At 38.4% G+C, this 144,179-nt stretch overlaps 1 protein-coding gene across 1 annotated transcript; it reads right to left on the bottom strand.

Moving 5' to 3' along the window:
* Positions 1 to 72,651: 72,651 nt before the first annotated feature.
* Positions 72,652 to 104,038, bottom strand: LOC103106595 (OX-2 membrane glycoprotein-like). The gene is made up of 5 exons (XM_007477826.2): positions 103,826 to 104,038; positions 102,417 to 102,749; positions 80,324 to 80,623; positions 78,190 to 78,317; positions 72,652 to 76,089 (listed from the first exon to the last, which is right to left on the bottom strand). The coding sequence occupies exons 1-5, from the start codon at positions 103,878 to 103,880 to the stop codon at positions 75,994 to 75,996; spliced, it is 912 nt and encodes a 303-aa protein (XP_007477888.1). The 5' UTR covers positions 103,881 to 104,038; the 3' UTR covers positions 72,652 to 75,993.
* Positions 104,039 to 144,179: the final 40,141 nt, after the last annotated feature.

Below are 144,179 nucleotides of genomic sequence, written 5' to 3'. Positions count from 1 at the left end.
ATCTGGCAACAAGGTCAATTAGTTTGTTTTGTTGTATTGTCATTTGGTGCTCGATATGCTTCCTGTCTCTTCCCTTAAACTATTCATGATATACAGACTTGAGGTTGCTCATTAGTCCAAATGCTATTGGTCTCTTTCACTTCCTAAAACTGGACCACATTTTACAACATCCTCTTTGCCATCCTTCACTGTTCCTACTTTGGCATCAAAGTTCCATTTTCTCACAGGATATGCTGACTTGGTTTGAAGGGTCTTGTCAATTCTTCAGTCATTTTCTTTTCTTTCTTTCTTGTGGCTTTTTGTGTTTAAACATTCTCTTTTTTATAAACCAAACCATCATCAATAAATATGGCCATTCAAACACAGAACAGACAAAAGAAGAAGCCTGTATATAAAACTGTGTATTTAATGTAATTTGTCTTTTGAAGAAGCATATATTAAATTTAATGTTAAGAACATCATTGCCAAGTTTGTTTCTGTGGGCTCTTCTGTGTTGCCTTTTTGTTGTTTTTCTTGTGAATTTTGTTGTTCTATTGATGTTCTTTTCTTTTTGCATTTCTATCATTTCCTAGTAACTCATCACTGACCCTGTGAAGCTTTACTTTGTAAGAAATGTCTAGTCAAGCAAAATACTTCAACACATTGGCCTACTGTTGATTCCCCAATGCCTTGTCCTAATCGTAGACCATATACTAAAGCCCTCTGCTCTTAACCTGTTCATTGTGGCCAGGGACCTAACTTGTGCCTCAACCCAGTAATTGGATCCCTGTTTGGTTGCCTATGCCCACATATCTTTCTGGAACACTATTCCATACAGAAGTATATACAAACCTGGGGTCTGTCACCAAACCTAATCATTGTAATGCTCCTGCTATACTTCACTCCATTTGGCCACAACTCTACAGTTTACTGACAGTTTTCTTGACTCCTGGAAGTTTGCCTTCCACGGGGCAGCATATTATTTTGGTATTGTGTGTTGGACATCTTCAGGACATTCTCTGTTGCCCTCTAGTAGACATTTCCTCTCCACTTATTATGTTCCCTAGAAATCTGATTGTTGTTTGCTAAAACAATCCTCAGGTATTCCACTCCCTGTTCAGATTTCCACCTTGTTGGGACCTTCTAAAATGATTTTCTCTTAGTAGATGTCTTCAGTTTTCTGAAGTTTTCCATTCAGCCATCTCACTCTCATATGAACCCGAGGATCGGCAATTATTCTCTGTGACCATATCAACAATACTCGAACACATTCATTTGATGTCATTCCTTGATTTATTTCTCTCCATCCTCTCATGTTACTCTATTAAAAAAGATTGTTGTGTCAAGCTCACCTTAAACAGTCTGGTAAAGGCAATGCACTCCCTCATCCCCAAATCATATTATAAATGAGCAGAATAAAAATTTTAAGATTAAAAAAGCAATTACATGGAAATAAAGTTATTAAAATATTTTTAAAATAAATCTATAGATGCCAGATGAAAAAAAAACATTCTTCTCTTTTTTGTAATGATCTGATCAGTAATATTTATATAATCATATTTTGTGGTGAGAGCTTCCTCCACAAAATCCTTTCCTATCTCACTTTAGCATGGAGGTACCCTTGGTTTCTCAAGGGGTATTACAAAACAGGAGGGGCTCAAACTATACTGGTATGTTCATATAACACACACATAGATGCATGTGTGTATAGGAATATACTTGTGCATATGTGCATTTCTGTTTGTATATATGTGTATTCCATGTGTCTGTATATGCATGTATGTATGCATGCATATTTACAATGTATTGTGTTTGCAAATTTGTGCATATATGTGCATGTATATCTCTGTGTGTATGTGTGTGTATGTGTGTGTGTGCAAATGATGTTCCTTCCAGCAGCATGCAAGTTTCTTGAGGACAAAAAAATGTATCTCCTTTCTCTTCACATTCTCAACAATAATACAATCCTTAGGAGGGGCTTAATAAATACATATTGATTGACTGCTTGTTGATGTCTCCAGTCACTGGCTATATTCCCTTTCCAAGCATCAGAGAGAATAAGTGTTGAGCAGCCCATCTCCACATTATTACAACAGCCAATTAGTGGCTATCTCCTTGGCCATTAAACAATGCAAAAATGTCTCTGGATCCTGTGTTTTTGCAGTAACCATGGCAAGGTCGGAGAAAAGTGGGCAGAGGTGTGAGGATAGGAAGCCCAGCAATGTGTTTGATCCTTGATCAACATTTGCTTAGCTGTTGGTATTCTAAATGGAGGATCTTTGTCCAATGACCGACACAGGGACCTGCTCTGAGAGGAAATAATTTCTATCAATATTGACATTCTTATCCTATCTGAAAGCAGAAGATAAAGGAAAGTGCAGCTAGCAAGTCCTCCATGGAGAAGTAAATAAAGGATTTTGCCAACTTGAATTTATCATGCATCCAAAACTAACAAGAAATAATTTCATGGGATATTTGATCACCTTACATGAAAGTGTGCATTTAGGAAAAGAAGAACAGGAATATAATTACAACTTAGCCACTAATATCTAGTTCAGGGGGGGAGGGGTGAAGAGATAGAATAATGTTATTAACAAGTGAATTGTCATTCAGTTTTTTTTCAGTACTGTCCAATTCTTCATAATCCCATTGAGAGTGTTCTCAGCAAAGATGCTGGAGTATGTTGCATTTCCTTCTCCAGTTCATTTTATAGATAAGGGAATGGAGGCAAACAGGGTCACAAAACTAGTAAGTGCCTAAGCACATATTTTGAACTCAAGTCCTGACTCTAAGCCTGGCACTCTATCCATTGGATCATGTATGTACCCCAAATAACTCATTACTATATTCCATATTATTTTAAATATAGTTTATTTATTTATATATTTATTTCTTTTAAAAATTGATCTTTAATGCAAAGGTAGACATAGGGGAAGATGATGAAGTATATGTTGGAAAACAGGGCTAACAAATAAGAAAGAAAAGAAGTCAAGTATTTGAATATTATATGGAAATTTTGGTGGCATATATCATGTATCCTCTATACTGAAGGCATGGGTTCAGGAAAAGGTGAGCTCTTTTTATTTGTCCTTCCCGTTCTGTCTCTCCCTCTCAATTTCTCTGTCTCTCTCTCATTCTTACTCACTCATACATATACACACATAATCATATAAGCATATTGAACATGACTCAACAGAAAAGGAAGCTTCTGATCCTTCAGCCATCTGTGCATACTCATATTATTAACTTATTAGAAAAAATACAAGATGGGGCCCATCACAGGAAGAATGTCAAGCTAAAGTTCAAAAGCAATTTCTTGAAATGGTCAAAAAATAAAAAGTAGATTAAAAACTGGTATTAACATTTGCCTAATATTCTCCCTGTTAATACATTAACTATAGTTCCCAGATATGTGTCATCTCCAAATTTGAAAAACATCTCATGAATGTGGAGATAATTTTAGTGTTGTGACTTAAAATCTAAATTAATTGGTTCCCAGGGAAAAAATCCCAAATAAAATACCCAAGTCAGTCTGGAAATTTACGGTAATTTTAATTAATATAGAGGGAAGTATTTAAGGAGAAAGAGGGAAGAGGATATAGGATTTCTCCCACCTGGCCTGTGCCAGGGGGAGTTCAAGATCTCAACCACTGGGTCTCTGAAGGAGATTAGAGACTTCTAAGAGGATAAAGTTTGGAAAGTAAAGGAGGAAAAACTTAGCCAGAAACTTACCACCAAACCGGACAGTAGCTTATAGCCACATTAAATGGTGAAAGGCCCAGCATGCTGCCATCAGCCAACTCTCTGCCACTAAAATGCACTGAGAGAGGAAGTGAGTCAAATATATAGACCTTTTAGTTTTGTGCCCCCTCCTCTAAATGCCTGTTCTTTAGTTCTCATCTTCTTTGATTAGATTATATCTTTCGAGTTACTTAACACTTCTTTGTTAAGTTCACCTTTTGTTAGTTACTTGACCTTTTTGTGATTAATTTAGCCTTTATAGTTACTTAACATCTTTTTGTATTAAGATCTAAAAATAGACTTAGCTTAAAGTTCTAGCTTCACTATAAAGTAAGAACTAAGTACCTTCATTGTTCAATCAGAAGATTACAACTTTATCTTCACCACAAAGTAAGATCTAAGCAGGGTGGGGTAATTTAAAGTTCACATGAGGCCATAATGAGAAATATATTTATAAAGCAACTTATGCTTTACAAAACAAAGGAGGTAAGATATTATTGTTCACTTCCTTTTCCCAGTGAAAGGACTATGTTTCAGAGATATTAAGTGACCTTTTCAGTATCACACAACTAAAGGAAAGTAATAAATGTTGAAGGGGTTGTGGCAAAATAGAAACATTAATGCATTGCTGGTGGAGTTGTGAACTGATCCAATCATTATGGATGACACTTTGGAACTATGCCCAAAGGGTGATAAAAGACCATCTGCTCTTTGACCCAGCATAGCACTGATGGGTTTGTACCCTAAAGAGATCATGAGGGAAAAGACCTGTATATGAATATTCATAGCTGAGCTCTTTGTGGTGGCCAAAAATTGGAAAACAAGGGGATGCCCATCAATTGGGGAATGGCCGAACAAATTGTGGTATATGTTGGTGATGGAATACTATTGTGCTAAAAGGAATGATGAACTGGAGGGATTCCATGTGAACTGGAAAGACCTCCAGGAATTGATGCAAAGTGAAAGGAGCAGAACCAGGAGAACATTGTACACAGAGATGGATACATTGTGGTACAATTGAATGTAATGGACTTCTTTACTAGCAGCAAAGCAATGATCTAAGATAATTCTGAGGGATTCATGAGAAAGATCACTATCACCATCCAGAGAAAGAACTGTGGGAGAAGAAAAACAGAAGAAAAAGAACTGCTTGATCACATGGTTCAATGGGAATATGATTGGGGATGTAGACTCTAAACAATCACCCTAGTGCAAATATCAATAATATGGAAATAGGTCTTGATTACATAATTTAAAAAATCACACAACTAGCATGTAAACAAAATTTTTGCTTGACCCTGCATCTTCTCTCTCCAAAGCCAATGTAATTATCATTGTACCTGGCATGTCATTCTGTCACTACCCAGATTCCAATCCATTCAAAATTTCCTCTTATTTTAATGTCTTCCTATATAAAGCTAGACTCTAAACTCTTCAGGGGAAAATATCTTTTACTCTCATCATTCCCCACAATATCTATCACACAGTCCTATAGAGCCCAGGAAATAGTTGTTGCATGATTAGAATCCTATTCAGAGAATCTCCACTGAACCTTCAATTTCTCTTCTTCTGATTGGTAACAGCAATGCAATCTCCCTTTGTTCCACATAAATTGTCTAATTATTAAATCTGTTGCAAATCATCTTCCAGTTGCATTTTGGATAACTGAGTGAACAACTGTAAAACTACTTGGAAATCTAGGCAGCCACTAGTATGCTCAAGACCTGGTTCCAGTGGGTTGAAAGTGGAAAAATGTCATTGTGATGCATAGGCCAATGCCCCCTGAAGATCATGAAAAGAAACAATTAAGAGAATGGGAAAATCCAGCATCAACCCCAAGATTCCAAGAAGAGCTTTGATTTGAGAGTGGATATGGAACATATATTAATTCATTTCAGTTCATATCATTCCAGCAAGTACTTTCTTAGTGCTTCCTTTATACATTGTGCTAGATATTGTGGATTCAAAGTGGGGAAAAGAAATACCAAATTAGGAAAGAACTAAAAATTGGAGTAATCAGGTATGGTCTTTTGTAAGAGGTGGCATTTTAGCTGAATTTTGAGTTAGGGTTCCCAAAAAACAGAAGAGAAGAAGGAGAGCATTCCAGCCATGGGTGTGTGTTGGCAGGAGGAGGGGGTCCTGTACTGCTGACAGGGATTAGAAAATTACTTATGAGGAAGACGTGTGCTATGAGTATACTAATCTGGTAGAAGAAAGATAGAGTATGTGAAGAGGAAGTATGTTCAATTAGCCTGGAAATGATAGGAAGATAGATAGATAGATAGATAGATAGATAGATAGATAGATAGATAGATAGATAGATAGATAGATAGATGGATGGATGGATGGATGGATGGATGGATGGATGGATGGATAGATAGAGAGGATAGATAGGGAGGTAGGGAGGTAGATAGATAGATAGATAGATAGATAGATAGATAGATAGACAGACAGACAGACAGACAGACAGACAGACAGACAGATAGATAGATAGATAGATAGATAGATAGATAGATAGATAGATAGATAGATAGATAGATAGATATTCAACCATGAGTGACTAAGCACTTAACACAAGTGTGTACAGATATTTTTAGAGGAATTTGGGAGCTGTCAAAGTTTCTTCAGCTGGAGAATAACACAACTAGATCCATGCTTTATGGGGATGAGTTCGGCAGCATTTTGGAAGATGGATTGGGCAGGGAAATGGTGGATAGATGGAGACTAATCAGATTATTGCAATAGTTCATGTGAGCAATAATGTTCTTCCATAGAGTAAATCATTCTGAATCTCTGGAGTACTTTTTTAAAAATTTTATCATCTTATAGTCTGTGGTCAGTAATTAGTGTGATACAAAGATATTGACTTTCAGATCAGGATGATGCAAGTTTATAGAATAGTATATCATATTTCACTACCTTTACTCATATGAGATTCCAGTTCTTCTGCTTGGGTTTTTATTTTTCCTTTTCTTAATAAGTTGAAATCCAGTAGCATGTTTCTGAAATTTCTATAAATTTTGTGACTTAGAGCCACCATAGAAGAGTGAGAAGAACAACATGATGTAAGAACAAGAGATTCTCAGGGGCAGCTGGATAGCTCAGTGGATTGAGAGCCAGGCCTAGAGACCTTGGAGAGGTCATGGGTTGAAATCTGGCCTCAGACACTTCCTAGCCGTATAACCCTGGGCAAGTCACTTCACCCCCATTCCCTAGCCCTTACCTCTCTTCTGCCTTGGAACCAATACACAGTATGATTCCAAGATGGAAAGTAAGGGTTTAAAAAAAGAATAAGATAGTCTCTAATACATAAATGTATAAAATGAAAAAGACCATCCTGGCAGTTATGTAAAGAAGAAGAGTCAAACTGATATTATACAGTCCTCTTGGGTGAAACCAGATTAAAATGCAATTTAAAAACATTTAACATGATGATAAATATTTAATAATTTGACAAATGAAAATAAAAAACATAAAAAATATAAAATATAGGTAACTATTTTTATAAAAATAAATTTCTATTAGTATCTCCTATTTTATACATTATCCTTGTTATTATGTTTTCCTTTTTTGTTTCAGAGCACTATCTCATATTTTTCATCACCATCTCATCTCATTTTTAAGAGGAAAAAAATCAATGCAACTGATTGATACATTGAAGAAGTCTGAAAAAATGTATAATATGTAGCTGACCTCCAAAAAGGTTTTCTTCTCATGTCTTTCCATTTGAGTTCCATTTGATCTTTATAATTTTATTTTGATTAATTTCCTTTTGATTTTTGGTATATCATTATTTTTTATGTTTATTTATTTTCATTTTTTAATTTACATTGCTATAGTTTCTGTATGTATTGTTTTCTTGGCTTTGCTTCCTTCACTCTGTATCAGTTCATACAGATTTTCCCATATTCCTCTGCATTCATCACTGACATCATTTCTTACATGTAGTAATATTCCATTACATTCACATACACAATCTGTTCTGTCAATCTTGAGTTGATGGGCATCTACTTCATTTCCAGTTCTTAGCCATTGCAAACTTTGTTGCTATAAATAATTTTGATATACAGATAATATTACATTTTAAAACTAAGTCAATATGCACTCACAGAGATCCTTATGTACATATCAGTGGTCCCATTTCTATTTGAGTTTGACAAGCTGATGAAGAACATGATTCAGAGATAGAGGAAACTGGGGTTAGAATTTCAAGTACTATAAAGCCCAATAGCTCTTTCCTCATACTGAAATCTTGCAAAGGTGTATATATTTTTTCAAATACAAAGATCCCTGTCACTCTGTGGAAGCAATTCCAAATGTTCCAAGGCCCTAGCTGTGCTCAGGAACACATTTTATTTTACAAAGTTCTTCATGAGTGATTCATCCTATGGTATTTATTTTTCTGTTTTGATCTATCCATCTATGAGGCCTCCTCATGAAACGGGTATAGACTGAAACTAATTGGCAATGATGTGGGGTAACATATGAATGAGACACAAAAGTTGGACACAAATGAAGAAGATCAGAATTTCAGATGACAACAAGGAACTGGAGGGTACTCTGTGCTTTATTTTATGGAATCAAGAAAAGGCATTAAAAAAGGTAAAAATCTGAAAGTCTGGAAGGACAATAAATTGAGAATAAATAACTAAGTGGGAAATCCAGTCCTGTCCAAAAAACATGAAAAAGTTCATAAGAAATCACTAACCAAAACAAGGATAGTCAAATTGCCTCCTAATAGAATGTAAACTTCATAAAGAAAAAGAAAAACATACCTGTTAGATCTGGATCCCCAGGGGTAAAGTAGATAGAGAGCCAGACCCAGAGACTGGAGGTCGTGGGTTTAATTCTGGCTTCAGACACTTCCTAGTTTGTTGACCCTAGACAAGTCATTTAACCCTATTGCTGTACCCTTATCATTCTTCTGCCTTAGAACCAATAAAAGATATCTATTCTAAGATGGAAAATAAGGTTTTTTGAAAAATAAATGAATCCCCAACATCTAGTAGAGTGTCTGGCACTACTGACATGTCACCTCTATCCTTCCAGTATCCCAGGCTCACAAATGTGACATGCATCAGATTCCTCCCTCGCCCCTCACCAAATATATCCAGTCAGTTGTCAAATCCTCTTCTTTCTCTCTTTACACTCCTTACATCCTTCTCTCCACTCACATTACCTCACCTTAGATCAGGTCCCCATGATTTCACACCAAGATTCTGTAACAATATCCTCTTTGGTCCTCCTGCTTCAAGCATCTCCCACTCCAGTTCATCCTACTCACTGCTGCCAAAATGATTGTCCTAAAGGGTTCATCTGATCAGATGACTTCTACTAAACCAATTCCAGTGGCTTAGAGCCCCTAAGATGAAACAGATTAAACATTTTGGAGTTTTAATGCCCTTCATGTTCTGGTCCAAATTTATCTTTCCAGCCTCATTGAGCATTACTCCCTCTCCCATAGTCAAGAGACCCAACCAAACTGACTTCCCATTCTTCACATGACACTCCATCATTCATTACTTTGCCTCTGCCATACCACATACCCAAAGTCCATCCCCCAATTACCTCATAGAGACAATAATGGACTTTAATAGGATGGCACTGGGAAAATCATGAAACTGCTAGTTGTTTCAGTTTCTTCAAATGTAAAATGAGGATAATAATAGCACCAATCTCTCAGGGTTGTGGTGAATAAATAAATTTATTAATTTACTTATTTTTCTCCTTCCTTCCTTTCTTCCTTCCTTCCTTCCTTCCTTCCTTCCTTTCTTCCTTCCTTCCTTCCTTCCTTTCTTCCTTCCTTCCTTCCTTCCTTCCTTCCTTCCTTCCTTCCTTCCTTCCTTCTTTCCTTCCTTCTTTCCTTCCTTCCTTCCTTCCTTCCTTCCTTAATTCCTTCCTTCCTTCCTTCCTTCCTTCCTTCCCTTCCTTTCCCCGTTTAAGCACCCTAATTATCTGATATTTAACTGCTCCATATGTGATTTTATCTATTTATATTTATGCTGTATATATTTACTTATTTATAACATGTCTATGTGTTTACATAAATATATACATATATGTATGCATATATAGTCCTTCCCAATTACAATGTAAATTCATAGTAGAAAGATTTTTCATTCTTTGTACTTGTATCACTAGCACCTAGAGTAGTCCCTGGCACACAAGAGTCACTTAATAAATATTTGTTAATTGAAAAATTGAAATATCTACCTGACTTATGGAATCTTTTTGGAGGCACTAAGGTGTGTGACTCTCTCAATCAATTCTCTAAACTTCTCCTACCTTTCTTAGAAGACTACTCTTCTGTGTAATTGGAAATCTTGTGCCTTTGAACTACATTTCTCAGTGACTTCCTGTCACTACGTACTAACATAGACAGGAGATAAACAGGGTGGTCTTCCAGGGCTAGCTCTCTTTTCCTTCCTGGGTCGGGACATTGGTGGAGTGGGCTATTTGAGCAGGTAAATTAGCCATGGGCATGGGATTTTGTCTTGTTACTTCTAGTGATTATTAATAAATCTTATAAAATATACATTTGAAATCATCGTATATTAATTTTAATTTTTTACATTTCCCAGTATTTGTTGAGGACTAAATCAAATAAAATAATTGATTTCTCTATTAGATCCAGAGAGGTGAGTTTCACAGAGTCAGCAGGGTATGGTAGAAAGAGCTTTAGATTGGGAGATAGAGGACCTGAGTTCAAATTAAATATTTCTGACTCGTTTTTATGTCTATGAGCAAATCCCTTAATCTCTCAGGGCCTCACTTTCCTCATCTGAAAATGAGTAGGTAAAATCACAAGAAAATTTCCATCTTTTTCTAGATCAGTAATCTTCTGATTATAAATATCTGATGACTAATTTCTTTCTCTTTAGAATCAGGAAGTTGGAATGGATTTTCTCTTGAAACCATTTCTAAACTGCATCACAGCCAGTTCAAACTGGCATGAGAGCTGATTGTAAAAAATTCAGGGTAATCATTTACACTTGAAAGATTAGGCAGACTACAAGTCAGCACTTGATTTACTGATTTGTTGACTGTTTTCATTTAATAAATTGATAAAGAAAATGATAATAATGCAGATTACATTTAAAATTGGTGAGATATAATTTCCCCCCATTTTACCAGCATACCTTTACTCCATTATTGGGGGTTCTAGGAAGTGAAATGCACTAATGAATTCTTTCCAAAAGATCATGGCACATCTGTGTGGTATTCTTTTTTCCCCCTTCAAAATTATAGATTTGAGGACTAGAATGCATTTTAAGAATAATCTTGCCTGGCATTTCTTTTCACAAATGAGAAAACTGAGTCCCACAGAAAGAATAGAACCATAGCATCTGGGACTTGGAAAGAATCATTGAAGTCATTCAGTCCCAAGCCAAATTTGAGCACATAACTCCTCTCCAGCAATCACACTAAAGAAAGATTACTCGAACTTGACACTAAGTGGAGACCCAGTACTCAATATGTCCTGCTTCATTTTTGAATGGCTATTATTATAAAGTATATCTATATTATATGAAATGCCAGTGAGGTTTTCTAGCATTTTCCACTGTTGCTCCTATTTCTCTGTGGGGAAAAGCAGAAGACTATTTGATCCTTATTCTCCCCCCAAACACACCCAACTTTTGTTTTATTTTGTTTCACTGACCAGACCTTCAAGTGGATAGAAAGCAAGCTCCTTCCCATTCCTAACCTCATCTCCAGATAAACCTTCTACATTTGCTTCAATAAACCCTCACTGGGGGAAAAATTAAAGCTTTTTTACCATCATAATTCACCCTCTTCTGGTTGCTTTCCAGTTTATGAATGACCCTCCTAAAAGGCAAGGTCCAGAATTGAGCACAAAATTTGCAAAGAGACCCAACCAAGGAAGAATAAACTGGGGTGATTACCGATCTCATTCTAGACACAAAATACCCTTTTTGATAAAATTGGGGCAGATACGTTGGGTTTTATGAAGTGGCTAAAAAAAGATCTGGAGAGAAAGCAAAAGAAGTTTTCAACAAATGTCTGAATAACTGAAGTACTCCATGGTTATGATCATAGGTAAAAGGGGCCGTGGAAGCCACTGATTCCTATTTCTATGAGTAAAATGAGTCCTAGAGCAGCTGTGATTTGCCCAGTGTTATGGGGGTTCTCTGACCCTTAGAGATTATGGGTATTTATATGGCTTTACCAATATCTATGTCTTGAGTGGGTAGGCTGTTGAGAAATATGGCTTCTCCAAGCAGTCTAAGAATCCTGCTCAGGGCACTTATATCAAAATGTATATTGTGGGCAAAAAACTAAAGGAAGGGATCGTAAGAGGAAAACAGGTAGAAAGGAAATTCTTATATTATGTAGGTTCCTTTGTTAATAAATCTTACTAAATCCACCCAACCAATCTGGTCTGCAAAGATCTGGTTCTCCTTCAACAAAGTCAAAGCTATCCTCTCATCCTATTTTATCTAAAAACCCCAAATCCGTACCTGTCTATCCTGATCTCAAATATAAACTTAGAAACGAGAGGAATAAGTCAGGTTTCTCTTCTCTGCTGCTTAGATGAAAAAAACAGCTTTAGAACCTCCACTGACTCTCTCCACTGGTGAAGCACACTCTCTTCTGCCCCCTGCTGGGGCATGCAATGGTACTGCAACCAACAATCTCCTTCACTTCTCAGGCCTGATAGATGATCTCTTTTGATGTGAATTTCACCAAGATTTTTCCAACCTTGCAGAGTCTCTCTTTGGACCTCCTTCCTTGTACAGGATCATCTCAGAGAGTGAACCATTAGATTAACTGCCTTTCCCAAAGCTCTCTGGGAAAATACTCTTTTACCCATCATCCATCTCTGAGATTCCATTCAGATTTAAAGAAACCCAATGTATTAATCCTTCTGCTACTTAATCCTATTTCCTAATGAACTCTTACTTAATTAACAAATATTTCTCTACACCAGGGACATATATACTCAGTAAATGAATGAAACAGGAATTGAATTTGTCTTCCTGAGTCCAGGGTTCCTATTCTGCTCACTATACCACAATGCCTCTCAATTCTATGCTTCTGTTTCAGGCTAGTAATCTATTTGCACAACTTCTTGCCTATTTCCTCATTCTGCTTAGAATCACTTCTATGATGAATTGTGCTTCTAATTCTACTGATTTATGTATAGTCCTATGTGGTCTAATGAGTCAGGAAGAGTTGAGTTCCAAGCTGGCTTCAAATATTTACTAGTTCAATCTTGATCTCATAGATAGATAGATACAGATAGACAGTATAGAGATATAGATATAGAGATATACATGTATATATATATGTATACACTTATATGTAAATGTATATATATAATAGATGATTATTGTATTTTATCATTTATTTTATATTTTGAATATATATAATTTATATTTATGTATTTTATTATATAGTATATATTATGGAGGATCATTGTATTATTCTAAATTTTTATATTTTAATTTTAAATATGTATTTGTACATTTTATTTTATATATGTATGTGTATATATGAAAGAGTATTATTCTATTAATTTATTTATTTATGTATATGGGTGCCATAGACTCTGCCCTCAAGGAGTTTATAATCAAGGGAGAAATAAGGCATGAAATTGCTGAATAAGTATTTGCTAAATGACTACACATGTCAAGCACTGTGCTAAGCCTGAGGATACAATGAAAAGACAGTCCTCTATGTGGAAGAGCTCACAGTCTAATGGATTAATTGCAATAGCCACAAATAACTAGCTACAAAGTCCTTGGAAGGGATCCCAAATAGTTGGAAATGACTTAACAACTGAGCAAAGGACATATAAGATTTATATGAGGCAAGTTTGAGGTAATCTGGGGGAATGCAGTGGGGAAAGAGCAGAAAAGCATTAGATCCTGAATAGCCCCAGTGCAGAGGCAATAAGAAACCACTTGAAGTTTCTTAAGAAAGAAAGTGGCATAGTCAAATCTGGATATCAAGAAAGAAAAGTTTACAGAGCAATTAAATTTATAAAGTGTTTTACCTTAAATAACCCTCCAAGTATTCAAATAAATTTATTTTCTTTCTCTTTAAAATCATAAATAAATTTTATTTATATATATGTAATATATATAATATATAATAAAATCTCTTTAAAATCATAAAATAAAAATCAATAAAGAAGGAAAATTTGTTTACTTGTAATTTTTTGTGGGGAGAGGTATGGTTTCTATGATGATGACTTCCATAACTCAGGAAAAACAATGTTCCCTTGAAATTGTATTTCTGTGTAACTGTTTCTTAGAGTTGGAATCAAGAGTACCTGTTATTTCTTAAATTAAAGGTCATTATATTAATAACTAGATTATTTCTTCAATACAAACTCATCAAACCATTTAATGATTCAAACTCAAGCATCTTGACTCTATGACTTTGGCCTCAAATGATGAGTTAAGGATAAAAAAAGCTCCTCTGTTTGTATGAGTTTTCCATATCAGAACCGAAGAGCATCCTTTCAGAGGGACCTTTTCACTTCCATACACACAAAACCATATAATAATCCATCTTTCATCCTTAGATCAGTCCTCTGCCTCTGGTCCTCTTTGACAAGAAGGACCTGGCTGTAATTCTTAACTCAGTCAGTAAAAACATTCACATCCAGAATGCAATATGCATATCTCATTAAAATGTGTGATTATTAGTGTTCCCACCTCACTGTTCAATATTTCCCACCTACTCATCAGTAGATTGTAAGTTCCTTAGGGACAGGGACTGTTACATAACCCTGGTAGATACCCTGTTCCTGCCACAAAGTAGGTAGAGTAATAAATCATTGTTGAACTAAATTGATTTAAGAAAAGTCATGTTCTATATTAGAATCAATATTGTGGATTAGTAGAAGAGTGATAGACGAGGCAATGGGAGTTAAGTGACTTGTACGAGTTCATATAACTAGAAAGTGTCTGAGGCCAGTTTTGAATGTTGGACCTCCCATTTCTAGGTCTGGCTCTTAATCAACTGAGTTATCGTGCTTCCCCTTTAAATTGATTTCTAGTGAAGAGAGTTTTCCAGGAACTGAAAACGGAGTCAGTGTCAACATGAGAACCAATTCTCAGTGAGCAACAGAAGATGGGAAGAACCAAAAATAAAGAGGTTTAAAAGAGGGAGAAGATTGTTCATTTTAAAGAAGGCTTTCCAGAGGTCATAGTGGAGGAGGAAGTAAGTTCTGAAGTGGGAAATTTGGAGGGAGAGATATAGTCGTCCCTCCCTATACTGTAATTGGTGTATTGGGGCTCCACTGTATCAAGGGCTTTTTTTAATATATCTAATTCTATATCACAGAGTTACACTTATCATGAGACAGTAATGGCTGATGGAACAAAAGGCATCCAACCATAGTGCTATGTTCTGTATCCTGGGCACTGATTGGCCCAGTAACTGTAGGTTAATACGAATATAGAAGAGTTTTATAGGAAAATGGGAAGGGTTTATAAAGCCATATATATATATATATATATATATATATATATATACATATATATATATATACATGTGTGTGTGTATACAATAAAATAAATATAACAACACTACTTTATAGATTTTGACCTATCACAGGGGTCTCTGTAACATAACTCCCACAATAGCTGAGGGATCACTGTAGTGTAATTAGGTGGATAGGGATGAAAGAGTAGGCCATAAAGACTTGAGAATAATAGTGAATTGTAGTTTACTAACCTTTTTGGAATGAGTTCATCCAGAAGAGCTCACCTGAGGAAGGAAAGTGAAGAAAATTTTCAAAAGTATTATCTGGTCATCTTTCCCAATGGTTTTGTTTCAGAGTTTCCATCATCCAATTAACCAACACATGTTTTAGTGCCTACTAGGTAACAAGCACAAGGTATATAAATGCAGCAAATAAAAGAACTTCTAATTGCAACGAGATTTCATTTAAATGATTTATATTTCATCCTGGACCATAAAGCAAGCAGTAACAGAATTTACTGATGAGGAAATCAAGGCTCAGAAGGGAAAAATAACTTGCTTATGGTCAAAGAGCTAGTAACTACTAAAAGTAAAGACCTCCAAGACTGTAATAACCCTGAGAATTATGTTAAGATCAGTAACAATTGGATCTAGCCAACATTTTTGTGCTAATAAATAACTAGACACAAAATGGGAATCCATTGATCAGGGAATGATTAAACAACTTGTCTGGTCAGTATCTTAGAATGTTATTGTCATAAGAATAAGTAACAAAGAGAAAAAAGTATGGGAAAACTTCCATGAACTGATGCAATGTGAAGTAAATGGAATCAGGTAGGTAATTTACAAAACTACAAGATAAGTCAAATCAAAAAACCTTTATTGGGGGGCAGAGCCAAGTTGTCAGTTTAGGAGCACCTAAAGCCATAACCTCTCTTCACAATCCTTCCAAACCAATAATTATATCACAATTCAAAGAAAAAAGAAACCCAAACCCAAAAAGAATTCACAAGACTCTTCTACTGAAAACAACTTGAAAGGTTGGCACAATCTGCCTATTTCATGGGAAAGTGGCAGCCTTTTTTTCAGCTACACATGATACACATACAAAGACTGACCATGTACTAGGGCATAAAAACATTGCAAACAAATGGATAAAAGCAGAAATCATACATGTGATTCTTTCAGATCATAACAGGATAAAAATCATAATTAATATGGGCTTATGAAGAGGCAAATTTAAAATTAATTGGGAATTTAACAACCTAATTCTTCAAAACTAGTGAGTCAAAGAACAAATCATAGAAACAATTACTGATTACATTGAGGAGAATGACAAATAGGAAATGACATATATAAATCCATGGGATATAGCCAAAGCAGTATCAGGGAAAATTTAAATCCCTAAATGCCTATTTCAACAAAATAGAGAGGGAAGAGATCAATGAAATGGGCTTGCAACTTAAAAAGCTAGAAAGAGAACAAATTAAAAATCGCCAGATAAAAACAAAATTGGAAATCCTAAAAATCAAAGGAGATATTAATAAAATTGAAAATAAAATAACTACTGAACCAATAAATAAGGCTAGGAGCTGGTAATTTGGAAAAAACAAATAAAATGGATAAAGTACCATTTGATGTAATTAAGAAACAAAGAAGAGAATCAAATTAACAGTATCTAAGATGAAAAGGGTGATCTCCTCTCTAATGAAAAAGAAATTAAGGTAATTATTAAAAACTATTTTGCCCAATTATATGGCAACAAACATGGCAATTTAGGTGAAATGGGTGAATATTTACAAAAATATAAATTGCTTATATTAACAAAAGAGGAATTAGAATATTTAAATAATCCCATCTCAGAAAAAGAAATTGAACAAGTCATCAAGGAACTCCCTAAGAAAAAATCCCCAGGGCCACAAGTGAATTTTGTCAAATATTTAAAGAACAAGGAATCCCAATATTATATAAATTATTTGACAAAATAAGCAAAGAAGGAGACTTACCAAATTCTTTTTATGACACAAATTCCAAAGTCAGGCAGAGCAAAAACAGAAAAAGAAAACTACAGACTAATCTCTTTAATGAACAAAGATGCGAAAATCTTAAATAGAATACTAGCAAAAAGACTACAAGTTATCACAAGGATTATTCACTCTGACCAGGTGGGATTTATACCAGGAATGCAAGAATGGTTTAATATGAGGAAAACCATCCACATAACTGACCATATCAATAATCAAACCAATAGAAATCACAAGATTATCTCAATGCTGCAGAAAAAGCCTTTGACAAAATACAACACCCATTCCTATTGAAAACACTAAAAAGTATAGGGAAGAAGGGACATTCCTCCAAATAATAAATGGTATATATTTGAAACAATCAGCAAGTATTATCTGCAATGGGGACAAGTTAGAAGCCTTTTCAATAAGATCAGAAGTGAAGCAAAGATGCCTCTTATCACCTCTATTATTTAATATTGTACTAGAAACACCAGCAGTAGCAATTAGAGAAGAAAAATAAATTTAAGAGGTTAAAGTAGACAATGAGAAAACTAAACTATCATTCTTTGCAGATGATATGATGGTATACTTAAAGAATACTAGAAAATCAATTAAAAGGCTAGTGGAAATAATTAACAACTTTAGCAAAGTTGTAGAGAATAAGATAAAACTTCATAAATTATAAGCATTTCTATATTTTTCAAACAAAACTCAGCAGCAGGAGTTAAAAAGAGAAAATCAATTTAAAATCACTCTAGAAACTAGAAAATATTTAGGAATCTTTCTATGAAGACAAATACAGGAATTATATGAACATAACTACAAAACACTTTTCACACAATTAAAATTAGACCTAAATAATCAGAAAAATATTAATTGCTCATGGTTATGATGAGCTAACATATTAAAAATGACAATCCTACCCAAATTAATTTACTTATTCAAAGACATATCTATCAAACTACCAAGAAATGTTTTTATAGAATTAGAAAATATTATAACAAAGTTCATCTGAAAGAAACAAAGATTAAAATTTTCAAGGGAAATAATGAAAAATATGTGAAAGGTGGAGGCCTAGCAGTACCAGATCTTAAATTATACTATAAAGCAGTGGATCATTAAAACTATATGGTACTGGCTAAGAGAAAGAAGGGTGGATCAATGAAATAGACAGGGATAAATGACTTCAGCAAGAAAGTGTTTGATAAACCCAAAGATCCCAGTTTTGGGGACAAGAACTTACTCTTTGACAAAAACTGCTGGGAAAATCAGAAAACAGAATGGGAAAAATCAGGTTTAGAACAACATCTCACACCCTATACCAAGATAATTTTAAAATGGGGAAATTACTTAAATATAAAGAGTGAAATAATAAATAAATTAGGCGAACAAAGAATAGTATACCTCTTACATTTGTGGGAAAAGAAGGAATTTAAGACCAAACAAGAGAGAGTAAATATTACGAAATATAAAATGATTTTGATTACATCAAATTAAAAAGGTTTTGTACAAACAAAATGAATTCAGCCAAAATTAAAATGAAAACAACAAACTGGGGAAAATTTTTATAACAAAACTCTCTGACAGGTTTAATTTCCCAACTATATAAGGAACTAAGACAAATTGAAAAAAAAAATCAAGCCATTCCCCAATATACAAATGAATAGGTATTTTTCACATGAAAAAATTAAAAGTATCAATAAGCCCATAAAAAAGTGGTTCTAAATCTTTCTTGATTAGAGAAATGCAAATAAAAACAACTCTGAGGTACCACCTCACACTTAGCAGATTGGCCAATATGGCAGCAAAGGAAAATGATAAGTGTTGGAAGGGGATGTGGCAAAATCAGGACATTAATGCATTGCTGGTGGAGTTGTGAATTGATCCAACCATTCTGGAAGGCAATTTGGAATTATGCCCAAAGGGCGCTAAAAGATTGCCTACCCTTTCATCCAGCCATACCACTACTGGGTTTGTACCCCAAAGAGATAATAAGGAAAAATACTTATACAATAATATTCTTAGCCTTGTTCTTTGTGGTAGGCAAAAAAAAATGGAAAATGAGGGGGTGCCCATCGATTGGGGAATGGCTGAACAAGTTTCAGTGTCTGATGGTGATGGAATACCATCATGTTTAATGGTATTTATGGTTTATATTTATTTATATATATATATATATATATATCCATGGTTTAATGGAAAATCATGTTTAAAGGTATGATGAACTGGAGGATTTCTATATGAACTGGAAAGACCTGCAGGAATTGATGCAGAGCAAAATGAGCAAAACCAGGAGGACATTATACATTGAAGCTGAAACATTGTGGCACAATCAAATGTAACAGACTTCTCTACTAGCAGCAATGCAATGATCCAGTACAATCCTGAGGGGTTTATGAGAAAAAATGCTATCCACATCCAGAGAAAGAACTGTGGGAGTAGAAACATAGAAGGAAAACATATGATCAATCATGAGGTTCTATGGGGATATGAGTGGAGTTTTGGCTTTAAAAGATCACTCTATTGCAAATATGAATAATATGGAAGTAGGTTTTGAACAATGATACACATATAACCCAGTGGAAATCCTCATCAGCTCCAGGAGAGGGGAGGGAATAAGGGTGGAAAGGATCATGAATCATGTAACCATAGAAAAATATTTTAAATAAATAAGTTTAAATTTAAAAATCTTTATTAAAATGTTAGAGTGCTTATGTTCCAGGCACTCTAGCAAATTAAGAATAAAAATAGAAAAACTAAATGCCAAGATGTTATTATGATCAGGTTTGTCCCTGAAGTAGAGATTAGTAAATAAACTTAGTTTCCACATTGCTGTGTTGGGGGCTATGGGAATAGAACACTTCATATACTCTCAGACTTCGTTCATTTGTTACTCAGTTTTGTTCAACTGCCTTTTTATTCTTCCTCTTCCCTTTTTCTTTATTACAAAAGATGGTTCTTGGAGGAAGGATATTAGGAAATTAAGGTAATGAAAAATCTACCAATAATAAATTTTAAAGCATAGATATTAAGAGCTTATTTATTAGTAGATAGAGCACTGAACTTGGAATTAGAAATATTCATCTTCCTGGGTTCAAACCTGGCCTCAGACACTTAACAGAAATGTGACACTAGGTAAGGATCTTAACCATTTGCCTTAGTTCCTCATTTGTAAAATGAGCTGGAGAAGGTTTGCCAAGAAAACCGCAAATGGGGTGATTAAAAGTTGGACAAAACTGAAATGACTCAACCACATTTATTGTGGAGTTGGGGTACATGCCATTTGACAATCTTGTTTTTACAAAACCCCAAACTGATCCATATCCTATGAGAACTTGCCTTCAAGAAATCCCCTGATTGACCCTTGTCCCAAAATGAACAGTATACCATAAAGCAATCATTGAGCACCCTAGATAGGACTAAGTACCCTTTTCTCTTAGTTTCTCTTATTGCCTCTAGGATGCTTCCAGATATTCTAGCTTCTGGCTACATCCTATTTCCTAGGCTTCTCTCTAAACAGTCAGTTGTTCCTCCTTGGTTATACTCCCCAAGTTCTTTAGTTCAGTGGGAATTCCCATTATTGGTGTCTTTCCAAAAGACAGTGTTCCCAAAGTCCCACAGTGGTGGCTCTGTGTGATGGCCATAAGAGCATTGTCTCCTTTGTCCTGATTGAAGGTGTATTTTATTATTACTACATTGGTAGTTCTCTGTCTTTTTTTCAGGTTAATATATTTGGAAGCCCCACCAAGATTAGAGGTTGCTGTTGTCTGAACCACCTGCCAAAGTGTTCCCAGATGTGTGGGACCCACAGGAACTCTTTGAGTTCCAGTTCAGATTCAATTTGGCAGGTTGACTATGTGAGTGAACTCTCAGGAACCAACCCTCACGTATTTGGGAAACAGAGTCATATTTAATGGAGGTTGTTGAATTAGGGGTAATCACAGATATGCGCCTGCCCCAGGAAATTCCTTTGAGGGGACTGATGCCAAGTATATGCCTTTAAGTCATGAACAGGTACCTGTAGAATGTTTATGTAATTTGCAAAACTCACCAAATCTGACCCTAAGTCCTTTGGGCCAAAATAGGATTCACTTATGTGTATGTTGTGTGTGTCTGTGTGTCTGTGTCTGTGTGAATGAAGCAAGGCAGCTGTGTGTCTCTTTTTCCCCCTAACTGTGGAAAGTAGAAGAAGGGATGGTGTGCTACAGATGATAGATTAAAACAGAAGCATGAAAGATTCAGTTTGGATGATTGACTGACAATCGAATGGAAGCTGATTGGAAGTGCTGGGTATAGTAAACACTAAAATTTGCAAATTACATTTTATCTAAGTCTGAGTAACTGCTTTCGACCAATTAAAATGGAGGAAATTTCCTCATGACAACTAATTCAGAACTCTAAAAGCCCTTACCTATTCCATGTGCCAATTATTTCCTAGGGATACCAAATCCAGAGTCAAGATTACCCTATAGCTAGAAGCTGAAGAAGAAGTCCATAGAGGACACCTGTGCAAGGGCACCTTACAGTCAAAAGGAAAGGATTTCCCCAAGTCTCAGAAGACTCATAATATGGCTAAGTATCCTTTCTTCTCTTCCTTTCAAGTGTCCATTAGATTTCTTTCAAGATATCTTTGGGGCAGATATAGAATTTGGTCTGGCTGTTTCCCCCTGGGAATTGTAGTGGTGCCTACCCTAAGTGAGATTCCTTTTAAGACTGGAAATTATTCTAACCTAAGCACTAGAAAGGTCAGAAAAGGAAAAAGCTAGTCCTCACAGCTAACTAAAGTAGGAAAATTTCAAATCAATTGTGTTTTATCTTGTTTTGAATTTTAATTTAATATCCATTAATTTGGAGATTTACAGCAAATTGCCCAGAGCACTCTTCTAAGTTTCTATATGTGTTCAGCACATATATAGTGTAATATTTAAAATTATGAGGCTGTTTGTAGCTTAATAACTTTATTAAGTCAAAAGCAATAGTAATAGTAAAGAGAGGGCAAAGTAGGAGAGAGGTAGAAACATACTTAACCTTTTTAATCTGCAGATGCCATTATGGGCCTCTAGCTAAACTCTAACAAAGGTCCACTCTGCTTCTCCACACCCATGCCAAAGGCCTCTACTCCCTGCCAGGTCTCCACTTATAAGCTCTTTTCTCCACCCACTAACTCTCACATATCACATCTCAGGAACCAATCATAGTTTCTTAATTTACCTGGACCACCCAGAGCGTCAGTGCCTGTGCAATCAGTTTCTTGTTTCATTGGTTCCTTAGTTCTTTGACCTCCTTTCCCTGAGAGCTTATCTATAACTGAATTTATTCAGTGGCATTTGATCTCCAGGTCATTGAGGTGACATTAGAGAGAGAAAATTTTGCTTCCAACAATGAAATTATAGAATGTAATTTCACACTATGATGTCAAAAAAATTTAGGAAATAATAGTGAAGCCTATTAATTTTATGGAAATAGTTGTAATAACAGAAGATAATTATATTCTATTTTGAATATGATTGGAGAGAACTGTCATTTGAGTTTAAATTATATGAGAATGTAATGAGCAGAAATGCTATGGAATAAATTGGCTAATGATCCAAGTAGCCTAATAGAATGTCTTATGGAAGCCTCATGTATAGTTCCATATCATGGGAAAACTAAGAGAGTGCTCAGTTTTATACCTGACCAGTTCTACATATGGCTATATACATCATTGCAATTTCTCCCTGGAATTAATTAACACTTCACTTCAGGGGATCACTTCTTTATTTTAATTCTGTCCCTATCTTCTCTTGTGATAAGTTCCCTACAACCATGAAAGGGGATATAGTTCTACATAGGCTAATGTAGAAACACACTAGTTTTTATGATGCAAGTATGTAGAATTTTAGTTATTCAAACAATCAAGTGGATGCCAAAATTGATGTTACCTGTTACTCCTTATGAGGTTTTAAAAAATATATAATGTTATAAAAATAATCAGGAAAAGTTGCAGCAGTTTGTGAGGCTATGGCAATGATGGCAAATCTTTTAGAGAGGGAATGCCAGGCTCTACCTCCACCTCACCACCTAGACTGAATGCCATAACATGCCCCTTCCCCCTTGCCCTCACAGCACCCCACACACACCTTATCCCTAGACAGGGGAGAGAGGAAACACTCCCATTGGGCTGCTAACCAGAGGGGCAAATGATGAGGGGCACATGTGAAGAGGGGGAGGGGAGGGGCCCCAGAACTCAGCTCCCCTCCAGCTCTGTTCCCCTTCAGCTATGTGCCATCCTATGAACTATGCTCCCCTCAAACCTAGCTCCTCTCCAACACCACTACAGGAATCAGCTTCACCACAGGCTCAACATGCTGCCTTCTGCACTGCACTCTCATGTGAGCCCCTCCCCCCCTTCAAGCACCTTACTCCAGACTGGGGAAGGAGGAAGTGTTCCCATTAGGCTGTTCAGTAGAGGGATGGTTGAAGTGAGGACTGTCTTCAAGTGCATGGAGAGGAGGAGGGGAACAGCTCTGCCCTGAGTCTCTCTGGCTTTCTAGAAATGAAGTCTAATGGGTGATTGCAGGCAAGCCCACGGAGAAGGCTCTATGTGCCTTTTTTGACAAGTGTGCCATAGGTTCACCATCACAAAACTATTGTATAATCTGTTTAGTGAGACTTAGTGAGGTTAAATTTTGGTTAATTTAAACTAATTATCACTAGAAAAGAAGGACCTATGATCTAATGCTATGTTATGTTTCTCAAACATAAATCCAGTCACTTGGAAATGATGTTTACTTGTAATTAATTCAAAGGAATCTGAAATAAAATTTTAAAATAGTGGTTAATATAAGTGAAATGTCCAATCCTTTTGTGTATGGTTATGGTTGATAAGTAATCAGTTAAAGTGAAATAGAAAATGTTGTTTTTAGATCCTCATCATCTCATTATTCAGAAAGGGAAAATGAAAATGTTGAATTAGCATCCCATTGTCCACAACTGAGAAGTTTAAACTTAATTTTTAATTATTAAAATTTATTTAATTTTGAGAATTTTACATTTAATTTTAAAATGGTTCTGAAATTGAAATTATGTGAATACACTTAGCCTTTAAACCATGCAATCATGATCTGATGTATCTGAGCAAGCAATTTAAAATATTGTTCTGTTTTATAATAGGATACTCAATTAGACGGGTTTTTTTTAATTTTAGTATTACCTAGTACTTCTTTTTATTTCTTTCAGCAAATGGTGATTGAGGTTAATTTCCAGGTTTACAAAACTTGATTAACCTGTGTTGTGGGTGGGTGTTTTTTTTTCTTTTATATTTATTTCCATATTTTAGTATGTATCTATTTTTAATGTTTCTTTTACTATCAACAACTAAGTATCATTAAGCAAACTATTTTCTTAGCAAGTATGACTGATATATTTCTACTTGCTACAAGAGGAGTTTAATAGAACTGTAAGAAGATGTTAAAAGTTAATTAATGAGCTTACCTTTTAATATTGTTCTAAGCACCAATATCACACAGTTTTCTGATGACTATTGGAACATTTCAATTGGTCCAAATTACTCAGAGTTTGAGCAAATATTCAGAGTCAGTTAGTTCCTATTTGTGAATTTGGTTATAAATTTCTCATGTTTTCTGTCTGTTACAAAGAGGGCTTCTTCAAAAGAAGATATTCATTAAAGTCTACTTTGGACCCTCCCCCCAACACTTGAAAGACACGACAGGATATGGGAAACGGGTAAGCTTTTTCTGTTGTTAAGATTTTGCCAAAGTGAAGTGCCTGCTCTCTGGCAAACAATCAATGAGGTTCTTTTTCTTTTCATTTATTAATTTGTTCATTTATTTCTTTATCTATTTTTGAAATTTTTATTTAATTAGTCAATTTAGAACACTACTCCTTGGTTACAAGAATCATGTTCTTTCCCTCCCTTCCTCCCACCCCACCCCATAGCCAATGCACAATTCCACTGGGTTTTACATTTGTCATTGATCAAGACCTATTTCCATGTTGTTGATATTTGCACCAGGGTGATCATTTAGAGTCTCCATCCTCAATCGTATCCCCTCAACCCATGTAATCAGTCAGTTGTTTTTCTTCTGTGTTTCTACTCCCACAGTTTTTCCTCTGAATATGGATACTGTTCTTTCTCGTAAATCCCTCTGAGTTGTTCAGGATCACTGCATTGCCACTAATGGAGAAGTCCATTACATTCGATTGTACCAAATCAGTGAGGTTCTGCTGATGGAGAGTGCCCCAGAAGCCATTTGTCCATGCCTTGGCCCTTTCTCTCCCTTCCACAATTGGTAACCCAGGTCTATTTTCTGGTCCTCTTGGACATCACTACCTTTGTTCCTTGCAAAGGTTAATGGGGGAATCACTATGATTAGAAGGGGTAAATGACAATCTTGTTTTGTAAAGCCCCAAATTGACCCTTTTTCCATAAGAACTTGCCTTCAAGAAACCCTCTGACTAATCCTAGAAATCCACTGACTGACCCTTGTCTGAACAGTAAGCATCAAGCACCCAGTAAGCACCCCAGAGATAACTTTTTCTTTTCTTAGTTTCTCTTCTTGTTTCTAGACTTCTCCCAGATAGTCTAGCCTCTGGCTACATCCTCCTTCCTAGGCCTCTATGTGACCAATCCGTTGTTCCTCCTTAGTTATACTCCCTCGGGTATAAGCATAACCCCTAGTTCTTTAGTTCAGTGGAAATTCATTATTGGTGCCTCTCTGGGGACAGTGTTTCCAGAGTCCCACAGTGGTGGATCCGTGTGGTGGCCATAAGAGCATCATGTCCCTTTTCCTGATGGAAGATGCCTTCCATTTTAATTTCTTTGGTAGTTCTGTGTTTTCAGGTTGACACATTAAAGAGGGAACCCGGTGATACCTTGCATGAACACCCGCCTCTTCAAGCATGGGATTCTTCCACAGTTATTATGAAGATCCAGTAAGACAATATACATGAAATGCTTCTCCACCCTCCAGGTAATATATGACAAACGTAAGCTATTGCTCCCCATCATTCTGACCCAACTGTGCATTCAATTTTCCAGCTGCAGAGGAACTCCGAAATCCTTCTCCACATTCATAGACTATTTCAGCTGGAGATTATATGGTGGATTTTTACAAATGAGAAAATTAGGGCCCAGAGAGAGTCTGGTTCAAGTTTGAGTACTTCCCCTTAATTCAGAACAATAGGCCAGCCCAGATCATTTTCATCCTTAGGAGGAAGTATTAGAAGCAATCAAGCCACTATGTGCCCTAAGCTCAGTCGTTCCTGTCTGACTGCTTTCAAACTGTGACCTCAGTCTTAAGAGGAAGGGCCTCTGTGGGTCCCTCCATGCGTCTGGGTCAAGCTTGCATTTATAGGTGACAGTTCATGCTGTAGCGTGCTTTGAGTGCGAGATATGAGACAGCTCCCAGGAGAAAGAGACATTTGGTAGGAGAAGGAATGGAAGAACAAACTCAGCCCATCTCCCTGAATTCAAACAGACAAAGGAATGGCACAATGTGAAAGGTGGGGAATGGCCACAGAGCCCAACCAAATGCAAGACACAAAAGGCACCCAGGATCAAGTGTCAACCTAAAGGAAAACTTTTCACCTGCATGCCTGGCGACTTGAGTATCCAGGGATTTGAAAGGCTTTCAAGAGGCTTGGATTTCTCACTGGAGTTGCACGACTCTGAATTACCTTTAGGATGGAGTCCAAACTCCCTAGGGGGCAGAGAGGACAAGGAGCTGGCCCCAGATTCAGGATTACAGATTTAGAGTTTGGCAGTACTTTTGAAGTTATCGAGTCCACTGAGCTCATTTTATAGTGAAGACAACTGAGGCTTGGGGGAAAATATGACATCTAAGGTCAGTAAATTAACTAGCTCAGATTTGAATCCAGGTCTTCTGACTCCAAAATCAACATCTTTGTCACTGTCTCATGCTACCTTTAAACTGGATTCTGATTCTGCCTTCTATAACTGTGATGTTGGCAAGTCACCTTACCTTTGTGGCTTCCAGAGTCATCTAGAAGATGGAGAGGTTCAATGAGAGGGTTGGGTTAAGAGCCCTCTGAAGGCTTTGCCAGTTGCAGCCTGTGCCCCTATGATCCTCAGTCATCTCTGAACCTCAGTTTCCTGATCTATAAAATGGATGTAATGATATTTATAGAATCTACCTCTCAAAACTGCTATGGGCCTCTGATAACATAATCTATGTAAAATGCTTGACAGACCATTGGGGCTCAGTAGAAATGCCAGCTAATATTACTCTGGCATAGAGTTCATTTAGTGTAGAGAACAAAGATCCACATGGAAAATTAGAAAGACCAAGGTTCTAATTCTGCCTCTGATACACATTGGCTAGGAGACCACCTGGAAGGCACTAATCCTCTCTAGGAGCTCCTAACTACTACTTAAGAGTGAGTTGTAGCCCAGAGACTTACCTGCATTTGAGGAGGGAGTCTCCTCCTCAGATATTCCCCATATGAATAACGTGAGCAGCTTGGTAGTACAGTAGACTCTCAGGAAGACATCTTCCTGAGTTCAAAGATGGCTTCAGACACTTACTGAGTGATCCTGGGCCTAATTATGTTTGTCTCAGTTTCTTCATCTGTAAAATGAAGTGGAAAATGGCAAATCACACTAGTATCTTTGCCAGGAATACCCCAAAATGGAGTCACAAAGAGTCAGGCACAACTGAATTAACCCAATGATAACAAACACTAATGATGTTACAAGCCTAGTACAGAAATAAACAGATAATATTAGGCTGGCCTTGGAAGTACTCTACAATTTGATCTCACTCTCTGTTCCACCTAAGAAGTGGTTTCCTCACTAAATCCTTGAATGAAAGAATCATGGACTCCTGCCTTCAGCTTGGTGCATTAGTCAAAACTAGGGATTTGGTGTCCCTAGATCTGGGTTCAACTCCTACCTCTTCCATTTGCTACCTGTGTATCTCAGGGAAAGTCACTTTTTACTTCATTTCCTCATTTGTAAAATGAATGGATTGGAGGAGATGGACTCTGAGAGCTCTCCCAGTGGCAATGGAGGACGTAATCCATTGTGTTGTTATTGTTGGTCATTAATTCCTGACTCTTCAAGACCTCATTTGGGCATTTTCTTGGCAAAGATACTGGAGTGGTTTGAACTCATGAAGGCGAGTCCTTCAGATTCCAAGCTTGATGTTCTAACCACTGAGCAAACTAGCTACCCTATGATCCTGTAAGCCTTGGCTAATTACTTCTCTCACCTAGAATGATCCCATTCTTCCTCTCCATCTATTTCCAAACTGCCCTTCAAGACCCTGCTTCAATGCTTCTAACTCTAACCCTAATCCTAACCCTCTCTCTTTCCTCTGAATTCCAACTGTTTTTGGCTTCCCCATTCATTTGGCAATTATTCATAGATTAGTTGGAAACAAAGCCCATTCTCACTAAAAGCACTCAGCACATAGCTGAGGGGAATTCCAGTGACTCAGTGGTGGTGGTGGTAGTCACAGAGGAACCTGGAGTATTATCTCAGCTCTGGGTCATCAGGGGCCAAGCCCAGCTGATTGATTAAAGCTCCTGGGAACAGGGGTGGCACTTGCATAAATAGAGCTTTTGAGCCTTTGGACTTCATCCCCCAGAAGTCCTTAGTATTTCTGAAAATTCCCTATAATCTCTCCTATTTCCCCACATTGTCCAAATCATATTACTGGTATTGAAGTGAATGTATGCTCCTCCCACGCTCTCTTGGACCTGTGACCAGCTGAAGTCAGACAGTTTTTTATCTTTAGTTATTATTAATAAATCATTATAAAATATTATATTTAGTTATTGATTATTATTTTTAAAACCCACCCACTGTCCCTTACTATGAAATACTGAAGCCTCCACATCTCTGGGAGGAACCAATCAGAAAAGGCAGAATAGCTCTGTGGGAGCAGAGAAAGCCAAAGAGGTGACTGACTAACCAGAGAAGGCATGAGAAATGAGTGAATTGGGCAGGGTGAGACCCAGATATCTTCAAGGAAATGGGATGACTGACCTTAATATATACCCAAATGGTAAAATATATAGATATATAAGGAAACTGAGGCCTAGAGTAACATAAACAATAAGGGTCACAGGTGACACTTGAGTCCACATCCTTGGCATTCAGAGCCTAGGCACCTTTGCCTCCTTGATCTACCATTTTCTAGAATAAGCATGCACTAAACGACAGGATATAGCAGACAGTGTGCTAAGTGCTGGGACTATGAAAATGAAATGAAGCAATCCCTGCCCTCAAGAATCTTATATTCTTCTAGGAGATGTACTGTATTCAGTGACAAATTAATGAAAGAGTGATGGAGGTGGGGGGGGGGTGGCAAGGCAGGAACCAGAGCTGTATTGTGAAGGGTTCTAAATGCAAAAGAGCAGCATCTGTGTTTTATTTCCGAAGAAAGTGAGAGCCATAGGGTTTCCTTGAGTCATCATGAATGAACAAGGCAACAATGGGGTCATTACATCATTTCTTGCATTGTGGCCATGCCTAAATTCTTCAGACAAAAAAGAAGCCCCCATTCCTGAAAATGGTTCTTCATATTGGATGGTATCCATTACACCACCTCATTGCTTAGGAGAGTGGAGAGCATGGCTTTATAGATTTATAGCTGGACTGGTTTTCTTCATGCAAAGCCTAGAGTCAAGGCTATAAGAAGTGACCCAAATATTGGAAGTGGAATCAAAATGATCTGGCTTCAAATCCCACCTTCAGCACTTAGTAGCTGTCTGACCTTGGGCAAGTTATTTCAGTCTTCTAGGACTCAGTTTGCTGATCTGTAGAATAGGGGCAAAATATAGTCCCTATATCAAAGGATGATGGATGATGAGGATCAGCAATATAGGTGAAGTGCTTTACTAATCTTAAAATGTCATTTAACTTACAGTATGACTTTGATCAATCACATAATCTCTATAGGACTCAGTTTCCCCATCTGTAAGTGGAGAGGAAGGGTACAAGAGAGGGGAAATGCATGTCTTGTTTCATGTTATGAACATATTTACAATCTCTATCATATTACCTGCCTACCCTGGGGAGGGGTGGGCAGGAAGAGGGACAAAATAGATCGAGGCCAAGATTTTAGGTCATAGCTAATGTGAGAATTCCTTTCTCTTGGAGAAGCATATTTATAATAGTTACCGCATATTTCTAACAAATCCCATGTATAATATTGTTATGCTACATATTATGTTATATACATTAAAAACATTCTATGTGAAGTGCTTTATAAATCTTAAAATCACATTTAACTTAAACAGCATGACTTTGATTAGTCATTTCATCTCCCTAGGACTTGGCTTCCCCATCTGTGAATGGGGATAACAATGGTACCCTATAGGGTTCTTGGGAGGAGTAAATGAGATAATCTACGTAATGTGCTTGAGAAATCTTAAAATACTATGTAAAGATTATACAAATCTTACCATCTTCAGAAGACAGCAGAGATGTACCCAGCATGCTTATTTATGAGCCCAGTGAGAGAAGGAGCATTACAGCTCTGGGTGAACTTCTGAGGTGCGACATGAACTGAGGGAGGGAGGTCTTACTATTATTAGAGCCTCGGATCGTTATTCAAGGCCGGACAAAGGACTTCTGTTCTTATCATGGAGGGGAAGTTCACCTTTTCCAAGAACACTCAGGATATGAGCTGTTACTCGCGGCATAGCCCTCCCATCAGTACATCAAACAAGGCAATGAGCTAAAGAAAACATGCCCAATCCTTGGGGCTATGGCAAGTGAAGGTAATATCCTGCGAGCACCTATGATGCCACACTTTGGATGGCACCTTCAAGCCAATAAGGGTGGCTTTCTCCAGCTGGCGGGTGGGTCCGAGGGAGGGAGAGAGGGGACCAGATGGGATCGCTCACCAACAGCAGGCCCCTTCCTCACTTCCCAACTTCCCTTTCTGGCTGGACACTTCCAAAAGAAGCCAATGTCAGGCTTGAGGCTGTTCTTTCACCCCCACCAAGGTGGCACAGATGGTATCAGCCACCCTCTGCATGGACTGGCCCACACGCATGGAGGGAGAATTCAGCAACAACAACAAAGAAACAGCCAGTGGTGCTGGTGGCAGCAGAAATCTCAGCTTCTGCCACATCCTTGGACATTGTGGGAAGTCCATCCGGCCCCCTGAGGTGCCCCTCACCCACTAGCCTCCTCAGTCAAGTCCACACAGGTGGCAGCTTCAGAAAAGAAGCCCTTTGAAAATCCAGCCAAGCAATCTCAGAGCTAGATCCGGGACCTCCCAGCCAAAGTCAAGTCAAGTAACTTAGTTCTGGTTAATTCCCTGAGCCAGCTCCTTCTGCTCTCTCCCCTCCTGACCTCCTGCCCACCTGTGAGTCATTGGGCCTCTATCTGCCCTGGGCAAATAGAAGAACAGATTACCAAAAGACCCTGGGGTAGACAGGGCTGGGAAGCCAGGGTCCTGGATCTTTTGTAGCCTTCTACCTCTTGGGTCAGAGCCATTTAATTCTTTCTCAGTTCTTGCCCATTAGGGACCCAATTTCCTACCAAATCCCATTGGTTCACTCTGAACCCAGTGCCTACCAGTCACCATACTAAACTTCCCTGCCGTGCTCTTGTACAATTAAATAGGGCTCCTTCTCTCAAGACACAATTATTGACCGATAGAGAGTTGCTTTACATTGTAAGCTCCTTTAGATCAGGGGCCATTTTTCTTTGTATTGATTGTATCCTCAGCCCTTAGCACAGTGCTGACACATAGGAGGCACTTAATAAATGTTCAATGGATTGGGTTTATTGGATTTTCAAAAGAATCATTTTAATAATTCATATTTATGTTAGAGGAATTAAGGAATAGTGGAAAGGTTATGGGCTTGGGTTCAAATGTCACATCTGACTCTTACAATATGTGTACCTAAGGCAAGCTCTAGGAAACTTCACGGGCCTCAATGTCTTCTCTGTAAAATGATGGGGTAAACTCTCTTAACAATCCTAACAGGTAAGTGCTGTCATTATCCCCACTTTACAGATGAGGAAATGAGTCTGGAAGAGATGAAGTGATTTTCCCAAGGTCACACAGCTAGTATCTGAGACTCAATCTGAATTCAGGTCTTTATGATTCTCAGCTCCTTACTCCATCTACTGCACCATCTAGCTGCCTAGTCAAATTAAAAAATCCATTTTTAAAAGAGAATTAAAGTTCTGAATTTGGAGTCAGAAGACATAAGTTTGAATGCTCCTTAGCATGATTACTACCAGGGTGATTCTGGGAAGACAACTTCTCTGGAGTTACATTGATCACTTTAGGCAACTTCTGGGCTGAGTGCATGATTCTATTATCCTTCCTTTCCCTGCGTCTGGATTTCCTTCTCTGTAAAATGAAGGAGGTAGCCTCAGTGACCTCAGTGGTTCCTCCCAGCTCTTAATCTATGACCCTTTGACTCCTGAGTTCCATTTGGGCAATAAGAGATCACCCAAGATGGAATGGGATGCCCTTGGAGGGAAGAAGATTCCATCTCTGTGGGGACTTTCCAGTTAAAGCTCAATGACCCACTTCTTATAGAGGACATTCTTCTTCAGGGCTGCATTACCTTTGATGGCCTCTGACTCCCTACCAAGGGGGACACTCTGGGATTCTATTATTCTCTAACTCTCCCCCTGATTTTCTCAAAGCCAAGTCCTTCCTGAACTCTGCTCTCACCAGTTATTTCTGTGCTCTTCCTTTCCCTGGGAGCTGTGAGTTTCTGGAGAACACAGATGGATTTCCATGCCTTTATCATATCCACAGCCAAGCACAGAGCTTCAAACACAGCAGAATTGTGATTCAATAAATGTTTTTGGTAGTGTATACTGCCAGACTAGATTGAGATGTTGGCTAGTTTTGTTATTTCTTTCCTATTTATGATGACAACAATGAAAGGTAGGTGCTTTAGTGGATAGAGTGTTAGGAAGACTCAAGATGCAGAAGACCTGAGTTGAAATCCTGCCATAGAGACTTACTACACATGTAACCATATCCAAGTCATTTATCCTTTTGTTCTCAATTCTCTTTTCTGTAAAATATGGATAATAATAGCAAACCAAGTCAAAAACCCTTCCCTGGGTGTTTATTTTGGCCCCTGCACTAGGCTAAGTGCTAGCGATATAAATATAAGCAGAAAGAAAACCCATCTCTGCTCTCAAGGAGGAAGCACCTGAAATGGAAGCACATGGAAAGGTGATCTACAGAAGGGAAGCAGAACGGAAGGGGCTGGGATGATGGTACCTCCATCAGGTGTTGAAGGTTGGCTCATCTGAGCCAAGTTAAAAAGGCAGAGGCCCCAGGAGGCAGTCACAAATGAAAAAAGAATAAAGAGAGCTACCTTAGCGGAGGGGTGTTCCAGAGTGAGAAGACTGTGGTAAAGGGCCCAAAAGCTGAGGGAAAATCCAGCAGGATACTGTAGCTGAAGAATGGTATCAAAGTATGGAAAGTAAGTCAGAGCAATGAAAAGAAAAGAAATATATTGTTGTTGTTATTTTATAAACCTTTACTTTCCATCTTAGAATCAGTACTGTGTTCTGGTTGCAAGGCAGAAGAGCAGTAACAGTTAGGCAATGGGGGTTAAGTGACTTGCCCAGGGTCACAGAGCTAGAAAGTCTGAGGTCTGATTTGAACCCATGACTTCCCATCTGTAGGCCTGGGTCTCAATCCACATCTCCCAAAAATAACATATTGTTAAAATTGTTTACTGAATTAAATTGGCCTTTGGTCCTGTCCTACAAACTGGTGGCATTTCTGGGTAATTAAAAGCCCATGAGTTGATCTCATCATAGTACTAACCAATTCTCCCTGTTTGATAGAGACCAGCTATTTTCTCTGAATATGCAGACATAAACAACTACAGAAACCATCCCATTGATCTTCAGTTCAATGATTTTCTGCCCTCCTGCTGTGTTCTCTTCATTCTCTAAATGGGACCACCAAAGACCATGGTTGGGAGACTCTAGGCCCCTTTGCTCTATACTCTTTTCATCATGCTTCTCCATCTTTCTCCAGTCATTGTCAGTGGACTACTCTATTATCCCTCCTCATGATTCCTAAACAATAAGTGTCTTCCCTATCCACTTCTACTCATTCCTCTATGTATATTGCCTCCTTCCATTAGCTTCTAACTTCCTAGAAGTCAGAGATTCTCTTGCTTTCTCATATGTATCCTAGCATAATGTTTGCTAGTAAGAGGAACTTCATAAAAGTTATTTTACATTCAACTGATCAATCAAATAGTGCCTTGGAAAGGTCAAATCCACTAGAGTCCTATCCCTGGCATTCTTTGATGCTATCCATCTCTCACTCAAACTTTGCAGCTATGACAGGGAGAAAGCAAGGATAGAGACAGAACTTGTCTTTTTTCAGTCAGGCAAATCAATTGAGGGGGTGGAGAACCACAAGGACCCTGGGAAATCATCAGCATGCTTCCAAAGAGCTCATAGACCAAGGGGAAGGATGACCGGTAAGGGACTTTGGTGTACAAAGTATGTCTTATGTGAACTAACTATTTGAATTAATTATTACTTTAGGTACTAGACTCAAAAGAACCTCAAGAATAATCTGCATGAAAAATGTTGCTACCTTAGGCCAGAGTTCTTATCACCCCATTCTCATTCTGTCTGTTTTCATGAATCTCTAGAGACTGATGGGAGAACATGTTGGGGAGTAAGGAGAACCTTTTAATTGTTTTAATTAATCTCTTTCATTTTTCCCTTTGCATCTCCAGCACTTAGAACAGTGCCTGGCACATAGTAGGTACTTAATAAAAATGTCTATTGATTGACCCAGAATTATAAGAAAATATTGTAAAATCAATCATAAAAATCAAAGAGGGACAGTGGTTTGACTCTACACTAGTAATTCTACTTCCAAGATAAAACCAAACTGTTGGAACTTTCCACTGAAACTTCAAAAAGAAAATCTGAAACTTTATTTTGTTTTATTTTATTATTTTTTGGGAAGGTTTACAAGGTTGGAGAGAACTTTCCTGAAGGATCAGGTTTCTCTCATTCTTGGCCCCAGATCCCCAGAGGAAGTGCCCAGATGCTCTGCTAAAAGGCTGTGTTCCCCTAGTGGTTCCAACCTTGCTACAAAGAGGGAGTGATTTCCTAGAACACAGTTGGTCATGAGTAAATGTTTCTTTTGATTAACTCCTTTTTATTATTACTACTAATAGTCATGTAATGAAATTACCCGGATCTCAGGAGTGAGCCTTACCTCATAAGATATCTGGCTTAGGTCCCAGAGCTGAACTGTGGACCTAAATAGAGGATATTTCAGAGAGACACAGAGACAGAGAGAGACAGAGGCAGAGATGAAATATAAGAAACATATGATAGCAATAATGGATAGGACTGACTTTATGCTTCCCTGGATCATTATATAATTAGACAGATTACAGAATTCCTCACTTATATGTCCCCTTCCATATCACCCTCCTTCTTTACCCCCTCTCTTTTTGTACTTATGTTCTGTCTGTCAAGATCCTTTATCATCTGTCTGTCAAACCCACTCTGGTCTCCCATTCACCTACTTATCATAGAAATAACTGTAATAATTACCTTTTATATGAACCTTTTAGGGTTTCTAAAGTGCTTTATAGATACAATCTTACTTGATCTTTATAATAACCCTGGGAGATGTTGTCCCCATTTTTCAGATGAGGCAACTAAGGCAGATAGAAGTTAAATAATCCCCTCAAGAGCATAGAACTACTAAGTGTTTGAAGCTGGTTTTGAACTTGAGTCTTCTTTTTTTTTTAACCCTTACCTTCCGTCTTGGAGTCAATACTGTGTATTGGCTCCAAGGCAGAAGAGTGGTAAGGGCTAGGCAATGGGGGTCAAGTGACTTGCCCAGGGTCACACAGCTAGGAAGTGGCTAAGGCCAGATTTGAACCTAGGACCTCCCGTCTCTAGGACTGGCTCTTAATCCACTGAGCTACCCAGCTGCCCCCAACTTGAGTCTTCTTGATGCCAGGACCAGTGTTCTCTCCATGGTACCACCTGGCATGTGGTAAGTACTTAATTAAAACCTTTTTGATTTCTTAGTCTATCTCAGATCTCAGCACTTGATCCACTATGACTTTACCAAGCAATCATCTAAATTTGTTTTGAAGTCTTCCAGTAAGGAGGGAACCACAAACACTGCCCTTCCCACCAGCCAAAGCAGCCATCCCCACTTAATGAAAACTTATGTTGTCAAGAGATTTTCTTGCACAGAAATGCAACATGTCCCTTTGCAGCTTCCCTTATTCCCCTATTTCTACTGCCCCCTAGGGCCAATTGACTGAGGCTAATCCATCTCACTTGATAGCCCTTCAAAAATCTGACAATTTCTAGCTCCTATAGCAGATCATCATATTATATAGTCTTTAAGATTGTCACCATCTTGGTTTTCCCCATCAGAGCCTAATAAAATTGAGGTGACTTGCAAACGTTCCCACAGCAAGAAACTAAACAAGGGATTTGAACCCAGATCCTCTGACCAACATTCTTTCAGTTACTGTACCATATTGCTTTTTGTTAGTACTGAAATGAAAGATTTGGTCAGGCAACCCCCTACCCTAGTGACTTCTGGGAGTTGTCAAAGCACCAAGTCTCCTTGTCCCCCTAATATTAAGGGGAGCCACCTTTCAGCCCTACCATGGAAAAGTGAATGTCCAAAAGTTTGGCATTCCACCTCGAAGAAATTGCCAACCTCTTATGAATGATTTCTGTTCATAGGAGTCAGGGCTGGCTAATATTTAATCTCAGATGAACCAATTTGAGATCTATACCACTGCCATTACTCATAAGCCCACAGTTCTTAGCAAGACCTCTCCAATGTCTTGTTCATGAACAAATCCAAATTCATAGAAAGGTCTGGCAGGAAGGAATCTTGGGAAATACAGAACCTTTCACTTTCTCCAGGTGTTGAAATTGAGACTCCCAGATGGAAACTTGCCTAAAATTGAGCATCTAGAAATATTTCTTGTTCTCAATGTGTTATTAGCAACTTCCCCAACTCCATTTCAAAGTTAGGAGTCAACGTGGAATCCTTAATGGAGAGTTGACTTTGATCTGAGAAGATGTGGGATCAAATCCCACTTCTGACACTTGCTGGCTGGGTGACTGGTTAAGTTTCTTAACCTCTCAGTGATACAGGCCAGTTTCTCACCTTTATGAAATGAGAAAAGGGATAAAATAATCAAAAACATATGCTTTTTTTGAACCTTTTCAGTTTAGATGTTTTATTTTACCAATTACATGTAATTACAATTTTCTAAATAGGTTTTCTGAAGTTATATGATCCAAATTGTCTGTCTTCCCCCCTTGCCTCCCCCTTCTGGAGTTGGGAAGCAGTTTGATCTGGATTATAAACATTATCATGCAAAACATATTTCCACATCATTCATTTTTGTGAGAGAATACTCATATCAAACCAGAACTCCAAATAAACTAACGTGAAAGACAGTTTACTTTGATCTGCATTTTGACTCCAACAACTCTTTCTCCGGCCGTAGATGGCATTCTTTGTCATAAGACATGAATTTTATCTGTTATCCTTCCCAAATGCTAGTTGAGGTCATCTTTTAAGTTATCCAGGGCCGTTTTCACAGAAAGTTAACACTAAAATAGTGCAATAAGATGTTTTTTCTGGTCTGATTGTAATGAATGCTTCATCCTACTCTTTCCTTTACTTGGAAGGAGGTAGCCATCCTTCCCCATCTAATTTCCCTGTTTCTGAATCATATCTGTTCTTTAGTGAGTTGCTTAATCATCCTAGGAGAGAAAATGACTAAATTCTGATACGTACTGTAAGAAAGCTTGTTCTTTAGGCATTTACAGGAAAGTAACTTGTTGGCAACTGATAACTAGACTGTAAAAACATCTCTTCCTTAATGAAGAAATGCCCAGAGTTTGAGGTAGAAATTGAATTCAATATTAGAAACACTTATTAAGCAACTATACCATTCTTAATTTCTCCTTCATTACAATGAAAATGCTTTGCTCCCCAGGTTCTATCTTAAGCCCATCACATTTTCCCTTTTCCGTTTTCTGTTTTCTTCTTTTTTTGTGAAATGAAATAATTTTATAATGAGTTTAGAACAGTACCTCACACATAATAAGTGTTGAATAAAATGCTTGTTCCTTTCCTGCTTCTCAGTCTCTCTGTGTGTCTATCTATATCCTGTCCATCTATCTTTCTCATGTTGAGAGAGAGAAAGAGAGAGGGAGAGAGAGGGGGGAGGAGAGAAAGAAAGAGGGGGGAGAGAGGGAGAAGAGGGGGCAGAGAGAAAGGAGGGAAGAGATAGGGGGAGAGGGGGGAGAAAGGGGGGAAAAGATAGAGGGAAAAAGGGGAGGGGGAAAAGAGAGGGAGAGTGAGAGAGAGAGAGAGAACACCTCTTTCAGCTTCTGGGGTTTAATTCTATTTCTTTATAAATTACTACAAAGTTTATATATCCACCTCCACTCTTTCCACATTGCTTCTGTCCCACATTACTTATTGTCTGTTTGGCATTTTTGTCCTGGGGCATATCTCAAGCACAATATATGAAAAATGGAATAAATCGACTTCCCTTCTAAACCAATCCTTCTTCTAAATGTTCTTTATTTTATTTATTTATTTTTGGTTGAAGTTTTCAAAGGCACCGACATCATTCCAGTCCCCAAGTTTATAACCCCACATTCTCTGTATCTCCCTCCTCTGTCTCCAAATCTGTCTGTCTCTGCCTCTTTCTCTCTCTTTCCTCAGATATGTCTTCATTTGGGCCTTTTTCATCTCTCACTTTGATTATTTTAATGGCCTCGTAATTTGTTTCCCTGTTTCAGCCATCTTCCTATTTCAGTCCCTCCACCCAGCTGCCAAAGTGATATTCTTTAGCACAATGTAGAAACATCCTAAAAGCTTAACAACTATTTATTTATTGATTTATTATTGATTTATTGATTGATTGATTGATTCATCACTCTTGATGCCAACTAAATGAAACAATTAGTCGGTAAAGCAAATGAATTGACTGGAAAAAAAAAACCTTGTAAAATACCTGGGAGGTTGATGCTAGACTGAAAGGGAAGTGGTTGTGGTTGGGGAATTGTTGAGATTATGGAAAGGAAGTGTAATGGAGTTTTCAAGCTGTTAGAAGATGAGTGTTGGCTGTAAAGTTATAACCAAGTGAGTTGACTTGAAGTATAAAACTTAACAATAGATTCTTTTAAAAGACTTAAAGAATGGGGTAGCTAAGTGCCTCAGTGGATGGAGATCCTGGCCTAAAGACAGAATGAGTTCAAATCTGGCTTCACACACTTCCTAGCTATATGACTCTCAGCAAGTCACCTACCACCCAAGGCCAAGTCCTTACTGCTCTTCTGCCTTGAAACCAATACACAATATTGGTTATAAGATAGAAGGTAAAGGTTTCAAGAAAAGACTTAAAGATTCAAACATCATTTTGAGTAGGGGAAACTGTACAACAATTTAATCAAGTAGTCAGTGTTTGTATTTCTGTCACAGTTGAGAGACTGTTACCTGATTTCCAAGTGTAGACCACTCTGGTTCCTAGGAAGGAGGTACCGGGACTGGAAGAACATCTCTTCATATTCTGTTATTAGAGAGAATGAAGTGGTCCTGAAGGAAACAGATAAGAATCTTCAGGAGTGAGAAAAGGGATTTATCAATGATCAGCAGGAGGATAGAGGATACAGGGATACACTGAAGGGAAAGGGAAGACAAAGCAGAATTTAATTATTGGAATTTTAGCATCAAAACAGATCTTATTCTCTTTCTGAGTTGGGAAAGGGACAAGGAGGAAGAGGGAGATAGACAGAGGGATAGCAAGAACAGGAGAGAGATACAGAGACAGGCAAAGAGAAATAGAGAGATAGAGACAGTGAAACAGAGAGACAGAGAGAGATAGGGAGATCTTGAGGCTCTGAGCAAACATTGATCTCCAAAACTCCAAACAATAGTGTGATGTGGTCTCAGAAGGTGATAGCTGAAAGATGTAATAAAGGGCAGAGGAAAATGGGCAGAGCAGTAGCAGTTAATGATTTCTGCTGTAAAAGTTAAAATTCAATAATAAAATATGATATTTTAAGAGATTTATTAATGATCATTAGAAATCAAGGAATAAAGAAGATATAAAATAAAGACCATGTGCCCATGGCTAATCAGTCAGTTCAAATACCCACCTTACCACCACAATGAGGACCAGAAGTAAAGAGAAGGAGGGACCTTCCATGTCTCCACTTAATATCCCCTATCTACAGGAAGTCCATAAGGACAGGAAGTCAGTGGGCTCCTGGGAAATGTAGTTCCTTTTTAGGGTAACAGATTTTCAATTATACACTCCTCAGGAATACCAATGGAGCTATTTGTTGCCCTGATGAGAACAACCAAGGGTCTGTTGTTTTCTCAGATATATCTAAGACACAACAAAGAATATACCTGACAACTAGGACAAATGTCCCTGGAGACAAGATATCACCCCTCAGACCTTTCTACCTCCCTGTATATCCTGTATATCCTAACCACAGGCCATTTCTAGTACCTAATGTTGAGGCCATCATTTTCATTGCAGCCCTGTCCAACATCAGGAGCTCCAACCCAGAACACCCTCTGTGAACAAGATTTCTCTTACTTCTTATCTTCTGCCCCTAGCATCTTCTCCAAGGAAGGTAAAGCACTTCTGCCTCCCAACTAGGCTACCATGACTGAGCCTGCTCTAGTCTCTGAGAGCTTCATAGGACACATCACTAATTACCATTGATCAGGACCTATTTCCATGTTATTAATATTTGCATTAGGATGATCCTTTAGAGTCTACATCTCCAATTATATCCCCATCAACTCATGTGATCAAGCAATTGTTTTTCTTCTGTGTTTCTACTCCCACAGTTCTTCCTCTGGATATGGATAGTGTTCTTTCTCATAGTGGACTATTATTGCATCAGCTTTCTGACTGAACTCCTTGCTTCAAATCTTCCCACCCCACACACTCCGACACATCTTCATTCATCTGGCAATATCAAAGTGCAGTTATTATGGCTAATACATAAATTTGTTTTGCACAAGTTTATATAGGTAATAGGTTTTGTATTTCTTACCTTTCCAACATGTAGAGGAGTGGCAAGAGGGAAGGAGAAAATCTGGAATTGATAATATAATGCTTTTTAAAAAAGTGTAGTTTCTCTCTTCTTCTCTTCTCCTTCTCCTTCTCCTTCTCCTTCTCCTTCTCCTTCTCCTTCTCCTTCTCCTTCTCCTTCTCCTTCTCCTTCTCCTTCTCCTTCTCCTTCTCCTTCTCCTTCTCCTTCTCCTTCTCCTTCTCCTTCTCCTTCTCCTTCTCCTTCTCCTTCTCCTTCTCCTTCTTATTCTTATTCTTCTTATTCTTCTTATTCTTCTTCTTCTCTCTCCCACACCCACAAACACCTCCATATAACTACCTGTAGCTTCCAGTATGAAATATAAAGTCCTTTTTTCACAGATATGTAAAGCTCTTCATAGCCAGAAAGCATGAATTCTGTGATCCAGCTACACTGGCTTCTTTTGTCTCCAAGTTGAAGCTGGATAACCATTTGTCAAATGTTTTATAGCAGGTATTTCCTTCATGCCTGAGTTGTGTTAGATGCTCACTGAGGTCCTTTCCAACTCACAAAATATGCAATTAGATGATTGCATGGTTCTTTGCTAAATTGAATTGAAGTATTATAACAACACACAGGAATAGTAAAATGTGAGTGTTCTGCTCACTAAATGAATATTGTCTATTATATAGAATTGTCTTCCAGCACTCAAATGTTCTCTCAGTGGCCAGTAGATGGCAAGTTTTGCATCATCTTCTATTAAAAACTAAACAAAAATTCCTCCCAATTCTCACCACCAAAAAAGAAAAAATCATCTTGGTGCTATTCTATAGAGTAAGAGGCAAAAGATGAGTGATGGAGTTCTCAGAAGTGTTTTTAGAACAGTATCTTTAAGGGTGAGCCACATACTATTGCTAACAATTTGCAGAAATGGCTTCAGAATAAAGGAGTTCTTCTCTTGCCAAGGATGCAAGCACCTACCCCAAGGCAATTCTACCTTGGCCCCAAATGTGCTGGCCATCTGTGTATTTACTGATAACTAATGCATTGGCATATTCTACTTTCAGAATCACTTTTAAAAGCTGCCATCCCCCTTTGGCCCTTGGGACCTGCTAAAAAATTTCACTTAGAAAGGATTCCAGCATCTTGAGCATTTCTGGGGAGGGTTCAAAGCTCTGTATTACAGAAGGATTGTTAAGCTTTCTGGGTCTCCATTTAGTTTTCAACAAAAATGGATGGTTTAGTGTGAATGATTTCTGAGGGTCCACTCACTGCTGCCCACCTTCCACCCTACTCCTTGATCATGTCAGGGTCCTGTTCTTGAAATTTCATGGCATTTTGAAGAAGAACAATGTGAGCTGGTCATTATTGAAATTTGTAGTGGACAAGGAGGATTTAGACTGTAATTTTATTAGCTAAATAACTAGCATTTATAGGTAGCATTAAGGTTTGCAAAGCACTTTACATGATAACTCCTCTGATCCTCACACAATGACATGAAGTAGGTACAATGACTTTTTTCATTTTGCAATTGAAGAATGTGAGATTAACTGACTTGTCCAGGGTCACACAGATAGTAAGTGTTGTAGGCTGGATTCAGCCAGCATATGTCACAGATGGACCTTGAACACAAGTTTCCCTGGCTTTAAGTTTAGCTCTCTATCCACTACACCCTTCTAACTCTAAGTGAAATTATTACAGATGGCATCTATCCCAAGCCCCTTTTTTACAGTTGAACAAACTGAGTCTCAAAGAAGGTGATTATATAGGGATCTCAGATGTCATATTGCTAGCACTTAAGCACAATGCATGGCACCTTTTGTTGTTGTTTGGTCATTAAGTCTTGACTGATGCTTCATGGCCCCATGGTCTCTACTCTCCATGGGATTTTCTTGGCAAAGATCCTGGAATGGGTTGCCATTTCCTTCTCCAGCATGTTTAGGCAAACATAAGTTAAGTGACTTGACCAGTCAGCTAGTAAGTGTCTGAGGTTGCAATTGAATTCAGGTCTTCCTATCTCCATGCCCAGCACTCTATATGTTGAACTACCTATCTTAATATGCCTGACACAAAGTAGGTATTTAATAATTTTTGTTGATTAATTGATCTAGTAGTTATGTATATTTTAGAATTTGAATCATCATATTAGCAAATTTTAGCTTTATTTTTAATCCTTGTTTTTAATTTTTAAATTAGTAATTTTTTTCTAATGCAGTTTGGTTGTATCTCTCCTCATCTATATCATCCTGGTCTACCTCCCTTTCATCTATTTTTCAGGAATTCTATAAGCTTACATAATATGAGAGGGTGGGTAGATTACTCAGTAGACAGAGTGCTAGGCCTGGAATCAGGAAGACTCATCTTCCAAACTTCAAATCTTACCTGAGACACTTACTAGCTAAGTGACCCTGGACAAGTCACTTTACCCTGTTTGCATCAGTTTCTTCATCTGTAAAATCTACTGGAGAAGGAAATGGGAAATCACTCCAGTATCTTTGCCAAGAAAACTCCAAAATGGAAACATGAAGAATCAGACATGACTGACACAAATGAACAGCAAACAATATGAATGTAAAGAAGTCTTGCATCATAGATGCAAACTTTAGAAGTCAACCAGTCCAATCCTTTTGTCTAAAAAGGGTAAGTGACTTTCCCTGTATAAAGTAGCCAATGTGTGTGAGATACAATATAAATCCAGGTCTTCCTGTTCCCAACTCTATGCATTATTCCATAATGTCTCCTGAAATGCCTTTCTGATATGGCCATTGACACCCTGTGAAGAGGATAGACAGTCTACAATCAGGTCTTAGTGACTGGAGTCTATTTACAGAACCATCAACTTGTTCTTCTTATCTTCCTCTTTCTCTCCCTTGGGCTTCTGGTGCCTTTTATAGGATGAGATTTTTTAGCGAGCTAACACTACCAAAAAGACTATCCCATTTCCCACCTTCAGGCCTTTAGCTAAGCTGGTCCCGATACCTGGAATGACTTCCCTCTTTGATTTGGTCTCTTAGAATTCCCTCTCTTCATGAAGGCTTTGCTGACCCTAAAATCAACTGGCACCACCCCATTCTCTGATATTCCAATTGGTTTATTTTAGATATATCTTGCAGATATTTATGTGTACATAGAACCATAAACAGAATTCTAGAAGGTACCATCTAGTCCAATACTATTCATAAAAAGAAGTTCCTTGAACGCAGAGACTTTTATTCTTGGCTTGGTATCCACAGCACCTTACAAAGTTCTCAGCACACAGTAGGTGTTTCATAAATGCTTGATACTTTATTATTTTAATCGTTCATCTTGTATACAGATACTTAAAAAATAGTAAGAAAAAATAACTGGATCCCTGAAGATTTTGCAGATAAAAGAAAGCTGTCCCATGTCAGAAGAAAAGAGTCCTTCAATTAGATTCTGCCAGCAACTTGGGACAGCCTGTGAACTCCCCCCAGTCTTATCCCACAAAGCAGAGTCTTCAAAAATACAGTTCACTGAGATACACATGTATTGGAGGCTCCTCTGTGAACTCCTTTGGTCTGTCTGGATGCTTGATTTCTCTGAGATGGTGAGACAGGTGCTGAAGTAACAGTTCTTACCTTCCTCTGAGTACATATGAAGAGGGCTGTCTGGTTTGGGTTAACCCAATTCATACGAGATCTGAGATTGTTAGAGAGGTGAGGGATGACAGGGTCAGAATATTGCATACAGTAACTAATAAATTCAATTAATCTTTTCCTATATAACCTTCTTTACTACAAGTGAAACTTCAATTGTGATGAAGCAGCAATAAATGCAGAAATTACTATTTTATGAAATAAAAAGGATGAATAAAACTTTCAAAAAATCTTCATAGAAAAAAATTGAAGGTTAACCTCTAAAACATTTCCACATACTGGGTGGCACATATCTTCAAAGATGGCACACACACACACATATGTATATATGTGTGTGTGTGCGTATATATATATATATATATATATATATATATATATATATATATATATATATATATATATATATATATATATATATATATATAAAGTTGGTCTGAGAGCTATGCAAACCTTGGTCTAAGATTTGCTTTTGGCACATACTTGCTGTGTGACCCTGGGCAAGTCATTTTCTTAGCTCTCCCAAGAAACTCTCTAAAATTCTCAATTGCAGAATAGGTACAACTTTGCATTTCTAGAAGAAATGTCCTTACTGGGAGATCCTTGTGTCAATGAAAGCACAGATGTAGTCTCTATCCTAAACTCAAGTAGAAGATAATTCAAAGGGGTCTTAAAAACATTTTTTTTCAAACTGTATATAAAAATTCCTCCAAAGTGCATTCACAAAGAGGGGGCAACATTTAACTACTCTAGCTTGCCCAACCTCAAATAATTGTTGTAAGAGTGAAAATAACTTAAAAGCTACAAACCATTAAACAAAGGTAAGATAGGTATACTGAAGAGTTTATGGAACTCACTAGAAAACTTGAATATGGTTCTGGGTTCTGTAACCCTCTAGGCTTTCACATTTGCAGTTAAAAGGGTCCTTAGAGCTCATTAAATAAAACTTCTCATTTCATAAGTGGGGAAATTGAGACTCAGATATAATAATTTCCCAAAGTCATAGATGTAGTAAATGAATGAGCTAATATTCCTACCCTTATCCTTTGACTCCAAATCCAGCATTCTTTTGACTATATAATGCCACTTGAGTAAACTATATCACCTCTCTGGGCCTCAGTTTTCCCTTCTGTAAAATGGAAATATCAAGAGATCTTCATAGGAATATCTTTGGGAAATCCCAGTGAAACTTTGAATACCTACTGATCTGTTAATTCTCATCATGACCTCATGTGCCTACCCAAAATCACACATTGACTTACTAATAAGATTGGAAATAAAACTCGGGTCTTCTGACTGCTCATGAAATCACACATCCTGTTTTCTCTTCACGCACTTATGAGCAAGAGTACTATCCACGTCCAGAGGAAGAACTGTGGGAGCAGAAACACAGAAGAAAAACAAATGCTGATCACATGGGTCAATAGGGATATGATGGAGGATGTAGACTCTAAGTGATCACCCTAGTGCAAATGTCAATAATATGGAAATCAATTGCATGTGTAAAATCCAGTGGAATTGCTTGTTGGCTATGGGAAGGGGTGGGAGGAGGGGAGAGAAAGAACATGAATCATGTAACCATGGAAACATATTTTAAATCATTGAATCAAATAAATAACTTTTAAAAAGAAGTCCCTTCATGATTACTCAAGCCCACACTTTAATTTTCAGTCTTCAACTTGGCCCTGGAAGGGTGTCACAGACAGTAAGGAATGGTGGGAAACTGCACTGCTCTTGGTCACAGGAGGCATGACAAATTCCTCTAGCTATTCCAACCGCTCTGGGACTAGTTTTCTCAACTGTCAAAAACTGAAAATGAGATTTAAGTCATTTCCTCCACAGGGTATTTTCACGAAGGCTCTAATCACTAAGAAAGTCTTCTACCTTCGTGTTTCAATTTCCTCACCTGCAAAAGGAAGGCATTAGACCAGATGTCTTCTAACAGCCCCTTCTATTCTAGGATTTTAACCTTCCAAGGTGACTGAAATGAGCAACTCTAAGATTTTCTGTTAGAATGAAATACAGCTATTTTTTTAAGTTATATTTTATTTGATCATTTCCAAGCATTATTCATTAAAGACATAGATCATTTTCCTTTCCTCCCCCCCCTACCCCCCACCCTCCATAGCCGATGCGCAAATCCACTGGGCATTACATGTTTTCTTGATTTGAACCCATTGCCATGTTTATATTATTTGCATTAGAGTGTTCATTTAGAGTCTCTCCTCTGTCATGTCCCCTCAACCGCTGTATTCAGGCAGTTGCTTTTCCTCGGTGTTTCCACCCCCATAGTTTATCCTTTGCTTATGAATAGTGTCTTTTTCTCCTAGATCCCTGCAAATTGTTCAGGGACATTACACTGCCACTAATGGAGAAGTCTATTACGTTCGATTATACCACAGTGTATTAGTCTCTGTGTACAATGTTCTCCTGGTTCTGCTCCTCTCACTCTGCATCACTTCCTGGAGGTTGTTCCAGTCTCCATGGAACTCCTCCACTTTATTATTCCTTTTAGCACAATAGTATTCCATCACCAACATATACCACAATTTGCTCAGCCATTCCCCAATTGATGGGCATCCCCTCGTTGTCCAGTTTTTGGCCACCACAAAGAGCGCAGCTATGAATATTCTTGTACAAGTCTTTTTGTCCATTATCTCTTTGGGGTACAGACCCAGCAGTGCTATGGCTGGATCAAAGGGTAGATATTCTTTTGTTGCCCTTTGGGCATAGTTCCAAATTGCCCTCCAGAATGGTTGGATCAGTTCACAACTCCACCAGCAATGAATTAATGTCCCTACTTTGCCACATCCCCTCCAGCATTCATTACTTTCCTTTGCTGTTATGTTAGCCAATCTGCTAGGTGTGAGGTGATACCTCAGAGTTGTTTTGATTTGCATCTCTCTGATTATAAGAGATTTAGAACACTTTTTCATGTGCTTATTAATAGTTTTGATTTCTTTATCTGAGAACTGCCTATCCATGTCCCTTGCCCATTTATCAATTGGAGAATGGCTTGATTTTTTGTACAATTGATTTAGCTCTTTATAAATATGAGTAATTAAACCTTTGTCAGAGGTTTTTATGAAGATTTTTTCCCCAATTTGTTGTTTCCCTTCTGATTTTAGTTACATTGGTTTTGTTTGTACAAAAGCTTTTTAGTTTGATGTAGTCAAAATTATTTATTTTACATTTTGTGATTCTTTCTATGTCTTGCTTGGTTTTAAAGCCTTTACCCTCCCAAAGTTCTGACATGTATACTATTCTGTGTTTACCCAATTTACTTATGGTTTCCTTCTTTATGTTTAAGTCACTCACCCATTTTGAATTTATCTTGATGTAAGGTGTGAGGTGTTGATCTATTCCTAGTCTCTCCCACACTGTCTTCCAATTTCCCCAGCAGTTTTTATCGAACAGTGGATTTTTGTCCCAAAAGCTGGGATCTTTGGGTTTATCGTATACTGTCTTGCTGAGGTCTCTTTCCCCCAGTCTATTCCACTGATCTTCCTTTCTGTTTCTTAGCCAGTACCAAATTGTTTTGATGACTGCTGCTTTGTAATATAGTTTAAGGTCAGGGACTGCAAGGCCCCCATCATATCTGTTTTTTTTTTCATTATTTCCCTGGATATCCTTGATCTTTTGTTCTTCCAAATGAACTTTGTTATGTTTTTTTCTAAATCAGTGAAGAAGTATTTTGGGAGTTCAGTGGGTATGGCACTAAATAGATAAATAAGTGTGGGTAGGATGGTCATTTTTATTATATTGGCTCGTCCTATCCATGAGCAGTTAATGTTTTTCCAATTGCTCAAGTCTAGTTTTAGTTGTGTGGAGAGTGTTTTGTAGTTGTCTTCATATAGTTCCTGTGTTTGTCTTGGGAGGTAGATTCCTAGGTATTTTATTTTGTCTAAGGTGATTTTGAATGGGATTTCTCTTTCTAGTACTTGCTGCTGGGCTGTGTTGGAGATATATAGAAAAGCTGATGATTTATGTGGGTTTATTTTGTATCCTGCAACTTTGCTAAAGTTGTTGATTATTTCAATTAGCTTTTTGGTTGAATCTCTGGGATTCTTTAAGTAGACCATCATGTCATCTGCAAAGAGTGATAACTTGCTCTCCTCCTTGGCTATTTTGATGCCTTCAATTTCTTTTTCTTCTCTAATTGCTACTGCCAGTGCTTCTAGTACAATGTCAAATAGTAGAGGTGATAATGGGCATCCTTGTTTCACTCCTGATCTTATTGGGAATGCATCTAGTTTATCCCCATTGCAGATGATATTAGCTGATGGTCTTAGATATATACTGTTTATTATTTTTAGGAATGACCCTTCTATTCCTATGCTTTCTAGTGTTTTTAATAGGAATGGGTGTTGTATTTTATCAAATGCTTTTTCTGCGTCTATTGAGATAATCATGTGGTTCTTGCTAGTTTGCTTGTTGATATGGTCAATTATGTGGATGGTTTTCCTAATGTTGAACCAGCCCTGCATCCCTGGTATGAATCCTACTTGATCATGGTGAATGATCCTTCTGATCACTTGATGGAGTCTTTTTGCTAGTATCCTATTTAAGATTTTTGCATCTATATTCATTAGGGAGATTGGTCTATAGTTTTCTTTCTCTGTTTTTGACCTGCCTGGTTTTGGAATCAGTACCATGTTTGTGTCGTAAAAGGAGTTTGGTAGAACTCCCTCTTTGCTTATTATGTCAAATAGTTTGTATAGTATTGGGATTAACTGTTTTCTGAATGTTTGATAGAATTCACTGGTGAATCCATCAGGCCCTGGGGATTTTTTCTTAGGAAGTTCTTTGATGGCTTGTTGGATTTCATTTTCTGATATGGGATTATTTAAGAATTCTATTTCCTCTTCTGTTAGTCTAGGCAGTTTGTATTTTTGTATATATTCATCCATATCTCCTAAATTGGTGTATTTATTGCCATATAATTGGGCAAAGTAATTTCTAATGATTGCCTTAATTTCCTCTTCATCGGAGGTGCTGTCCCCCTTTTCATCTTTAATGCTGTTTATTTGCTTTTCTTCCTTCCTTTTTTTAATTAGATTGACCAATACTTTGTCTATTTTGTTTGTTTTTTCAAAGTACCAGCTTCTTGTCTTATTTATTAAATCAATAGTTCTATCACTTTCGATTTTATTAATTTCTCCCTTAATTTTTAGGATTTCTAGTTTGGTTTTCTGCTGGGGGTTTTTAATTTGATCGCTTTCCAGTTTTTTCATTTGCATTTCCAATTGATTGACCTCTGCTCTCCCTAGTTTGTTAATATAAGCATTCAGGGATATGAATTTACCTCTGATTACCGCTTTGGCTGCATCTCAAAAGGTTTGAAAGGATGTCTCGCCATTGTCATTTTCCTCGATGAAATTATTAATTATTTCTATGATTTCTTCTTTAACTAAACGATTTTGGAGTATCATACTGTTTAATTTCCAATTGGTTTTAGATTTGGTTTTCCATGTACCATTACTAATCATTATTGTTATTGCCTTGTGATCTGAGAAGGCTGCATTCATTATTTCTGCTTTTCTGCATTTGTGTGCTATGTTTCTGTGACCTAATGTATGGTCAATTTTTGTGAATGTGCTATGTGGTGCTGAGAGGAAGGTGTATTCCTTTTTATCCCCATTTATTTTTCTCCATATGTCTATTAATTCTAATTTTTCTAAGATTTCATTCACTTCTTTTACCTCTTTCTTATTTATTTTTTTATTTGATTTATCTAAATTTGATAATGGTTGGTTTAAGTCTCCCACTAATATGGTTTTACTGTCTATTTCTTCCTTCAATTCTCCTAGTTTCTCCATTAGAAATTTGGGTGCTATATTATTTGGTGCATACATGTTGATTAATGATATTTCCTCATTGTCTAAAGTCCCTTTTAACAAAATATAATTACCTTCCCTATCCCTTTTGATCAGGTCTATTTTTGCTTTGGCTTTATCAGATATCATGATTACCATTCCTGCCTTCTTTCTGTCAGTTGAGGCCCAGAAGGTCTTACTCCATTCTTTAATTCTGACCTTGTGGGTGTCAACCCGCCTCATGTGTGTTTCTTGAAGACAACATATGGTAGGGTTTTGGATTCTAATCCATTCTGCTATTTGTCTACGTTTTATGAGTGAGTTCATCCCATTCACGTTGAAAGTTATGATTGTCATTTGTGGACTCCCTGGCATTTTGATAGCCTTCCCTAATTCTAACTTTTTCTTCTTCAGCTCTACCTTTTAGTCCAGTGATTTACTTTGAATCAATCCCCCTTGTCCCCTCCCTTTATGTTTCCCTTTTTAGTCACTCCCTTTTTGTTCCCTCCCCCTCCCCCTTCTCTTTCCCTCCCTTTTTGTTTTCCCTCTCCCCCTCCTCCCCTTGGTTTTCCCTTCTCCCTACCCTTGTTGGGTAAGATAGGATTCAAGATCCCAATGGATCTGGATGTTTTTCCCTCTCAGAGTTGATTTCCCTGAGATTAAGGTTTAAGTAAAAAACCCTCTCTTCCTCTCCTTCTTATAGGAGTTTTCTTCCCCTCCCCTTCCCATGTGAATCTTTGTGTGAGAAAGATTATTCTATTTGGTCTTTCTTTACCCCCTATTTATACATTACATTTTCCCCACATGTTAGTATACATAGATGGATATAAATGTTGTCCTTATAGAAGAGAGTTTGAGTAAAAGAAGAAGATAATATTTTTCCCCTTTCCTTAATATTTACCTTTTCAGTTATTCCTTGCTCTTTGTTTTTTGGTATCAAACTTTCCACAGAGCTCTGGTCTTTTCTTTGCAAAAAGTTGGAAGTCTTCTATTTTGTTGAATGCCCATACTTTCCCTTGGAAGTATATAGTCAGTTTTGCTGGGTAGCTGATTCTTGGTTGAAGACCCAGCTCTCTTGCCTTTCTGAAGGTCATGTTCCATGCCTTACGATCATTCAGAGTAGAACTTGCAAGGTCTTGTGTGACCCTGATTGGCATTCCTTTATATCTAAATTGTCTTTTTCTGGCTTCCTGTAGGATTTTTTCTTTTGTTTGATAGCTTTGGAATTTGGCAATTACATTCCTGGAAGTTGTCTTTTGGGGGTTTAGTGTAGAAGGTGTTCTGTGAGCTCTGTCAGTGGCTGTATTGCCCCCTTGTTCTAGAATCTCTGGGCAATTTTCTTTGATTATATCTTGTATCACAATGTCGAGTTTGGTGTTTATTTCTGGCTTTTCTGGAAGTCTAATTATTCTTAAATTATCTCTTCTCCCTCTATTTTCCAGATCTGTCACCTTGTTGGTGAGATATTTTATGTTCTCTTCTAATTTCTTGGTATTTTGGCTTTGCTTTATTAATTCTTGCTCTTTTACACAATCGTTGTCTTCCAGCTGCCTGATTCTGTCCTTTAAAGCCTGGTTTTCCTTTTCAGTTTCATCACACGGGTTTTGTAGATGCATGAATTTCTTTTGCATTATTTCCCACTTTTCCTCCCAGAAGGCTTCCATCTTTTTGGTCATTTCCGATTCAAATTCTTCATGGGTTTGTGGAGAGTTTCCATTTCCTTTGGAAAGTTTCGGAGCATTTTCTTGTATATCATCTTCTATCTCCTCTGTATTTTGTATTTTGGTTCCATAGAATGTGTCCAAAGTTGCCCCTTTCTTTTTGTTTTTCTTGGGATTTGGGGGCTTCTGTACTTCTGTGGAGTTTGCCATCTCTGAATGAGGAGGATTAGCTTTTCTTATCTCTGTCTGGTGTTCAGAGGCTTTAGTCCTGGGCAGATTGTAGGTTCTATGAGCTTTCCCTGGGTTAAATTGAGTATGGGCAATGACTTTCACTGGAACTGGAATGGAAGGGTCGGACCAGGGGGCCACACCCTCACCCAGCTCTATCTGCTTCCCTGCAGGGGTCGGGTTGCTTTCCGGAAGTTGCCTTCAGAATAGCTGGCCGTGAGGCTGTTTTGTCGGCCCTGAGGGTTGCTGTTGTTTCAGACGACCCTGCTCTCTTCCTGGGTATGGGCTGCGGCTTCCCGGAACTCTGAGGGCAGTGACTTTCACTGGGACTTGGATAGAAGGCCCTGAGGGTTGCTGTTGTTTCAGACGACCCTGCTCTCTGAGCGGGGCGGGGCTGCGGCTTCCCAGAGCCTTGGACTCTGCGCTCCTACCCCTTAGGTCTGAGTGATCTTGGGTTCTGGCTTTTGAGGGGGGCTGTACCTTTTGATCCAGGTCCAGGTCTAGGAGAAGGATTCCCAGGGTCTATGCTGTTGATCGTTTTGAATTTTGGCGCCTTAGGAGCTTATAGTTTGAGTTCGGTCGGGAAGGGTTTTCCAGAGATCTGAACTTTAGCTTTCTCTAAGCCGCTATCTTGACCGGAAGTCGAAATGCAGCTATTTTGATGAAGGGAATTTACATGAAAGAGTTCCCTGTTCAACTGAAATCATAGGTTGACACCAAAAAACAAACAAATAATCTCGTGTTTTTCACAGAGTGCAAGAATCCTAAGGATTGGAAGGGACCAATTAATCAGAGACCAATTAACCTACCCAATTCCTGAAAAGAAAATCTTCTTGCAAATTGCCAAATAAATATTGATATACATTAAAGGTTTTCTTTTCTATGCTCCTTTAAGGTATGGGTTCTTAGTCCCCTTGTATGTGTAGACATGCACAGACACACATTTCTGTCTGTCTCAGTTTCTTTCTGATTCTGTCTCTCTGGGGTTGTAAGTATGTCTTCCTCTGTATCTCTGTCTCTCTTTGTGACTGAGAGTGTGTCTGTCTCTATCTCTCTCTGTCTCTATACATAGTTTCATATTTAATACATATATACACATACACACAGAGCTAGGTGGCACAGGGGGGAAAGTGCCATGCTTAGAGTTAGGAAGATTTGTCTTCCTGAGTTCAAATCTGGCCTCAAAAACTTAACTAGCTATGTGACCTTGGAAAAGTCACTTAACCTACTTTGCCTCTGTTTCCTCTTTTATAAAATGAGCTAAAAAAGAAAATGACAAACTACTCCAGTATCTTTGGCAAGAAAACCCCAAATGGGACACAAAGAATTGAACAGAAATGAAGAACAATAATATATAAACACATAAAATGTGTGTGTGTTAAACTCCTTTAACATACTGTTGAAGCCTCAGGATAATGGTTTTGAATAATTGAGGAAAATGAAAATTTTCCACCAGAGATTAGTGAAAATAAAGTAAGATCTTTCTTTTTTCTTTTTTTTTAAAGATTTCTAATCTTGCATGGATTCCAAAGTAAAGAACCTCTGCTTCAAAGAAACAGACTCTGCTTCTTACTATTGGTGACCACTGGCTTTTGGCGAGGTAATTTCTATTTTAAAACTATATTGATTGATCAGAGAAGTCACACTCTTTAGAGTGACAAGAAGGAAAGGATCTGGGAGTTTCAACAAGGAGAAACTAAGCTCCCTCTTCATTTCCTCCCTACCCAATAACAACAACAAAAAGATGCACCCTGGTTAGAAATCAGAAGCGTCCCTCAACTAAGAAATTAGATCTTGGAATAAGATCCCTGGGCTTCCAGTCAGAAACTGAAAATAACAGAGGATGTTGGCCTGTGGGAGGGAGTTCATGAGGGTCACAGGGCTGGTAGTGAAGTGCATCATTGTGATATGGAAATAAGAATTATGGGAAAGGAGCTGGATTTCCCTAATGGGCAGAGCTAACATCAGTCAGAAGGTAGGTAATATTCTTCAAGCCAACCTGGTGAAAAGAGAGAGAAGTGAGGCTGAGAGAATGATCCCAATATCCTAAAGCTAGAAAGGACCTCTGGCATGAGCCAGCTCTACACCCTCATTTTCCAGAGAAAAACTTGAGTCCCAAACAGGTGAAGTCACTTGCCTAATAAGAGAAGAAAGTAGCAGAACAAGAATTAGAGTCCATCGTTTCTGACACCAAATTTTTAATGAATACAATCTAATTTCTTTTAAAATTATTGAGTGGCACAAAAAAAGAATACTGGTTTTGGAGTCATAGGTCTTCAGATAAAATTCCACCTCTGGCACTCACTACTTCTATGACCTTGGATAAGTCACTTATCCTCTTTGAGTTTCCGTTTTCTCACCTGTAAAATGAATTGGATTAGATGACTTCTACGTCCCTTTTATCTCAATGATCTTAAAAGTTTGTGAACTTCATATCCTTTGAACCTAGGAGACTACCTGGCAAGTAGTAGGTAGTGAATGTTTGCTTGCATGAATGAACAAATGTCCTAGGTGTATTTTTATCAATGTTGGTAGAGTGAAATATTCCTTTTTTTTTTGCAACATTCCCCCATATTGCTAAAATTGTAGGGTCACAGATTCAAATCAGGAAAAGAATTTAAAGTCATCTAATCTAACTCTCTCTTTTTAAAGTTTTCTCCTCCTCCCAGCCAGTCATTAAATATTTATTAAACTTCTATGTAGCAGGCACTGTGTTAAGTTCTGGAGTTACAAAGAGAAGTAGCAGCTCATTCCTGCCTTCATTTTACAAATGAAACTTTCAATTGAATGGGAGAAAACATGAAAAAAAAAATTTAAAGGGAGGCTACCTAGCATGAGGAGGGAGAAATGGAGAGATGAGGTCATGAAGTCCAAACAGGTGGGAAAGGAAGAGATAGCTCTTCCAGAAATCCTCTTTAAATGTAGGATCTGGGAAGAGCTCACCACTCTCCATCCTCCACCCTTCATTCTCTCTACTGGAATCTTATTCATGGGATCTTGAAGTCCAGGGAAGTATAGCCTCATAAACAACTTGCATCATCACTTGCCCAAGGACACAGAAGTAGTCACTCAAAATTGGAACTCAGATCCTCTGATTATACCACCTTTAAGGTAATACAACTAATTAATGAGTATTATTAATGAGTTTGTAGGATAGAGCCTAATTATTATCTCTTGGACTATTATTGTTTCTGCTGAACCATGATAATTTCCAATGAAATTTATTTAGTTAAGATTTTTTCTCACACACACTTTGGATGTCAGGATATCTCTATACCCCATGACACCAGGACACATGGTAGGAAGAAGGGATAACAAAAGATGGTAAGTTATGGTTCCATTTAGAGATCTTCCCATTTTACCATATCTCTTCTGAGTGAGCCATTCATCTTTATGTCTTCTGCTTCTTTTCCTCCAAATTGGGCTGATTTCAGGAGACTGGGGAGCTTGTCAAGGTTTGGTTAAGTATTGTGATTAATTGGCCTTTCCCTGAAAGATAGTGAAAGGAATATTGATCTTGGAGTTAATGAGATAAGATGTCTTTATTTGTATATGAATCAATGTTTGTACAAGCTGTTTGAGCCCAGCTACCTGGAACTTTCTATTTTGAAACTCTTGTCTAGACTCATTATCTCATCTATTCTATAAGAGTTAAAGACAGTAAGAGGCCGATTTAGTCAGAATTTAAGAGAACAAGATTAGAGGAGAAAGTATGACTTGGGTTGTTCTGTTGAATTCTATGGGATCATGAACCTGGAAGTTTCAGAGTGACTGACTCATTAAAGTACAATCTCAAAGCAAAGGTCTGACCATGGCCCTTGCTTCATGAAAGACCTTCTCTGTCTGTATGTCTGTATGTCTATTGCTTCTATGATCAAATGCAAACTTTTCTGTTTTTTGGTGCCATGCAGTGACACACTAGTAGCAATGTAAGCATTTACGCTAGGGAAGTCAACAAATGCAGTAAATTGGGGCTTGGCTGATTGTTTTGCTTGTTATCTGGACATAAGAAACTAATAGAGAAAACATAATGAAGATAAAATTTAGAACTGACAAGTAGCCTTTTTTCCCCTGAGATCTGATTATTAAGCATTTATCAGCACATTCCTCATTATAAATCCAGTCTAACTTTCTTTTTGTTGCTTTTTTGTTTTTAATATTTACTTAGAATATTTTTCCATGGTTACATGATTCATGACCCCCCACACACACACTCTCCCTCTATGCTGACAAGTAGCTCCACTGGGTTTTACATGTATCAGTGTTCAAAACCTATTTCCATATTATTCATATTTGCAGTAGAATGATCCTTTCACATCAAAACCCTAATCACATCCCTATCATACTACATGGTTGACCATATACTTTTCTAATGCATTTCTGGTTCCACAGTTCTTTCTCTGGATGTAGATAGTGTTCTTTCTTCTACATTCCTCTGGATTGTCCTGGGTCATTGCATTGCTACTGGTAGTAAAGTCCATTGCATTTGATTGTGCCATAATGTATCAGTATCTGTGTACATTGTTCTCCTAGTTCTGCTCCTTTCACTATGCATCAATTGATGGAGGTCATTCCAGTCCACATGGAATTCCTCCATTTCTTTATTCCTTTGAGCACAATAGTATTCCATCACCAACAGATACCACAATTTGTGCAGCCATTCCCCACTTGATGGACACCTCCTCATTTTCCAATTTTGTCCTAACACAGAGTGCAGCTATAAATATTTTTGTAGAAGTATTTTTCCTTAGTATCTCTTTGGGGTACAAACCCAATAGTGATATGGCTGGATCAAAGGGCAGGAATTCATTTAAAGTCCTTTGGACATGGTTCCAAATTGCCCTCCAGAATGATTGGACCAATTCATAAGAACACCAGCAGTGTATTAGTGTCCCAATTTTGCCACATCCCCTGCAACATTTATTGCTTTCCTTTGCTGTCATATTGGCCAATCTGCTAGGAGTGAGGTAGGACCTCAGAGTTGTTTTAATTTGCATTTCTCTAATCAGGAGGAATTTAGAACACTTTTTATGTTGATAATTCTGATTTCTTCATCTGAAAATTGCCTATACATGTTCCTTGACCATTTGTCAATTGAGGAATGACTTGCTTATTTGTAAATTTGACTTAGTTCCTTATATATGTGAGAAATTAAACCTTTGTCAGAGAGTTTTGTTATAAAAATGTTCTCACAGTTTGTTGCTTTTCTTCTCAGTCTAACTTTCTGGGCTTATTATATACATCATTCCTTCCATCTTTCTATCCATCAGGAAGTTCATGTTCCAGGCTGAATAGCCATATTGTTTATTTCTATACATGATAATATGTCTTCTTATTCTTTGTTTGTACTGATTCTCTCCCAGGACTGTAATCTTCTTCCTCATTACAATCCTTTCTAGGAAAACTTTAGTAACATTCAAGGCTCAGTTCAAGAGACCACCACTGATTCCTCAGCTGATAGTTCAGTTTCCCCATATTATTCTGAATTCATTTGTTGTCTATTTTAGGTTCACTTCTCTGTGGACACAATTTTTCTTGAGGGGCATATGAAGAGTTGAGGTTATAGCAATGGGTTTAGAATAAGAAAGGCTTGAGGTCAAATGTTTTTTCTTACATTTTCTATTTGAATGATGTTGGAAAATTAACTTAAACTCTGTAAGCCTCAGTACCCTTCTCAGTAAAATAAAAATATTTGGCCAAATGGCCTCTAATGTCCCTTCTGCTTTCAATCTCTGACCATGTGGCATTCTGAGTGGTTTGATCTTTGTAACCTCAGTAGCTAGATAAGTATGTAACATATAGAAGGTAATCAATAAATGCTCATTGAATTAAATATTCAAAATCAGACTTTAAAGATATTCACACTGATGAGGATGTTGTTATTTATTTGTAACTACCTAGCATACAAATGGTCTTAGAATCCAAGTTGTTGATTAATGATTGGACTTCCCTGGTGTTAGTAGAGGGAGATATTATTTGGTGGTGTAGGGAGGGTGGTGGAGAAAGGTAGGATAATAGGATACATGTTAAAACAGGAGGACAGTCCATGTACTTCTCATCAGTATACCCACAGGGTTAGTTAGATAAATCAGAAGAAGATATTTCGCATTAAGGCAAGCCACTATGCATTTATTCAGTTAGACTTACATGTATGGGATTGATGAGAACACATGGATAAGAATTGCTTAGAATGGACAGGCAGGGCTGTTTGTGATCTACAAAGGAAGTACTCCTATTAGTGAGATTATAGAACCACTGAAGTACCAACATACTGAGGGGGTAGCATCATCCTTCCATAGGCATCCTTTTTTGATACTTGACTGTTCCATGGAAGTGACTGATTTCTGAATCAATAAGTCAACAAATCACAAGTTTATCAAGCACATACTCTTGTACCAAGTATCTTGCTAGGATCTGAGAACAGAAAGATCAAGTGAAGCAGGCCATGCTTTCATTTTAATGTGGAAACTCTATGTGTGTGTGTGTGTGTTGTTCAGTCATGGATGATTCTTCATGGCCCCATAGAATGACAGGCCCTTCTGTCCTCCACTATCTCTCAGTCTGTCCAAGTTCATGTTCATTCATGACACTATCTAGCCATTTCATCCTTTGCCCTCATCTTCTCTTTTGCCTTCAGTCTTTCCCAACATCAGGGTCCTTATCAATGAGTCCTATCTTCTGACCAATATATTGAAGCTTCAGCATCAGTAGTTGACCTTCCAATGAATAAATAATCTGCATTAATTTCTTTATTGACTGAGACACACATGTATGCATGCATGAATGTATATACACAATGGATGAAAACCAGACATACTTCAAAGGGAGCTTTAGATGGAAAGTAATTTGGATCTGGGGAGAGGATTGGAAAGTAAGAAAGACTTCCTGAAGGAGGCACAGTTTGTGAGTGAAGCATTAACTCTGATATTATCTTACCAACCTAGAAAGGCTTAAGGAGAAGCTTGGTTTTGAATCATATATCGGTGCTCCCAAGACATGGCATATGGAAAGCTTTTAATAAATTCTGGCTGATTGGTATCAATTGGTTGATTGATTGACTAACCAACCCAACTGATTTCAAGGCAGCTCATCATCAGTTTGGCCCTAGGATAATATACATTATAATAAATTTTAATATATGATAATATATTATAAACATAACAATTTCTGAACTTCATTGAGTATCTCTCTTTCCTCCCCAGCCCCCCACCCAATTTACTACATTTTCAGCCAATCTCTCATTATCAACAAACAATTGAAGTCCTACCCCAGGCCACATTGAAATGCAGCAATTGGCATCAGGACATGAGTCATCTGTGTCTTGAATCCTTACTAACTCACAGTGAGGTACTATCCAACAGACTCGGTTTGACCTCATTTGACTTTGCTTCCACATGGTGTATTAAATAATGGCTGTACTCAGTGTCAGTTAAGCTGAATTTGCAATGTCAAACTTACTTTTGTTGACTTTGATTTGAACTTTGTTTTTATTGAGAAAAAAGTGAATTTAAGTCTGAGAAGCCCTTGAAAATATCCAATAATTTTGGCCATCACTTCATTTCCTCTGGGAACATTGAGCCCTATCATTTGGGAAACTCCAGAGTAATGAAAGGAACCACCCACAAAGAGTATATACAAAGGCACAGAGTGGTTATGTTTGGCAGAGGGGAAGAATTATACCTTTAAAATCAGATATCCTTGAAGTATTGGAATCAGCATTGGAGCAACAACTAATTAGACAAGTCTCCTCCAAGATAATTCTAAGCTCCTAGCACAGCATTCTGACTTTGGAAACAGAGGATCTGGGTTCAAATCTCAAACTGGTTGTGGAGCCAAGGATAGATCTGTTTTTACTTTCTGTGCCCTGGTTCCTTTATTTGAAAAAATTAAGGGGTTCATTGGACTAAATGATCTCTAAGCTCACTATGGCTCTGTTTTTTTTTTCTCTTCTTGTCTTAACTGCCATTCTCTGGGAGATCATCAGTTCCAAGGAAGAGCCCTTCATGATTGTGTCCCTCTTCTTTTGTATCTACAGTATTATTTCCTATCCTCCTTGGCCCTCAGTGGATTCATTTATATGATGAGTAGACTGGGCTAGATGTCTTCTAAGCTTCCTTCCAGTGATGATGTAGTACAAAATTAGAACATCTTTTTTGAACACAAGTTCACCTCTAGACTACCTGTGTAACCATGGGTTCGTTACTCTCCATTTATGGACCTCAGTTTTCTCATCTATCTGATGATGTTGCATTGGCCTAGATGATTACTAAGGTGTCTCTGCCATTTCTAAACCTATAATCAACCAATCAATAAACAAGCATGTATAAACACCTGGTTAGGACAGTGAATAGAGGATCATTCCTGGGAGTCAGGAGCTCAAATTATTAGTTGTGTGACCCTGAGCAAGTCACTAAGCTCTTTTTGCTTCAGTTTATTTGTTTGCAAAATTAATTGGAGAAGGAAATGGCAAACTACTATAGTACCTCTTCCAAGAAAACCCTAATGGGTTCACAAAGAATCAAGCACAACTGTAATTACCACACAAATGTCATACATTGTACTAACTGCTTGAGATACAAGTATACTCCATCTCCTGACTAAGGCATTTTCTTTGGCTGTCTCCCATTCTTGGAATACTTTGCCTCCTCATTTTTGCTTCTTGGGTTCTCTGGCTTCCTTCTAATTTCAGCTAAAGCCCTACCTTCTAGAATAATCATTTCTCAATACCTTAATCATAGTGTCTTCTTTCCATGGCTAAATCCAGTTAATCCTGTCTATATAGTATTATTTGTACATATTTGTTGGCATGTTTATTTAGACCACAAACTCCTTGAGAATAGGTTGTATTTTTGACCCTTTGTAACCCGAGAACTTAGTGCATCCCGTGGCACAGAGTTGGCACTAAATAAATGCTAATTGACTAACAAAACCTGTCTGCCCTCAAAAAACCTTACAGTCTAATCTAAGGAGATAATGTGTATTTAAGTAGATCTGTATAAGATAGAAAAAAATGATTTCTTGATGGGAGAGGCACTAGACAACAGGAAAACTCATTATAGGAGGTGGCCCTTGGGCTAAATCTCTAAGGAAATAGATTTTTAGAGAAAGATGTAAGGAGAGAGACCATTCCAGACAGGTAGGACAGTTCAAAATATTGGAGTCCACTCTTTTCTTCCATACAAACCCTAAATTCCAATTAAAATGTTAACTTCCTCCATGTTGCATATTAGGCTACTCTACCAAGACATACACACCACCACCCTCCAAATACTCACATTTCCACCTTTATGTTTCTGTCTATTTGAAATATTATTTCCCCCTCTTCTCTATTTCCCATTTCCATCTCCATCTTCAGGGTTCATTTCTAATTCTACTTCCTCTGTCAAGTCTCCCCCAAAGAAAGCAATCCTTGGTAAGACCTCCATTTCCTGAGCTCCTGTCATTCTCACAGTGTTTTTGTACTTGGTATTTAATCTATGAAACCTTTGCTTTTAGCAAAGTGCCTAGTAAATAATAGGTGTTTAATAAATGTTTTTTTGGCTAAATTACAGTTGATGGACCAACTGATTGACTAGAACCTGCCTTCCCAATTAGCCATTTCTTCATTAACGTGCAGTACTGTTTTTACTACTTTAAGCCCAGAGAGCAGAACAAGGAGCAAATATTGAAAGTTACAGGGAAATCAGTTTCAGTGGAATGCCAAGAGAGATTTTCTAGTCTTTACAGCCATCCAAAAGTCTTTTGGGAGGTTGTGGGTTGCCCATCTCCGAAGGTCTCTGAGCAGAGTAGATAAATACTCCTGAGGGAAGTCATAGGGAGGATTCATCTGTAGAATGGACTCAATGTCCCTCCTAATTCTGGGGTCCTAGTGTCCTATGTGTTCACTCAACATTGAATCTCTTTGTGGAGAGGAAACATTTCTCTCTTTCTTTAAAAATCCTTTTCTTTTGCCTCAGAATCAATTCTGAGTATTGCTTCTAAAGCAGAAGAGTTGTAAGGGCTAGGGAATTAAGGTTGACTGACTTGCCCAGAGTCACACAGCTAGGAAGCTTCTGAGGTAAGATTTGAAACTAGAACTGCCTGTCTCTAGGGCTGGATCTCAATCCACTGAGCTATCTAGCTGCCCTCATTAGAGTCTCTTTATCACCTATCATGGTACAAGTGTACAAGGAGTGTCTGTTAAAGTATATTGATGGCAATAATAATGGTGATGATGATGACCCTATGACTCTTCAGAGGTTTAGATCAGAAATCCTCTTTCTAGCCAGGACCTATGTTTTGCCAGGTTCTTTTATCTCTATAGACCCTCACACTCATCCATAAATAAATGCCAAGTAGAGCATACAATTACTATAGGAATTCAGCTGTAGGAGTTCAGAGAAAAATATATCTGCAGACTGGCATGGTCAGGAAGAAACCCTGGGAAAGATGATGAAGTTAACTAGGCATCAAAGGACAGTTAGCTTTAGGGATACATATAGAGGAAGACTGAAAGCATTTCAGGTATGACCCATAAAGAAATGGGATCCTATGATGCTCAATTTGGAGTTGGAAGGGACATCAGAGGTGTTAAATTTTTATGTTTGGACTGAATATTAATTGGTGGTTGCCAGGGATTTAATTTCTAAATCCTAAAATGAATTACTAAAGTCAAATGGAATTTAAGGTAGTTTATTTATGATAGAGTCTAAGATATTAAGGAAGTGAGAAAAGGGGAGAGAGGGAGAGAGAGCTCTGCCTTCCTCGGAGCCAGGTAGAAATTTTTAAGCCCCAGCCAGGGGAAAGGAGTCTCAAGAAGATGGGTCTTTCTCAGAGGTTCACACCTCCAGAAATACAGGGAAACTAAATCAGCCTTATACTCATCATGATGACCATCTAAAAAGAAAGCATTATGAGGTCTCCTGAACAAGCTCCTCCAGGGTCAAGTTCCACAGTCAAGTGTCTTCACTCCAAGTCTGTCTTCCAGTCTCCCCTCCAAGTGACTCTTCTTCACTCCAAGCACCAGAGACTGATCCTCCAGTCCAACTCCGAGTCAGAGTATTTCTCTATGCCTCAAATCTCGAATATCCTCCTCTGGGTTCTGTGGTCCTCTTTTTAAAGACCTTTTTCTCTTGTGTCACCTCCCCTAAATTTCACATCTACCAATCACAGCAGATGCTCCTCTCCAGGACTGCCCACTCTTTAATTCACACCTTTTTTTTTGGTTAGATTATAGCTTTTTTTGTTAGATCACACCTTAGTAGTTAGTTACTTTTTGTAGGTTAAAATGGGTAGATCTACTTCAAATACTGAGTTTACACTTTGGGGGATTAAAATCTAAAAATAGGTTGTGGATTACAATTTAATCTTCACAATAAAGGAAGATCTAAGTATCTTCATTGTTACAATCAGGGGAGAGCTAGATCCAGTCTTCACAGAGGTCATCTGGTATAAACACTTTATTCTGTAGTTGAAGAAACTAAGGCCAAGAGAGAATATATGTTTTGACCAAGATCATTCCAAGGTTGTATGAGGAACACAATTCCTCTGACTCCAAACTCAACTTCATTTCCACTGTCTAACATCCATTTTTAACTTTCTGTGAGATCATCTTCTGTGGAGTTTGGTATAGGTGTCTGATCAGAATATAAAAGTCCACAGGAATATTTAAATCAATTTTAGAGGTGGTATGAGAGGGCTTTCCTTTGGATGATTGCTTTCTTTTTTTTTTAAGAGAAATAGGAAAAATTCCCATAGGCATCTTTATAACAACAAAAAAAAAAGGGGGTGAGATTATGATTCCAGAGTGGAAGGCAAGGAGAGTCAGACCTCCTAAATCAACTCTATCCTATGAAACTTAAAAGCCATCACCCCACCCCTTTTCCTGCCTTCTCGGTTAGAATTCAAGGAGAGAACTCTGCTCTACTCTGCTTTGTCTCTGTCTGGGTCAGCCTAAAGCATCAGTTTGCAAAACATGAAAAGAAAGTCATTGTGAGGGTAATAACTGAGAGGAATAACACTGAATGAGGCTATTCCCCCCTTATTGAACCAAAGATTTCTTTTCTGAAAAATGATGAGTTTAAGCAATAAATGAGCTAAGTCATTCCTACCCCAACATAGTTATTCCATGTTTTAAAATCCCTCCTAGCTTTGACATTCCTTGTTCTAAGGCCTCTCCCAGATCTGGCATTCTCTGTTCCAAGGCCCCTTCGTACCTCTGACTTTCTAAGTTCTCAGGATCTCTTCCTAGCACATAACATTTATGCTCTGGGGCTTTCTCCAGCTCTAATGATCTTGGTGTTGGTAATTACCTCAGAAGACCATACAGCACTGTGTATGTACCGTGTGCTTGGAAATCATTCAGGAGCAGTGTTACACGTCTTTCATATCCAGATGAGTGATGGAATATAATAGTCAGAGACCATAGTTATGGTAAGCATAATCATGACAAAAATGACCATCACTTCAGTCAACTCTCATTACCCCTCTCCTCTGCATCCAAGCCTATTGAGCTACAGAGCCCCCTCGGCTAAAAGGCTAGTAACATATTTCTCCTTTCATCCTTTACACCCATTATTTTGTTCCTCAACCTCTAGCCAAACACAATTTTCTCTACTTTCTTGTCTGCCAGAGTAAAGTAAGCTCTCATGTCTGGGCTGTGATTTGTTCACAATTCTCCAAGTCTTTTTTGTTCTCTAAAAAGAAACCACAGTAATAATTGTTGAATCCATTTCCAGAAGAGTAGACCCAAGCCTGGGATAATCAATAACTATTATTTGTAGCCTGGGAAAGATTTGAAGGCTTTGATTTTTTGGGGGGAAAATAAAGACTAGAAATTGCTGGTCATGGTGGGGCACGTTAGAAATGTTAGCTTTGAAGGAACGTTAAGACTGGTGAATCCCTTGAAGTCAAAAGTCCTGAGCCTCAGTGGGTTAAGTTGGTGTCTACCCTGAGCCAATATAATGAACCTCTAGAAAAAGAGGTATAGCGAGTGTGCCTGGGGATGGATAAACTGGCCTCAGTTTGAAAAAAAAATTAATGAAGCAGGTGTTATGAGGGTTGCAAACAGGAAATAGAGAAGAATTTGCACAAAGATCAGTATATCGAACTTACCACACGTGCCATGGAACAGTATAGATTGGATTCTGGAATGTGGGGGAACAGATAAAAGTGGGCACAGAGAGATCCAAGGGGGCTTTTTTTTCCTCTTTCTGGGAGAGCCTGAAGTGATAACTTCCTCCTGCTTGAGACCTCTATTAAGTGAAGGAGGAGGTTTATTTCCTGTGTGAAGACATCATTCATACCTTGCCATCTACTTGTGTTCCAGCCTCCTGAGAGATTGTTTCTAGCTGCTCTGAGCTCTGTGTTCAATCAGTCAGTGAAGGAAGGTGAGTAGATCTACAGCCATTTTGGGCCTAACTGGTCAGGGTTGATCCCTGAGTTAAAGGTTCAGCCTACATGATATAAAGAGCTATATATCTTGCCAAAACTTATTTGGGAGGATTTTAGTCAGGTAGTTAGACAGTTAGGGAATTTAGATAGTCCGTGAAGGGATCTAAGGAGCTGGAAAAAATGAAGATGTCCCTTTTCAGGGACCATAGAAAAAGGGGTGGTATAGCTAGGATTTCTTAGAGCAGGGCATCCTATTTCCTAATTCTCCCTTCCTTCTTACTATGGTTCAAATAAAACCCTCTCTTTGTTTTGTCTTTTTTTTTAAACTGGAATGGAGTCAGATAAGTGTACTGGGCCTGTGAGGAGGCCTTCAGGGCCTAGCCTCACTATGGTTTATCAAGAAACCATCAAACCTTGATATCTCATGTCTACCAAACAACCAACAAGATATTTTCAATATTTCATGGGTCAAAATTCTTATGATAATCAGAGTGGGACCAGATAATGAGTGGTTGATACACTTATAGCCTAGTCAAGATAAGAAGTTCTAGTATCAAAAAAGAAAAAAAAATCTCTTCATCCATCCATCATGGATGTCTCCCAAGACTCAGTCTTGGGCCTCTTTCTCTCTCTACACTCTTAACTTAGTGACCTCATCAGCTCACATTGTTTTGTTTTGTTTTTGTGTTTTCTCTCAGAAGATGACTTCCAGATGTATATTTTCAAGCCCAGAGTCTCTCCCAGCTCCAGTCCCATATCATCTGTCAAATATGGATAATTCAAGCCAGGTTACTTAACTACAGGTAATTCGAACTTAACACATCCAAAATAGAGTTTTCCTTCAAATCTAGTCCCCTTTTAATTTTCCTATTACTGTCACAAGTACCATCATTTTCTAAGTGTAAAACAATTTAGACAGACTAGTCATATGGATTAAATCTAATATGATACTAGTATATATATATATATATATATATATGTTCTAATACATATTAGTATATAATAACAAATTAGTATATATATACATAATTATATTAGGATATATTTATTTATATATAATTATATTAGGATATATAATATAATATATTATTTATATATGTTTATTATAGATGTATACCTATATATATACATATACACATCTTAAATTGACCTCAGTAGTAAAAGAAGGAGAAGTGTGGATAGAAAAAGTTATTCTGAAAATGATCTGGGAGTTTTAGTGAAAAGCAAATTCCATTGAGTTAAGAGTACGATACAGTAGACCAAAAAGTAAAGGTGGTCTTAGCCTGCCTTAAGAGAGGCATGGCTGGCTTCTATGAACAGCAATGTGAGTTCCCCTGTACTCGGCCCTTATCAGATGTCATCTGGAACATTGTGTTCAGTTCTGGGCACCATGTTTATGAAGGCTATTGATAAGCTGGAGATAATATTTCTTCAGGTATTTGAATGTCTGTCATGTGAAAGAGAGATAAAACTTTTTCTGCTTGACCACAGAGATGAGAACTAGGAAAAATGGGAGGAAGTTGGCAAAGAGATGCATTTCTGGGTGAAGTCAAAAAAATATTTGCTAATAATTAAAGCTCTTTCCAAGTGGGATGGGCTGTCTCAATGGATTATGGGCTTTCTCTTGTAGAGAGACCTTCAAGCAGGGATTAGATGATCATTTGTCAGGTCTGCTATAATAGGATTCTTTTTGTGGAGTCAATGGCCACCATGACCCCTCAACTCTCAAATTCTGGGAATCTGTGAATACTTCCAAAGATGAGATACTCATTTGCTTACATGAGATTGGACAGGTTCTCTTTATTTTGTGCCAAAATATGTAACCCCATAACTCCTCCTGATTAAGATAAATTTAGCCTTCTAGATTGCTAAGGAGTAAAAATAAAATAAAACCCTCAGATGAATTCATTCAAAACTGTTGCTAATTCCCTAATAGCAAAGCTATATAACAAATCTTGGGGGTGGGGGAAATTGAAAGAAGTCTTTTTAAAGAACAACCTTCATGTTTTGAAGCTAACTACTATAGGCCCACCAGATCTTCTTAGCCAGCCCTTTAAATTTTGTCTCTTATGGCATGTTACAAAAAGACAAAAATCCAAACAAGTTGAGTAGAGTGACCCTATTCAATGTTTTGCTGCCATCTAGTGACCAAACCTTCTTGAGTCAAGCCAAATATCCCTTCAAAGGATCCCAACATTCCTTGGTGAACTTACATAGAGACTACAACTGGAGGAACTTTCCAACCCACCCAAGACTGTACTCCACCAGACACAAGGATACCGAGGCCCTGTGAGGGTTAGCGAACTTGTTCAAAGTCAAATAGCTAGTTTGTGTCAGAGAAGGGATAACAACATAAAAGAATGATGATAACATTTCTATAGTGCTTCAGGGTTACAAAATCCCTCACATACATCATCCAGCTTAATTTTTACAAGCTCTTTGTTCTAGACCCTTGTCTTTATTTTATTTTTTAGCTCCTTACCTTCCCTCTTGGAATAAATACTGTGTATTGGTTCCAAGGCAGAAGAGTGGACAGGGCTAGGCAATGGGGGTCAAGTGACTTGCCCAGGGTCACACATCTGGGAAGTGTCTGAGGCCATATTTGAACCCAGGTCCTCCCATATCTAGACCTGGCTCTCAATCCCCTGAGCCACCCAGCTACCCCCTAGACCCTTGCCTTTAAATCGTCATCATATGGAAGAAGGATTAGACTTGTGCTCCTTAAGCCAATAGAAATGATGTAGGAACAATGGTTAAAAGTTATAAGATGGCAAATTTCAGCTCAATTTTTTTAAAAGACCACTCCCTAACAATTCGACCTATCCAAATGTCAAATGGACTAATTCTGTAGGTAATGGTCTCTGTCCCTAGATATCCTCAAGTAGGTTCTGCTTAAGTACTTCATGTATGTGTTGTACCAATCAATCAATAAACATATATGCAGGACTATGTGCCAGGTGTACTGGGAATAAAAAGGCATTAGAAAATCCCTGGCCTCATCAGGAAAGGTTCCATGTAGCAAGTGATCCTTGGGCTGCTCCCTAAAGGAAGAGAGGGATTCTATAGGTCAAAAGGAAGGAGGGAGTACATCTCCAGCACTGGGAATAGCCATGTCACAGAGATGGGAGATAGAGAGTCATACGAGAGGAAGAGAGAGTAGACAAATTTCTTTGGACCCAGAAAACAAAAGAATAATATCCATTGAGGCTGGAAATATAGGTTGAGATGATGTTATAACGAATCTTAAAAATTAAACAAAAGAGTTTCTATTCCATTCTAAAAGTAATGGGGAGCCAGCAGAGTCTGTTGGGTCTTAAGGAAAATCACTTTTGCAGCAAAGAACTATCTGTATCTTAAATGAAATTTAGTAGTTTATGGGAAATGACAGCATCTACCCCACAAAGTTATGAAGATCCAAGGAGATAACATATGAAAAGTTGTAGACATTTAATGCTATATAAAATCTAGCTATTGTTTTTATTATTAATTCAGCATTATGAGTCTCAAATGAGATGTGTTTAAAGCATTTTACACATCTTAAATTGCTATCGAAATGTCTGTGATTAATATTAGTGTTTTCTAAAGAAATTTTGCTTCACTTTTCTGGGAGAGAATATGTAATTTTTAATGAATTCACTAAAATTGATGTGGAAAACTTGAATATTGCAGTTGAAAATCTTTATTCAGCTCACAAAAATAATGTTACCCAAGTTTCAGGAAAAGAGAAAGAAAATCCTTGGCCTCAACAAGCTCTAATGGAGAAGATGACATGCAAAAATACTGCCCACTAACAAGGTGTAGACAAGATGAATTGGAGGTAATCAGTAGAGGAAAGACAATAGAATTAAGAAGGATTAAGAAGGGTTTCTTGTTAAAGGAGAGATTTTAACTGTAAGTTGAAGGAAATTGAGGAAGCAAAAAGGTGGCAATAAGGAGGGATGACATTCCTCAAATGGGAACTATCCAGAGAAAATATCCAAAGGCAGGAGATGAAGTGTGTTGGGTGAGGAACCATAAGAAGGCTAATATCTCTGTTTTGTGGAGTATACAGGGGTAACAAGTATAAGAAGACCAGAAAAGTGGAGAGGAAGGAAGGAAGAAAGGTTAAAATGGGCTTGGAATGCCAAGCAGAGATCTTATATCTGATCCTGAAGGTAACAAGTAGCGACTAGAAATTATTGGGAGGGAGTGGTGACATAATCAGACCTGCACTTTAGAAAAATCACTTTAATAGCTGAATGGAGATATCCACTTTTTGATGGCTTAGATAGTAGAGAGAGTTGAGGAAGGTAGACCCATCTGCAGCTACTATAGTAATTCAGATATGAGGTGATGAGAACCTGTACCAGAATGGTGGTAGTGCCAGAGGAGAGAAGAGGGTATAATCTAGAGATAATTCAAAGGTAAAATTGGTAGGCCAATATCTGTGCCAAGAAATCTCCACATGGAGTCACAAAGAGTCAGACATGACTGAAAGAACTGTACCCACAATCTCACATACAAATACATTGGCCATCTAGTCTAAATTGACAGAAAACTGGTTAGGACTAATAGAGAGGTTAGAGCTGGATTAATAGATCTGAGGATTAGGAGGTTCATGTTGCATCTAGAGTGCCTCTGTGGCATCTTCGAATGTTGAGTTCTCATCATTTATCAGCAGGGTCCTTGAGAAGGACAATGACTTGAGCATTAGAAAGACTAAACTGGTGGTGTGAGGAATAGATTAGAATTGAGAGTGATTGGAATCACAAAAGACCAGCAAGAAGCCAGGATCTAGGAGGGACATGTTCTTCTGGTGGACCAGAAGTTCTCCTTCATCAGCAGCTCTTTTAGAGGTGCCTTTCTGACTCCTCAAAATGGATGTCTAGAAGATGTCTTCAATTCACATGACCTGGGAGGGATAGTGGGTGAGGGCATTAGGCAGGGCAAGGCATTCATTAACTGCCAGACTCTGGGATAAACAGTGGAAATTGAACATTTCCCCTATTCCAACACATACATGTCTTTAGTTGATTGTCCTGAGTCACAAAAACAGGGACCAGTGCCCTTTATGGTCCTGTTTCCAAGAGGCCAAAATTCAACAATCTGGCAGAAAGAATACTAAATTGAGGAGTCAGTAAACATGGTTTCCAATCCCTGCTCTGACCTTAACTCCCTGTCTCTGTTAGATGGGTGTGCAAAGTGTCCTCGAGACTCATTTGTTGCAAGCTAAATGCAGGTTATAGTTCAGGGACAGTTGATAATTGGTCTTCTTTTATGGCCTCATCACTTCCTAGGTTTGGAAGTTCAGATCTCTTTGTAAGATCACAATGTTGGACAATCTCTAAAGTCCCTCCCAGATCTCGTAAAACTGTCATGGTTTCAAAAACGTTCTCTTCAAACCCTCTTTCATTTCCCTCTTCCAAAAGGTAAACCAATTCTTAACCTGGGATCCATTAACTTCTGATTTTGAATATCTTAATGATTATTTTTCAGTTTGAATTTCTTCTTGGTAATATTATATATTCTATTTGTTTTTGCTTTTACCACCATTATATTAAAGGGCTTTCAGGGTTTTGCCACACAATCAAAGGGGTTCATTGCAGAAAAAATCCACAAAGAATCCCTCCTTTATGGGTAATTATTTTACATCTCTTCATTGCAAGATTTCACTAAGCTGGGGAACTCCTAGATAGAAAAACAAAACCCTCTACTTATGTCTTTCATGCAACAGAGTCTCAGAGAGTATTTGAGTTACTTGCCCAAAGTTAAGGGTCTCCATGATGGTTCCTATTTGCATTCGTTTCATCATGAAAGTTACATTTGGGACAGAGTTGGTGTTTTTGTTCTGATTTGCTTTGTGTGACAGTGTTAGAATATAAAACTCAGGTCTTCTTGGCTTCAAAGTTGGCTACCCTTTACCCCATATTACCTCTATTCAAGAAAGATTACGTAAAATGTACCAAAAATTAATTCTGTGAAATTACAATGATCAGATTTGGCCCCAAAGAAAAGTCCTGAGAAGGCATTCACCACCAGCACTACCCCATGTTCTCCCTATTCACAGAAATGGACATCTAAGAATGTGGAACACTGCCTATATTGAGGGAGTTTGTGGGTGCTTTTGTTCCTTTTATTTATATTTTTCCTTTCTTTATGTAGAATAACTCTGAGGAAATCAGGTAGGGATATACCAGAAAATACAGGCAAATTAATATATTGATGTATATGTATATATATATATATATATTAACATAAGGGGAGGAATATATATATATATACATATATATACATACATATATATATATATGTAATCCTAACATGGGAATTGGAAGCAGGGATCCCAGCAGAGACCTTGGGTATAGTTTTATTTTTTTTATGTATTTTGCTTCCTGATACAAATATTCCTAGTTGGGATTATGGTTTATCCCTCCTGGGCCTCACATTTCTCACCTCTAAAATCAAAGGTAAGTGAATTATGTAATCTCTTATATCTCTTTCAGCTATAAATCTCATGCCCCTTTGATTTCATCTTAACTCCTATCAATGATTTGCTGAAATCTAAATAAGCATTTTAAAGACAAACAGATATAACCCTAGGGAATCTCCCTTGCTTTCCACTGGAAAAAAAAAACTTTTCAGTCTCTGCCTCTACAATTTCTCCCAGAAACCTCTGAGCTTTCATAATACTTGTTATACTTCCCTACTTCACATATAGACAGACTCTGTTGAAGTGTTCATTATTTTTACTGTATTTCTTTTATTTTTCTGTTTCTTACAAAAAAATAATTCTTTGGTTGGGGAAGAGGAAACACATATTTGGAAAGAAAGTCAAAGTTTCTAATAAAACATTTTAAATAAAACCAACATTAGGCAAACATGTGGCAGTGATTTTGATCCCTCCAGCAAGGTGTTTTTTTTTTTTTAATTTTTGTTTTATTGCTGACTATAACTTAGAAATAACCTTGATAGCTTTAAGGATTGTTAATATGCCTCAAGTCCCAAATGATCTTAATTTACTAGAAAATATTGAAGTCTAGGGTCATTCAAAGAGGCTAAGTGTCTTCCTTCTGAAAATTAGCCTAGCTTAAGTCAGAGAGTTTATTCCCCATAGTAACAATGAGATGGTAGGTTAGTTGGACACAGAAACTTGCAAAGACTGCCATAGAGGCTCAGCATTCTTATCTAAGGATCACTGAATTTTAGAGAAAAAGGAGATGGTTTGGTCTTGGGGATGTAAGGAATTAAATTAATGGGTTTGACTAAAATATATGAAAATTATAAATAATATGGTGGTTGCAGATTTAAAATATTATAGCTCAAGTCAAAATGACTTTAAATAGTTTTTATTTACAAAGGTGGAGATAGTGAAAGTCGAGAAATACAAAAAGAGGATAGAGAAGATATTTAGCCTATCACACTAAATATTGCTCTCATGCTTGGCTCAGCCTGGCATGACTTATTAACCCTTGACTGAAATTAATCTCTCTCCAGAAGTCAGGAAAGGAAAGCCACCTATACACTCATCCAAGTTCCCTGGAAGAGGCAGTTTGAGCTGAAGATGACAACCTGTCAAGGACAAATCCTGAAGCCAACCTCTAGCCCCAGAAATTCAGGGCTTTTATAGTGACTTCTTGTCCCTCCCCCTCTTTATAGTGGCCAATCATAGCTTTCAAATTGTCTAGCACTGTCCAGGGGGGCAGTGCTTTCCAGGATCTGCTTCTCATCCTCTGGAGTTGTAAACTCTTATCAAAAGGATTCAAAATTTCCTGATTGATTGAGTTGTTACCCACTTTAGCAAATGACTTGCCAACCCTCTTTCTGGTGAGGTATTAAGTAGGGTACTAAAAGAAAATTTGATTCACATTTCACCGACTGGTGACGTACTAAGATAGTGTTAACCAAGTGTTAACTCAAAATAGACAAAAAGAATAAAGAGTTCCCTTTCACAGGGACAATCTATGAACATAATCCTGATGTTCACATAATATTATTGGTAATCATCATAGGAATTCCTACCCATCTGTGTTCTGGCTGAAATATGTTATGCAGCATGATTCAGACTAGAGACTCTGGCTCCTTTAAACATGGGATACATATTTGATTTTTTCTTTACCTTCTTGTATCAGTAAGTGAATAGTTGCATTTTTCCCATCAAAGATAGAGACATACTTTAGTACTAAATATTACCAAATTTACTATACAACAATGCAACAAGAACACTATTACCTTCAAAACAATAAAGAAGAATATCACAGAGAGGACAATGGTGAAAGAAGAGGTAGATATAAATAGCTGGAACAATTGTCATGGGAGGATATAACAGGAAAAGGAGGTGGGTAGGTCACATGTTGTGAGTAAGGCTGTCAGACACCGGAAGAATTGTTCACTGGTACCTAGAGGTTTTTTTTTAATATCCTAGGTCTTTTTTAAATTTTTAATTATTTTTTATTTTAATAAAAAATTTCCACATAAGTTTTTTGAAGTTATATGTTCCAAATTGTCTTCCTCTCCTTCTTCCCCACCCCTCCTGGAGCTGGCAAGCAGTTCAGTCTGGGTTATACATGTATTATCACATGACACATATTTCCATAGTAGTCAATTTTGTAAGTGAATAATCTTTAAAACCAAAAGCCTAAAACATATACCCAAATAAGCAATTGATAAATCATGTGTTTTCATCTGCTTCCTACTCCAACTGGAACTTTGTACTTCTCTGGAGGTGGACATTATTCCTTTTCATAAGTCCCTCAGAATTGTCCTGGATCACTGTATTACTGTTAGTAGCAAAGCCTATCACATTTGATTGGTCCACAATATTGTTGCTACTATATATAACATTTTCCTCATTCTGCTTATTTCACTCTACATCAGTTCATGGATGTCTTTCCTGCTCTTTCTGAAATGAGGCAGTTCATCATTCCTTATAGCACAATAGTATTCCATCACTATCATATCCCAAATGTGTTTAGTCATTCCCCAATTGAGGGAGACATCCTCTAGTTTCCAATTCTTTAGCACCACACAAAGAGCTGCTGTAAACATTTTTCATACAAAGCGATCCTTTTCCAGTTGTTAAAACACGTTGGGATACAAACCTAGCAGTGATATTACTGGATCAAAGGAAATGCATTGTTTTATAGCCCTTTGAGCATAATTCCAAATTGCCCTCCAGAATAGTTAGATCAGTCCACAACTCCAGCAGGACTGCATTAGTGTCCCAATTTTGCCACATCCCTGCCAACATTTTCCTTTACTGTCTTATTGGGCAATGAGGTGATACCTCAGAGTTGTTTTAATATCCATTTATCTCATCAAGAACAATTCAGAGAGAACATTGTTATATGATTATTGATAGCTTTGATTTCTTCATATAAAAACTGCCTTTTCATATCCATTGACCATTTTTCAGTTGGACAATGACTTGTATTGTTATAAATGTTTTTAGTTAATTATATATTTGAGAAATGAGACCTTTGTCAGAGAAATTTGTTATAAAATTGTTCCCATTGTTCTGTTTCCCTTCGGATCTTAGTTTCATTGGTTTTGTTTGTACAAAAACTTTTTATATTTGATATAATCAAAATTATTCATTTTACATCCTGCAGTGTTCCCTATATCTTGTTTGGCCATAAATTCTACTCTTCTCCGTAGATCGGACATAACCATTCTATGTTCCTCTAATTTACTTATAGCATTACTCTTTATATTTATACCTTGATATTTTGAGAAAAAATCAAAGATGGTCCCCAAAGTGTTAGATGGAGTCTGTGTGATGAATTTTTGGGAGGCCCTCAAAAAGAGTGGCATTGAAACCTCACGTATGGACTCATTAGTCCGTCTCAGTTCAGATCATTGGAAGAAGCTACCAGAAGCATGAAATCACTGGTGCACTGGAATGTTCCAAGTACATTCTGCACAAGAGACAAGACTGAGACCTCTCAATCACAGAAACTTCAGCAATGTGTGAGAGTATTCAGATGGAACCTAAAAGTTGCACAGTCTTGGGCAAGGTCCCTGGAATTCTTTTGCAAGTTTACAAAATACAGCTGCGTAAAGATTTGAGATCAGTACCGAAAAAGGTTATACATTCCAAGTCCTTTGTGATTTGTTGATATTGGCAGGAACTTTGGTTGAGTACCTCCTACAGCAGACCCTTGGAGTAATCCAAGAGATAGCCTGTTCGAAGACAAGATTGGTAAATTTTATGAGAACACCATCATTTGTTAGGTTTTATTTTTATTATTAAATTATTATATATTATATTTTATTATATAATCCATATATTCATATATAATGAATACATGTTATATTATATATCATATTATATTATATATTATTTTATTATTATATATCATTACATAATTTTATTTTTAAACATGAAAAAAATTAATTCCATAAATAAGCATTTCCTTGCTTTCTTGACTCAGAATGGGAATGAATTCATATGGAATTGGCAGTGGACAGATGGGAAGACAAAACTATCCCACTATGGGATGAGCAGAAAGATCCTTGTGTTGGGGTCAAGGCACTAAAAAGGGGCTCAAACTGTGCCTATGCCATAAATAGAGGAGTGTTCCATGAAGGACCTTGAACAAGTCATTACATTCCCTTTTTTTGTAAAACAAGGGAGTTGTACTTAATATAAATTGTATTATGAAGGGTATGTTGGGGCATCTAGGTGACTCAGTGGATGAAACATGGGACCTGGAGACAGAAAGACTGATCTTCCTGAGTTTGAATGTGGCCTTGGACACTTACTAGTTGTATAACCTTGAGCAAGTCACTGAAACTGTTTTCCTCAGTTTCCTTTTCTGTAAAATGATCTGAAGAAGGAAATGGCAAACCACTCCAATATCTTTGCCAAGAAAACCCCAACTGGGGTCACAGATTCAGGTATGACTGAAATGACTGAACAACATCAGGGGAATAGTGGAAACATTTGAAATCTGAAGATCTAAGTTCAAATACTGTTCCACTATTTTTGGTCTCTGTGACTTTAGGCAGTTACTTCATTCCTCTTGACTGCCTACACTCATAAATTTTGAATTTTAAGGGAGCTTAGAAACCATCTAGTTCAACCCCATCATTTTTTAAAACCCTCACCTTCCGTCTTAGAGTCAATACTGTCTATTGGCTCCAAGGCATAAGGGTGGTAAGGGCTAGGCAATGGGGGTCAAGTGACTTGCCCAGGGTCACACAGCTGGGAAGTGTCTGAGGCTAGATTTGAACCTAGGACCTCCTGTCTCTAGGCCTAGCTCTCAATCCACTGAGCTACCCAACTGCTCCCCAACCCCATCATTTTACAGATAAGGAAACAGAGGCTGGGAAAAGATAAATGATTTCCCCAAAGTCACATGGACATTAAGCATCAGAGATGGGATGCTGCCTATTCCCTTTAACTTCAGGAAGATATGCCTTTTCTATACTAGCACATCACTTCTCCCACATGGGACTTCTCTAATCTGAAGGTCCTAGGATTCTAAGTCTAGAGCTAAAAATGGCATTAGAGATAAACTAGGGAGTCAGAATGGAGAAAAGAATAAATCACTGGAATTGGAATTAGAAAATCCTAGGTTCAAATCCTGCCTCACACACTTACTAGTTATAAGACCTTGGACAAGTCATTTAAACTCTGTGTGCCTCAGTTTCCAATTCCTAAAAGGAAGATCATGAGAGCATCTACCTCAGAGACTTGTGATGAATATCAAATGAGAAATGCTTTTTAAAGTTTCAAGTTAAAAATGTTAGTTTTATCATCACCATCATCAATGCTGTCTTTGCAACTCCTTTAGCTGTTCCTTGTGCTTAAGTCTCCTCCAGGGAGTTTAGTAAATGAATTAGCTTTGATACTCTTTAATGCTTATACTTACCATATAACAGCCAGAGTCTACTTAGCTCTGCTGTCTTAGTTCCCCAACTAGACTGAAAACTCTTTGAGGATGGGTATCCTAACTGATATTTCTATAGCATGGAGAAGTGTGCCTACCCAGCATACATTACCTTATTTTACTTGAACAACAAGATTCAGTTTGCTTTACAAAATCATCTTTTCTTTGATCTATTGTATCTATTATTAACCCCCATCTCAGAGGGGAAAAGTGACTTGCCTAGGGTCTCTTGATTATTAAGTGCCTAAGACAAGATTAGAAGCCAGGTCAGTTTTACACTCCAATCTCTCTAGCCCTCCAAACAGCATTTTATACTACTTCCCCCCAAAACAAACACAATGGCCCTTGGCATAAAGAAGCCCTTTGGGTGAGAAATATTCATATTTACCAAGATCAGATCTTCATTTACTTTGTGGGTGCCCATTTTTTGCTTCTGTAAACAGCAGAAACAGAGTACCAGCAGAAAGATGACGATGATCACAGAAACTAAGCAAATGGAGACGATCATTTGTCTACCTGGAACACAAGAGAATTAGATGGTAAGGGAAGCTACAGGGTTCAGGCACTCAGCAGACTGCCCAGCACAGAGTAGGAGGTTAATAAGACTTATTGATTGGCTGGCTATGTGGGACAGGATCATAGAAACATTAAATCTAGAACCATAGACCTAGAGCTAGAAGGGACCCAAGAGGCCATCTGTCCCAGCATCCTCATTGTACAGGTGAGGAAACTGAGGACAAGGAGAGTTATGGAATCTTTGATCTAGAACAAGAAGGGACCTCAACAGAGAGATAGCAGAAGATTCAACTGGTTTAAAGCTACCCTGCTGAGGGACCCTCCTTGATTATATGTTGTTAAAATTAGCTTCCAAATTCAGGTGTCTTTCAACAAAACCACACTGTCTCCAAGGGTAAGCAGGGTCTGGGAGTTTCTTATAAACAATCCAGGGTTACTAAAATGAAGACAATCTGGGTGGTTGTTTCAGATCCTTATAAAACTAGACCCAGAATAGGCAGGTGTGGTTGAATAAAGGAAGTGATGATATGTGGCCACGTTAGCAATGAGGGTAATTGGAGGGTCATAAAGTCAAAAAAGCAAACGATCTCGGAGTTGGAAGGATCATCAACACTCACCAACTTTCGGGGTTCTAAACCACACCCCAAAACAGTCCCTTTCCAAGTAAGGTTCTCTTGGTTATCTAGCCTTTGCAAGAGCCCTGGCATGAGGCGGGAAACATTCTCTATTGGCATAAGCCATGCCATTCCTGGTTAACTCTTAACTATTGCCTTCCACCACCCCCCTCCTTTCAAGCATTCACTTCTCTTTTCTTCTTCGTTATTTTTGGCACTTCTGGTGCCAGATAGAAAATAATACCACCTTCCTTCTGCTTGAGAGCTCTTAAAGGCCATAAATAAATGTCACAAGATCTCCTTTCTGCCTGCCCTCCACCATCTCTTTCATTTTCTGTTCTTCAAGCTAAACATGCTCCATTCCCTCACCAAATTTTCAAGACCCAAGAGATTGAGTGTGGTATAGTGGAAAGAGTGCAGGATTTACAGCCACAGGATCTGAATTCAAATTCTCCCTGTGTAACTTACTACATGTGTGGCCATAAAAAAAAGACACTTCAGCTCATTGGAACACAGTTTCCTCAACAGTAAAATTAGGGGTTTGGACATATATTCCCATTCATCAGTGCCTTTCAAAAAAGTGATACCCCGAAGTTATCAATTAGGGACAGTTATGGGGCTCAGTGGATAAAGAGCCAGGCCTAGAGATGGGAAGTCTTGAGTTCAAATCTTGAGTTCAGACATTTCCTAGCTGTGTGACCCTGAGCAAGTAACTTAATCTTACTATTCTTCTGCATTGGAACTGATACTTAATGCTGCTTCTAAGACAATAAAAGTAAGGTTTTTCAAAAAGGGATCTATCATAGTTCTTTTGACATAATCTGACCAGATAAGAGTACAGTGGGACAGTCACTGAGTCCCATTCTCTCCTAATTCATGGAAGTTTCTGCTTCCTTAATGTAGACCAAGAGCACTTTGACTGATTTAGGGTTAGGGTTACAATGTTGTCTCCTACTGAGCTTTCCATCCATTAAATCCCCCAGTCAAAATGACGGTGGCAATTGGGTTCAAGGAGAGAAGCAGAAAGATGTTTTCAATCCAGGTTAGACTAGAAGAGGGCTCTTAGTAGGAGATACTATCATATCTTAGAAAGTACATGATAAATACTTATCGATGGCTTGTAAAGCTTAGTGTGTAATCTTGGGTGGAAGCACTATGTGATAGAAAGATACGATCAGTGAGCACAGCCCCCATAAACTTGGCTTCAAATACTCAATTCCTTACCAGTGTGACCTTGGACAGGTCCCTGTTGTTGGTCTTTCTGGAGAGCAGTTATCTCATCTCTATAATGGGAGGCTTGGACTAGACCGATTTTGATCCCCTTTCTAGCTCACCTCTCCCCCCAAGTTATTTCCACATCCTCTTGCCCCTCCAGAAGTAGAATGGACATACCAGTACTTTTCTGGGACGGATCCTTCAGTTCAATCCCTGTATTGAGGATCGGGTGGCGAATCATACATTTTATTGACCAATCCTGGGGAAGCTGGGCACAGATATAGGTGAAGTTGCTGACGATGGTCACAGTCTTGTCAGGATTCCAAACATGTGACAGATTTGGGGTCACCACTAAGCCATCTGACAAGTCCCAAGTGATCTCAGGGGCTGGTTTTCCTGTCACAGAGCAGCTTGCAGTCAGTACTTCCCCTTCGTCCCTGGTCAGGAGCTGGGCAACCACCTGAGGTTTTGATATGGCTGTTGGTAGAATAGGAGATCCCCTAGTTAAAAAGTCCTGGGATGGCAAGCTGAAGGGACTGAAGCCCCTGCCTTCACCGTACCCCACACCCAAGCCACTCTACTGGTACTGCAGTGGTGAAAACCTTGAATTCACACCAACAGAGGCTCAGTTGAAGAAATCTGGATGTTCAGCCTAGAGAGAAGGCTTAGGGTAGGGCACGGGGTGGCAGGACAGCCTGATAGCTGGGTTTCATCATTTGGAGGGATGGCATGGGAAAGAATTGGACTTTTTCTGCTTGGCCTCAGATGGCAGAATCAGGAATAATGTGGGGAAGCTGTGAAGAGGGAGGTTTAACTTTGAAATGAGAAAACAAAGAAAACTCCTTAACAATTAGAGTTGCCCCAAATTAGAGGAGGCTCTACTGGGAGATGGCAGGATCCCCAATACTGGAGGTCTCCAAGAAAAGGCTGGCTGTCCCTTGTTGAGTTTGATTTGGGGGATTTTAGTTCAGATACTCATTGAGAGAGGTGGCCTCTGAGCCTCTCTTCCAACACTGGGCAGCATCCTTCTCTCCCAGGGGCCTTCTATTACATGCCCGGGCAAAGCTTCCAGGAGCAGTCCTGGAATGCCCACTGAGCATTCCCCAGGGGAAAGAGAGAGGCCACTACATCTGAAATTAAGTTCTTCTCTAATTATAAAAGGTGATATCTTTGGCTATCAGTGAGAAGTGGAGGGGAACCCCATCCATCTAACATGCCCACATAGACTTTTGATATTTTCTTAAAATCACTTTGTGCCAAATGTGATTTAGTGAACAAAAAGCAAAAACTGGAGTCAGAAAGACCTAGATTTGAGTTCTTCCCCAATGCTTACCTGGGAATGCCTCTTTACCTCCTAAATCAACTGTTTCCTCATCTGTCAAATCAGGGGGTTCATAACCTGGCCTCTCTGCCTTCCCATTCTTCTTACACTTTCCTTCCTTACCCATTTTCTGCCACCCAGTCATCCAGTAACACTGACCTTCTTTCAGTTCCACACACAGCAATCCATCTCCCATCTCTGGGCCTTTGCATTGTCTGTCCTCCATGCCTAGAATGCTTTATCTTAGGTTCCTTTAACATTAAGGAAGCCTTTTCTAGTCTTGCTCACACTCTTAGACCTTCCCTCTCTAAGATTACCTTCTATGTGCTTTTTTAAAACTTCTTTATTAGATTTTTAACTCCACCATTAGAATGTGAGTTCCATGGAGGCAGGGACCATGGCTTTGCTTTTTTTCTTTTTAAATCTACATTAATTAGAAAATAAAAAGCCCTTTAAAATACTTGTTTACTGATTGCCTAGAAGAGAAAATCTCTGAAGTCCCTGAAACCTTCTTGAATACTTCTAGTCTTTGATGTATCCTCACTGGTGAACTCCTGGGACACTGACTGACTGCCCCATAGGTCATCTTAATTTTGGTGGAGTTTTTGTGTGTAAGAAACCATCTTTCTAGCAATGCAAGCCCCCCTGACCTCAGCACAATGCAAGAATCTAAAATCAGGAGCTCACCCTAAGTCCTTGACAATAGCTGTAGGAGGGGTAAAACAAGGGATCCAATTATGAAGCCAGATTTTGGGGGATGCAGAAATACAAGACCTTGTCAAAGGAGATAGAGAAAATGAAAATAATACCAGAGATAGAGAAAATGAGAATAATGGGAAGTCTGAGAATGAATAAACAGTGCAAGAAAATAATAATGCAGAAACCTGTGAGCAAAAAGAAACACCTAAATGATAGTGAAATGGGAACAGTGCTAATTAAAGAACAGTGTAAGAAGATAACATTACAGTAGTGAGCAAGCAAAAAGTTTACTAGTGGGTCATACAATAATAGTAAAAGAATCTGAGAATAAAGAAACCACAGTGAGCATAAAGGGAAAGAGCAAATTTGTATCTAATCTTTCATTTGCTATATCATGGTTTCACTGTATCATGGGTTTAAAAAAATACATCTAATTCTGTATTGTGGAGTTTTCACTATTGCCTTAGGATTTTGCAGATGAATACTGTACTGTGCACAATGGAAATGCATGATGCCACTACTGCTTGCCCATGTTTGCCAAGTGTAAGATTGTACACAGCTGAGCACAAACCTAGTGTTTCTGTATTGGCTGATGTAATGAAAGGTGACCAACCAAAGCACTGTGTTCTGTATCTAGGGATTGACTCAGTGTTTATAAGAGTGGGAAAGCTTAATAAGAGTGTGGAAAAGGTTAATAGGAGAGTGGGAAGGGTTTATACAGCCCTAAAATACCTAAATAATTAAATATAACACCACTACTTCATGGATTTTTACCTATCATGGGGATCTCTGGAATGTAACTCCTGCGATAGGTGAGAGATCATTGTAACAATAGAAGAGGCATGGGAAAAATAATATAATAAAAACGAAACCATCTTTCTGAAACTAGACTTGGAGCTCTATAATGTTTGGAAGGGAATACTATACTTCCTTGCCTCTACCTTAGGGCCAGACTCAGTGTCATTAATCTAGTAGGCATCAGGTTCTCTGAGAAAAGACCAGAAGAGACTTTTTAAAAATAGCTTGTATGTCATGTCAAGGAAGAGCAAGATGAACAGGATACTTTCCAAAGTGTTCTTCTTATCTTGGGCATTTTGTCTGAAAACCTTTGAGAAAGGAGAAAGACTGTCTAGGACTCCTCTTCCCCTCCAATAAGCTACAAGGTAATGGATTGAAGCCATTTCCTAAACTTGGCCAGTGATAGGGGTCAAGGATGGCAGAGAGTGAGTCACATGTCCTCTTTGAGATTCCATTGACCTGAATGTTAGAAGAAGGATATAGGAGTAGCTAGCTTACATCCTCATGACTACCCAAGAATTACATTCATATATGACTTCTTGAAAGTAGAGATCATTTGATTCTTTGTACTTATTCCTATACCCGGCACCTTTGGTCTTTTTTCTTTCAGGATAAACATCCCCTTTGCATGTAATCCACTCAACTGCTGATCTTCTCAGGAACTCCCCGTGTCCTCAGTGACACTTGGTATTTCCCTCCCTGGCCCATGCCAACAAGAGTCACTGTTGATCACCTCCTGCTCTTGTTCACCCCTCCCTTCTTCCTCTTTTTTTTAACCCTTACCTTCCATCTTAGAATCAATACCATGCCTTGGTTCCAAGGCAGAAGGTCTATAAGGGCTAGGCAGTATGGATGAAGTGACTTTCTCAGACCATAGACCTCCCAGATCCTGGCTTAACTCTCAATCCTCTGAGCCATCTAGCTGTCCCCAGCCCCCCTCTTCTTCTAGAAATCTGCTGATAGTTGTGGATGGGAGCTGGGGAGAAAAGAAAGCAAGGGTAAAACTCTTCCAACTCCCTCTGCCCTCATTTACTCTACACCATGGCTGGCTGGTCCAGCCCAGGCCTCATCTCATCATAATAATAGCTAACATCCATATTTTCACTCTAAGACTTGCAATGTATTTACAGGTAAGTTGTTGTTGGTTGCCTCTCGAACCGAGGATGGCGATTGTCTTTGTGCATTTTTGTGCACAAAGACGCCTGTGCATGAAGATTTAAGTGGAAAAGTCGATGCACAGAAACAATCCCACTCTCCCAGCATTGGAAGCCTGGGTCCAGTGGCATGAAAAGTCTTTACACCTGGAGTCTTCCTCAGCTGCATTGGATGGCCGTGTTGTCTTTTGTGCTCCAACACGCCCTGAGCACTCCACAGTGCCTTGCTGCATCGCCATCTCAGCCGTTGAACCTTCTTGTTGGTTTCTTCTGCCTGTTCTGCTGAAGCAGTCTTCACATGCTGGGTGAGCAAAGCCCTGGTTCACCAGGGGTGAACCGATGGCTACCCTCACAAGGTTTAGCCGGCCTGTCAAAGCCGTTGCCCGGGGTGTGGCCTCTGCCACAGTAGCTGCCCAGTAGCTAGCAGCTACTGGGAGCTACTAGGAGCCACAAGTGAGAGCTGGGTGTCAGGTGGGGGTTAGAGGCTGGAGAGCTGCCCTAGAAGGGCATGACAAGCCCTCCATACCAGAGATATTGCCCCTCCCTGAGCACCCCATACACCCCTACAGGTAAGTAATCTGAGTACTTACAGGTAAGTAATCTGAGTATTATTACTCCATTTAATAGAGAAGCTCCCAAAAGCCACTGGCTGGAGGTGCCATAGCTGCCATGTATCTGAATTAAAATTCTAACCAAAGTCTCCAGGTTCCATGTTCAGAATCATTTGGCATAGTCTTTCTACAAATACCCTCTGTTTCCTCCAGGGAATGGGTGCTGCTTGAGGGCATCAGCACTTAGAAAGGCTCCTCGCGTATGTTTGTGGTTGTCCAACTCTTTGGGACTCCAAGAACAATGCTGACCCCATGGGCTTTTCTTGAAGATACTGGAGTGCTTTACTATTTCTTTCTCCAGTGGATTAAGGCAAACAGGTTGAGGGATTTGGCCAGGGTTGCATAGCTAGCTAGTAAGTGTCTGAGGCAAGATTTGAACTCAAGACTTCCTAACTCTAGGCCCAGAGCTTTTGTCCACTGAGCTACTTAGCTTCCTCCTCCACTGATAAGGAAAGAGATAGACTTATAGATCTGAATTTTAAAGTCTTTCATAATCTGGTTTTAAACTGTCTCTCTGCATTGATCTTGGTTTACTTTTCTTTACCTTCTCTGTGTTAGTGACAAACTGGACTATTTGCTGTTTTCACTATACTATACATTATTGAGGCATCTTGGCAGCTCAATAAATAGAGCACTGGTCTTCCAGTTAGGAAGATCAAAGTTTAAATCTGATTCCAGTCACTCTATGCGTGACCCTGGACAAGTCACTTAACCCTATTTGCCTCAGTTTTCTCATCTGTAAAATGAGTGGAGAAAGAAATAGCAAGCCACTTCAGGACCTTTACCAAGAAAACCTCAAATGGGCCACAAAGAGTTGGACATGACTGAAACAACTGAACAAGAAAAAGTAAATTCCTATCTACTGCCTCAGGGTCTTTGCAGTCAATGTTCCATGACAGGAATGCTCTCCCTCCTCATCTCCAGGTTCTCTAGCTCACTTCAAGGCTCCCTCCTTCAAAAACCCTCCCCAGACTTTTTTTCCAGTCTTGTTCTTCCCCAAAGCAATGGATTTCTTTTGGATGTGCTCTTTACTTCTTATCTATAAACAAGATATGATGCTGGATTCTCTCTAATTTTCCTGTCTCAGTGCCCCCTGGGGCAGAGCTTCTGGCACATCATAGGTCCTTAACAAATGTCTGGTGATAGATAGACTGGAGTAATGAAACTCCTCCAGGCAGGAACTAGTTTACTTTTCTTCTTCGCCCCAGTAATGAACAGTATGCCTAGCCTACAGTAAGTACTTAATAAGGAACTAATAGAAAGAAACCATTGTTTTACATGTGCATATTTCTTTTTACTAAATAATGTCCTCTAATGGGAGAGGAGAGGGGGAGAGGGTATTTTCATGTAACAAAGAAATAAATTAATTAATTTTTAAAGATGCTTTTTGCTTGATTAAAATTTTAAAAACTTATAATCTTACACATAATCTTATATTAAATACTGTGTACAGCTTCTAAGACAGAAGAGAGCTAAGGGGTAGGCAATAGCAGTTAAGTGACTTGCCCAGGATCACACAGCTAGGAAGTGCCTGAGGCCACTGCTTCATTAATTAAAAAAAATACTGAGATTAGAGTCAGATGGTCTGAGTTTGAATCCTGACTGCCACCCATGTGGCTTCAGACAAGTCTGTTCTCATGTCTAGGCTTATTTCCTCATGTCTTCCCTTTGCAGCTTCCTTTTCTGTGTTGTTCTGCGTTCCATTGGAATGGTAGTGCCTTGAGAGCAGAAATTGTCTTTCTTCTTTGTATTTGTACCCCGAGTGCTTAGCACATTGACTGGCACACAGTAGGTACTTAACACATGTTTATGGAATCTTTAGAATGAACACTTTGTGTTGGTAGCTGGGTAGCTCAGTGGATTGAGAACCAGCCCTAGAGATGGGAGGTCCTAGGTTCAAATCTGACCTCAGACACTTCCCAGATGTGTGACCCTGGGCAAGTCACTTAACCTCTATTGCCTAGCCCTTACCACTCTTCTGCCTTGGAGCTAATACACAGTATTGACTCCAAGACGGAAGGTAAGGGTTTAAAAAAAAAAGAATGAAAACTTTGTGGGGGCAGCTGGGTAGCTCAGTGGATTGAGTGTCAGGCCTAGAGATGGGAGGTCCTAGGTTCAAATCTGACCTCAGACACTTCCCAGCTGTGTGACCCTGGGCAAGTCACTTGACCCCCATTACCTAGGCCTTACCACTCTTCTGCCTTGGAGCTAATACACAGTATTGACTCCAAGACAGAAGGTAAGGGTTCAAACAAAAAAAGAATGAACACTTTGGAAGTCTAAGGAGCCCTTCCAACTCTAGTATGCCTTTCTTAATCCCAACAGACTTGAGAGCAGAGACTGAGCACAGGACCACACAACCCTGCCCAACTGGAAGGATGGACCGCACAACTACTTCCCTATTGGAACTGAGTGTGTCCTTCCCCTTGCCCTGCCTTGGACTCTAAAATCTGATTGGCAAGGCCAGGTTTGTCTTCATGAATCCAGACATAGATTATTAGAGATGTTTTGAGCATCTCCAGCTGGATGTCCTATGGATGGATCTCAAACTATTTCCAAGACTGAACTCATTGCCCTTTTCCCTAGTCCACTGGAACTTCCTAACTGGCTGTTTGTTTATGGTTTGGAGTTTGGTTTGGTTTGTTGTAGAGACTGTATCTCCTTATTTAACCCAAGTTGGAAAGGCATCGATCCCATCACAGAAGCCTGGATCTGCTCCTAGTTTGCCCCTCCTTAGTAAGCCTGGTAGCACCTTGCACTTTGGGAAATGTTGGTTGGTCATACGTGCATATGTTGTTTCTCTTGATGATGATGAAGCCTAATATCTTTGTTCTGCTTCTGTCCTTGAATCCGCCTCAAGCCTGGCACCATGCCTGGCACATAAATGGAACCAAAACTAGTCAAGAACATTCTCAAAATGAACGGTGCCCCAGGCCCTAGAGCTCTGACATGATTGGAACATGCCATGATTTTAGCCCTGTGAATGTGTAGCAGAGGGCTAGAGATTTTAGGGATTAGAAGTGACCTAAAATTTAATATCTTCCCATGAGCCTGACCCCCACTTCTTTTGTAGGAATCATACTGGAAAGAATACTGGGCTTGGAGTCATGAAGACCTCAGTTCAAATTCAGCCCCAACTCATCACTAGCTCTATAACCTAGGGCAAGTCTCTGAATCTCTTCAAGTCTCATTTTCCCTACCTATTAAATGGGGGTAATAATAGCATCTAGCTCCAAGGGTTGTTATGAGGAGAAAAATGATATGGAAGTTGTAAAAGACTTAGCACAGGGTCTAGCACACAGTAAGTGCTATGTAAGTATTAGCTATTAGTAGTATTAAGGAAATTGATGTTCAGAGATGTACAAGGACTTCCTCATGATCACCCAGTTAATGAATGATATGATAATTGTAAAAGGCTTAGCACAGTGCCTGGCACACATATAAATGCTAGCTATTATTATCACTATCATTATTTTTACTCTAATTATTAAGGAAGTTAATATTCAAAGATATGCAGCAATTTCCTCATAGATACTCAGCTAATCAATGGCAGAACCCAAGCACAAGACAGCTCCCTTCACTCTTGGCCTAGTGCTCTTTCTACAGCATCAACTTGCCTATCCGGTAGGGTCTTCCCTTCCCAAGACCTTGACCCTGGAGACCTCCACCCTCTTCCTTCTACTTCTCTTGGTCAGCATCTTTCCTCGGCAGCAACTTAGTGACTTCCCAGAACAACACACACTAGGTCAGCTATTTAAAGTACAAACAATAATTTACTGTAATGGATAGAGCTCTCCGGGTCCCAAAAATAAAGTCAAGGGAAGTGACTGGTCTAAGTTCAAGCAGCTGATTGGTGGCACCACTAGAATTAGAACCCAGGTCTGCTGACTCCTAGACCAGAGCTTAAAAATATCTCTGTCACACCTTTCACTTCCTAATTGTTACTTATCTTTAGAAGGATAAATATATAGCTTTCTTGGCACCAGCAAATATGCAGAGACAGAGAATGATCATGACCATAAGCAGAAAGACCTTGACAGGATCTCAGAGCCCATTTAGTTCAATTCCTTTCCTTTTGGATAGATGAGAAAACTGAAGCCAGGAAGCTAAGGGGCTTGCGTAGTACCAAAGCTGGGGCTTGAACTTCCACACTCTACTCTAGGATGCTCAGTATCTACTCCAAGTCCTTTATTTTACAAACAAGGGAAATGAGGCCAAGAAAGTTTAAGTGACATTCTTGAAGTAGTCAGGGGACAAGGTCAGGATCTTAATTCTAATACTTTCAGTTCTGAAAAGAAGGGAACTGAGAAGTTATCTTGACCACACTTGTTTGTTTGTTTTAGATAAGGAAACTAAGGCACTGGACTTGGAGTTCAAATTTAGCCTCAGACATTCACTAACTATATGATTCTGGGCAAGTCACTTAACCCTGTTTGCCTCAGTTTCCTCCTCTATAAAATGAGTTGGAGCAGGTAATGGTAAACCATGCCAATGTCTTGGCCAAGAAAACTCCAAATGGGCTCTTAGAGAGTCACACATGTCTGAAAAAAAAAAACTGAACTACAACAAAAAATTTCAGAGATAGGATTTGAACCAAGTTTTTATGGAAATAGAGAATAAATTGGCATAGGATACAGAGGAAGTATGGAAACACTATGCTGAGTCCTTTATAAATATTACCTCATTTAATCATCCCTGTGAGGTAGATGCTATTACTATCTCAATTTTATGATTGAGGAAACTGGTGGACAGAGGTAAAGTGACTTGCCCATGTGCCTGAAGTTGGCTTTGAACTCAGAACTCAGCTCTTCCTGACTGGTCCCAGTATTCTATTCACAGCAGCCTCTAGCTGCCTCTAATTCTTATGATGTGAACTTGAGTCCTTTAACATCTTGGATGCGCTCCTATGAACATTCTCCTTGTAGGGAGAAGGATGCTTCTTGGATTTCATTGGCATAGAACATTCCCAATGAGGAAAGTCCCTTTTCCAAGGAAAAGTGACACTATCTCTTCCATCCATAATCTTAGAAATTTGCCTGGGGGTTGTGGGTGATGTCACTTTCCCAGAAACACAGAAATACAGGAAGCCATGAGGGAGAGCATTCTATGTGGGGGACTGCTAGTGAAAATTTAGTCTGATGATGAAGTATGCATTAAGGGGAGTAAAGTGAAAAGTGACTGGATTGGTGGGTATCAGAAGTAAAACTTGAACTCAAGACATATTGGCTCTGTGGCCAACTATGGAGTCATTCTGGCAGGCCATCTCTAACTCCTTGTGATTGTCCATCTTAATATGTAATAGGGCAGCTAGGTAGCACAGTGGACAGAGCAGAGATTGGAATCAGGAAGACTCCTCTTTCTGAGTACATATCTGGCTTCAAACACTTCCTAGTTGTGTGATGCTGGGTGAGTCACTTAACTTTGCCTCAGTTTCCTCATCTGTAAAAGGGAGTGGAGAAGGAAATGATGAACTGATCCAGTATCTTTGTCAAGAAAACCCCAAATGGGGTCATGGAGACTCAAACACAACTGAAAAATGATTGACTAACAATATGTGCCACCCAGAACAGAAAACAATAATCCAAATATGATATAACCTGGGGAAAATACAGAGGGATAGTCATCTTCCTAGGCTACTACATCTCCCTCTTTCTTTTTTTAACTATTATTTTTCTGTGTTATAATCAATACTAAGTATTGGTTACAAAGTAGAAGAGCAGTGAAAGTTAGAATATTGGGGTTTAGGGACTTGCCCAGGTTCACACAGCTAAGAAGGGGCCAAATTTGAACCCAGGGCCTCCAGTCTCTAGGCCTACAACTATTCACTGTGCCACCTAGCAGCACCTATATCTCTCCTAAAACACTTAATAACTTTAATAATAGTATATATTTATTTATTAAACCCTTACCTTCCACCTTAGAATCAATATTGTCTATTGGTTCTAAGACATAAGAGTGATAAGGACTAGGCAATGGGGGGCTTAAATGACTTGCACAGGGCCACATGACTAGGAAGTATCTGAGGTCAGATTTGAACCCAGGACTTCCCAGAGGTCTCTAGGCCTGGCTCTCAATCCACTGAGCCAACCAACTGCCCCCAATCATGTGTATTTAATAACCTAAGAATACACTAGTTTTTTTGACTACCATATTATGTTATGGACTCATGCAAGGCTTTCAGTCCTCTGAGGTTTCCCCTTCTCAGATATTCCACCAATGAAGAACCTTGTTTTGCCCCTGTATGACAGTTTGCAACAACCCATATTAAGCCACAATTCACTTTTCGATACTTCGATGGGGTGTTCATTTTTGCCACTTTTTTAGTTCTTCATCATAAAAGATATCTTACAAAGGGATGAGCAGACATATATAGGAAAGTGCAAGTGATAGAAAACTATTTGTGTATATGTGTGTGTCTGTGTATCCACAAGAGCTATTTTAGAATAAATTCCATGTGATTCCATTCAACGCCAAGCTCTAACTTTATCAAAATCCTCCACATTTTGATTGCAAGAACCATTGATTGCCTATTGCTCCCTATTAGCTCTCTCCTGACTTCCCCTTGCCTTTCTCCTGCTGATTATATGTTAAATGTTCCAATGACCGTTCCCATTAGCCTCTATCATCTCATTCTGAAGCCTCATCCACATCCCCCAAATGAGTATTTTGTCATTTTCCCCCTTTCAATAACTCTCAAACTGTTCCTTTCCTCTTCATCTCTGTCTTTGAGCTCTTGCCATCTCCCATCCAGGCTTTTCTATGGATAGTTTTGGCTCTTTCAACCTTAAATAGATGAGAAATTTGGGGTGCCTCTTTCACCCTCCCTCCCCCCATTGGGACTTTTGGAAAGGAGGTATTTTTCACCACCCAAATCATTTCTCAAATCTTCTGGGCTGGGCTGCAGAGAAGCTTCCTAGTAGCAAAGGTTAAACCACAAGGCTGACCAGGGCTGATCTTTAGAAATCACTCCAGATTTTTGAAAATTGCATCATGAGTGCCATCTAGTTAAATCTCATTCTAGCTGTGAGACCTTAGACAAGTTCATTCAGGTCTCAGAGCTCAGTATACACATCTGTAAGATGGGAGTAAAAATAATCACACCACCATCCTTACAGGTTCTTGAGAAGAAAGGACTTGGCAAAGCTTAATTAAAATAACTAAAGAAATGGACCTTATTACTAGTAGAAATGTCTTCCAAGTAGAAAAGAATGCAGTTTTTGAATGGGACCACAGAAATCTCAGTGTATTGGAGGGATGGGTACATTTAGTAGGTACTAAAGGTAACTTGTTATTTTCATTTTATAGAAGAAAAGACTGAGGCATGTTAATTCTAGAGCCATAGCATCATGGGATAATAGATTGAGATCTGGATGATATCTTAATGGTCAAGACATCCTGGCCCATTATTTGACAGTTAAGGAATTTGAAATACAATGTTGTTCAATGATTTGTCCAGGGTGCATATGAAAATATATAATAAACTAAATATAATTAATTAAAATGTAATAAATTGAGACTTGGATGGAACCTGAGAAGTCAATAAGTTCAGTTTTCTCATTTTACATATAAGGAAACTGAAACCCATAAAATTGAATTGGTTCAAGGTGAACTCAGTCAGTACATGTCAGAAGCAAGATTAGAACCAAATCTTCCTGACTTCAAGCTCAGGACTCTACCTTAAACTTTACTTTGACAAATGAGAGAACTAGAGTGAAGCTTAGAGATGATAATGTGCATCTACTTCATTTTACAGACAAGGAAACTGGGCCTCAGAAAGGCTAAATGATTTACTCAGTTTCCCATTTAGAGTCAAGAGGCAGGACTTTTTAAGTCAAAGGCAATTCTTGATTCCACTACTTCTCATTGTCTCACAGATATTTCCATCTGAATCAGAGAGTACAAACTCAGATTAGGATGTAAACAAGGAGAAGGTGAAAGCAAAAATGTACCCATCCCTCCAATACACAGATTTCTGTGGTCCCATTCGGAAGACTGCATTCTTTTCTACTTGGAAGACATTTCTACTAGTAATAAGGTCCATTTCTTTAGTTATTTTAATTAAGGTTTGCCAAGTCCTTTCTTCTTAAGAACCCGTAAGGATGGTGGTGTGATTATTTTTACTCCCATTTTATAGATGAGTATACTGAGCTTTGAGACCTGTATTAACTTGTCTAAGGTCTTACAGCTTGGAAAAGTTGGAACTAGGATTTGATGCAGTGCTGGTCCTGAATTTAGGAAATTTGTTTTTCATCAGTTCAAATATGGCCCCACGTATCTATTTGGTGTGGGGCCCTAGGCAAATCACTTAACCCAATTTGCTTCAGTTCCTCTTCTGTAAAATGAGCTAGAGAAGAAAATGACAAAGCAGTCCAGTGTCTTGGCTAAGAAAACCCTCAATGGAGTGACAGAGTCAGACATGACTGAAATGACTCAACAAGTTGAGCAAAAATTTTCTCAAATTCCCAGCTAACCATCTTCTTAACCAAGACAAGATAAAATTCATTTTCTTGCCCTATCCCTTATTTCTTATTTCTCCTTCTTAGGAAAAAAAACAAACTTCTTTTTCACCCTCTTCCATAGAGATCTGAAGTACTACCCCACTCCTTCTCTTCATGAACACCAATCTTTGCTGCAAAGAGAATTCTGGGAATATCCCTGTTTGGATGCTTGACTTTGTTATGGTTCTGAGGGAGAGATGCTGTTACTTTTTCCTGATTCACTAGGCTTGATATCACATCATCTCCATTCTCTACCACCAGAATGCACAACTGACTAGGGCAGTGATTGCAAAACTTTTAGAGATGAAATGCCACACTCCAATTCTCTCCCTTCACCCCCCCCCCCGAGGAAGAAATCCCATTGCACTCTAGGCAGAGGGGCAGATGATGTGAGAAATGTCTTCAGGAATGTGTGGAGAGGGGGAAGGTTGAAGCTCAGCCCAGAGTCCCTCTGGCTTTCTGGTAATGAACTCTGGTGGATGATGGTTTGTGTGCCCACAGAGAGGGCTCTGAGTGCCCCTTCTGGCATGCATGCCATAAGTTTGCCACCACAGGCCTAGTGGACATTTCAACCTGGTTATCTCCCAGGTTTCTCAAACTCATTGTGGCTAAAACAGAACTCATGTTGTTTGCCTCTAAACTCACCAGTCCTCTGAACTTCCTCATTTCATTTATCCAGGTTTACAACCTTGGGTCATCCTTGATTACTCTGCCTCATTCCCATAGCTCATCAGTTGCCAACTGTTGTTATTTTTACCTGCACAAAATCTATGGCATATATTTTTGTCTTCTCCAATCACATATCCATCTCCTTAATTTTTTTTCAAAATAATTCTTACTTTCCCTCTTAGAGTCAGTTGACTCTAAGGCATAAGAGTGGTAAGGGCTAGGCAATAGGGTTAAGTGACTTGCCCAGGTCCCAGCTAGAAAGTATCTGAGTCCAGATTTGAATTCAGGACCTCTAGTCTCTGGGTCTGGCTCTCCATCCACTGAATAAACTAGCTTCCCCCTGACTCCATCATTTTTTGTCCAGAAGGAAAGGGAGCATTCTATCCACTTAATCACCCATTGCAGTAGTCTCTTCCTTGGTCTCTTTTCTTCAAAGTCTTTAGTCGTTTCAATACATTCTCCATGCAGCCATGAAACTAATCTACCTAATGCACAAATCTAACCTTGTCTTTCACCTGCTCAATAAAATCCAGAGGCTCCATATTATACCCAGGAAATAAACTAAACTCTTCCAACTGTCATTCAAAGCCCTTTTCAACCTGGTCTCAACCAACCTTTCTATATTTCACTTCTCCATTCATACTGCAATTCAACCAAACTGACCTTCTTGTTATTCCTTTTATAAAGCACCTCCATGATTTTCTTGGGGCAGGGAGTGGTCTTTTACTGGAACAGGACATTCTTTTTCTTTACTTTCTATTACGATAAAAAAGAATACTTTTTTTTCATTATTACCCCAATATATAAAGTGGATTTCAGGGATATAATAAAGACCTAGGAATACTATGTAGAAAATTGTGTTATTAATAAATACATGAAAGGCTTCAGCATTTTCCATTTATTTCACATTGAGTTTGTTCTGATAATAATAGAGCTGACTTAAGTGAATCATTTTATCAGAGGGGACGTAGGATGGCAGTGTTGTCTTTGGAAAAAACTAGTGGATAATGATAGATTTTTTACAAATTCATTTCTCAAGGAAAATCAATATATGCTGCTAGCAAAATCTGTATTAGTTATAGATTGTTCTGTTTTTCTTGAAGAAAATGGCTGGCCCCTAAAGCTGGGAGGCACTCCTCACTCCTCTCAGTCTCTCCAAATTACCGTCTGGTTTCAGGACACAAGAACTCCTACAGATGACCTTTCTTATACCACTAATCACCAGAGCTTTCCCCTCAGATCCCCTCATATTCAACGTGGGTATATATTGGGAGAGACAGACAGCCAGAGACAGAGACTGAGATTATGATCCCCCCCCAATACTATAAACTCCTTAGAGCAAGGACTATTTCCATTTTGTTTTTTGTATGTTAGTAATTGCTGGTTGATTGATGGATCCCTCAGAAATTGAAACTTTATAAAACACTTTTCATACAGGGCCTCATGTGAACCTTACAATAACCCTGCGAGATAGGTATTACTGCTTAGAATTATTCCCATTTTACAGACATGCTCTCTGATCCTCAAAGAGATTAATCCACTTGCCTGGGGTCACAAAACTGGTGAATTGCAGAGGCAGTCTGGGGGCCAAGATCTTCTCAGTTCCACCTTTTTATGCCACTGCAGAGGCAGCTAAGTGGCACAGCAGATAATGGGCTAGAACTAGAATTAGGAAGACTCATCATCCTGATTCAAAGCTGGTCTCAGACATTTACTAGCTGTGTGATCCTGTATGACTAGAGAAATAGTCCCAATATTTCTTATACATGTCCCTTTCTCTTTCATGCTGAATATACAAAAAAAATTAAATTATATTTTTAAAAGCCTTACTTTTTGTCTTAGAATCAATACTAAATCATTTAACCTATTTGCCTCAGTTTCCTCATCTGTAAAATCAGCTAGCGAAGGAAATGGAAAACCACTCCAACATCTTTGCCAAGAAAACTCCATGTGGGGTCAGAAAGAGCTAGATGCAACTGAAACAAATGAACAACAGTCACTACCAAAGCAAGTCATTTCTCAAAGATAACTATGGGGATTTAGAGAAATAGTCCCAATATTTCTAATACATGTCCCTTTCTCTTTCGTGCTGAATATACAAAAAATTTTTTAAATTAAATTATATTTTTAAAAGCCTTACTTTTGTCTTAGAATCAATATTAAACATTAGTTACAATGCAGAAGAAAGGTGAGGGCGAGGCAATGAGGATTAAATAACTTGCCCAGGATCACACATCTAAGAAGTATCTGAGGTCATATTTGAACCCAGTACCACCTATCTCCAGTCCTGGATCTCTGATCCACTAAGCCATTTAGCTGCCCCTCTGTACCATTTTGTTTAAATTTAAAACCTTTACCTTCCATCTTGGAGTCAATACTGTGTATTGGCTCCAAGGCAGAAGAGTGGTAAGGGCTAGGCAATGGGGGTCAAGTGACTTGCCCAGGGTCATACAGCTGGGAAGTATCTGAGGCCAGATTTGAACCTAGGACCTCCAGTCTCTAGGTCTGGTTCTCAATCCACTGAGCTACCCAGCTTTCCCCTGTACCATTTTTTAAAAGTCACTTCTCCTCCTTGCCTAGAAACCATATTTCCTTGGAGCCCCATAATCACAGAATTTGAGACCCAGAAGAGGTTTTGGTGGCCCTCTAGTTAATCTCATCTATAGGAGGAATGCTCACTATAAAGATACCCATAACTTTGTCTCTCTAATGTTAGCCAACACTATAGCTTCCCCAATAATGTGCTAACTTCTCTGCATCTCTGCAAGGCACACACTTGAAATCCCCAACACACCAAAAGTTCAAATCCTCAGCTTGATTTCCATGAAAAGCAAATGAGGGGAAAGAAATGGAGGTTCTTTGGCCAACCTCCTAGACCCATACTGACTTATTTCAGAATATTCAAATAATCCTTGAGATAGCAAATCAAATAGGAAATAGTCCTTGGCCACAAGGAGTTTATATTCTCAAAAGGGACATAATGTGAATAAAGCCTGGGAAGAAATGGGGAAGCCTTAAGCCTCCAAAGAACAAAGAACGAGATTTTAATTGGTAGCCTAAGAAACTGAACTTAGACTTCAGAACTGCCCTGTATTATCTGTATGAACTTAGACAGGTTCAGAGAGGATTCACAAGGCCTTTTTTCTGAGCCTCAGTTTCCTCATCTATTAAAATAAAGAGATAGCATTAAATGAACTCTCAGCCCCCTTCCAGTGCTACAGCTATGGGATTAGCCAACCTCTTCAGTTCCTTCCCATGATAAAAATAGGATCCTAGAATTTCCTTTACTTCTCTTACAAGAAATTCCCACCTGAGGAAAAGTGCAGAGTCCTCAGAAACTCTGGCAAATGCCGGTTTGTGCTCTGGGGTCATGGGACTTTGATCATATGGCTGTGGTGGAAAGATCATGAATCACTCAAGCATTGGGCAATGTGCCCCAAAACACAGATCTGAACGTGACCAAGAGGCCACTCTCCATCTGCTCAGCTGGTGTGCCTCTTCTCAAAAAATGGTCTTCTAACACACACACACATTCACATGCCATGTGTATCTCTATATAAACATATAGACATATAAAATACATAATTTACATAGATGTAGCTATATTTATATTTGTAAACACAGACACACACACACACATATATATATAGGTATGAATTATGGAGATACTTTTCATTTCCCAAAAGTCTTAGCATAGTTATAAGCTAATAAAGCTTTAATAGCACAATACTGCCCCAATTCCATGAATACCATGTAAATGAATTTATTTATGCATCTATTTTATCTGTCTGTCTATCTGCCTATCAGTCTTTCCATCTTTATCTGTCTATCCTTCTGTCTCCTTAACTCTCTATCAGTCTATCCATATCAATCTATCTATCCATCCATCTATCTACCTACCTATCTATCCACCTATTCATCCATCTATCCATCTATCTATCTATCTATCTATCTATCTATCTATCTATCTATCCATCCATCCATTCATCCATCCATCCATCTATCCATCTATCTATCTATTCTTCTATCCATCTATCCATCTATCCATCCATCTATCTATCTATCTATCCATCTATCTATGTGCATCCATCTGCTAATTCTAATAGAATGTGGATCCTTGAATGCAGAAATTGTTTTCTTTGTTGATTTTTTGGTTTAATATGCCCAGCATCAAGCACAAGGCTGAAGGGCTGATAAATAGCGCTTAGCAGGACAAATATATATATATATATATATATATATTGATTGATTGATTGATTGATTGAATAACCCAGGTTAAAGAACAGTCCTATTTCTTACTATTTCAGAGGTAGATTCAAATCCTCCCTCAGATACTCAATGACGGACCCTGGGCAAGTCACTCAGCTTCTCTATGTCTCAGTTTCTCTCATCCAAACTGAGGAAATCAATGTGATAAGGAAATGCTAAATAAAAATAAGCAGGTGATTTTCCCCCTAGCTAGAAATGAACTTGTTTGCTTGTTTTTTCTCCAAGAAGCTCTGATCTCCACAACTTTATTCTCAGGTCTGATAATCATGTTGCATATTCAAGGCAAAGATTTGGGGTAAACTGATGGGGAAATAAGTGCCTTTACAATAATGAAAAAATATAGCAACTGGAATTTTGAGGTGCTTTAAAGTTTACAAAAAAAATCTGTAAAATCATTTCATTTCAGTCTCAGATCAATTGCAGGGGGTGTGGGTGGGGAATATAACTATTTCCAGTTAACAGATGGGGAAACTGAGGCTCAAGGAAGTAAACTGAGTTCATGAGAAGATAGATTTTATCCCAGTACTCTCATTTGTGCAACACCGCCCACATCTTAACTCAGTCCTTGGCTTCTCTTTCCTTCTCCCATTACTTCAAGCCTTCCTGACTCTTGACAGTATCTTTCCAATCTGGAATCTCCACCCACTGCATGTTTCCCTTTGGGTTATGGTCTTTATGGCTCTTATTACTGGAAGGACATCAGTTGTGCTTTCGTACTCCCCAATTCCAGCCCACACACATTAAGGAAGCAGAGTGGGTGTTACCCCACCAAGTTAAAAACAAAAAAAATCATTTTCAGTTTGAAGTTCCAAGAAACTGAAATGATGACACAGTAGATTTCCCCTTGCCCAAGAAGTTTCCCTAATTCTATTCCCCATCATTTTAGTGACATGATCTCCTACACAGAGAAAAGTAATCACTGACACACTTTGGTAAGGTCTAACAGGAGCTACCAGTGACCTTTAATCCCATTATCTGCTGATACAACTCAGTATCCGGAGTGTTGAAAAATTAGGTGAAAGAATTACAGGAAGTGACTTTTCAACTTAGCTTAATTTCTTTAATCAAGCTTAGATCACATTCTTAGAACTAGAAGAGACCTCAGAGACCATTTAAGCCAACCCCCTCATTTTACAGTTGGGGAAACTGAGTCTCAGAAAGATAAATTGATTTGCCCAAGATCATACAAGTAATAAGCAGGAAAAGTGGAATTGTTAATTAGGTCTTTTGACTCTCTTTCATCACAATGCCACTTCTGTTGCTCAGCTTCCCCAACTATAAAATAGAATTCGTAGTGTATACCCTTATGCATCCCCAAAATCCTCCCCAAATGAATGTCTTGACTTTCACACTTGTCAGAGACTGGTCTTTTGAAGCTGTGGAGTCTACGCCCTATAGGAAGGAAGACTATGTATAGATTTGTTCTCTCACATTATTACCTCTGTATTCATAAGATTTAGAAACAAGAAGAATTTTAAACCATCTTGTCTAATAGCAGCTAATGTTTCTATAGTGCTATAAGGTTTGCAGGTTTTGTTGGTTTTGTTCAGTTGTTTGAGCCATGTCTGACTCTCTGTGATTTGATTTGGAGTTTTCTTGGCAAAGATATTTGAATGGTTCACCATTTCCTTCTCCAGCTCATTTGACAGAGGAAGAAACTGAGGCAAAGGGAATAAGTGACTTGCCCAGAGTCACACAGCTAATGTGTCTGAAGAAATATTAGAATCAATCTGTCAACAAGAATTTTTTAAGAACTTACTAGGAGCAAGGCACTATGCTAAAGTGTTGACCATCTATCTTCTGAGCCACCTAGTAGCCCTTATATCCCATTTTTTCAAGTTATTCCCCATCCTTGCCAGGAAATCATATTTCTTTGGATCCCCATAATCACAGACTTGAGCTACAAAGCCAGGCAAACAAAGGTTGCTTTCCTCCAGGAGCTCACATTCCAATTCAAACCCAGCTGTTCTTGACTCTAAGTTCAATACTATATCCACCACCCCCACCCTACCTCCCAGATTCCACACATGAAGAAATGAACTTTTGAAAGGGCAAGGTAAACCAGCCCTGGTCCTAATGCTGCCCAATTCCAAATCTGGAATGTGAGAATGAATGAGGTATGAGGAGAAGGTCCCTTTTGTAAGGCTGAGGGGGCAAGGGAAGGAGGAAAAGAGGTAGTCATATTCTGAGTTTGGGAGAAGATAGCAATCCCATCATTACCTGTCCTATATTATATCATTTCCATTTGGGACCTGGTTTTAATGGGATGTTTACATGGAGCTATGGGCTAAGAATCCTGAGTCTCTCCGGATAAAAGGTAAAGATTTCTCATAGGTTGAAATGAGCTAATCAGCTCCCTTCTTGGCTAGACCCACAAAACTCTTTTTATGGGAAGGGTCTTCAGTGAAGAGAATGTAATTTTCTTCCAGGAAAAGCCTCACTTTTATATGTCCCTTTCTTGCAATTTGTATAACCATTTGCCTAGTTCAGAGCCTCATCATTGCTCTCTCAGACTATTTTTAAAGCATTAATATAGCACCTACTGTGTGCCAAGCACTATGCTAAGCATTTTCCAATCATTTCCTCATTTGATCCTCACCATGATCCGGGGAGGGAGGGGCTATTATTAATACTCCCATATTACAGATGAGGACTGTAAAAAAGAACAGACTCTCTGTCCTAGAGATAGGACTATCCAAATAGTCTTCTGATAGTTTTCTCTTGCCTGGAATGTTCTCCCTGCTCATGTATGTCTCTAAGAAACTCTAACTTCCACCAAGTCATAGATGTGTTTCCTCTTCAATCAGTACCATTTGCTAATGTCCATTCAAGAGACTTTACATCTAGTGTACATATGTATGAATATGTCACTCCTACTCAAAAACCTTTTTTGGATCTTTATTGCCTTTATGATAAAATATAACCTCTTCTGCCTAACATTTTAAAAGAACACTGATCTTCAAGTCTGAAAATATGAGTTCAAGTCCTGATTCTGTCACTTACTCTCTATTATTATGATCAAGAAACTTTAACCCTCTGGGTTTTGATCTCCTCCTCTGTAAATTGAGTAGAATAATTCTGGTAGGTCTTAATAGTCTTTTTATCTCCTTATATCTTAGGAATACACCAAGCAGTAAACTAAATAAACAAACATATGAGTAAGTAAATAACAAGTAGTAAATAATGAAATGGTTTAAATGATAAATAACAAGTAAATAAACAAGTAAATAGATAGTAAAGTTAGTGAATGAATAAACATGTAAATTAATAAACAAATGGATGGATACATAAGTATGAATAGAAGGGTAATTTATGGATGGAAAGAGAGGTAAGTATGTAGATACAAATAGATAATAGATGGACAAATAAGTAGAAAGGCAGATAAAGAATAGATGAGTGGGTATGTAGATAGAAGTTAATAGATGAATGGATAGGTAGATATAATAGATGATAGGTAGGTAGGTAGGTAGGTAGGTAGGTAGGTAGGTAGGTAGGTAGGTAGAAAAATAATAGGTGGAGAGATAGGTAAACATATAGATGGAAGGGTAGCTAGATGGATGGATGGATGGATGGATAGAGCAAAAACTGAAGATGGGAAAAAAGCATGTAAATGAGAGTTATTTTGCTTCTAGCCCTGGTAGTATCTGGCCATATATCCTTGACTGATGAGTCTATTTCTCTAATAGAGATTAAATAGAATATATGTGTATACACACACACACACACACACACACACACACACACACACACACACACACATATCCTTTTCAGGTCAAGTCAGGCTTTAGTATTTAAATCTCTGTAAATTTTGGAAATTTTGACTGGTTCCAAAGAAAGCAAGACCTAAAACTGAATGACTTCTCAGCAGCTAACTATCTGTATGATCTCAACAAATCACTTCATTTTTTTGTGTCAGTTTTCTCATCTGTAAAATGGGAAAATTGTACTAAATCTTATATTTCAATGAACCAAGTGGAGCCCCTCACCCCTCTATAAATATTCCAAGGTGATGCTTAAACCCTTTCCTATGCACCCTAGTGCATTCTCCCTACTTCGGTTCTACTAAAATTATAGAATTTTCAACCAACAAGGAACTTTAACAGACTCTAGTCCAAGTCACAGACTACAGATGCCGACAAATCTCTCAGCAAACAGCCCCTATACATCACATTCTCTGAAGAACAATGCTTTTGTTCCCAGAGAGAAGAATTCATATCCCCTGCTGTCCATGGTACCACTTCAGTGACTTACCATAAACACTCAAACACATCCTGCCCTGGACAGCTCCTATGGGAAAGATGCTAAAGATACATCTGTAGCATCCTTCATCTTCTAAGGTGACAAAATCAAGGGTGATAGCTGAGGAGTTCAAATCACTTTGGGTCACTCGAACATGTTCATGGTAGGAGCCAAGTAATCTGGGACCATGTTTGGTGCTGTATGTGGCCATGTTAGTTGTTGTTAGTCCTTCTTTCTGCCATGTAACTTGGAGAACCTCTTTGTCTGTGGGCAGTTGGCAGGACAATGTCACATTCTCCCCCAAAATACTGGTCACTTCTGTCTTGTGAATCACCCTAGGCATGCCTAAGGACAAAACAATAACAAAAAAGCTCAAATTCACAGTATATTTCACAAATTCCTTCCTCATAGCAACCCTGTGAGATAGTGAATGTGAGAATTAGCCTGTTCATTTAACAGATGGAGAATTGAAGGGAAAAGATGGCTAGATTTGGAGCTCTGGACTCTGGGCTCAGATCCTTCCTCTGCCATTTATTATCTCATGACCCTGAGCAAATTACTTATTCTTTCTGATACTCAGGTTTTTTCCCCCACAGGTAAAATGAGAACTCAAGATCTGTGAATATGTGAATAAGTCTTTAAGAAATTCCATTTTTTGGCCAAGATCATTACATTGTTGGGCCACAAATTGATGTCAAATAGATTTATTCCATTTCCATTCCCTTTGATGATAACAGTACAGTAAAAAGTTTCTGATACATATCATCATCCTCTCTCTTCTCATTTCTAGTTTCTAAATCTTGTCTGTTCCCAAGTAGTTTGATATTCTTCAAAAACCCTTCTGCAACTAGTTCTAAATCACCAATTCTTGCCTCCTTCTGTACTTTCTTAGAACTCTTTAAAAAAGTTTCTACTCAGTCATTGATGAGAAGAATAAACTGAGTCCTTAATCCCTAGGTCCTTTTTGACATTTCTAATAACAATCTATAATAGTTAATAATTATTATTTGTAATTTACAATTAAACATAATGATATCAGATAATAAGTCAATTGGTAAATATTTATTAAGCATCTATTAAGTGCCAGACACAATTCTGGGCACTGAGTATCAAAAGCCAAAAATAAAACTGAGCCTACCTTCAAGGAATTTATATTCAACAAGGAGAGATGACAGATATACATGTAATCACATATAAAATACGTATTCACAAAATATATACACAATAAACACGAGGTATAATCTCATCCTTCATAGCCACCACTCACCAAAAGAAGATTTGTTCTAGGTTCAAATCCCAGGGCACTTTAAAATTTTATTAACTGAAAAGTTAGATCAGTGCCTATACATTGTGAACCAGTGCTCATGCCTAACCTCCCTCCCTCAGCTACAGCTAGCTTCCCTTTCATTATTTGATCATACCAGCCACGAGGCTCCCAGAGAGAGAAAAGATGATATACACCACCGGCAGCATCATGATATGAAACTAAAAGAAGTGACTGTTTCCACATTTCTTTTATGCTCTACATGTAGTCTTGTGACTGGCTGGAAGTTACCAAACTGATGATGAGGCATTGCATTTGTAAATCAGTTAAAACTTACCATCTGTGTGACCCTAGTTCACCTAGTGATAAGTCAGTTCACTTCTTCAGTTTCTTAGCTAAAAAATGAAAGAATTCCTAAGGTCCCTCTCACCTCTAGATTTTTGATTCCATGACCCTAAAAGGAATCGCCATCATTATAGCTCTAGACAGAAATTTTAAAGAAAACATGAGCAATCTAGACAGAGATCTCCCCCCAAATCCTTACCTTTGATACTAAAGGGCTTAGGAAGTGATTATCTATCAATATAGAATATGACCCGGAAACTAGACACAGAATTAGGGGTGGGTGGCAGGGTAGGGAAAGAGGAGGCCTTATAATGCACATTAAACCAAACATTGAGATCTCTTACTAGAAAAGAGAATCCATTTAATCCATATTGAATTTGTAGTGTTTTCATGACATGGAAATTCATGAATATACTGTGAAATCTGGTATTGCTAGACTGCCTTTCTTCACTTATTTTTCATTGATTCTTGATGCTCAACCTTTTATTCTTATGGAAGAATTGTTATTGTTTTCTGGCTCTAGAAAATAATTATTTGCCATTATTATTTGGTACTTTGGTATGGCATTGAATAAATAAATTTAGATAGAATTATAATATTTATTATACTGGCTCAGCCTACCCATGAACCACTAGTATTTCTCCAGTTGTTTAGATATGTTATGTGGGATGCAGCCAAAGCAGTACTTAGGGGAAGTGTCCTATCTCTAAATGCTCATATCAGTAAAATAGAGAGAGAAGATCAAGGATTTGAGCATACAACTAAAAAACAAAAAACAAATTAGAAAAAAAGACAGATCTTTAACACCCAAATGGAAATTCTGAAAATCAAAAGAGATTAGTAAAATCTAAAGTTTTAAAAAATTAATGAAACTAATAAATAAAACCAGGAGCTCATTTTATGAAAAACAATAAAATAGGTATACAATTTGGTTAAATCAATTTTTTAAAAAAAATCAATTTACTATTATCAAAAATGAAAAAAGGTAAATGTATAACCAATGAAGATTAAATTAAAGCAATTATTATGAGTTATTTTGCCCAGTCATATGCCATTAAAATGACTAAGCAAAATGGTTAAATATTTACAAAAATAGGAACTGCTGAGATTAATAGGAGAGGAAATAGAATGCTTCAATAACCCCACCATGGGGGAGAGGGTGAATAAATAAGACATCAGTGAACTCCCTTAGAAAATAAAGACAGCAAAACAGGAGAAATATTCATTGTTTGTGGGTAGGCCAAGATAATAAATGACAATTACAATAAAAGACAATAAATTCATTTATTTACCACCCAAACTAGCAAAGAAATATTTTTTATTGCTAGAAAATAATAGCAAAATTTACCTGGAAGAACAAAACCTTAAGGATATCAACAACAAATGGAAAGGAACGTGGCCCAGCAGAACCAGATCTCAATCTGTATTACAAAATGGTGATCATCAAAACTATCTGGTGCTGGGTAAAAAACAGAGTGATGGATCAGTAGAAGAGAGATCAGGACCACAAAACACAGTAGTAAATGACTATGATATAGTGTTTGACCCAAAGATCCAAGCTCTGGGGACAACTCATATCGAAAAAAAATTGCTGCAAGAACTGGAAAGCAGTTGGACAGAAACTAAGCATAGATCAGCATCTGACCCTTTACCAACATAGGGTCAAAATGGATAAATGATCTTACTCATAAAAAGTGATATCACAAATAAACTAGGGGAGTGGGGATTACCTCTCAGATTGATGGATAGAGGAAGAGTTTTTTTTTTTATTAAATAAGAGATAATAGAGAGCACCACAGAAAGTAAAAAAGATAATTTGATTATGTGGAATTAAAAAAACTTTTTTTTTTTTTACAAATGAAACTAATGCAATCAAAAGGAAGAAACAGAAGGCTCAGAGGGGAATTACAGCAAGTTTCTCTGATAAAAAAACTCATTTTTCAATATATAAGAAACTAAGCCAAATTTATTTAAAAAAATAAAAGCCATTTTTCACTTGATAAATGGTCAAAGGATATAAACAGGCTGTTTTCAGGAGAATAATCAAAGCCATCAATAGTTGCATGAAAAAAATATCTAAATCACTAGTAATTAGAGAAATGCGAATTAAAACAAGTCTAAGAGTCTGCCTCACACATATCTGACTAACTGGACAGAAAAGGAAAAAGACAAATGTTTGAAGAGATAGAGAAAAATTGGGACACTAATGCACTGCTGGTGGAATTGTGAACTAGTCTAACCATTCTGAATTGTAATTTAGAATTATGCTCAGAGCTATAAAACTATGCATATTCTTTGAAGCCATAAAAACACCACTAGTTCTATATCCTAAAGAGAGCAAAGAAAGAGGGAAAGGATTTATTTGAACTTTTTCTTCTTTTTTAAATTATATTTTCCAAATTATGCACATATAATTTTTAACAATCGTTTTCTGACATTTTCTCTCCCTCTCTCCCAACTTTCCATCTTCCCTGGGACAGCCGCCAATATAATACAGGTTTTATATGTGCTATCATACAATATATATTTCCATGTTCATCATGCTATGAAAGAAGACACATATTGCTTATAATACTAGAAAAATTCATGAAGGAAATGAAGTGAAAAGGACTTATTTATAAATACACATATGTGTATATATAATATATATTCATGTGTTTGTAGCCACTGTTTTTGGAATATCAAATATTTGGAAATCAAGAGGATCACTTAGAGTATTTGAAGAAAGTGTTTGATTATGATAGAATACTATAAAAAACCCTTATCATCTTTCTTAGCATTGATATTAAATATTGGTTCCAAGGCAGAAAAGTCATAAGGGCTCAGGTATTGGGGTTAAGTGACTTGTCTAGGATCCCACAACTTAAATCTGAGGCCTGATTTGAACCGAGGATCTCCCAGGACCATATCTAGGCCTGATTCTATCCACTGAGCCACCATGCTGCTCCATTAATAGAATATTATTGTGCTATAAGAAATAATGAGCAGAATAAGTGCAAACAATAAGAACATGGAAATAGGTTCCGATCAAGGACACAAGTAAAACCCAGTGGAATTGCATGTTGGTTATGGGAAGGGGTGGGTGGGGGAGGGAAAGAATATGATTCTGATAACCTAGGAATAATGTTTTAAATTAACTAAATAAAATTTTCCAAAAATAAAAATAAAAAATAGAGTATGATTGTGCTATAAGAAATGATGAGCAGAATACATTCAGAGAAACCTGGAAAAACATATATGAACTAATATAAAGTGAAGTAAGAAGAACTTGGGCAATATTGTGTACAGAAACAACAATATTATAAAAATGATCAGCAATGGTCTTGGCTTCCCTGATGAAGACCATGATCCAAGACAATTGCAAAGGATCCATGATGCAAAATGCTCTCTACCATCAGCAACTCTTCATTTATACAACCTTTATACAACTTGATGTACTCATCAAGCTACAAAATATAATTTCTAATATCACAAGGGCTTGAGCAAGACCAAAAATCATGTATTTTCAAAACAAAGTCATGTAATTTCAATTCAATTCAATTAGATTTATTAAGTACCTACTATGCTTTAACCACTATGTTAGCTTCAGAGTTATGGAGATAAGAAAGAAATAATCCCAACCTTCTGGAATTTTGCATTCAGGGGAGAAATGACTTCTATGCAGATAATTAAACAGAAATTGTATGAAACAGAATTGATGATAATGGAGTGAGTATACTAGAAGGAGGTAGCACTCAGGCTGAGTTCTACCATCAGGATCAAGGCAGATGTGAGAAGGGAGGGCACAGCAGACATGGGGAAGAGTCAAAACAAAGACATGAAATCAGGATATGGAACAGCACTGGAGTCATTGGAGTATAATGTAGAGTGCGTGGGACTGGGAGCTCATGTGAGACCTAAGAAAAGATAGGCTGGAGTCAAATTGCAAAATGCTTCCAAATAGAGAAGTTCATATTCTACCCTAGAGATTAAAAAGTGATTCTCATAAAGGCTAAATCCTTGATAGAACAGAGAGAACTAAGGCAAAGGGAGTGAGTCTTGGGGTTGTGACTCCTATGAGTTCTGGGACAATAAAGTCTTCACAGAGTTTACTAGAACCTCCTAATTTGCACATGGGCAGAGCATTTTTATCAGTGATGTCAAACTCAAATAGAAGCAGGTCCATTAGCCAACAAAAGGATGCCTGCAAGTAGCCAGTTATCTTAGAAAACCACAAATTCACACCTATATTTTACTGTACTTTGTTGCATTGAATGTTTCCCAATTTCAATCTCTTTTCACTTCAAGCTCTGGGAATGTCACAGGGTGCGTACAGTCCCCTTGCCTAGTGTTGACCTGTGCTAGACAGTAACTATTAACCCTGTTTTGGCTTCTAGATCGGGAGCAAAGATTCTGCCACAAATGAAGATTTCCCTTTGGGCAACCATATTATTCTTTGTCCTCCTTTTCACCACAAAAACCAAGAAAGAATCTTAAAAATGGACCAAAAAAAAAAACAAAACTGAGTTCCCTAAACATAGTGAGAATTCTTGAGGGCAAATTCTTGACTATTGTGTAACAGGAAAATGACATGTCAAAATTACACACACACACAGAGCTCCTTAGAAGAGTTTTGGTTTCATTTTGCTTGCAATTAATGGTATTGTTATTTTGAAAATAACATGAAAAATAAAACAAAATCCCCAGAATGATGTAGATATGAATCTTACATTTGAATAGGATTCACAACTTTCAAAGGGATTTATATACACTGTCTCACTTAATCTTGAGATAGGTACCACAGGTTCATTTAGTCTAATGCAGTCTCCATATCCATATCCATAAGAAGGAAATAATAATAATAATAATAATAATAATAATAATAATACCTCCCTCCCAGGATTGTTGTGAGATTTAAAGAAGTATTTATTAAACCTTGATTATGTGCCAGGCAAAGAAAAACAAGAGTAATTCCTGCCTTCGAGGAGCTCACCTCCTCATGGATAGATCTAAAGGATTTGAGGTACTCTACAAACTTTAAAATAGTATTGTTGTTGGGGGTCAGAGAATCTCTATGCCTTTGGACAGGTCACTTGATCTCTCTGGGTTCCACAATTTCTTATCTGGTAAATGAGGCAATAGGGCTAGCTAACCAATAGGGTTCTTTCCAGTTTCCAATATAACTATCATTCTGTGATGGTGATGATCATCCTGGTCTGAAGTCTATTTATCTTTCAGCAGTCTCTGCTCACTTAATTGACTCACAAGGGACTTCCAATGTTTCAGAGAAGAAACCTCTTGAGAAGTAATCTAAACCACATGATAAGGGAAGTCCCTTCATGGCAAAGATACCATGATACTACCTATGGTGAATTCTATCTACATAACAAGTAAGGAATTTGAATTCAAGTCTTGATTCCAAGCACATTGCTTTCTCCTGTGTTTGAATGCCTCAATGTGAGCATAGTACCCATTCTCTCTCCAATTACCCTATAAAAACAACCATAAAAGAAGAAGGAACTAGTTAAAAGAAGGAAACTGGTTCTCATTATAACAATCAGAGAGGCCCTGTGGTTTTTTGAGCCTGTCCAGTGTGGAGCAGAAGGAAGTCTTTTTGCATAACCTGAATTAGGAAAAATATATATGATTTCAGAGAAACAAATTTTACTTTTGTTTCCACTGATTACTGGTAGTCATTACTTGTCACATGAATCTATATGTCATAGGAATGTCCTTGAAAATACCTTAGAGGAGGTGAAACCAAGGTGGCAGAGTAGAGTCAGAGAAAGCTCAAATCTTTCTGAGAATTCTCTCCAACAAACTGAAAAATAATAATTTTGTTATAATCATTAAAATTAGAATTATGATCAAAATTAATTCTGGAGTGAAAGTGTAAACAAGGGAAACAACTTTCCTAGAGAAAACAACTTGGTAGTTTGGCAGAGAGGGACTGTTTCATTGGGGTAAAGGGGGAATATATCCCACAGAAAGGCTGCATTAAAGAGTATCTGCACAAGCCAACAACAAATCCCCACCCCTCTTGCTCCAGGTTAAAATTGACCTCACTTCAATTTCAACACCCCAAGATCCTTCCTAAGCCAGTAGAAGAGCAGCTCGTACCCAACCCTTGAAGTTCCAAGGCTCAGAGCAAGCCTTGAATGAGGCCCCAAGCCCTAATGCAAGTTAGTCTACTGTTCACCTGACTTGTACAAGACTTAAAGGAGGCCCAGAGTCTCTGTCCAAGTCTAGAGTGAGGCCCCAAACCCAGTGCAAGGCAGTCTGCCATGTGCTTGGCCTATGCAAACCTAAGTGGAGGCCCAGAGCTCCTGTCCAAGCCAGCAATGAGGTTCCAAACTCAAACCCCAGAGCAAGTCAATTCGTAGTATGTCTGGCCAGTGGAAGTTCAGATTCCAAACTCAGTTCAGGAAATTGAGTTGAGTGAAGGACTGGAACCCAGCTTGGAGATAGTCTCATGGTGAGTGATAAGACTGACTCCTTTTCCCTTTAGACTCAGGAAGGCCACTTTGGCCAAGGCCTTTAACTACTGCTTGGCTCAGCCTGAGCCAGAGCAGTTGAAATTAATTCTCTCTCTCTCCTTCCCTTAATTCCTTCTCTCTTTATTAATTAAAATCTCCATAATCCCCAGCTGACTTGGTTTTCCATTGTGACCAAATTATTTAGATTTTAAGTCAAAACACTAAAATTATCCTTACAGTTTTGGCGAGGCTAAAGTGTAACTCCAAACCCTAGCACAAGGTAGTACACAGTGCTCTGAAACCTATAAGTTATCAGCAGGCCCTTCACACAAATAAAGTCAGATCTAAACAATTAGAAAAATATTAATTGCTTATGGGTAGGTCTACCTAATATAATAAAATTACAATTCTGCCAAATTTAATTTCCTCATTCAATGCCATACCAAAGTACCAAAAATTATTTTGCAGAACTATAAAAAATAATGAAATTCATCAGTGTGATAGAGGCTGGCACTAGAGAAAAAGTGACAGACTGAAGAGTATAGGAAATTGATCACCTTGATGGGGGAGGGGCCCCAGGAGTGAATTTCTGGAGGATTGAAGACTCTGGCTGGAAGAGCAGTGACGGTTTCTCGGTCTTGAGATGTCGAAGAGAAAAGGTGGATAAAGACTTTCTCCTGATGGTTACCAATTTTTCCTGCTGGTGACTAGAAATCTTTCCCCCCAACACTTCCCAATTGAAGAGACTTTCTGAAGAGAAACCTGAGCAGACTTTACCTCAGCTCCTGTTGCCCAGGGCTGAGTCAACCTGACTTTCTCTCAGAGGGCTCAGGTTGCCAAGGCCTGAGTTTCCCCCAAACTTGAGGAGGGACGAAAGGGTTTAGATAGAGACAGGGACCCCCTTTTCCCACTTTCCTTTTCCCATTCTTCCCTGCCCATTATTCCTTTTGTGTTACCTGATTGAGTTAACATTAAAAGTTATCTGTTCCCCAAGCTGAGTGTGAGTGAACAGATCAAGGGGAGACCTTGTGGTCTCAAGTAGTGGAGGGGGGACAAGAGGGACAAGAGCAAATTGGGGAGAGCAGCTTTAGCTAAGGAGGGAAGGCAGAAGGTAGGGAATCTTCAAACCCCCCGCCTTTCTCTGAGCCAACCCGTTACATCTGCTATCTCCCCTGTACCCCACTTTTTGAGGAAGGGGGGTTCTCCTCTCTTTCCCTCTCTCCATATCGTTGAGGTACATCCCTTCCCTTCTCTTTATTTTTTTAAAAACATCAGGAAGGAAAAAAAGGTTAAGAATATCAAGGGAATTAATGGAAAAAATATAAAGGAAGATGGCTTATATCAAATCCTCAAATGTGATATAAAGCAGCAAATAAAACAATCTGGTACTGGAAAATAAATAGAATGGTAGATCAATGGAATAGTTTAGGGGTAAATGACCATACCAATCTAATGTTTGATAAACCCAAAGATCCCAGATTTGAGGATTAGAACTCAATATTTGACAAGAATTGCTGGGAAAACTGGAAAACAGTATGGACAAGCTAGGCATAGATGAATATCTCACACCCTATACCAAAATAAGGTCAAAATGGATATCTGATTTAGACATAAAAGATGAAACCATAAGCAAATTAGGGAAGCAGAGAATAGTTTACTTGTCAGATCTATGGAAAAGGAAAGAATTTATGAACAAACAAGGGATAAAGAAGATTATAAGATGTAAAATGAATAATTCTGATTATATTAATTTGAAAAGTTTGTGTACAAACAAAACCAATGCAACCAAGATTGAAAGACAAATAACTAACTGGGGAAAATTTTGGCAGTAAATTTCTCTGGTAAAAGTCTTATTTTTCAAATGTATAAATAACTAAGTCAAATTTATAATAATACAAGTCATTCCTCAATTGACACATGATCAAAGGATAAGAAACTAGTCATATTCAGATTAAGTAAAAATTATCAATAAACATGAAAAATATGTTCCAAATCACTCTTGATTAGCAAAATTTAAATTAAAACAACTGTAAGTTACCACTTTATACCTATCAGATTGGAAAGTGATGAATGTTGGAGGGGATGTGGCAAAACTGAGACACTAATGTATTGTTGGTGGAGTTGTAAACTAATCCAAACACTCTGGAGGGCCATTTGGAATTATGACTAAAGGTATAAAACTGTGCCTGCCCCTTGACTCAGTAATGTCACTACTAGTTCTGTATCCTAGAGAGTTAAAAAAAAGGGAGAAAGGATTTATGTGTACAAAAATATTCACAGCAGCCTTTTTATTGGTGGAAAAGGATTGGAAATTGAGAGGATGTCCATCAATTGGGGAATGGCTGAACAAATTGTGGTATATATTGGTGACAGAATACTATTACACTATAAGAAATTGTGAGTAGAATGATTTCAGAAGAAAAAAAAATCTGAAAAGGTCTACATGGACTGATACAGAGTGAAATAAGCAGAATCAGGAGAACACGGCACACAATAACAGTAATATCATGGGATGATCAACTGTGACATACTTAAGTATTGCCAGCAATTTCAATGGTTCAGGAAAATTCAGAAGGACTTATGACAAAAAATGCTATTTGCCTCCAGATAAAAAACTGCTGGAGTCAGAATGCAGATAAAGCATAGTATTTTCACTTTAGTTTATTTGTGGTTTGATTTCATATGAGGTTTCTCTTATAATAATTATCAACATGGCAGGAAATTTTGCATGGTAACACATGTGCAAGCCAAATAAAATAGCTTATTATCACTGGGAGTGTGGAAGGAAGGAAGAAAGGAAGGAAGGAAGGAAGGAAGGAAGGAAGGAAGGAAGGAAGGAAGGAAGGAAGGAAGGAAGGAAGGAAGGAAGGAAGGAAGGAAGGAAGGAAGGAAGGAAGGAAGGAAGGAAGGAAGGAAGAGAGAGAATTTGGATCTTATCATTTCAGAAAATGTATTTTGAAAATTGCTATTACATGTAATTGGGGAAATATTAATATGCATATTAAAAATAAAATATCCTTTATTATATGGGATGCCTCTGGAAGGAGGGGAAAGGAGGGATAGTGGGAGAACATCTGGTGACATAAAAAAGACGTAAAAAAGTTATTTTAAAAAAAGAAAATACCTTAGAATTACTAAGGTAGACGAGATCTATGTCCATCAAATCCAACAAAAGCCTGAAAAAGAATCTTCTGTGAATATCCCCAATAAATAGTCACTCAAAATCTAGTTGAAGACTTCCAGGATAAGGGTTGGAGGGACAGACTAGAGTCAAGAAGACCCAGATCTCTGATTCTTACTATCTATGTGACCTTGGTCAAGTCACTTAAATACTATGAGTCTCAACTTCTTCATTTGAAAATGGGAAGGAAAATGTCTGTAATCTTTAACTGGCAGTGTTGTTGTGAACCTCAAATGAGAAAATGGATTATGTTTCTTTGTAGATTGTAACAGCTTTGCAAATGTCAGCTATTATCTTCTCTAGAAGCAGCAAATTGCATTTGGGGCAACTCCTATTGTTAAGATGATTTTCCTTACTTGAAGCCAAAATCTGCTGGGCCACAACTTCCACCTATTGTTCATAATTATGACCTCTGGGATAAGTTTGTGCAATCTGGACCCTCTGCCACAAGATAGACTTTCAGATATTTTAAGGCAGTTACCATGCCAGGCTTATCATTTCCCATAGACTAAGTAAGCATGCTTAGTTACTTATACTGATCCTTGTAAGATAAGGTTTCTCTTCCCTTAGCCATCATCTCCCTTCTGCAATTTATCAACAACTTTCCTAAATGAGACATCCAGAATGGATGCCCAATATTCTAAAATAAATGGTGTTATTGCCTCCATCTTCACCCTCTCCCCCTTTCTGGACATTAATCTTATGCTCCTGTTTTCTAAGATTCCATTCATTAAGCTTGATTTAAATATCAAAAACCTTCAGACCTTTACAACCTGAAGAGTATCTATGAAAATGTGACAAAAAGATGGGAATAGTGTTGGAAGCGCTGTGGAAAACCAAGTGAACTACTTATTGCTTTAACTGTTGATGGAGCTTTGAATTGGTCCAGTCATTCTTGAAACAACTTGAAATTAGGCTAAGAAAATGACAGAAAAAAATGTCTATACCTTTTGATCTAGAAGAGGCTAATGATAATAATTATTAGAATAGACCACATATACCCCCAAATTCATTGAGCCACACATTTTGTAGAGGCAAAGAACTGAAAACACAGTAGATGCTCAGTAGATGTCTATCAATAGAAAATGGCTTAAAGAAATTGTGACATGCTGAGATGGCAGATTTTTGAACTGAAAGTGAGTTAAAGGTCAATGAATCCAACTTCCTTTTATAATTGAGGAAACTGAAGGACTATAAACTGTTGCTTGCCTGTGGCCATAGCTAATGTCTGAAGAAGTAATTGAATATGGGCCTCCCTGATTCTAAGACCACTTCGTTATCTACTATATTACAGTGAAATTAGTGGATTGCTCAACCAATTAATATAATGAATAGAGAAAAGAATGATTATAGTAACTGAATCAAAATGAAGTAAGTAGAACCAGAAAAATAACACATATCATGACAATGGAAATAAAACAACCACAAAAAATAACTGCAAATGAAATAATGATCAAACTGAGTTCCAAAGGACAGTTGGATTAAAGCATCTCCCCCTCTCTGTTTATAGAGGTGGGGGAAAAAGGGGATGGAATACTGAATATGCTTCCCTTGAATTTCTTGGTTAGTTTTGCTATACTGTTCCTTTTTTTTCCTTCATTTTATTTTTGTTTATGAGAGAGTTTTCTAAGAAGAGAAAAGAGGATACTTCAGAAAATATGTTATATAAAATTAAAGTTATCAATAAAATGCTTTTAAAGCCATCTAAACAGTATTCACTTTCTTTTTCTAGCTCTTTCTCATCTCTTTAACACAATTATTCTATTAATTGTTACTTCAAATTGTCCTTGGGCTTATCAGTATGAATATCTCTCCTAGAATGAATTAACTCATAGTTTCAGTGTGGTATAAGGTCCTGTAGTTTGAGTTCTAATTCTAAAATTTCTAATATTTGTTATCCTCAGAGGAAATCACATTACTTTGCTAGTCTTTGCTTTACTCATCTGTAAAATGACAGACTTAACCTGGGGCACCTAAGTGGCACAGTGGATAAAGAAACCAGGACTGGAGTCAGAAAGACCTGAGTTCAAATCCATTCTGAAAGACTTACTTGTGTCACCCTGGGCAAATCACTTATTATTAAAATACAAAATCGATTCAGTGAGGGTGGAGAAGGGGAGGGAAAGAATATGAATCATGTAACCAAGGGAAATATTCTAAATTAATTAAATATTTTTTTCTAATTTTAAAAAAGAGAAGCTGAAGAAGGATATGGCAAATCACTCCAGTATCTTTGACATGAAAACCCCAAATGGGGACAGGAAGAATCCAACATGGCTGAAAATGACTGAACAACAGATTTGAATTAGATGACTTGTAAAGACCCTTCAAGTCTGTGATGTAATAACACTATTACCTCCCCAGGCCTCGGTTTCTTCATATCCATAAAAAATATGAGAATATATGCTCTGCCTACCTCAAAAGTCTAAGGAAGCATTAAATAAACTACAAAGTATTATATTAGTATAAACTGATATTATCAATAAATAGACTTATATTGGGTATTTAATGAGTCAGAATCTTTGCTAAGACCAAAACATATATTATAAAAATTAGGCAATCTTGCCCTCAAATAGTTTATCTACTCAATATATAATGTAATAACATAACAATACTTCCAGGATTTGTGTTTTTATAGCATTTGCCCACTTGATGTCAGCTCTCATTAACTGCTATTCCCCATCTCCAAATTTCAAGTTAATAATCACTCTGTTGTTGAGAATTCCAAAATTTCGCTGAATTGGTTCTTAGAGAATGGCCTTAAAGTTTACTCTGGGGTCTGTGTTCAAAGTCTTTCCATCTTGCTAGAATTTGTCAGAGTTTGAACTCCCTGCCATAGCCTATAGAATTCTAAGTTTGCACTCATCCAACATGATATATGATAATGAAAGATCCCATCAAAACTGATCCCAAACACTGTTTGCTAACAAGCTACCTCTCCTTCTAGGGCTGATGTCACTGGAAAACCAGTTGGGAAGCCTATACTCATTAACCCCTGAGGAATGGCACTAGTGACTTCCTTCCCATAAATTTCACCTCAATCAGTCCCAGTGCCCGTCTAGTCTGGGTTGGAGGTGTCATGATGCCCTTGAGAGCAATGAGAAAGTTTGGAAGGAGGGAGTTTGGAGGTGGAAGATAACAAAGTCTATTTTTATGTGTTGCATATGAGATGTTTATGTGATACCAAAGACAAAAGTCCATGCAGCAGTTTGTGATGTGGGCCCAGAGCTCAGGACGGTGATTATGGCTGAATAGATCAATCTGGCAATCATTTGCTTAGAGATAAGAGAAGTCATGTAGGCTGAGGAAGTCACTAAGTGAGCAACTGTAAGGGAAAGAGAAGAGGGTCTTGGATAGAGGGGAGCGAATTGGATTGTTTCCTTCCCACTAAATACAGTTGTTTCTTGAAGTCAGTAAAAAGGGCTGGGTATGTCCCACATGAGTGGGAAAGGGTGACTCACTCTAGACCCAATGATGACTTCCGTACAAGTGTTTGTGGCAGCCCCATTGCTCAGTCAATGATGCTATCATATTGACTTTCTTAGAAGAAATTCCATAATCAAGTTTCAGTTTAAATATTTCTAGTTTAATGTCATCCTTTACAATAAGATATTAGTCCTTGAAGACCAGTAAGGATCTGGTCAAAACCAAGAATAATGGGAAGAAGGCAGAATAAGCACTCATGTGGAACTTATCCCCTCAAGATTTTTCACCAAATAAGCCATAGAAATTCCCTTCCAAAGAAGCAAAACTACCCCCCAAAATCAACAAATTAAAACCTTTCAAATATATGAGTAAACCAAAGGATAGCTTATATTATTACAATTTTTAAAATGTGGATTAAAGGAAAAGGTCAAAAATCCACAAGAAAACTATCCTGTGACTCTCCTTAAAAAACAACCACCATCTTACTTTCTGTCTTAGAATTTGTACTAATTATTTGTTACAAGGCAAAGAGCATTAAGGGCTAAGCAATGAAGGTTAAGCAACTTGCCCAGGATCACAAAGCTAGGAAGTGTCTGAGAACAGATTTGAACCCAAGACATCCCATTTCCAGCCTGACTCTTTGTCTACTGAGTCACTAAGCTTCCCCCTGCAAATCTCTTCAAAAAGCATTAGCAAGTAGGGGATGGAAAGTTGGAAGCTGTATTTAAAGACATATGATTTTACAGGGAAGGAAACTGAGAACCCAAAAGGATACTCTTAAAAGACCAGTGCTCCTTTCTCATTAGATCTTCTCCCAAGAGCCTTGGTACAGGTTTTTAGATATTAAAGATCAATGCTATTGAAGCTTATAACCATATAAATTTACAGAAAGACTTTAGGGAAAAGGGCAGCTAGGTGGCACCATATTACACAGAGTTCCAAGCCTGATGGCAGAAAAATGTATATCAAATCTGGCCTCCGACCCTAACTGCATGACCCTGGGAAAGTCACTTTCCCCTGTTAGCCTCAGTTTTCTCATCTGTCAAATGAGTTGGAGAAGGAAATGGTAAACCACTCTAGGATTTTTGCCAAGAAAACTCCAAATGGAATAGGGTAACAAAGAGTTGGGCCCAACTGAAACAACTGAACAACAACAACAACAACAACAAATGCCAGTTAAGTCTAAAGAAGACAGATATCAAAGCTATGACTAGCAATAGGGTCAATTTAGAATTATTAATTGGGCAGTTATAGCTTTAACATTGGGAGAAATCTACATTTAATCAAGTCCCCTTGATGAAAGATTAATTGTAGTATTTTGGGGAGTTTTTCTGAATAGTTGATTAGCTGATGGCAAGGGGTGGTCAGAGTCCTGAGTCAATCTGGCTTTCTCCACCAAAAAGTGCTAGGTGAAAGACTGAATGACTGAGGAAGCAAAGGTTTGAGCTTTTGAATATATCAAATTATTAAGCAATGAATGCCAATTGCCTAACAAATTGAGACCAGTCCCCTCTTAGCTTTGGCACTGAACCCCAGATAGAGGGGAAGGCAGATTTTTATACCTTAAAGGCAATCAAATGAGATCAACTAACTAAAAGGAAACAGTTAACTAAGCTAACATTTGAAATTCTTATTTCAAAGGAATCAGTATTTACGTAGCACCTACTATGTTCCAGGCATTTTGCTAAGTGCTTACAAATATGAACTCATTTGATCATCACAGCTCTGTTGGATAGATGCTGTTATTATCTGCATATTATAGCTGAGGAAATTGAAGCAAGTAGAAGTTTAGTGACTTTCCCAGGGGTACCCAACTAGTAAGTATCTAAGGCTGAATTTGAACTCAGACCTCCCTAAGTCCAGACCCAATGTCTGTCCAACTGCCCAAACTCACTGCCTCTAAATTATTTCAAATATATTACCTCACTTTTTCTTCATAATAATCCTGGGAGGCAGAAGTTAGTATTACCCCCATTCTACAGATGAGGAAACTAAAATAGAGATGTTATATGACTCACTGAGGGTCACATAAGCTGAGTATATAAGGCTTGATTTGAACTGATGCCTCTCTGATTCCAGGTCCAGCATTCTATCCACTATTTTACATCAGTTATGCTCCCTTTAATTATCTGAGTAAAATAGAAAACACTAAGAGGTTACTAGCCAAAAAGTATAGTCCAAACAGAAAGAGTTCTGAAACTGCATTGCCCTCTGGGAAATGTTAATTTATTAAACTCAGCTCAATAGAATTCCCCATTAAGCGAGTACCAGTCATGGGGCATAATACAATAATAATTTTTAATATATGCCTGACTGGGGATATCTTGAATCACATTACCAATTGGTTACCAGTGACCAGACAGGATTTTTGTGAACTGAGACTCAGGAAGGATGGGCTCTTATCTGGGGAGACATCCTCCTCCTTCTCCAGTCTTCTGTGACTCTAGGAAAGTCACTAAATCTCTTCTTGCCACAATTTTCTCAACTGTGAAGGGCAGATAACAACAGCATCTACCTAAAAGAGTTGTTGTGACAATCAAAAGAGCTAATATTTGCAAGCCTTTAGCAAAATGCCTAGCACAGAGGAGATGCTACACAAATGCTTATTTCCTTCCTTCCTTCTCCTTGGGAATAATCTAGGTCAAGAGAAAGAATAGAAAAGAAATAGAAAGAAAATAGAAAGAAAGCTTAAAGAATAAACACATGTGCTTGGGGCTCATGCTTGCCCACATGGCTTAGTGTATGCATTTTGAATTTCAAACTAACTTCTGTTTTTCTGTTTTGTTTTACAAAAATAAATCAGAAACTAGAGTTTTAGATGACATGCTATTTTAAGTGTTAATATATAATGAATTAATATAATATGAAATAAAATGAATAATTTATTCATATTTTAGTTCATGCTTTATTACAAAAATAAAAAACCAAAACTGAGAATATTTCCATTTACAGAGTAGAATTGTATTTAAAACCATGAAACCACATTCTTTACCACCATGCCACTGTTTAACTATATGTAATTTGAGATAATTTCAATTGTGTGTGCTCCTTCCTTTTCTTCTGTTCTCTCCTTATTTCTTTTATCTTAAATCCTTACCTTCAGTTTTAGTATCAGTTCTAAGACAGAGAACAGCAAGGGCTAGGCAATCAGGGTGAAGTGACTTGACCAGGGACCCACAGCTTGAAAGTGTCTGAGGCCAGATTTGAACTCCAGGTCTGGATCTATCCACTAGGTCACCTAGATGCCTTCTTAAACTATTTCAGTGACTCTCTTTGTTTTTCAATTTTCTTCCATCATAATCTTGACCTCTTCTCTTCCCTCTAGCTACCCCCAATTATAATTGTTTATTGTATAACAAAAAAATCATAGTCCCAAAAAGCAGATGCACACTGTGGTCATGTCTAAACATGAGTTTCAAGTTTCCAATATTGATTCCATCACCTTTCTATCAGGAAATGGGTAGCATCTTTCATCATAGATCCTCTCCCTAAAAGTCTTCCCTTAAGAACAATTTACTCATCTATTTTGATGAATTAGAAGTTGGCAAATTGACATTATTGTTACATATTTGAATCCCTTTATCAAATATCTTGGAAATGAGATCTCAGCCAAGGGTCTACAGCAACATACGCTATGATCAAAGTCGATTATTAGTGCAAGAGATGCTGGAAAGATGTAACTATTAGTTGGCTGTTTCTCTTTTACTTTTTGCTTCATTGGTTTTGTTTATTCACAGAACACTTTTAAGGTATTACATCATCAAAACTCTTCTCTTTACTTTCTTATAATCCTTTCTGTCCCTTGTTTGGTCATCAATTGTTCCCTTATCCATAAAGGAGAAAGGTAATTCCTTCCTCAGTGGCACAATATGTTTATGATCTGGTCCTTTATATTTAGGTCATGTAGCTCTTTGGAGCATGGATTTAGGTGTGAGGTTGTGGTCTAAATATATTTAATTTCTGCTAGACAGTAGTCTCAACAGGGTAGGGTTGGGTTTGGTTGGTTGGGTTTGGTTTTTTTGGTCAAACACTAATCTCTCAGCTCAACAGCTGGAGTCTTAAGGTTGGTTAAATATTTGACCCCTAGTTTCAGTTGCTTCTATATTTTATATACCTAATCTATTATAGGGTGTATGGGTTGTTTAGGGAAGACTAGTGCCTCTGTTGTTAAGGCTTGTCAAGCCCTTTTCAGGGCTGCTTTGGATCTTTGGTGTCCACCTTTCACCCAACTCTCACCTGTGGCTCCAAGAAGTTGTGGCATACGAAATAGTCACACTCTGTAAAACCAAAGTAGCATACAGGCTAAACTGGATTGAGTGTAAATTGCAGTATAATTTCCCCACTTTGTTTTTATCACTTTGGTAATATGATTAATAGAGAAATATGTTTCCCTATTTCACATGTGTAATTGATATATTGAATGTCTTCTCAATACATAGTAGGGGTGAGGAAGAGAAAGAATTTGGAATTCAAATTTTAAAAAGAAAAATGTTAAAAATAATTAAATAAGTAATATAAAAAAAATAATCACCAAGGGCAGCTGGGTGGTTCAGTGGATTGAGAGCTAGGCCTAAAGATTGGAGGTTCTAGGTTTAAATCTGGTCTTCTGGTCTCAGACACTTCCCAGCTGTGTGACCCTGGACAATTTACTTAATTCCCATTGCCTAACCTTTACTGCTCTTCTGTCTTGGAACCAACAATTAGTATCTATTCTAAGGCAGAAGGTAAGGATTCATATATATATATATATATATATATATATATATATATATTTTGCAAAATAAAATTATTAGGGACTATAGTTCTACTTCTCTGTTTGACTCTCCATGGCTCCATTAACAATATATTTTTGCCATAAAAGGAATTTGTTAGCATCCCTTTGTTCTCTTTGCAAAGTGTTATATAATATGTGTTTTTACTTGAATAGTTTATCAAAATCCATCTGGGATTGCATTAAAATATATACATTGTGAGATCATTTAGAGCTCATTTGATTTCTGTTCCTGAGATTAAGTTGCTGAAATTCTCTATTTCTTGTTTATTCAACTAATTTTTATTTTACTGTTTACTTCTTTCCTCAACATTAATTTTCTTGTTTTTTTTCCTATTTCTTTAAAAAAAACAAATTACCTAATCATTTGTCTATTTCATTGCTTTAAAAATAACTTTGTTTATTAAGTCAGTATTTTTACTTAAAATTTTATTAATCTCTTCTTTCTCAAGATTTCCATTTTGTTATTAAATTTTTCATTGTTGTTTTTAGTGATGTTTTTTCAGTTGGATGACCAATTTATTGATATTTTCTTTTTGTCTCTTGTTGATAACAGCTTATAAAGCTATAAATGTTCCCTTACAAACTGGTTTGGCTGTGCCCCAAAGATTTTGGCACATTTTCTTATTGTTCTCATTATTTTTAATGATATTTCTATGATTTGTCCTTTGATCCACTAAATGTTTACTGTTAAGTTATTTAGTCTCCAGTTAATTCTTAATCTTGTTTTTCAAATGATCTTTTATTGAATATAATTTTTGAATTATGGTCAATAAAAGATTGTTAAAATTAGGGTTTTCCTGAATTTCCTAGTGAGATTTTCATGACTTTTAACTCTTGGTCAATTCTCAAAAAGATTCCATGCACATCTAAAAATGGATATTCTTCTATCGATTACCACTCAATAATCACCAAAGATCTATCATAACTGTTCTAAATCATATTCAAGTCCTTGACAGCTTCCTCATTTGTTTTTAGTTAAATTTATCTCTGAAGAAAGTTTGCTTCTTCCTTCCTCTTTACAGATATGGTGACCGAAGAGGCCTTTGTTTGATGTAATGCGTTTCCTCTTACTTTCTTTGCACTTTTTCTCATCCAAAATTCAATCCCAGATTTTTTGCCCTTTCTTTCATTCCTTTTAAACTCCTCTATCTGACTTCTCTAAAGGACAGCTAGGTGGCACAGTAGATAGAGTCAGAAGGACCTGAGCTCTGATCTAGCTTCAAACACTTCTGAGCTTTGTGCCATTGGATGCCTCTGGATGAGATGGATGAGAACACTTTGTAAACCTCTAAGTGCTATGTACAACTATTCTTGTTATTCCTAGTTCACTCAGCCCTCCCCCACTATATTGCAAACTACCAGTCTGTCTTTAGGGGATTTCATAGGATTATAGGCTTGGAGTTGAACAGGACCTTTGAGATCAACTGGTCTGGCCTTCCCCATTTTACAGTTAAGGAAACTGAGGCTTAAAATGGTTAGTTAATTGACTTGCTTAAGGTCTTGATAGTAGTGAATAGCAGGACCATAATAAGAAGCCAAGTTCTTTGGCCCTGTACCCATTGTTCTACCCAGCATACTATGCTGCCTCTCACTATGCCTCCTGGGCTTAACTCTCGGTAAGTTCTCAGGCCTGTCCAAAAGCCTTTTATTAGCTACAGTCCTTTGGCCCAGGGATTCTGGAGTTGCATTGACTAGTAGGGTAATTCCAGGAAACGACTGAAATCCACAACAGAAGGTCCTAGCATTTCCTCCAGATTTACCTAGTGGGAAACAGAAGAGATGGTCTACACTTCCTTGACCTTTGGCATTAATACTTTGACCTAAAAGCCCAAGAACAGGAGGGTCTGAGATGAGAACCAGTAATGAAAACATCTTAAGATGGAAAAGGAAAGCAAAACAAACTTTCTCTAGCAAGGGTGGATTTGGAATCTGTTCCCAAAGTGAGGCAGGTCCTGATCTTACTGGCATCTGGTGTCCTTCCTCACTCTTAGACTTCTGTGTCTGCCCTTTTATTCTAGGGAGAAAGCTGTACATAAGGAGTCAATGGATAGACATTCTCCCCTCTAAGTCCATTACAATGAATTCTAACTGGGATATTATAGGTCATCTCACCCACACCTTAATTGGTGGCCCCACCTCATGTTCTTCCTTCTAATTCATCCTTTCCTCCAATGTTAAATTGGTGTTCCTATGCTCAAAAAATTCCCATGACTCCACATTTTAACAAAAAATTTACAAAGGAAACCGAGGCACAGATACATGAAATGACTTGACCCAAAAAACCCAGCTAGTAAGTATCTAGTCATCAAAGCCAGGGAGGTGTCTTTCAGCCTCAAATTTATGATCCTAACTCACTTCTTTGTGGGACTTTTAAAGCTCTTCACAAGCGGGCTCCAACTTTTCCTGTAGACGTATACAATATTCTCTTTCACACAATTCATTAGGTAGTAGATAGAGGACTGGACATGGATTCTGCTAGATGAAATTGGTCGTGTAACTGAGCATGACTGAGGTTCAAGCCATATTCTGTTCAATCGTGCTCCTTAAAGAGTCCATTCCATTTGACCCTCCGATTAAAGTGAGGGTTCAAAGCAAAATAAGCTACGAAGAATAAAACATTTCCTCTTGCTATCAGTCTGTTTACAAACATGCTTTACTGAACATTGAGCTTCCCTGAGCCTAGAGAAGCTTCACAGATCAAAACATGAACAGACTCATTTTTCCTTCTCCCCACCACCTTTGTGAACTGAGTTAAGTTAGTGCCTTCACAATAATAAATCTAAGGCCCTTCTCAATGTCGATTCCCTTCAACTCAAACCCCATTCAATGGGAAAGGCCCTTTTCTAGCCCCATCCACTACCTGAAATCTTTCCTTTCTCCCCCAATTCCCATGCCACTTCCTATCTATGTCCAATAATTCAGCACTGAATCAGAGCCTCCATGTGTTTACTCCTGAATCAGCTGTGATGAGGACCTGATCTCAAGATCCATAGTGATGGATAGAGTAGAAAGCCAGATATGTATATGCATATAATGGATATCGGTATGTACACATCTAGGTGTGTATGCACACACTCTAGACTCATGAGGATATGTTTGCACAAATATACATAGATTGCCCCCAAAGTATACAAACATATATTCATACCCTTGTACATAATATGTGTATATGCACACAAATATATATATCCTATATCCATACATGTACCTGTGCATATATATACACATGTATACAACCCTATAGACATAGCCAAAACACATACAAGTGTGTGCAATTGTACAGGTTATATACACACATGTTTATATCAAAATGCACTTTTGCATGTGTGCTACATGTAATAGAGGGTGTCCCTCAGATTATACATGCAAGGCCATGTATGTGTATACATATAAACATATACACATATTGAACAAAGATGGTTATCACAGATATAGTCCTGGTTGCAATGACAAGATTTGATAACAGGCTGGCTATGTGGGGTGAGGAGGAATAAGGGGTCAGGGATAACACCAAGGATATGAATCCTGGTGACTAGGAAGATATTGGTGCCCTTGCCAGAAACAGGGAAGCTGGGAAGAAGAGTATGTTTGGAGGGAAGGCTGAGTTCACTTTTAGATATCTAGAGTTTGAGATGTCTGTGAAACATGACATAGATGTTTGCTTCAAATGAGATTTATATTCAAAAGCCATTTAAAATCCAAATTTTAGATTTTAAAATTCAAAATGTGATTGCTTGTGGCAGAAAATAATGCAAGCTTCTCCTGAGCCATGGACTGATGTGAGTTCCACATTGATTTCCATATTTTAGCTGAAGACTGCCACCATTTTGTTTGTACTTCTTCAGATTGTTTGACAGCTAAATTTTTCAGTCTAAAAGCATTTAATCTTCAGATCATCTTTCAATCTATCCCTTTACTTCCATTCATAGAGGTACCACCCTATAGTTCAGGCCCTCATCCACCTTAACTATAGCCTCTAAATTGGACTCCCAACTTCCAGTCTGTCCATCCAATCCAAAATAATCATGCTAAATTATGGATGGTCACTCTCTTGCTAAGAAAGTTTCATTGACTACCTCTTGTTTCAAGAATATTTTTTAAGATTCCTACCATGGTATTTAAAAACCTTCCAGGGTTTTCTTGCACTTTCCCACTCTACATGATCTCCACATTCCAGCTAAATTGGCCAACTCCCCATTTCCCAAATTCAGAATTCCATTTCCCCTGTACAGGCTGTCTCTCATTCCTAGAAGGAGCTCCCTCCACAACAATACCTCTTTAAAAAGTAAAAATCTTAAAATGGTGTCTTAGAATCAATACTATGTATTGATTCCAAGGCAGAAGAGTCAAGAACTTCTTAAAATTCCACTTCATTTAAGACTATGGCTATGTGCCACTTCTGTGTAAATCATTCTGTAATGAGCACTCTGATTCTTGTGGCTGCCATTACTTTTGGGGAAGAATAAATATCCTGTCCTAAATCCCATTCATATTATGCATTTGACATCTCCATACTTCTCCCCTCTCCCCTTTTGGAGAACCCATTAGACTTTGGGGCCATAATTATTGCTATAATATAGATGCAACATAATATATTGCTTTAATATATATGCAATTTCCCCCAGGATATCAGGATTAAGTAATAAGCCAATAAATATGAGAATGGGAACTTTCCAGACAGACAAACCAGGCAAACCACTTTGGCTGAGTAAAGCATTAGGGAGCAGTATAGGATATCAACTCTTATGACCTTGGCTAAGTAGTACCTCTTAGCCCTATGCTACAGATCTACCTTTTAAGTGTACCTATATTTATTTGTATATAGCTATCTATTTATCAGGCAGCTAGGGTGGCACATTGGATAAAGTGTCAGCCTAAAGCTGTGGTGGTTAACCTTTGGCATGCATAACAGAGAGATCATGCAGAGTCTTCTCAGTGGGCATGCCTGCCATTGCCTGCCAGAGTTCTTTACTAGAAAGGCAGAGGGACTGAAGTGAAGCTGTTTCCTTCCCCACTTGAGGGCATTCCTCACTTCACCAGACTCTCTGCCCAGCAGCCCAATGGGAATGCTTCCTCTCTCCCCTGTCTGGGGTCATGAGGAGACAGGATATGGCATGACAATCTCTAAAAGGTTCACCATCACTCACTTAGAGTCAGGAGTGGATCTGATTAGATTGGACAGGATTCTCTTGGACTCAAATGGATTGGATTGGCTTGTTTAATCTTTGTTGCTGTATTTAAAGAAACTACAAAATGGTATTTAATCCAACTTCCTTTTTGAGGAGGAAACTCAACTCTAGGGAGAACTTGTAATTTCTGGAGGTTTGTACATAAGTTAGTACCCAGCAGATCTACGACTTAAACTCATATCTTTTTAGCTCAAGATCTATTGACTCTCCCACTCAAGTTCATTCCTGATCACACTTGAAAGAGACTCCATACAGCCAAAGCCCACAAGAGGGTGCCAGAGGCATTGTTCTGGGTTCACCATCTCCCTAGGATGGTCTGAGGCCAGCTACTCTTTTCCACCAGTCTCTAACCTCAGAGGAAGTGGGTGGACAACCCCTAGGCCTGGGAAAATGACCATAGCACTAGTCACTTGTGTTTACTGAGCACCTTTCTCCAATGAGCTCAGTGAATGGAGAGGTTGTTATTCAGCTGGGGGCTCCAAAATGTGGGAAATGGGAGACCATGTGGTTTTTGCATAATCCAGCCATCCTCACGTGGCCTGTCAGTGGCCCCACTTCCACAGGCTCCTGGAATCTCCCCATTTCAAATCCCCATCCAATTATCCTCCCTGATAAGCTGGTACTTGACCTTTCCAGGCTATTTCCTTAGGAAATAGCAGCTGAGCAAGCCAGAGTTCCTCACTCACATGTATCCAGGGAGAAGAAATCAAGGATCTGAGAATGTATTATTTATTTATTTTGAGAGTCAGAAACCTTAGTGCAAGCTCAGGACTCTCTGCTCTCATACATCACACCTGAAGCATGGGGGGGTGGGGAAACTGGGTAATTCAGTGGATGGAGAGCCAGGCCTAGAGATGGGAGGTCCTAGGTTCAAATCTGGGGTCAGACACTTCCCAGCTGTGTGACCCTGGGCAAGTCACTTGACCCCTATTGCCTAGCCCTTACCACTCTTCTGCCTTGGAACCAATACATAGTATTGATTCCAAGACGGAAGGTGAGAGTTTTCTATTTTTTAAAAAACAGGGTGTGGTAATCAGGACCCAGCCCTAGGTCACCCACATTTTGAGAACCCCCAAAAGTAACACATATACTTTTTATTTTTAATTGGAGTACAGGGGTTGGAGATAGTGATGATCAATGATTTATAGCTAGAAGGCACCTTAGAGGTCATCTATTCTAGACTCCTCATTTTACAGATGAAGAAACAGGCTCAAAAAGAGACCAAAATTTGAAATGGCAGGGACAGTCCTTCCTAACTAAAATCCATGCCCTCTTTGCCATCACTTCTTGGAATTCTTTGTTTCTTTCAAAACTCGGATCAAATATCACCATTGTATCAATGACCTTCCTTATCTCCTCAGATGCTAGAGCCTTTTCCCCTCAAAATGACCTTGTAATAACCATACACATATGTGTGTGCACATACATGTGTATATTTTATACATATATAAAAAATGAATGATAGTGGATGGTGGCTGTAGAGCTATCCCAGAAATCAGCAAAAATGGAGTTTATATTCTGTCTCCAATTCATAGTAGCTGCATGACCTGGCCAAGACACTAGAGCATTCCACGCTCAGAGGCAAATGATGTCAAACTTGAGTAGAATCAAGTAGAATTGTCCATAAGGCTCTCTGCAGGCTGCGTGTTGACTTAGCTTGAAAAAGTAATATTAGCTATGTCTTATTGTATTTTGATTTCTTTGTGAAATATTTCCCAATTACATTTTAATCCGGCTGGACGGCATTCAGGAGTGTCGTTGGCCAATGCTGGCTGCTTTGGACATTTCTGCTGGAGCAGCTCCCTAAGATTAGAAGGTGTAGGCAAGGGGGTCCTAACCTTGATGGAGAGCCCTGGAAGCTTCCTACCCCACCGGAAGCCCAGGTCCAGTCCCCATCCCTACACACTTGAATATGCCCGAGTTGCCTTCCCTGATGGAATGGAAGCTTCTTGAAGGCAACAGCTGTCTCACTTTTTTGTCTTTTTATCTCTACCCTTAACATTATTCCTGGCCCTAACTCAGATGGGAGTTTTGCAATAGGAATTGTGCAATGTCCCTGCCCTGTCCATTCCCAAGTGAAGAAATGAAGGAAAATAAGGATCAGAAACATATTGAATCTGGGGATAGGAAAAAAAAATTCCTCATGTCTTGGTCTTAATAGAGGCCATATTTCCATAAGAGGACGGGCCTAATTAAAACTAGGAGGCACAATTAGTTGAGCAGGAGAAGCAGTCATTGATTTAACTAATTGGTGGACAGTGCATTAACTCTCCCTATCGTGGAGCAAAGGCAACAGCAGGAAAAGCTCACTGATTTGGAATTTGCGATCATTCATGCTTAGCAAACATGATTCCTATTAAGTGGAATGATTAAAATGATCCAATCTTCTGCAGATGTTCAGGCCTGAATTTGGACTACATAGCCTAGGACAGCTACTTACTAGCAATCTGATTTAGACTAAGTCACTTCACTATTGTGAGGCCCAGAGCCAGGCCCACTCATCTTTGAAATGAACCCACTAAGTGGTAAGACGTCTCTAGTGTAAAATCCTATAATGCTTGGGGAGTGTACAGGGAGACTTTGTTTTTTTAATGATTTTTTTTTTATTTAAAACCCTCAACTTCCCTCTTGGAATCAATACTGTGTATTGGTTCTAAGGTAGAAGAGCGGTAAGGGCTAGGCAATGGGGGTCAAGTGACTTACCCAGGGTCACCCAGCTGGGAAGGGTCTAAGGCCAGATTTGAAGTCAGGTCCTCCCATCTCTGGACCTGGCTCTCAAGCCACTGAGCTACCAGCTGCCGAACAGGGAGACTTTGAATGATGAGGGGCTCACAACAAGTTAAGGCAGTCCATCCTACCATTAGCCACCTCAGAATGTTGCAGAGTTTTATTTTATTCTATAATCAGATGATCAACACCTATTGTTCCCAGTTCTGAACTCTGGGATCATGCAGGAAAATCCAGTCCTTTGGCCATAGAAAAGTTATTCAGGGGACATCTGGGTGGCTCAGTGGATTGAGAGCCAGGCCTAGAGATGGGAGGTCCTGGGTTCAAATCTGACCTCAGATACTTCCCAGCTGGGTGACCCTGGAGAAGTCACTTAACCCTCATTGCCTAGCCCTTATCACTCTTCTGCCTTGGAACTGATACACAGTATTTATTCTAAGGTGAAAGGTGAAGATAAGGGTATAAAAAAGTTATTCAGATTCTTAAAGGGAGGAAGCACATATTTTTCCTGTCTTCTCTTCTCTAGGCTAAATATTCTGAGCTCTTTCACCCTATGTTTGGGTTTCTCTTCAATGCCACGACACTCTTAACTAGACTGGATATCAACTAATAAATAAAGATAGCATAACCAATAGAAATACAGTAGCTATCTTGTCCATTAAATACATATGTGTTCATACTAAATATATACATGAATATTCATATACAATATATAAATGTATTAATATTATATAAATTTCAATAGTTCTTTAGTCATGTGCTATTCTTTGTGACTCCTTTTGGATATTTTTGGCTAAAATCATGGCTTTTGTTTTCTCCAGCTTATTTTACAGAAAAGTAAACTGAGGCAAATAGCATTAAGTGACTTGTCCAGGGTTACACAGATAGTAAATATCTGAAGGCAGACTTGAACTCAGGAGGATGAGTCCTCCTTTTTCCAAGCACAGAATTCTATCCATTTTGCTACTTAGCTACATATAATTTTATAATTTTTATAAATTATATAAATTATGAAACAAATTTAGAATTTACTCATATAGTCTGTGATCATGTTAATAATTTAAATACAGTTATAATTTATTTTCTAAATTTAATTTATATTTTATACAATATCTTTATACCATAAAATTTAAGTTGATAATAAATACCACTTATAATGTTATAACATTTATAAATTATAAATATATTTCCAAATATATATCTAACAATATAGTATAATTAAAGTTGTCATTATTCTTGTTGCTATGATATTTTGTCAAATAATCCTTCTAGGAATTGTGATTTGGGATGGGGCATATGCTGCTGTCCCTCCTCCTTTTTCCAATAATCTACTTCTTGATTGGCATCCCTCCTAGGGTAGGCATTTCATTGGACAAATGCTTCAATGCTGCCTTGATGCCAGTCATGGATCATCTCCATCCTTGTCTCTTTGTGCTATTGAGTTGTAACTAGAACACAAGGCGCCATCCAACCCAGGTGCTCCTTGTTGGCTCTGGGATTTGGGGACCATCTCATCAGAGGGTGGAAGAGAGCAGCATGTTAATTTCTGGACTTCAAAGCTTCCTGAGCTCTGCCATGCTATCTCCCCTTTGGAGACAGATGGGTACAGAGGGATATCAAAGTCCACCATTGCTACAAGCACATTATAGGGCAGCAAGTGGGCAAGGGAGACCCAGGTCCTGTGCTTATAAACCAGCAGGTATAAAAATGGAGATTTGAGTCCTGGACTCCAATCCCCAGAAGTCCTTAGCCACTTCCCAGAATGCTTTGTAATTTCACTGAGATCCTCACCTAGGCGATATCAAAAATTTCTATTTAAACTGGTTGTAAAGCCTACAGCACTCTTCCTACTTCCGCTTCCAAGGAGATATGGCTCTCCACCTAGCAGGCAAGATGTGAGTGGTTGTGAATGGGCTCTCTGGGCCTAGGCACGTGCTTTTCTTATTTTGTATTTTCTTTATTCCTTGATCCTTAAATAAACCTCTAATAGATCCAATGGATTGTTGGAGAGGAATCCAATATATCGGAATCTTTTGTCCAAGTTTGGGCTGATCCATTGAGCTTCCTTAATCCAAGGCCTGTTTCATTTTTTGTCTCTATCCAGTGTCTAGCTCTCAAAGAGCTCATATTTTCACAGAGGGGAGAGGAGAGAAAGATAATACATTCATAAAAAGTCAATATGAAACAAAATCAATGGAGCTGGGTGGTATAGTGGATGGATAGAGCACTGGGTCTGGAGTCAGGTAGACCTGAATTCAAATGCATCTTATAAGCTGTGTGGCCTTGGGCATGTCACTTAACTTTGTTTGCTTGTTTCCTCAACTTTATAATATGATAATAATTCTCTGAGGGTTGTTATGAGGATCCGGCGAGTTATTATTGATGAAGTAGCTCACACAGTGCCTGGCCTATAGGAAGCTTTGCACAGCGGTTATTTATAGTCACTATTATTATTATTTTAGAATTCACTCACTCCAAATCCCACACTTTACAGAAGGGAGATCAGAAGGTGAAATGACTTGCTTACAGACCACACTGGTGGCCTGCTGGCCCCAAAGCCAAGCTTCTTTGCCATCAGCCACCTACGTGGTCTTTGCCGAAGTTGCACGGCTGCTTTCAAGTTGCTGGGATTTGGCACTGGTGACGTGAAAGGGGTCATTTCAAAGGAGAACGTTTTCCCGGGTCACTGCCTTTCTCCTCTGTGAATCACCGCAGCGACCCTGCAGACTTCAGGCTTCCTTCCTAGGCCTGGGTTCCGGTCCTGTGGCCTGCGAGCTTAGTGTTCTCAGAGCCCAGCCCCACAGCAGACACGTAGCCGGCCTTCATAGACATGAAGGGAACTGAAGAGCTATTGGGCAACCAGAGGAGACAGTTTCCAAAGCCGTGGCCTTCGCTGCCTTCAGCCCTTTGTAGGTCATGGTTGACTCTGAGTCGTTCTCTTAGTCTGGGAGGAGAAAACACATTCGGATTTCCATCTGCTTTCTTACAAGACTAAATTTAGTCTCATGTCAACAGTTTACTTTGGCCTCAGACCATTTCCTCTTGTCACATACCTTCTGCTTTCCAGCTCACATCATTGGCATGGATGGGTAGCAACTGGAAGATGTATGAGCTGGGAGCTAGTGGGACTCCTGAAAAGAACCTCAGCTTTTGGAGGGCCAAAGGTGCGCTTGTGCATGAACAGGGCCCTGGGTGGCCCAGAGTGAAAAGCTCCAAGAAAGCCCACCTCCCCCACCCAATGCTCCCCCCACCTTCTTCTGCACTGCCTGTATGTCTAGCATGAGGCCATTCCTCCAGGAGAATCCAAACCTTTAATAAGAATTAGCTTGATAGCTAAAATAGGTGTTTTGAAGAAATGAGTTTAATGAAGAGTAAAGAGGATTAAAATTGGATCAAAAGGTCAAGGCCTGAGGAGGAAATGCCTTGGTGGATGGGGCAGAGGGCACTATTAGTGTCACTCATGTCCAACTCTTTGTGACCCCATTTGGGGTTTTCTTGTCAAAAATACTAGAGGAATTTGTCATTCCCTTCTCCAGTTTATTCTACAGATAAGGAAACTGAGGCAAATAGGAAGTAGTGACTTGCCCAGTCACATAACTAGTAAGCCTATGGGTTTGGATTTGAACTCAGGTCTTCCTGGCTCCAGGCTTGGTACTCTATCCACTGCCCCATCCAACTACTCTGGTCTTCTCTTAACCTACCCACAATGGACCACAGTGTAAGGCCCAAAAGAAGTGTTTAATAAATGCCTGTTGGCGATACTTAATAGGAAGCTGGGAACATTTGGCCAATTATGTCACTGCTCTGTTCAAGAAGATTCAACAGCTCCCTACTCTTTGATTCCAATCTGTCATCCAAAGTTGATTAAACATTACTCCTCCCCAGAGCTTGGTATGTACAAGGCACATAGTAGGTGCTTGACAAACACTCACTGACTATTGGCTGAGTGACTCCTGCACTGTGTACACCAGTCAAATGGCCCAACTCAATTTTCCCCTAGCCACAACATTCTCTCCGCCATCTTTGGGCTTTTGAATATGCCTAAAATTCTCTCTTCGAATCTTAAGTGGCTTCAATGATCAGCTATGTACCTGCCTTCTACAAGATGTCTGTCTTGGTCCCCCCCACCGCTGAAATGAATTTATATTACTTTATCAGAGACACTGCTGGGTGATCTCAAAGACAGGACTCGGGTTCAAGTATCACTTCTAGTGCAGATGGGTTGCATAAGAAACAAAAGTCTCATAACTTCTCTCTACCTCAGTTTCCTCAAATGTAAAAGAAGTTCCCACCTCCCAGTGTTGTTGTGAGGATCAAATGGGTACATATTTATAAAGCACTTCTCCTGGGAAAGGTAGATGACCAGCATAGGGGGAAGGCCATGAAGACACACTGTCCTCTCCACAATTATAACTAGCATAAAGTGAATTAGGGTTAGCCCTAGAGGCCAACGAATCCTGTGTAGATGCTAGTTCTCCTCATAGAGGCCTATCAGGCCCCTGATCCAAATGAATTTGCCCCAGGTAGGATAATTCCTGGCTCTCTGTAGAGCCTTTCCTTGGGGCTAAGCCCTCCCAGAAGCCCCAAAGCACCAGTCCAGTGAGCGCAGGACAGAACATCCCCTTTCTCATCTGGATGAAAGGGCCAGCACAGAGTTCTCCATCCTGGCAACAGAGCCTCACTTGCTGCAATCAGAGGATGTTTACTCGAGTGGGGACAGAGCCCTCTCCCCCTGCAAAGTTATTTTTTTTTGTTCATTCCAAGATGAAAAGCAAACATTTATGGATCAAACAGCCTTGTTTTTGTGGGTTCTCTTCCAGAATCCATAAACGAGGAGGCTGATTCTCTAAAGGCACACACGCTTTGGGAAATTAAAGCAAAGCTGTTGGAGTCCTGCCTGGAGCTGTTGTCAGAGATGGAGGCAGAGTTCTCAGGCAGAAACTCATTTGCCAGAGTCTGGTCTGAGTGGCTCAAAATTGCCCCCTAGATGTCTTCTTTTCTTCCTTCACTTATGTATGCATTCATTCATTCATTCATTCATTCATCCATTCCTAGTCCAAGTCACCATCTTCAGGCCAGGGTGAGAGTCAAAGTTTACAAAAGGTATTCAGAATATCTTATTTTTGTTTGACAGTTTATACTCCTCAAAGCAATTAACCCATGCTTAATTTGATCCCAGCAATAATCCTATGAATGAGGAAAAGGGATCAAATTTTTCTTTTTTTTAATTTCCATTTTAGAGATGATCAAATTGAGTCCTAGAAGAAGCAACTTACCAAAGGTCCCACAGTTTATGGTTTCTTAATTATCATCTATAGCTGTGTACTTTGCAGCACACCAGGAAACTTCTCTAACTCTTTTTCCATTTTCCTTCTCTGGGAAATGGAAGTAAGGACGGATGCTGAATCCCAGGAAAGAAATGTCATCCAGTGCTGAAACAATTTCTGAGTGGATAATTGAATAGAGATGACAAAGCAATGCATTTAGAAAATGCTCAATCCTTTGGCTGAGGCTATTTTTAATTTGTGTAACTAATTAGCCATAGGCTCGTAGCTCTATAGCTGGGAAGAATGTCAAATGTCATCTAGTTCAAACCTCTTTCTTTAGAGAGTGAAACTGAGTACCCAGAAGGTTAAGCAACTTGCCCAAAGTCCCAAAGCTAGAAAGGTCAGAAGCAGGATTTGAAACTGCATTCTCTGACTTCTTGTTGTGTGTGTGTGTGTGTGTGTGTTTATATGATAAATCTGTATACATGTACATGTATGTGTAAAACATTTATATGTATTTGTATATCCATTTCTTAGCAGACTACATGGTAAGTTTAGTAAATGTTAAATATATATAGATAGATATAGATATATTTTTTTCTATTCACAACACTCCATTTCCTGGATCTGTTTCTTCTCTTTGACTGTCCCATATGTCTGCATTGCATCCTTGCCTGAACTCCACCTCATAGAATCCCTCTATTCCCTTAAGATGCCCTTTCAGACATCATCATCTTTTCTCATCCCCTCAATGGTTAATGTTGCCCTTCTCATACTACTTGTACCTATTTTGTGTATATTTATATTTATTCACCTTATAGTTGTGCTACATAAATTTTCATTATATATTTGAAGATAAACTATTCATGAGGAGAAATTGTTTCATTCTTCGTCCTTTCCCCAACACCTAGCAGAGTGACTAGGGCTGAATAAGTAGGTAGGTGCTTAATTAAGTTGATGTTAATAAATACTTGTTGATGCTTCCTTCCTTCTTGCCTTCCTTTTTTTATTCCTTTCCTTCCTTCCTTCCGGTCTTCCCTCTCTCCTCCCTTCCTCTCTACTCCCTCCCTCCCTTCCTTCCTTCCTTCCCTCCTTCCTTCCTTCCTTTTTTCCCTCCCTTCTCCCTTCCTCTCTCCCTTCCTTTCTTCCTTCCTCCTTCCCTGTCTCCCTCCCTCCCTCCCTCCCTCCTTCCCTTCCTCTCTACTCCCTCCCTCCCTCCCTCCCTTCCTTCCTTCTTCCCTTCCTTCCTTCCTTCCTTCCTTCCTTCCTTCCTTCCTTCCTTCTTTCCTTCTCTCTTTTCCATGGCATCATTCCAATCTTCCCAGATCTCAAGACAGCTGACCCTCTCAGCTATGCCATTTAAATGGACCAAAATTTTGAAAAAATGCTCAGTTCTATGGCTCCTGATTGGTGACACTGGGGCTTATTTTGTTCCTGCCTAAGTCTGTGACTCTATGCCTCAGTTTACACATCTGTTAAATGGGGAGTTTGAAACACATGTTTTAAAAGTTTTCTTCTAGTACTGAATCTTAGGGCCTAGTCATAAATGGAACTGGGCAGGTTATTATGTTCCCCACAATAGGAATACCTTTGAAGGCTGCTCTGAGGCAGATGAATCAGCCAGTTGACAAGGAAAAGCAAACCAGACCAGTGGCATCAGGTAGCTGAGGAGTCAATTCCAGGGAAGGGATTAGTACCAAAGTTATGGAAACTGGAAACCTAAGAGGCAGAAAGCTCTGCAGAAGTAAAAGCCATAAGAGGACAGGTATGACAGACAGCCCACAAGCAGCAAGCAGGCCAGTGTCACTGGATCTAATAGGGAATGAGATGTTATAAGACTGGAAAAGTAGAAAGAGGGCAAGGAAAAAAATGTTTTAAAATTCAGACATAAAATTTTATATTTGATTCTAGAGATAATAGGGAGCCACTGTAGTTTACTGAGTAGAGACCTGACAGGATCAGATGTGTACTTAGGAAATTTACTTTGTGGTTGTTCATCCTTCCCTTTTGAAGAGCAACATCGCCATCATGGGGTGGCGTCTTGGCTTACCTGTGAATCAGATTTAAGTAAGGCAGAGTTGCACAAAGTCCTCAGCCTCACTCTCTCTTGTAGAGTCACCAAAGTCCAGTGGCAAGACAAAAGTCAAGATACCTAGTGATGGTCTGGCTATTCAGTGGATGACCTTGGCATCTTTGATGCCTGGCCAAGCTCTAAGTGCTCCCTAGGACCTGCTTCAACCACCTTCATAGCTGTTGGAACACATTGTTCTCATATGCCTATTCTACTAGGCTAGGCCATTACATGCTTGAGGCCAACATCTGCCTACATCACTGATGGACTCCAGGCTTCTCAGTTACCCACAACCTGTTTTGGCACATCTGCCATGAGTTTTATCAGTCTGTGACCTCTGTGTATGCTACAGCTTCTTGTAGTCACAAGTAAGAGTTGGGTGAAAGGTAGATGCCAAAGGTGGATGAGCAGCCCTGAAAAGGGCTCAGTAAGTCCTCACACCAGAGATCTTAGTCCCCAAATACCCCCTTCAACTTCAAAATTCATTTAATGGCTGAATGGAGGATGGATTAGAGAGGACCTGGGGAGGTGATGCTAGCCCTAAACAGAGGCTTGTATTCAGCTTGGGATCTGACAATTCAGAAAAGCTATTACTAAGCTCAAAAATGTTGAGGGTAGAAGCAGACAGGTCAAATAATCTTTCATCTAGATGTATAATTGAAAATCTGTTACCCTAAAAAAGAACTACATTTCCCGGGAGCCCACTGACTTCCTGTTGTTACATACTTCCTGTAGATAGAGGATAGTAGCGAGTAGGTGGCCCTCTTGGCCTTCTTTCTGGGGTTTGCAGCCAGCATGGTGGTGTTGGTAAGCTAATGGAGATTTTGAAATGGCTAATCAGTCATGGGCATGTGGTCTTTATTTTGTATCCTCTTTATTCCTTAATTTCTAATGATCATTAATAAATCTCCTAAAATATAATAATTTTATTATTGAGACTTAATTTTAATTTTTACATTTTATGGTAACCAGGAGGGATGAGGAAAAATTCTCAATTTTTTAAAGATAGCCTATATAAATTTTTTAAGCCATGTTTCTCCTACCAAAGCTTTTCTCCCACCCCACCCACCCACCCACCCTACCAAACTTTAAAAGAATTCCAAACTCTCTGTCAAGCTGCTGCCTTTTTCTTTCTGCCCTACTTTTTATCCAGTGGCTCTCCCCAATGGCCAGGCTCTTTTTATCTGGGAGACTATTGGTGAAGAAGAGATAAGCCACTTCTCTCGACCATCTGCTTGAGCCCATGTTCTTCAGTTCCTCACTGTGGCCCCCCAGCAATTCCCCTCCTGATCTCTGGCCCCTCTCCTACTCCTGCTCCTGAATCAGTCTCCACTCCAAACCTTACCCTGACCCTGACTACTATTGTTTTCCTGCTGAGCTGCTGGTAGCTGCTCCTGAGAACCTAGGAGTCCTTGGACTTGCTCTCCAGGAAGCTGGTAAAATCGGGGTATGCTTTCCTTAGGAAATGATTAGGCTTCTAACTCCCTCTCAATGTGACTGGGGAAAAATACTTCTCTCTAGCATTTTTCCTCGGGGGGGAGGGGAAAGGAAGAAGTTTTTACTCTTCCAAACAGGAAGTAAATTACGAGCATGGTTCATTCTATGAAAGAGAAGTATATTACCTATCTCAAACAGCTTCCAGTTTAAAGGTGTTTTTTTTCTTTCTTTCTACCAATGATCTTCCATGAGATTCAGGGGAAATATTCATCTCCCTACAATCCTTTGCCATTTGGACCTGCTCAGTCTCTAAGATTCATCCAGTTTGGGATTCCTCAAACCCATGTTCTCCCTCACTATGAAGAATTCCAGAGCACTGACAAAAGGAATCTGAAGGATAGGGAAAGTAGTCCCTGTCAGTTTCCAGGGAGCCTGTCGTGCCCTCCCCCACTACAGTGAGGAGCAGAGCTTTGGCCTTAGGCAGTTTCTACAGTTTCTCGAGACTCCACACTGTTCACAGTTTGCAGGGGCCCTGCGGTCTACGCGCTCTCCAGTGCACAGGGTTCTCCAGTAAAACTACCCTGAGAGGTAGTTCCCTAGCAGTCTTTAGATCACAAGGACACTGGTTTCCCCCCTCCCCCGCCCCCAGGCAGAGATATTCCTCACTCACTCGCTCTCCCAGGGGGTGCTCTGAGCCCCTACTCTGGTTCTGTAGGGGAGGAGAGTGAAGACCAACTCAGTTCATGTTTTGTGCAAGCTTTTCCTCCTTATAGTGTGGCAATGTTCAAACCCCATGCACCTTCATTTCTGTGGGGTACTGGAGAGTCCCTCCATTCTTCCAAAGATGATTTTTATGCTCTTTTGAGGTAATCTATTTCATTCGGTGCTGGGGAGAGGAAGCAATGTTTACCCAGAAGTTCAGGATAGGGAAAGTAACTTTAAAGAGATTGAAGATGAAAATTTTAAACCTTTTCAGACTCCATTGTTTAATAAAAGTCTCTGTATTTTATTGTATTTTGCTGTTTGCTTTAAGATTTAATTTTGTTGTTTTAAGTTCATATATTAATGTATTCAATACTATTCTGTTGCATTGAACCAGTTTAATCTACTGTATTTTAACTATTAGATATATTCTGTTGCTTTTCCCCTATAACTGATGAACAAAATATTGTAAACTATTGTAAAAACCCATAAAACTACTTTTTTTTATTTTGCATTTGTTAATTGTCACATAGATGATGATGGATGGACTCAATCAGGCTAACAACCTTTGAAAAATTTAATGAGCTAAATATCTCAAATTGATTTTACGGAGTCTTTAGATATGATTTTTATTTGTTGTTGTTGTTTCAGCAACTCTGACTGATGGTTTTGCATACTTCTGAGTTATTTTTAACAAGAGGTAAAGGGTCCATTTTAGTAGCTAAAGTGAAGTGAAATTATAATCTACAACTCCCACATTTTGTAAAAATGTGAATGGATGGGATATAATAGTCTCATACCAAAGGAGCTGAGAAGTTCATCCCAGGGCATGGTACCCCTGAATGGCTCCCAAGAGAGAGAATCTCTCATTTTTAACTCTTCTGCTTATTCTACCCTTCCACCAGAATGATCTAGCTTCTTAGTAACATTTTTTAGACCCAACATCAACAGTACAGAGGTTTGGTGTTTTTTTTTTTTTCCCTAGACTCTTCTGCCACATTTTTGTAATGATGGCAATAATATTAAAATATATCTCAGCAAGGTTAAAACATTGCTACACCTGAAAAACTTGTGACAAGTACCCATTAATTTTAAATGTTACACAGACTCACGTGAATCCTAATGGTAATGGTTTTGTTTTCTATTGTCATTTAATGGGCTATTTTGAGTGGATTTTAATATTTTTTGGATGTGCATTAACTTGTTGTACCACTGTTCTTTATTTAAAAAAAAACCGTTAGTGGATCATGGCCAACTTTGGAAAAGAAATGGATCTCATTTTTGGTGAGAAACCTTTGTATTCTATCTTTTCTTAGCTGACACAGTATGTCAATGATTGTAAGCTATATATTTTTGATTTTTAAAACTTTTTTATTATTGTTTTTGCTTGCATGTGCAATATACTAATTCAGTTTTATTTTTTCTCCCCCTTTTTGTATTTGAAGCACATGTCACCAGTATTAAGAATATTTTCTTTAACTTTTTTTTTATTTTGCAGTAATATAAGTTTAATATACATTTTCCCTGATGGCAATGCATACCCAAAAAGCTTTAGACTATTAAAATGATGCCATTTATTGTTTAAAAAAATCATGGGACTTTACTTAATGATTCTGTCTGATTCCAGGAGAAGGGAATACAAAAAGAGCCATTGCACAGTGCCAAAGAAGCACAAAGCTAAACTCCATAGTGCCAATTGAGCACAAGGTCAAACAGACCAACCAATCCCAAATGGATGGATGACATTTGGAGCCAAGACAAGAAGACTTGAACTTGTTTGGTGTTCGAGGTTGCAGCTGTTTTGACATGTCAAAAGCAGGTCTTCCTTGTCCCACATTCTACCAAGTATCTCAAATTTGGCTCCTATAATCTGTTCCCTTTTCTGTCTTTTATAGTGTGGCAAACTTTCTATAGTCTTGTCTACTACTTAGGTAAATGCATAATTGCTTTAATCACTTTAATTGAGTCCTGATGCAAGGACTTGTTATATATTTATTTTTCATTTACTTAAAAATCTTACACATAAGATTTTGATAGTCTATTTTTCATCCAGAAATTATTTCTTTTTTATTTGGATTTTTTGATGTTTTTGATTTCCCTTGTCAATTGATTCATATACCTCATAACTCACCCACGCATCCGTAAGTGATCCCTGTGTTTTTCAATTACCCTCTTCAAGGGGGAATGTATTATTATTCTAAAATGCAAAGTTTAAAAAAATTTTAGAGTAATTTTAGTTTAAGAAACATGCTACCTTTCCAGATCCAGAAAGTGAATTGTTTGGAGAAGGCACCATGAAGATGCCTAAACAGAAAACACTCTGCACCAGAAGATCCAGAGTGAATTTTGGCATGTGGTAATTTGAACTTTGTGGGGTTGAATACATTTATTTTGTATGTATACTCATGGTGAAGGGGACTTCCCCCTAACTGGCTTTTTGTCAATGTTCCTAGCAATCATTGGTTTTGTCCTCTTTTCCTTTTATCCCCAAATTATTGTAATTTCAAAGTTTGTTATATTTACAAGATCCATTGGAGAGACTAGTCTTCCATGAATCTCAGCGGGGGGGGGGGTATAATTAAAAATCTGTTACCCTAAAAAAAAACTACATTTCCCAGGAGCCCACTGAATTCCTTTTGTTATGTTATGTCTTTTTCACTAATAGTCTCCCAGATAAAAATAGTCTGGCCATTGGGGAGAGCCACCGGGCAAAAAGTAGGGAAAGAAAAAGGCAGCAGCTCAGAGAGTTTGGAGGTAGGCCTGTGTTTGTATTTCCAGCACCTCTTCAGTAAGGGCTAAATAAATGCTTGTTGATTTACCTCTCACTCTAGAGTTAGTGTTCTTCCCTTTGGCCCATTGATCTCCCAGAGAAGAGTCTCTGTGTGTTGTATTAATGTGATGTAGCTGGTCACATTTGGCTGAAGGATAGAAAACAGAGGGAGGATATCTTAGCAATGTGTCAGTGTTTGAAAGGATGCTACAAAGCAGAAAGTTTAATCTGGCGCCAGAGGGAGAACTGGAAAGAATACATGGGAATGGAAGAGGGGAAGGAGTGATATCAAGAGAAGAAACCTAACATGCTATTTTCTTTCCCTTTACTGGCTTAGAGATATTTATCATAGGGTCCTAGAGCAAGAGCTAGAAAGGATCTTTGGGGCCATAGGATCCAAACTATCTATTTTTCTGGATGAGAATCTAAGGCCAGGATGGTGACCTTAGATCACATAGCTAGGAGCTACTTAAGATGAGATTTGAACTTGACTCCTCACAACAACCCTAAAAGATAGGTGCTATTTATCACTATTTTACAGATGAGGAAAGTGAGGTAGATAAAACTGAGCTAAGTTATTTGTTCAAGATTGCACAACTAATAAATGTCTGAATTTGGGTTCAAATTTAGATCTTCTTGAGTCCTAGCCCACCCCCCTATCCACTGTGCCACCTAGCTGCTTTTGGGTATTTACCATTTAATGTGGGCACTCAGGAAATTCAGCTCATCATTTCTTAAGTTGCTATTCTAGGTGTCATCATCTTTAGGAATCCATCATTCTGTAGGATAAAAATCAACTCTGAAACTCTCTTCTCTTCAAATCATTTCCTTCTAGGTATCCTTTCCTGCCCCCTTTATAGAGCATGCATCACAGAACAGAATAAGTATGTATCATAGAATGTGAGGTAGCAGGGAATCTTAGTCAGGTGAGGAAACACAGAGTGATTTTTCCTGAACCACAACTATGTAGCTGAACTGGAATTTAAACCCAGGACCACTGGCAGAAAACCCCAATCTCTTTCACCCTATCATGTGCAGACCACTACAAGACATGATTTTTAATAAATCCCCTGTCCATGTTTCAGGTTCCTCCTCCTTCAATGAAAGGGATGTTGGACTAGCTGATTTCTAAGACCTCTTATACCACTGACAGTGTGTGTTCCAAAGGACCTCCCAGCTCTGACATTCTCTGGATCTATGATTCTTAGCAGAAAAGTCAAACCCCAATATTTCTATCCAAACTAACAGACTAAACTCAACCTTTGTCAATTCTTGGCATGAGCTACCTTTCTGGATAACGATGTCAGGGTTTATGAGTCAAGGGTGGAAAGACTCATCAGGGGTCTCCTTTCATGTACAGAAGCCTTGGGATGCAAACTAATGAAGTTGCTGATAAAGAAGAATAAGTAAAACTTTGTTTCAAGGAATAAGAAAAGAAAATGTCTAGGTTATGTAAGACTGTATTCCCTTCTTCCTTCCCCCTGAAAGTGGATTCAGAGGAAGTAATTTCTAAATGGGGAAAGAACAGGGATGCAAGAGAGGAAGCTAAAAGGGAATTCCCTAATTCCTGAGCCTATTCACATGTGTTCCCTGTGGAAAGACCTGGAAGCCCATCCTCTTATGTTTTATACAGAAAAGTTAGATTAATAGGAGGAGAGGAAATGAGTATTTATCAGCATTTATTACGAACCAAGAATGATGTTTAGCCTTGAGAATACTAAAGAGACAAAGAAAAAAATAGAAATCACTCCCAGAGTTCTTTTCCTTATATAAATGGCTAAGATGCTGTCTCCTTACCATACTGCCTACACTCTAGTCATTGTCTTCATTTCTCTAGTCCTCTACCTCCAACCTCAACCTTGGACACCAGGCTTTGACAAAGAAGCTGCCTTCCCCTTTTCTTGACAGTAACCAGGTCTCCACTCCATTTCCCAGACACCTCTTCCCCTTGACCTAGGATCTCCTTTTCCAGCTCCTGTCTACACATTTTCTTCCCCAATTACACAAACTTCAGAAGACTAGAGTCTGATTGACTTTTATTTTAATCCCCAACCCTCAGTATTGTGTGCCTGACACATAAATAAATATTTCATTATTACTTCTCACTCACTCAGTATCTCTTTAATTTTCTATGTATCTATCTCTATCTATGTATCAATGTTTCTAT

This window comes from Monodelphis domestica, chromosome 1 (assembly GCF_027887165.1).
Source record: "Monodelphis domestica isolate mMonDom1 chromosome 1, mMonDom1.pri, whole genome shotgun sequence".
Lineage (NCBI taxonomy): Eukaryota > Metazoa > Chordata > Mammalia > Didelphimorphia > Didelphidae > Monodelphis > Monodelphis domestica.
The sequence above is the reverse complement of the archived record's forward strand: the minus strand, read 5'-3'. Positions and strand labels throughout refer to the sequence as shown.

Excerpts from the sequence above, each read along its gene's own strand:
- LOC103106595 (XM_007477826.2), bottom strand. The coding sequence starts at position 103,880 with ATGATGCTGCCGGTGGTGTATATCATCTTTTCTCTCTCTGGGAGCCTC. Across the intron at positions 102,750-103,825 it reads CTCTGGGAGCCTCGTGGCTG|GCATGCCTAGGGTGATTCAC; the intron begins GTATGATCAAAT and ends TTTTGTCCTTAG. Across the intron at positions 80,624-102,416 it reads GATGTGTTTGAGTGTTTATG|CCATATCAAAACCTCAGGTG; the intron begins GTAAGTCACTGA and ends TTCTACCAACAG.